We start from the raw sequence: 140,491 nt of genomic DNA, 5'->3' as shown, positions 1-140,491 counted from the left end.
CCTTACTGATGAGTTGGCAACACTGGCCAGGTCTCCCCAGTATAAAAATGTGATCCAAGGGGTAGGTCACATTCTGAATACTGTATTCTATTTCTATATTTTACAATGTATACAAGTTTGCTGTACATTCCTGATTTATACATGTGTGGGTATATGGTACCTGTTAGGGATTGAGGGGCTTTCTGGGATGTGCTTTGGTATATGATTGCTGTATATAAGTGTGTTATCTAGCATGCACCAATGTAATGTTCACATAAGCTCACTGCTAACACAGTTGTTTTCCTGCTACAGATTTTACCATCGACAGCCATCAACATCATTAAACCCTGCACAACTAATGTGCTGTGTCCTATTTAATCACAGATAATAAATAACGATCAACTGGGACCACTGGCTGGGGTGATTTCCTTGAACTAAACACAACGCAAGGAGAGTACGATTAACATCTGTTACAATTGCACTGCACACTGCCCAATCCCACATGCACAAGATAAATACCTATGTAAGAATGCTGTTCATCGACTACAGCTCAGCCTTCAACACCATAGTGCCCTCCAAGCTCATCACTAAGCTCAGGGCCCTGGGTCTGAACCCTTCCCTGTGCAACTGGGTCCTAGACTTCATGACGGGGCGACCCCAAGTGGTGAAGGTAGGCAACAACACCTCTGCCACGCTGATCCTCAACACGGGGGTCCCACAGGGGTGTGTGCTCAGCCCCCTCCTGTACTCCCTGTTCACCCATGACTGAGTAGCCACACACGTCTCCAACTCAATCATCAAGTTTGCTGATGACGTAACAGTGGTAGGACTGATTACCAACAATGACGAGACAGCCTACAGGGAGTGGGTGAGAGCCCAGGTGGAGTGGTGCCAGGAAAAGAACCTCTCCCGCTACACTGATTGTGCACTAAAGGAGACAGCAGAGAGAGCACGCCCCAATCCACATCTACAGGGCTGCAGTGGAGGAGGTCAAGAGCTCCAAGTTCCTTGGCATGCACATCACTGACGGCCTGAAATGGTCCCTTCAAAAAAATATGTTTTTTATTGTCACATACACCGGATAGGTGCAGTGAAATGTGTTGTTTTACAGGGTCTGCCATAGTAGTACAGCACCGCTGGAGCAAAGTAGGGATAAGTGCCTTGCTCAAGGGCACATTGAAAGATTTTTCACCTTGATGGCTCTGGTATTTGAACCAGCAACCTTCCGGTTACTGGCCCAACACTCTAACCGCTAGGCTACCTGCCTACAGCGTGGGGAAGAAGGTGCAACAGCGCCTCTTCAACCTCAAGAGGCTGAAGAAATTCGGCTTGGCCCCTAAGACCCTCACAAACTTCTATAGATGCACCATTGAGAGCATCCAGTTGATACCACCCGGTACTCTACCCTGCACCTTAGAGAATGCTTTGCCCTATATACATAGTCATTGAACACTGGTCACTTTAATAATTTTTACAAACTGTTTAACCCACTTTATATATATATACTGTATTCTAGTCATGGCTCATCCTATATAACTAAATTTACATTTGACATTTTAGTCATTTAGCAGACGCTCTTATCCAGAGCGACTTACAGGAATTAACTACTGCTATACACACCTTTTCTATTCATATACTGTCCATACTGTCTATACACACCATTATATATATATACACTGAAGAAAAATATAAACGCAACATGTAAAGTGTTGGTCCCATGTTTCATGAGCTGAAATAAAAGATCCCAGAAATGTTCCACGTGCACAAAAAGCTTATTTCTCTCAAATTTTGTACACAAATTTGTTTACATTCCTGTTAGTGAGCATTTCTCCTTTGCCAAGATAATCCATCCATCTGACAGGTGTGGCATATCAAGACGCTGATTAAACAGTATGATCATTACACAGGTGCACCTTGTGCTGGGGACAATAAAAGGCCACTCTAAAATGTGCAATTTTGTCACACAACACAATGCTACAGATGTCTCAAGTTTTGAGGGAGTGTGCAATTTGCATGCTGACCGCAGGAATGTCTACCAGAGCTGTTGCCAGAGAATTGAAAGTTAATTTCTTGACCATAAGCCACCTCCAACGTCGTTTTAGGAAATTTGGCATTATGTACAACCGGCCTCACAACCGCAGACCACGTCTATGGTGTCGTGTGGGCGAGCGGTTTGCTGATGTCAACGTTGTGAACAGAGTTACCAATGGTGGCGGTGGGGTTATGGTATGGGCAGGCATAAGCTACGGACAACGAACACAATTGCATTTTATCGATGGACATTTTTATGCACAGAGATAGCGTGACGAGATCCTGAGGCCCATGGTCGTGCCATATACAGTTGAAGTCAGAAGTTTACATACACCTTAGCCAAATACATTTAAACTCAGTTTTTCACAATTCATGACATTTAATCATAGTAAAAATTCCCTGTCTTAGGTCAGTTAGGATTACCACTTTATTTTAAGTATGTGAAATGTCAGAATAATAGTAGAGAGAATGATTTATTTCAGCTTTTATTTCTTTCATCACATTCCCAGTGGTTCAGAAGTTGACATACACTCAATTAGTATTTGGTAGCATTGCCTTTAAATTGTTTAACTTGGGTCAAACGTTTCGGGTAGCCTTCCACAAGCTTCCCACAATAAGTTGGGTGAATTTTGGCCCATTCCTCCTGACAGAGCTGGTGTAACTGAGTCAGGTCTGTAGGCCTCCTTGCTCGCACACAATTTTTCAGTTCTGCCCACAAATGTTCTATAGGATTGAGGTCAGGGCTTTGTGATGGCCACTCCAATACCTTGACTTTGTTGTCCTTAAGCCATTTTGCCACAACTTTGGAAGTATGCTTGGGGTCATTGTCCATTTGAAAGACACCAAGCTTTAACTTCCTGACTGATGTCTTGAGATGTTGCTTCAATATATCCACATAACTTTCCTTCCTCATGATGCCATCTATTTTGTGAAGTGCACCAGTCCCTACTGCAGCAAAGCACCCCCACAGCATGATGCTGCCACCCCCGTGCTTCACGGTTGGGATGGTGTTCTTCGGCTTGCAAGCCATCCCCCTTTTCCTCCAAACATAACGATGGTCATTATGGCCAAACAGTTCATTTTTTGTTTCATCAGACCAGAGGACATTTCTCCAAAAAGTACGATCTTTGTCCCCATGTGCAGTTGCAAACCGTAGTCTGGCTTTTTTATGGCGGTTTTGTAACGATCCCGGCAGTCTGAGTCGGGTCCTGTCTGTGGACTAGTTTTTCTGCTCGTGATCTCCAGTTTCCCGAGGGTTCTGGAACGCTCCGGGGAGCTCTCTTGATTTCCGCACCTGCATCCCATCAGCAATCTGCACACCTGGTCCTGATCATCACCCTTCTTAGGCTCTGGCCTAACATCCATTCCCTGCCGGATCGTTAGCCATGAACAGTAGGTTTACCAGAGTATCAGTCTTAGAGCTTCTAGCGTTAGTTTTGTTGTTTTTGCACCTTGTTGGTTTGTTGTTTACTTACCTCCGTTTTGTTCCATCTGCAGTCACTCGTCCGGAACCTTCATCCAACCTCTGCCTGGTGGTCGGCGGCTGCCGAGCCATGATGGGATCAACCACTGCACCCCCAACAGCTAATCAACGCCGCCCGCTCTGTTCCCTGGATTATTCAGCATCACTCTTGAATTTGTAAATAAACACTCACCTTCGTTTCAACTTACCTTGTCCTGGTCTGCTTCTGGGTTCTGGCTTTGTAACTCGTGACAGGTTTTGGAGCAGTGGCTTCTTCCTTGCTGAGCGGCCTTTCAGGTTATGTCGATATAGGACTTGTTTTACTGTGGATATAGATACTTTTGTACCTGTTTCCTCCAGCATCTTCACAAGGTCCTTTGCTGTTGTTCTGGGATTGATTTGCACTTTTCACATCAAAGTACGTTCATGTCTAGGAGACAGAACACGTCTCCTTCCTGAGCGGTATGACGGCTGCGTGGTCCCATGGTGTTTATATTTGCGTACTATTGTTTGTACAGATGAACGTGGTACCTTCAGGCGTTTGGAAATTGCTCCCAAGGATGAACCAGACTTGTGGAGGTCTACAATTTTTTGTTAAAAAAAAACTAGTTTTAATGACTCCAACCTAAGTCTATGTAAACTTCCGAATTCAACTTTATCTGCCGCCATCACCTCATGTTTCAGAATAATAATGCACGACCCCATGTCGCAAGGATCTGTACACAATTCCTGGAAGCTGCAAATGTCCCAGTTCTTCCATGGCCTGCATACTCACCAGACATGTCACCCACTGAGTATGTTTGGGATGCTCTGGATCGACGTGTACGACAGCGTGTTCCAGTTCATGCCAATATCCTGCAACTTCGCACAGCCATTAAAGAGGAGTGGGACAACATTCCACAAGCCGCAATCAACAGCTTAATCAGCTCTATGCGAAGATGTGTCTCGCTGAATGAGGCAAATGGTGGTCACACCAGATACTGAGTGGTTTTCTGATCAACGCCCCTACCTTTAAAAAAGAAAAAACGGTATCTGTGACCAACATTCCCAGTCATGGGAAATCCATAGATTAGGGCCTAATGAATTTATTTCAATTCACTGATTTCCTTATATGAACTGTAACTCGAAAGTCTTTGAACTTGTTGCATGTTGCGTTTATATTTTTGTTCATTTTTATAGTACATTGCCTTCAGAAAGTATTCACACCCCTTGACTTTTTACACATTTTGTTGTGTTACAGCCTGAATTTAAAATTTAAAATTAAGATGTTTTGTCACAGGCCTACACACAATACTCCATAATGTCAAAGTGGAGTTATGTTTTTTTATTTTTTATTTTGGGAAATGTCTTATGTCAATAAGTATTCAACCCCTTTATGGCAAGCCTAAATAAGTTCAAGAGTAAAAGTTTGCTTAACAAGTCACGTAAGTTGCATGAACTCTGTGTGCAATAATAGTGTTTAATATGATTTTTGAATGACTACCTCATCTCTGTACCCCACACATACAATTATCTGTAAGGACCAGGGAGGTTTTCCAATGCCTCGCAAAGAAGGGCACCTATTGGTAGATGGGTAAAAAAAAAAGCAGACATTGAATATCTCTTTGAGCATGGCGAAGTTATTAATTACACTTTGGATGGTGTATCAATACACCCAATCACTACAAAGATCAGGCGTCCTTCCTAACTCAATTGCCGGAGAGGAAGGAAACCGCTCAGGGTTTTCACCATGAGGCCAATGGTGACCTTAAAACAGTTACAGAGTTTAATGGCTGTAATAGGAGAAAACTGAGGATGGATCAACAACATTATAGTTACTCCACAATTCTAACCGAATTGACAGAGTGAAAAGAAAGAACACTCTGACCTGAGGGCTTGATGACATGGCAGGTGGCAGCGTGGTAGGCACAGCTTGTCCCATGAATTAATCATAAACATTTAGGATTAGCTGATAACTATGAAACAAACAATCTGGATAATATAGAGAACCTTTAACTATTTATTGATCAGCATTTTGATATGCTTGAAAAATAATCAGATACATCAAAGAGAACAAGAGAATACCTTTCCTCAAGCTCTGCGAGTGAAACTGAGGGAAAGCCCCGGTCTAGAATTCCAAATTTAACATTAGAGGGGACGTTTTTATAACTATGTCTCCAGAAGATAGAGCATTGCTTACAAGCATGAGCGAGCAGTTTAAAAAGCTGGATCTATTGCCTGGGCTACTGGGGGAGGTTGAGGCCTTAAAAACGACCGTAGACTCCCTAAAAGACACTACAGAGAGGCTATGATAATAAAACAATGAAAGCCGAATTACTGGATCTAAAGTGCAGAAGTATGAAGAATAATATTGTTATAATGGGAATAAAGGAGGATCAAAACGAAAACTGTCAGTCAACGGAGGAAAAAGTCAAGGTGTTCATGAAACGTAAGCTCAAGATGACGGACGAACAGGTGGATACAATTGATTTTCAAAGGGCTCACCATTTCGGTGGCAGAGGGAAGGCCCCGTCCGATCGTAGCTATGCTAACTCACTACAAAATGAAAATTGCCTTGTTACAACAGGGTAGGGAACTGAAGAACACCCCGTTCTCTATTAATGAACAATTTCCCCATCAAATAGTGTAGAGACGACGTGCCCTGTACCCCACTTTCAAAGGGCTCGTCTAGTGGTCGATAAATTGTATGTAAACAACCAAATGTTCAAGGACTCGAATATTACAACGTGGCTGTGAGTGATAGCTATCTCCTGCTGAAGTTGTCTCCAATACACATTTGCACCGCATTACACCGTACAATTATGGATTCATTCGTTTTTTACAAAAAAATGTTTTGCATGATGGACTTTTTTTTATTCATGCAGTATGGGAACCGTGGACTTAAAATAAGGTTGAACTTATGGTAATGCAGAATGGGTATGATGAACTTATCCTTTTTTTATTTAGGCAATATGGAACTTTGGACTATATAGACTTAAAATCAGGTTTTGATTTAGGGGAAAGAAGAAGATGGGTAAGGCTGACCTTTTTTATTTTTTATTGTTTATTTAATTTGAAGATTGTACAGCAGTACATTAGAAATACTAAGGTTGTTTTGTTTGTTTGATATGATATGGCCTAATTGTAGAGGCCGGGTATGTTAAGACTTAAAAGCTGTTATATAGTGCAGCCCTTGTTCGCGGATGTGAATCGGAACGATTAGCTTTTAAGATAAAACGTAATAAATATGAATAGATCTAATGTAGGGCTATGATAAAGGATTATAGAATTTAAAACCTGCGTAGGTTCTCTATTGGAGTAGGCCTATACGATCATTTATGTCATTATCCTTTTACATTTAAAAAATAAATCTCAATATTAAAAAAGTAAAAGATTGTTCCGATACACACCGGCAAATGGATTAGGTATTGTCAACAGGGTTTTTGTCTCTATTAGTGTGTGGCGGCCTGGTTAACACTGGGATAAACTGATTAAAGTTAATGGTAGAACCAACACAATAACTGGCTTATGGAAGCACTTCTCTAAGCGAGAGGTATATTATATATTTCTATATAAGCTATTTACGCTACCTTTTATATTCTTGATCCTATTGATATAGGCCTAGGTGTAAAACAGCCGAGGTGATAGAGCAATGACCCTGGAATAAAAACAAAATGTGTGTGGGTGGAGAGAGGGTTGGTTTTACAGGTTTGCTCGCTCTGGATTGTCAGTACTGCATGTATTCTAGGCTATGGTCAGAGTCGATTGTAAGTTAAATTTAGGTATTCCTTTATAGGTAGTGTCATGCCTAAGACTAATTTTACTGGCAGTCATTAGCGGCCGTTAGAATCAATGTTCGTTTTTCTTTCTTTGTCGGAATAAAACAGGATATAATGAGGACTTCATGAAATATGTCTTGCATGTATTGGACATAAAGAACTGGTCTTGCGATATATATAGGTCGTTTTCTCTTCATTTTTTGAGAAATGTTCGAACAATTGGATCCAATGAACTTAGCAGGCTGGGGTGACATGCTTATAGCCTTGCTTTCTAAATATGAGCATGCATTTATAATATTGTGCTGTTATTGTTTCTATTAATATGATCTATTATTGTTATTTATTTTCTTCTGACAGTTTTCCATGTTATTTAGTTAGTTCTCTTAAAAAGCACCCGCATAGATATGCAATAGACCTACGGGGCTTTGAATGTGTTAGTGATGGGTGACAGTATTGAATTATGTTATCATGGGACTGCCCATATTTCCCTCTGGCCTACGCCAATTGGCGGCCAAGGGTTTGCCTTAGGACGCAAAGGTGCGTCATGAGTCAGGGAGATGGTCTGATGGGTCTTAGTGACAACAGACCTAGATATGGTGGGAGGTTTTAGTGGGTGGAATATTAGGACAATTGGAGGTTTACAAGGTTGCAGTATGCTTAACAGTGCAAATATTATGGTACAGCTATATGGACACTTAATCATCATGGTGCTTTTTAATGGTAAGTTTACAAACATTGGTTGTGGTAAGTATAATTGAAATGTGGGTATCATTATGTTAAGTGGGGAAATAAGTATAGCCAGTTACAATTGTAATGGCTTAGCAGATCATAAAAATATATATATATATATATATATATATATATATATATATATATATATATATATTGTTTACAGGAAACTCACTCTACAAATATAGATGAGGTTGGGTGGGAAAAGGACTGGGAGGGAGAAATATATTTTTGTCATGGGCAAAGAAACTCAAAAGGGGTGATTATACTAAATAATACATATTTTGATCTGATTGTGCAAACAGATCCTCAAGGCTGATGGAATCTTTTAAATATGCTATTGGACCAAAAACAGATCTGGCTAATTAATCTATATGGGCCAAATAATGATGATTCACACTTCTTCGAAAATATATATAATAATCTATTGAGTTCACAAGCAACGAATGAATCTATTATTATGGTGGGAGATTATAACACGGTTTTAAGTACCTCAATGGATCGTAAAGGAAATCAGACTACAAACTATCACCCTCATGCACTTAAGGAGATCACGAATATCATAGATACATTAGAACTAGTGGATATATGGAGGCTGAAAAACCCAGACCTAGTGAGATATACAGTGGGGAAAAAAAGTATTTAGTCAGCCACCAATTGTGCATGTTCTCCCACTTAAAAAGATGAGAGGCCTGTAATTTTCATCATAGGTACACGTCAACTATGACAAATTGAGAAAAAAAATTCCAGAAAATCACATTGTAGGATTTTTAATGAATTTATTTGCAAATTATGGTGGAAAATAAGTATTTGGTCACCTACAAACAAGCAAGATTTCTGGCTCTCACAGACCTGTAACTTCTTCTTTAAGAGGCTCCTCTGTCCTCCACTCGTTACCTGTATTAATGGCACCTGTTTGAACTTGTTATCAGTATAAAAGACACCTGTCCACAACCTCAAACAGTCACATTCCAAACTCCACTATGGCCAAGACCAAAGAGCTGTCAAAGGACACCAGAAACAAAATTGTAGACCTGCACCAGGCTGGGAAGACTGAATCTGCAATAGGTAAGCAGCTTGGTTTGAAGAAATCAACTGTGGGAGCAATTATTAGGAAATGGAAGACATACAAGACCACTGATAATCTCCCTCGATCTGGGGCTCCACGCAAGATCTCACCCGTGGGGTCAAAATGATCACAAGGACGGTGAGCAAAAATCCCAGAACCACACAGGGGGACCTAGTGAATGACCTGCAGAGAGCTGGGACCAAAGTAACAAAGCCTACCATCAGTAACACACTACGCCGCCAGGGACTCAAATCCTGCAGTGCCAGACGTGTCCCCCCTGCTTAAGCCAGTACATGTCCAGGCCCGTCTGAAGTTTGCTAGAGTGCATTTGGATGATCCAGAAGAGGATTGGGAGAATGTCATATGGTCAGATGAAACCAAAATAGAACTTTTTGGTAAAAACTCAACTCGTCGTGTTTGGAGGACAAAGAATGCTGAGTTGCATCCAAAGAACACCATACCTACTGTGAAGCATGGGGGTGGAAACATCATGCTTTGGGGCTGTTTTTCTGCAAAGGGACCAGGACGACTGATCCGTGTAAAGGAAAGAATGAATGGGGCCATGTATCGTGAGATTTTGAGTGAAAACCTCCTTCCATCAGCAAGGGCATTGAAGATGAAACGTGGCTGGGTCTTTCAGCATGACAATGATCCCAAACACACCGCCCGGGCAACGAAGGAGTGGCTTCGTAAGAAGCATTTCAAGGTCCTGGAGTGGCCTAGCCAGTCTCCAGATCTCAACCCCATAGAAAATCTTTGGAGGGAGTTGAAAGTCTGTGTTGCCCAGCGACAGCCCCAAAACATCACTGCTCTAGAGGAGATCTGCATGGAGGAATGGGCCAAAATACCAGCAACAGTGTGTGAAAACCTTGTGAAGACTTACAGAAAACGTTTGACCTGTGTCATTGCCAACAAAGGGTATATAACAATGTATTGAGAAACTTTTGTTATTGACCAAATACTTATTTTCCACCATAATTAGCAAATAAATTCATTAAAAATCCTACAATGTGATTTTCTGGATTTTTTTCTCTCATTTTGTCTGTCATAGTTGACGTGTACCTATGATGAAAATTACAGGCCTCTCTCATCTTTTTAGTGGGAGAACTTGCACAATTGGTGGCTGACTAAATACTTTTTTTCCCCACTGTATATGGAGGAGGCTTAATCAAGCTAGCCGTCTTGATTACTTCCTGGTCTCATTCTTGCTGGCATCAAAAGTAAAAAAAAGTATTAATAGGAGACCGAATGCGATCGGACCACCATCTAATTGGCCTCCAAATAACTCTTACATAATTTCCACGTGGACAGGGATATTTGACATTTAATCAAAGCCTATTGGATGACAATTTATTCTTAACTAAGACAAAATAATTCATAATCAACTTTTTTCTGCACAACATAGGTACAGCAGATCCCCTTAATGTATGGGACACTTTTAAATGTACTTTTAGAGGTCATTCAATACAATATTCATCATTAAAACAAAAGCAGTTTAGGTCAAAAGAAATTAGACTAATAAAGTAAATAGAGGAAATAACAGTGCAGGTAGATGGTAATGGAAACTGGACTATAGAGGCACAAAATAGGTTAGAGGAAAAACAAAAATAATTGGAGGTACTTATTCAAGAACGATCAAGTGTAATGTATTACAAAAATAAAGCTAATTGGATGGAAAATTGTGAAAAATACACAATATTTGCCTTGAATCTTCAACATAGAAATTCTACCAAAAATACAGTGGGGAAAAAAAGTATTTAGTCAGCCACCAATTGTGCAAGTTCTCCCACTTAAAAATATGAGAGAGGCCTGTAATTTTCATCATAGGTACACGTCAACTATGACAGAGAAAATGAGGAAAAAAAATCCCGAAAATCACATTGTATGATTTTTAATGAATTTATTTGCAAATTATGGTGGAAAATAAGTATTTGGTCAATAACAAAAGTTTCTCAATACTTTGTTATATACCCTTTGTTGGCAATGACACAGGTCAAACGTTTTCTGTAAGTCTTCACAAGGTTTTCACACACTGTTGCTGGTATTTTGGCCCATTCCTCCATGCAGATCTCCTCTAGAGCAGTGATGTTTTGGGGCTGTCGCTGGGCAATACGGACTTTCAACTCCCGCCAAAGATTTTCTATGGGGTTGAGATCTGGAGACTGGCTAGGCCACTCCAGGACCTTGAAATGCTTCTTACGAAGCCACTCCTTCGTTGCCCGGGCGGTGTGTTTGGGATCATTGTCATGCTGAAAGACCCAGCCACGTTTCATCTTCAATGCCCTTGCTGATGTAAGGAGGTTTTCACTCAAAATCTCATGATACATGGCCCCATTCATTCTTTCCTTTACACGGATCAGTCGTCCTGGTCCCTTTGCAGAAAAACAGCCCCAAAGCATGATGTTTCCACCCCCATGCTTCACAGTAGGTATGGTGTTCTTTGGATGCAACTCAGCATTCTTTGTCCTCCAAACACGACGAGTTGAGTTTTTACCAAAAAGTCATATTTTGGTTTCATCTGACATTCTCCCAATCCTCTTCTGGATCATCCAAATGCACTCTAGCAAACTTCAGACGGGCCTGGACATGTACTGGCTTAAGCAGGGGGGACACGTCTGGTACTGCAGGATTTGAGTCCCTGGCAGCGTAGTGTGTTACTGATGGTAGGCTTTGTTACTTTGGTCCCAGCTCTCTGCAGGTCATTCACTAGGTCCCCCGTGTGGTTCTGGGATTTTTGCTCACCGTTCTTGTGATCATTTTGACCCCACAGGTTGAGATCTTGCGTGGAGCCCCAGATCGAGGGAGATTATCAGTGGTCTTGTATGTCTTCCATTTCCTAATAATTGCTCCCACAGTTGATTTCTTCAAACCAAGCTGCTTACTTATTGCAGATTCAGTCTTCCCAGCCTGGTGCAGGTCTACAATTTTGTTTCTGGTGTCCTTTGACAGCTCTTTGGTCTTGGCCATAGTGGAGTTTGGAGTGTGACTGTTTGAGGTTGTGGACAGGTGTCTTTTATACTGATAACAAGTTCAAACAGGTGCCATTAATACAGGTAACGAGTGGAGGACAGAGGAGCCTCTTAAAGAAGAAGTTACAGGTCTGTGAGAGCCAGAAATCTTGCTTGTTTGTAGGTGACCAAATACTTATTTTCCACCATAATTTGCAAATAAATTCATTAAAAATCCTACAATGTGATTTTCTGGATTTTTTTTTCTCATTTTGTCTGTCATAGTTGACGTGTACCTATGATGAAAATTACAGGCCTCTCTCATCTTTTTAAGTGGGAGAACTTGCACAATTGGTGGCTGACTAAATACTTTTTTTCCCCACTGTAATTGACAGAAACTCGTTACAAATGATGGAGTCATCCATGACTCACCAAATTATATTTTGAAACAGGAAGCAAAATATTTTAATCATATGTTTTATTTTCAGTGTCCTCCATTTCCACTGAATGATGTTAACTGTAAGGATTTATTTCCTAATAATAATGTAAAATTAACAAATTAACAGAAAGACCTGTGTGAAGGCCAACTTACAGAGGAGGAACATTTTGAGGCAATTCAATATTTTCAGTCTGGAAAAACACCAGGGCTTGATGGTATACCAGTAGATGTATATCAGACCTTTTTTGATGTACTCAAAGATCCATTATTAGCATGTTTTAATTACTCCTATAAAAATGGTAGACATTCAGGTACTCAACAAGAAGGTCTGATTTCATTACTACTAAAACAGGACCCAGGTGGTAAGTATAAAGATCCAGTCCATTTAAAAAACTGGAGGCCTCTTACACTTCAATGTTGTGATGCGAAAATCCTGGTGAAATGCATAGCACATAGAATAAAAAAGGTTTTACCATATATTGTTCATCAGACAGGTTTTTTACATGGATTATATATTGGAGATAATAGACAACAATTACTTGAAACAATTGAACATTATGAAACATCAAAGATACCAGGCCTGGTCTTCATAGCAGATTTTGAAAAGGCGTTTGATAAAGTACAACTAGAATTTATATATAAATGCCTGGACTACTTTAATTTCGGTGAATCTCTTATACAATGGGTTAAAGTTATGTACAGCAACCCCAGATGTAAAATAGTAAATAATGGTTACTTCTCAGAAAGTATTGAGCTTTTAAGAGGAGTGAAACAAGGCTTTCCGTTGTCTCCATATCTATTTATTATGGCCATTGAAATGCTAGCTATTAAAATTAGATCCAACAAGAACATCAAGGGGTTAGAAATCCAGGGGATAAAAACAAGTGTCAATGTATGCCGATAACTCAAGTTTTTTCTTCCAAAATCTGGATCCCTGCACAGTCTCATTGAAGATCTTGATCACTTTTCTAACCTCTCTGGACTAAAACCTAATTATGACAAGTGTACCATATTACGTATTGGATCGTTAAAAGACACAATGTTTACACTACCTTGTAGTTTACCAATAAAATGGGCGGATGGTGAAGTAGACATACTTGGTATTCACATCTCAAAATATATAAATGAACATTTACTTACTTACTAATGGCACTGCCTACTCCGGACGACTTGTTTTTTAAATCATATGAGCAAAAAAATATTTCATTTTATTTGGAACGCTAAGCCAGACAAAATTAAACGTACCTATTTATATAATTAATATGAGTTTGGGGGGCTAAAATTATTAAATATTAAAGCTTTATACCTCTCGCTAAAAGCTTCACTCATACATAGAGTGGCTTGTGAAAGTATTCACCCCCCTTGGCATTTTTCCTATTTTGTTGCCTTACAACCTGGAATTAAAATGGATTTTTGGGGGGTTTGTATCATTTGATTTACACAACATGCCTACCACTTTGAAGATGCAAAATTATTTTTTATTGTGAAACAAACAAGAAATAAGTCAAAAAAATTTAACTATTCACCCCCCGAAAGTCAATACTTAAGTCAATACTGTAGAGCCACCTTTTGCAGCAATTACAGCTGCACGTCTCTATAAGCTTGGCATATCTAGCCACTGGGATTTTTGCCCATTCTTCAAGGCAAAACTGCTCCAGCTCCTTCAAGTTGGATGGGTTCCACTGGTGTACAGCAATCTTTAAGTCATACCACATATTCTCAATTGGATTGAGGTATGGGCTTTGACTTGGCCATTCCAAGACATTTAAATGTTTCCCCTTAAACCACTTGAGTGTTGCTTTAGCAGTAGGCTTATTGTCCTGCTGGAAGGTGAACCTCCATCCCAGTCTCAAATCTCTGGAACACTGAAACAGGTTTCCCTCAACAATTTCCCTGTATTTAGCGCCATCCATCATTCCTTCAATTCTGACCAGTTTCCCAGTCCCTGCCGATGAAAAACATCCCCACAGCATGATGTTGCCACCACCATGCTTCACCTTGGGAAGGGTGATGAGAGGTGTTGGGTTTGCGCCAGACATAGCATTTTCCTTGATGGCCATAAAGCTCAATTTTTGTCTCATCTGACCAGAGTACCTTCTTCCATATGTTTGGGGAGTCTCCCACATGCCTTTTGGCGAACACCAAATGTGTTTGCTTATTTCTTTCTTTAAGCAATAGCTTTTTTCTGGCCACTCTTCCGTAAAGCCCAGCTCTGTGGAGTGTACGGCTTAAAGTGGTCCTATGGACAGATACTCCAATCTCCGCTGTGGAGCTTTGCAGCTCCTTCAGGGTTATCTTTGGTCTCTTTGTTGCCTCTCTGATTAATGCCCTCCTTGCCTTGTCCGTGAGTTTTGGTGGGCGGCCCTCTCTTGGCAGGTTTGTTGTGGTGCCATATTCTTTCCATTTTTAAATAATGGATTTAATGGTGCTCTGTGGGATGTTCAAAGTTTCAGATATTTTTTTATAACCCAACCCTGATCTGTACTTCTCCACAACTTTGTCCCTGACCTGTTTGGAGAGCTCCTTGGTCTTCATGGTGCCGCTTGCTTGGTGGTGCCCCTTGCTTAGTGGTGTTGCAGACGCTGGGGCCTTTCAGAACAGGTGTGTATATATATACTGAGATCATGTGACAGATCAAGTGACACTTAGATTGCACACAGGTGGACTTTATTTAACTAATTATGTAACTTCTGAAGGTAATTGGTTGCACCAGATCTTATTAGGGGCTTCAGAGCAAAGGGGGTGAATACATATCCACGCAGCACTTTCCCGTTATTTATTTTGTATAATTCTTTTAAACAAGTTATTTTTTTCATTTCACTTCACATTTGGACTATTTTGTGTATGTTTAAAAAACAACAACATTTTTAGTCATTTAGCAGACGCTCTTATCCAGAGCGACTTACAGTTAGTGAGTGCATACATTTTCATACTGGCCCCCTGTGGGAATCGAATGCTCTACCAACTGAGCTGTAGAGGGGATTGTATGTATGTCTATTACATGAAATCCAAAATAAAAATCAATTTAAATTACAGGTTGTAATGCAACAAAATCGGAGAAATGCCAAGGGAGATGAATACTTTTGCAAGGCACTGTAAATTATACTTCAACCCAAAATGGTTCTCCAGTAGATTATTAAAAAAGGCTCATCCTTTGTTCAAAAATTGCCTTTTTGCCTATATACAGATTATATCGTCTTCTCTGAAATTTTGTTTAAAGTATTGCCTTTTCTTAAACAAGCCATACAAAGCTGGTTACAATTCCAGTTTTATCCTCGAGAAAAGATAGAACAAATATTACAACAACTGTTGTCAATATCAAATATACTGATTAATAAAAAAAACATGATTTATGGGAAAATGTTTAAAATGTTCTATGCTCTATCCAAACTTAGAACCAACTGATTGCAGCATTACCACAAAAATGGAGGAGGCAAGTGGAAAAGGGAGAAGGTAGGGAACTTGTTTGCCTGCCATATATTAAAGATACAAATTGACTGAAAATAATTGGCATAAATAGAAAAATATATCAGTTTCATTTGAGGACGAAAATGTTGACAGCTGCACCATACAGGTTGCAAAATAAATGGGAAGAGATTTTCAATATACCGATTCCATGGCACATGGAATTTTTGCCTTGATGCAAAGCTGTCATCAAGGCAAAGGGTGGCTATTTGAAGAATCTCAAATATAAAATATGTTTTGATTTGTTTAACACTTTTTTGGTTACTACATGATTCCATATGTGTTATTTCATAGTTTTGATGTCTTCACTATTATTCTACAATGTAGAAAATAGTAAAAATAAAGAAAAACCCTTGAATGAGTAGGTGTCCAAACTTTTGACTGGTACTGTATATGTAGCAGAAAAGCTGTAAAAAAAAAAAAAACATGTATTTGTCCTCTGAAGAGGACGGGTTAATAATAAAAATATTATATATATATTTTTTTTTAAATAGTCATTAAAAAAAGATACTATGAAAATAAAAATACTAAAATAGAAAGAAGCCTGTACAGAAAAAGAAAAGTCCTAAACAGGTATCCTGTTTGCAACAAGGCACTAAAGTAATACTGCAAAAAATGTGGCAAAGCAATTAACTTTTTTTGTCCTGAATACAAAGTGTTATGTACCACTCCATATTGTCAAGCATAGCGGTGGCTGCATCATGTTATTGGTATGCTTGTAATCGTTAAGTACTGGGGAGTTTTTTAGGATAAAAAAGAAACGGAATGGAGCTAAGCACAGGCAAAATCCTATAGGAAAACCTGGTTCAGTCTGCTTTCCACCAGACGCTGGGAACTAAATTAACCTTTCAGCAGGACGATAACCTAAAACACAAGGCCAAATCTACACTGGAATTTCTTACCAAGTCAGTGAGTGGCCAAGTTACAGTTTTGATTTAAATCTGCTTGAAAATCTATGGAAAGACCTGAAAATGCCAAATATGATTCTAACATGTATTGACTCAGGAGGTTGAATACTTATTTAATCAAGATATATTAGTGTTTCATTTTTCATAAATGTTTTTAAAATGTTTGAATTTTTCTTCCACTTTAGAGTATTTTGTATAGATCGTTGACAAAAAATAACAATTAAATCAATTTTAATCTCACTTTGTAACATTCCGGATTCTGACATTGCTCGTTATGATATTTCTTAATTTCTATAAAATGTTTACATTTGGGATTATGTGAGTATTGTTTAGTATTGCTAGGTATTATTACTGCACTGTTGGAGCTAGAAACAAAATAATTTTGCGGCACCTGCGATAACATCTACATATCTGTGCACATGACCAATAAACGTTTATTTGATTTGGTTTTCTGTTGTAGCTACAGGTAACTGCCAAAATAAAGGAAATACTTGAGTAAATGAGGGATACAAAGTTTATTGAAAGCAGGTGCTTCCACATAGGTGTGGTTCCTGAGTTAATTAAGCAATTTACATCCCATCATGCTTAGGGTCATGTATACAAATGCCCAGTTGCCCATTATTTTGGCTACCATGGCTAGAAGAAGAGATCTCAATGACTGAAAGAGGGGTCTCAAAAGTGCATATGGGGTTTAAAGTGTGTGTGTGTGTGTGTGTGTGTGTGTGTGTGTGTGTGTGTGTGTGTGTGTGTGTGTGTCTCAGTCACCAGATCTCAACCCAATTGAACACTTTGGGGGATTCTGGAGCGGCACCTGAGACAGCGTTCTGGCGGCTTGCTTGTGATGGCCCAACGCCCTATTAAGACACTTGTTGGCGTTTCCTTTATTTTGGCAGTTGCCTGTACATACATAAACTAAATACCCTAACACCTCAGATGATGGTTGTTTATTATTATTAGATGAGAATCACCAGTAACCAGATACAATCAAAGTAGTTCTCTACTGATTGTGGATTGCAATTAGCTCTATTTTCTTTGACCCCCTCGATTTTTTTTGTATTTACCACTATACACTGTAAAAACTATAAAGCCCTGGGCAAAAGGACACAGCCGGTGACTGTCTCAGTCAGCCTGACATAGCCTACTGACAGTTATGTATCAAGCTTCCCAGACTATATAGTCTGTTGAGGATAGGATACGTGCACTGGGGCACTAATGACTGCAGCCAAGCAGGGCAGGGTACTATACCAAGGCCACACTGCTGATATTAGACTTACTGGAGGAGTGCCAGGTTGACAGGCCATGCAAGGACATGGGTTTAAAACCGCAATGTGCATCTCTGGCCACTAGAGCGCAGTGTTAGCCTTTACATATGAAAGTAGTGAGTGGCATACTGTACAAAGGAAAAGTTATTCTGTGGACAGGCATACGTTATTTTAGTTGGACTCCTGGTCTTTAGACAGACCCAAATGTATGCAATGTGTCTCCCTAAAATCTGCCCTGATAGTGTAACCATGTGATAATTTTGATTGATTGACTGATTGACTATGTATTGACCTTAGTCAAGACATTCAGCAGGGAAATTACTGTCTGCTTGATGCTTCAATTAACATTTGTGTTTAAATTGTGAAGGAATGTTGTTTGTACATGTAGGTATTTCCAACCATTTTTAAATATCATACTCCTAAAATGATCACAACAGAATCTGCCCTTTAGGAAGTGTGAGAGAGCACCATTACTGCAGAGGAGGGTGGATTTGATATGAGCTATGCTGTCAGCTGTATCATATTACAGGTGGTTCAACAGATGAGTGGATGAAGCCAAATACCTTTTAGTTAATGAATAAGTGAAATGACAAGAATGACCATCTAAACAACAAATGTGATCCCCTTAGGATATTGCAATTAATTAATATATATATTGTGTCCTTTCAACACTTGATTTATTTCCCAATAAAAGTAAATAAAAACAGTAGCCTACCAAAACATTTGGTAGGTAGGTAGGTAGGTAGGTAGGTAGGTAGGTATGTAGGTAGTAGATGTTGAAACCCCCATCTCCATTCACACAGGCATAAACATGTTCTTTAGTGCATTATTGAAACATACTTAATAAAAAAACAATTAGACAGATTTCTACAAGAGACTAAGTATTATTACAAAGCTGTCTTCTGTAAATACAGAGTGTGCAACTGAATGTCATCAACATAGAATGTCTCATTCTAGTTCTGTGGTTATCTTGTCTAAGTTGTAGATGCTCACTGGAGTCACTGGTCTTGTAGATAAGAATTTGTACCTGTTTCATAAACTCATGTCTCAAACTTGAGCACAGAGCCATTGAGCAATCAGCTTTCCCCGTATGCCATCAGTATCTATCCTAAGCAGAACTGAGAATCTCCTGTGTGTGTAGTTAGGGACTAGGCAGAACAGATACTTTATGGAAACTGGACTTTTGAAATGAAAGTCATCCGAGGGCAAGTCCAATGTCATTCAACATCCTTTCTGCGATCACAAGTTTCAAGTGTATTTGCCATATTGAATACATTTGAAATATTTTTGATTGAAAGTGGCTAAGTTGGGTGATGGATGTGGAGGAAGGGAGCTATTGGTTACCCAAGGGGAATCCTGGAATCCAGGATGAACTTCACACATCTGTGCAATGACAGCACTCTGACATGAGGCCCCCTCCTCTAAGCCAGGCCCCACTCCTTCATCCACACCTAATCATTTGGGATGGCGTGCTCTTGATATGGATAACAATGTTCGCAGCAGGGTTGGGGTAAATTCAGGAAGTAAAGGGAAAATCCAATTATAATAAAACAAATGTCTCAGAGAAGCATTATGGAAGATTGGAATTGAAATTGGAATTCCAGTTTACTTCCTGAATTGACAAGGAATTGACACCAAACCCTGTTCTACAGAGTAGTAAGAGTGACCAGACCAACACAAGAACACATTAAACCCTGGCCCACTCTGTAGGTGGCTATCACCTCATGTGATTTTTGTCCATTCTATGAATAACTAGAACAATCTCACTCAGGCAGAAAGTGCAGAGCGCTGTCACAACATTTCCCTTACCCAACCCAAGCACAGAGCCAAACTTGTGAGTCATGTTCCCACAACTGAACCCCCATAACCTTTCATGACAATAGGACCAGACTGACACAGCACGTAGACCAACACAAAAGCCGGCTTTATCAGAACTAATTTACATATAGGATGACAAAAGCTTAGTATCCCAACTTGTGCAATTATTTTGACTTTGATAGTGGAAAGGCTCGCTAGACTATTGGATGGAAATGCAGATTTTCAGAAAATAGCAACATATCCAAGAATTACATAATATGACTAGAGGTGAATTTATTTAGGCCATTCATTTACATTACATCTGAACAGTCCGTTACGTTGAGCCGGATGTCATCAATTACAATGGGGACTGTCCCCTTATGGTTGAAGAATCCGTCTTTAGTGCAGCCAGAGTTCGTCAATAGAACAGGAAGTTATTAAACTACAGAACAAGATGAAAACAGACCCGGCTGCAGAACGAATCAGTTGGACATGCATTTGATTTCCATAGGCGGGCCCGTTTTTTCACGGAACCTCCTATGTGTGCACGCGCTTGCACACATATCCTGATGAAAATGTCGGTTCTTTCAATCACATTAATCTCTCCTCCGCCTGTGTGCCTCCCAAGTCTATCTGTCTTGACTTGAACTTTTGCAAGTGAAGTTCAACACTGTATCAAATCATTACAGGGTCCGGTCTGAAGCTGTCGCAAACGAACTTGCAACATTGTATCAACTAGCCTATTCCGGGCGCTCAAGTTTCCTGCACCAGTGAGCTCGGGACAGAAAGCTGTTTTTTTTTTTATGGCGTTTCCACTGAATATATTGGATCATCAGATCATTATATTTTGCTCTTTCACACCAAGGCTTGGTGATTATCGAGGCCGGGAGTGTTGGAAATATTTTTCAAATACTGAGGAACAATCATTCGCAATGGATGTTTAAAAAACAGACTTTGTTGACTTGTGTGAGGTGCAGAAATAATGAGTGGTGTAACGTTACGTGGTGCGTTAAGACAATCAGAAATAAGGCATTGCCAAATGGGCACTTTCCTACATGCATGAATTCTGGAGACGCACCATATCTTCGCCAAGTATTTTGAATTATTTTATTTAGACAGGAGTTATATAATTTTGGCGAAACATCAATTTCCTTTAACATCCTAACAGTGCAATGTACACCCGCCAACTTTCCTTTCCAATTTGCAAGATGCTGAAACCAGAAATCCGTATATAATGAGGAGATGCTCATGTCTCCGCCCTAACAATGTGAGTCTTTGTCTCAAAGGCAGGAAGGCAGGCGACAAGTTAGGTCTGCATATTATTCATATACAAACGCATAGGGTTTATCCTAGACAGATTTTGGCTAGATTGAGCCCTCTCGCTTCACCTCTTCCTCTCTGCTGAAACTATATCACTGGAGAAAACATACGAGCGAGCGAAACAGCGCCCCTCTCTATATCTAGCCCAATTTATCTGATGCGGTCGGGACAGAAATAGTATGACATGCCATACATACTCTTTTGGTCCAGACAGCATCAGATACATGGTCTACACATACCGAGACAGAGGAGCGCTGTTTCGCTCGCTCGGATGCTTTAACTGAGATTGATGCGTCTTTCTGTCAGCGCGCGTCTCGGTCAAATAAATGATCAATATTTCCCATAACGCCGGCCCTGGAAGAAAATATCATGAAACGTAATTTAAAAGCTGTCACAAATAGCCGCCTGTCCCTTTTATTAGCCGGGCATCGGCACCGTTCTATATACCTTTATGAAATAGAGATAAATAGTCATGGTCTTTTTGTAGCCACTAACGCCGCCATGGTTCTTTGGACAAAGCCTATGAGATAATCTTAATCAGCTAACGTCACTTTTTGGGAATTTTGAAGCATTTATGTAATAGAAAATGTACATGACGCACATAAAGGCTTCATAATCCATAAAGGTCATGTTAACTGACTGACGGTATAAGGCTGTGTTAAAGGGCGACTGCACTTCCTGATTTGTTCTCGTTTTAGATTTGGTTCATTAAGAAATGCTACCGGCCATGACTGAATTCAAACGTGAGTTTGTGTCTCTTGTGTGTTCGCAGGTAGGAAGAGCCACATTATTTCGCCAATAAATAAAAAACAAAACGAATAAATCCCTACTAACTTCTACCACACTCTCCCCCATTCAACTTTATTCATATCATGCTGAAACACTCCACCCTTAGGATTGTTCAGCATGTCAACAACCATTTCAACAGTAACATCTGTTACACCCAATCTCTTTTGCCGTCTCCACAATAACCTTCAACCTGGCATTTGTGCTTTCCACAACCCGAGTCGTATTGGTAACCTTACCAATAAAAGCTATGAAGTCAACTTTATTCATTATCAAAGTGTCCTTTGACACCGCACATTCATGAGCGCAAGATTTCTGAACAGGCCTCGAAACAATGCCAGGACCAGCAGAAACACCAGCCCCGACATTAGGTCCACTTTTTACAAAAATGTTAGATGTTATAATAATGCTGTAGTTGTACATTTTCGGTGAAAATCACTACAATAAATTAGCTTTAGCTGTCATCCAGGCCTGATAATAGTTACACTATCTAGCTACTTCCCTCTCCGACTGCGGCAAGCGGGAGCGAAGGACACTGCCCCATGTTGTGTTAACGGCTTGCAGCGCAAACTCTCCCCATGTATCACGGTGACATCCAGATGGTTATAGTACCAAATACCAATATTACAAGTTATTCCTCGTGTAGGCGGTTATCCTACTCGAAATAAAATCAAGTGGGATGGAACAAATTGTCCACTTTAGCTACCGCCGGCGACATGTATGATTGTGATACAGCTTCCAGCTGGGAAGCAACTCACGTCAGCCATCATTAGCCTCTTCGCCCGGCCATTGCTAGCAAGCGCAACACTGTTGCACTGGTCATTCGCAACGGCTTATCTTTATGTTAGGTATATTAGCATGACATGGTGACCAATACTACAAGTTATTTCTCCCTCGCCCATGGAAATAAACATCACTTTCTCTTAACTAGCGCCATTCTGCTTCTGTTGTTGCCAGCTAGCCAGCATAAACTAGTTTGCTGGGAAGGGCTTATGACATAAGGACGACTGAACCGAATCCATTTGTCTCTACTCGACTCACAGCTGCGCGACATACGTAATCAATTTGGCCACCAGGCGTGTCTGTATAGCTCACTGTCTTTGGTGTAGCCTTTCCCCTTTCAGTATCACATGCTGACCAAACCGGCCAGGTTGCGTGAGCGAGTATTGCTAAATAAATTTAAACATACGTTATTCAAATAGAACTTGGTTCTATTTTAGATGCTGTTGATAACGGGATATGGAGAAGGGAGAGTCGGTCAAGGATGGATTCAGACTAGGTGGTAAATTGTATGACAAGCGGCAGTTTATTCAGAGTAAAGATATCTGGTACAAGCGTGCACGGACTCGTTCTTTCAGCTCATATGGAACTTGCAGACGGAGCCCCGAAAACACAGTGCACACATGTTTTATACAGTTTAATAAAGTAGGTTGAGTCTGGCAGATCTGGTCTTCTGGTTGGTCCATGCTGTTCGAGCGTCGTCCTCTGTGATTGGGTCTAGGAGATCTAGCTCAGGCCCTTTGTTCCGAATGTTCAGCAAAGTAGGAGATTTGGTGTGTGCGTTTAGTTATCTCTTATCTTGAGTAAGTCTGTGTGTGTGAGTGCATCTTTGGCAAGAGTCACGAGATGTTATTGTCTATAATCAACAATGACCCTAACACCCTGTGGTCAGGCGTTACCTGTTTCATCAATGTCTATGCAAGGTTGGTGTCAGCATTCTGTCTCTGAGTGTGTGTGTGTGTTCAGCATCATGTGCCTCTTGTGCAATGCAGAACATGTTTTCTGCAATATATGTGCCTTCGAGTTCTTGACAAAACTTGTCTTGAAAAAAGGAATTAGTTATAGCAATGTAATAGCAATAAGCTATTTATAAAAATAGCATTTATAACAATGCTTGACACTGCAAGTCCTGCCTCTCCCATCTACTCATTTGGTTTTTATGAGCATATACCACTGTGAGTGATTGAAAGATGATTGAGGTCCACACTCCAGTCAAGTTGGTGGCCAACAGCCATACAAAATCCACAGAAGAAGAACGAGGAGCAGTTAATCAAATGAAACGAACTAGGTTTCCCCATTTTATCTGTGGATTAATTGTCGGAGTAGAGAACACATGATTTTGTATGGGTCAAAATTCTTCAAGGATCCAGCTAAAAAAGGACCATATGCATTTCAGGGTAAGATAACAACTCAATGTTGATCTCCCAGGACAAATTAGCTTGAAACAGCAAGCTAAATGTTCGTAAATGTTTCAACCTGTCCCCAAATTAATATAGTTGGTTTTGGTATTTGAACCTGCTGTCATGAAAACATCTGGTGGGGATATACAAAATCAACACCCACATGATGACGCAGACGCACGTGCAGAACCGGTTTGGTCAGCATGTCATATGCCGCATTCAAGTGCATGTTTGCTAAACCTTCCCCTAACCCTAACCTTAACGCTTTAACCTAACCTTAACCATTAACCCCTAACCTCAGAGTTTCTAAACCCATAGGGGAAACATTGTGAGACTTCCTGGAACGCTTACACACAGACCAGGCCGGGGTTTGCAGTTGGGTTTGGGAAGTCAATGAGCGAAGTGAAAAATTCTTCCTTAGGTGTACATTTTTTTAAAATCTAAAGGCACAACCTAGATTCGAGCCAATGAACATGTTATTACTCCATCCTTGTGAAAGTGACAAACTGACACGTTTTCATTTTCATAAAAAATAACTTTATATCGAAGGAGTGCCTTTGATTTGATGGCCTGCACATGCGCAGTTCGGCGCGAGACTACCGTTAGACCTGATTACGTGTTTCTACGCATGAGCTTTGCTACCCAATGTCGCCATGTCTTTGCCCTAACCCCTAGCCTAGCTAATGTTAACCACCTAGCTAACATTAGCCACAACAAATTGGAATTCGTAACATATACAGTACCAGTCAAAAGTTTGGACACCTACTCATTCAAGGGTTTTTCTTTATTTTTACTATTTTCTACATTGTAGAATAATAGTGAAGACATCAAAACAAATAACACATATGGAATCATGTAGTAAGCAAAAAAGTGTTAAACAAATGAAATTATATTTTATATTTGAGATTCTTCAAATAGCCACCCTTTGCCTTGATGACAGCTTTGCACACCATTGGCATTCTCTCAACCAGCTTCACCTGGAATGCTTTTCCAACAGTCTTGAAGGAGTTCCCACATATGCTGAGCACTTGTTGTCTGCTTTTCCTTCACTCTGCGGTCCGACTCATCCCAAACCATCTCAATTTGTGTTGGGTCATTGTCCTGTTGAAAAACAAATGATAGTCCCACTAAGCTCAAACCAGATGGGACGGCGTATCGCTGCAGAATGCTGTGGTAGCCATGCTGGTTAAGTGTGCTTTGAATTCTAAATAAATCACAGTCAGTGTCACCAGCAAAGCACCCCCACACCATAACACCTCCTCCTTCATGCTTTACGGTGGGAACTACACATGCGGAGATCATCCGTTCACCCACACCGTGTCTCACAAAGACACGGCGGTTGGAACCATAAATCTCCAATTTGGACTACAGACCAAAGGACACATTTCCACCGGTCTAATGTCCATTGCTCGTGTTTATTGGCCCAAGCAGGTCTCTTTTTCTTATTGGTGTCCTTTAGTAGTGGTTTCTTTGCAGCAATTCAACCATGAAGGCCTGATTCACACAGTCCCCTCTGAACAGTTGATGTTGAGATGTGTCTGTGACTTGAACTCTGTGAAGCATTTATTTGGGCTGTATTTCTGAGGCTGGTAGATCTAATGAACGTATCCTCTGCAGCAGAGGTAACTCTGGGTCTTCCTTTCCTGTGGCGGTCCTCATGAGAGACAGTTTCATCATAGCGCTTGATGGTTTTTGCAACTGCACTTGAACAAACCTTAAAAGTTCTTGAAATGTTCTGTATTGACTGACCTTCATGTCTTAAAGTAATTATGGACTGTCGTTTCTCTTTGCTTATTTGAGCTGTTCTTGCCATAATATGGACTTGGTATTTTACCAAATAGGGCTATCTTCTGTATACCAACCCTACCTTGTCACAACACAACTGATTGTCTCAAACGCATTAAGAAGGAAAGCAATTCCACAAATTAACTTTTAACAAAGCACACCTGTTAATTAAAATTCATTCCAGGTGGCTACCTCATGAAGCTGGTTGAGAGAATGCCAAGAGTGTGCATCGCTGTCATCAAGGCAAAGGGTGGCTATTTGAAGAATCTAAAATCTAAAATATATTTTGATTTGTTTAGCACTGTTTTGGTTACTACATGATTTCATATGTGTTATTTAATAGTTTTGATGTCTTCACTATTATTCTACAATGTAAAAAATAGTAAAAATAAAGAAAAACCCTGGAATGAGTAGGTGTGTCCAAACTTTTGACTGGTAGTGTATGTTTAGCAAATTTGTAACATATTGTACAAATAGCAATCCGTAACATATACAAATTGTAATTTATAACATATCATATAAAATGGATGATGGACATCCACATATTAATACATACCATACGCAATGTAACGTATCATACTAATTGGAGTGTCCCGGATTCACGTTTACAGTGAGGGATTCAATTAATCTGGCTAGGGCGCCCGGGTAGACATGTTTCGTACCCGGTGAAAGTTGATTGCATTCGTTTTGGAACCGGACTGCCTCCCAGGCGTGAGCCAGGTGCTCTGCTCAAAACCCAATGCGAAATCGGCTTAAAACAAAAGTGACATAATTAAACACATGGAGTAATGAGTAGGAATCTGTGTTTTCACATGCAAAAGTGATTGCTTTTGATAAAATCACTATCTGCCTTCCCAATGAAAACTGGTTTAAAAACTCAAACATATTTGATGGAAAAGAGATATTGTATGTTTCTTGATGATACACCATGCTGCCTTGTTGATATGACCGAGAGGCGCAGATTACTGTTCGATTTGGGAAGGGCGCTCACCGCTTTTGCCCGTTCACATCACGGGCCATAGACCGGTGCCTCGCATCTCATTGTAATCAAATTTCCCCTATGTTACGTCTACCCCTGAGTCCAGGTTGGCCAACCGTACTCTGCATTGTGCTTTGATCGTCCAATCAAAATAAGCCGGATGAAGGATGTGCTTAACTCAGCGTTTTCATTGGCCAAGAAGACAAGCCAAGGCTTTGGATGGATTCATCAGCACATTGCATACGTAATATGTGCGCGCTGGTCATGAATAGCTGATGAACATGGCAAGGACAGCTAAAAGGACAGACGAAGGCAATGAATACTGCGTAGAAATAACCATAATGGAACATACAAACTATTTTTAGGGCGCGACCGATTGTTTATTATCGTCACGCTTTAGTCTGTGACCTTGGGATTTTGACAGATTCGTTTAGAACGGGGGATTTGGAATCCTACATATCCGTCATATACCGCATTCACTTTGCTAAGGTCGAGCCCACTTAGCAATGGATTTTATCCTGAGCGGGGCAGCTGCCTGCGGGGCTTGCCTGTTCACAAACCCACTGGAGGTTGTCAAAACTCGGATGCAATTACAGGGAGAGCTCAAAAGCCGGGGGACATACCAGATTTACTACCGCAACGTTTTCCACGCTTTTTACACTATCGGCAAAGTAGATGGACTCGCTGGTTTACAGAAAGGTTTGGTACCGGGACTTGTCTATCAGTTTTTTATGAATGGAGTGAGGCTTGGGTCGTATTCAATTATTGAGTCATCTGGATACATCCACACGGACGGGAGGGTTAGTGCAGCCAAGACCACAGTTGCAGGGGCTGCGGCTGGAGTAGTTGGGGCAGTGATGGGAAGTCCCATCTACTTGGTGAGTATTGCGCATGCCCGGCATCATGGGTTATCTTTTGTGTGTTTACACTCATGGCTAGTGCGTGATCGTATACAGGTGTATTTGAATGTCTGGCCTGTAGTTTCTAATGCTGAAAACATCCCCAATGTCAGAATGACATTGTCAGTGGTGTAGTCTCTAGACCAGCGGTTCCCAACCTTTTCCCTTCTGGGGGGGGGACGACGACGACGACGACGACGATGACGACCAAATCACCGTCAAAAGCTCTTGAGGACCACCATTCGCTGAGTCGCAGAATCGTTTAACTTGCTGCTCAATTTGATCATAAATGTAACAGATTAAAGGCTTATTATTATTGTTATTATAAACAATTTGCATTGTGAAGTAATGTAAAATTGCGTATAATACCATTAATACTCCCAACTATTATTTTTTTGAAGAAAATGAAATAAAAAATGAAATAAAATAATCGCGGACCACCTGAAACCACTGCTCTAGACTAGAGGACAGTTGGTGAGATGAGTGAAGGCTTGACGTTCCTGTTGTTTACATCACTCAGGTGAAGACTCACATTCAGAATCAGGCCACTTCCTCTATAGCTGTTGGACATCAGTATCAACATCAGGTAAGGTCTAGTCCTCAATCAATGAAATAAATCACGTTTGTCAAATGTTCATATACATTGTAACTACTGTACTCACCCCTTCCATCCATTTCTACATTTTACTCCTCCTACCCCTCCATCTCTCTACCCCTTAATCTCTCTGTCTACACTTCCATCTCTCCTTCTACCCCTCCATCTCTCACCCCTCCATCCTTCCCTCTCTCTCTCAGGGGATGGTCCATGCTCTGGCAGCGATCCACAAGCAGCATGGTATCCTAGGCCTGTGGAGGGGCTCCAGTGCAGCTGTACCCAGGGTCAGCGTGGGGTCAGCTGCTCAACTCTATTCCTTCGCTGCCTCCAAGGAGCTTGTCATCGACCTACAGGTCAGGACTTGTCGTTAAAACAATTCTCTTGGGACAGACGGTTAACATATCCTAAATTGAGTAACTGTCCAGTGAGCACGAAATATTTGGTCCTGTGATGCCAAGATTAGTGTGGTAGTAGGATAGATGGAGGCACACATAGTCTACAGGATCAAAAGAGGAGCCTAGACAACTAGCTGTCTGTGTCAGGGATGAAGAGGGACTCTATCAGGGAACCGGAGGGGTGAAAGGACCAATATTTAATTGTTGCCTGCTAAATCTAATTTCAGAGAGATAAGTAGGCATACATCAATTCAATCAATCAATCAATATCTTTGTCTCTGTTGGCCTATTCCACCATTAGGTCTATGCCCCCTGAATGTTGGCTGTTTTTTGTTTACAAAACTCCACATCAAAGTCAATTTATAACAACACAGATGTTATTTGTGTTGTATATCATAGAGGACAGAGGTATTTGGGCAATTCCACAGTAACGGAATTATGCTTTGACTCCGAATTTTCACTTTAAATGTATGCCAAACAAAAACCATTGATTTCAAAATATAGCAAACCATACAAGGATTACTTTGAAAAATGTACACAGAAAATTTAACTAAAACACATTTACTGGAAGAACTGTGCAGATGCAAAGATTGGTAACAGAATTACAGTAAAATCTCTAGTTTTTTATCTGACCACATTTTCCAAAAACTCTGTTAACCCTTTACACTCGTACTGGTATGCGAGTTGAAAATGACAGATTTGGGCACTGATAAGAGCCTAAATTGGAACACAGTGGCTGTACAGTAACATGCTATAAATTATGGCAGAGCTCAGGTCTCCGCTTCACAGCGCTGTATGGGTTTTGAATGACAGCCGTTCTGAACTTGAGCACCGCGTGCGACAAGAACTTGCCCCCATCCCTCCCGCTAACTGGGCAACTTTTGCAACTTTTTTTGTTGTCTGAGTGAGCGAAAGGCTGAAACTAAAGAGGACTGTATGCATTTTGAAAGATGAGACATTGAGGATTATAATAAATACCAGTTTGATGTAATACAAGCAAGCCAAACACCCGTGAGTCCAAATGTGCACTTCACATTTCCATATCATAAAACTCACGTCATATAAAATGTCAACGTTTATGATCACTATGTTTGATGTGCAGTTACAAGATGACATGGCGTTATACCCTGGGTTGTTCTGAACAGAATGAGCCTGTTTGTCTATTGTGAAGAACATTTGCTGTGGAACATGCACCTGAATGCACACATTAATCCTTTCTATGCACATCAAAATTACAATTAGTTTCTCTGAATTGCCTTGTGAAAGCCTAACACTGTAAGATCATATTTTATAACTTAGCTAGTCATGTTGGCTATAGAACAAGCTTTCAAATGATGCCCACCTGACCCAGATTGCGATTTATAATGGGCTGTTTTTGGATTGCGTAAACAACAACAGTAATTGTGTGATTGCAGGGTTGTGTTCCAAACAAAACAACTACAAGTGTGCTTGCTCTAGTTCCTCAATGGCACAGCTAGGAGAGCTAAACAAATAATAATAGCAACTTATAGTTAATTACTCTTCTTTGAGTCATAAAAGTGCATAGTAATTACTTAGTAACTGTGCACACTTTGGAGAGATGTGTGGCCACCTGGAGACACCAGTTAGTCCTCTCACTCAAACACTTTTGTCTTATGTTGCACACACCCCACATTTTCCAGGATTATTTTGATCATGTTACTGAATGTATCCAGAGTGTTTTCTGATTTCATTATCAACAAATGTGGCGAAAAGTACAGTAAATCTAAAATGCACATAAAATCAACAGTGTAATGTTTGGATTCAGAATTACAGTGCATATGGAAAGTTTTCAGACCCCTTGACTTTTTCCACATTTTGTTACGTTACAGCCTTCTAAAATGGATTAAATTGTTGTTGTTTTTCTGGTCATCCATCTACACACAATACCCCATAATGACAACGCAAAAACAGGTTTTTATAAATTTTTGCAGATTTATTACAAATTAAAAAAATGGAAATATCACATTTAAATAAGAATTCAGACCCTTTATTCAGTACTTTGTTGAAGCACCTTTGGCAGCGATTACAGCTTAGTCTTCTTGGGTATGACGCTACAAGCTTGAATAATTCTAAAAAGAATAATGTGCAAATGTTGTACAATCCAGGTGTGCAAAGCTCTTAGAGACTTACCCAGAAAGACTCACAGCTGTAATCACTGCCAAAGGTGATTCTAACATGTATTGACTCAGGGGTGTGAATACTTATGTAAATGAGATTTCTGTATTTCATTTTCAATACATTTGCTAAAATGTCTAAAAACATGTTTTCACTTTGTCATTATGGGGTATTGTGTGTGGATGGGTGAGAGTTTGCCTTTTTGCCCAACATTTCATTTAAGGTGCTCCAAAGCTTTTTACTATCATTCTTTTTATAATTTATCTTTTTCATAGTACAGTTTCCAATTTTTTGGTTTAGTCACATGATTTTTCGATTTACAGGACGTTTGATGATTAGCTGTGCAGCCAGACTTATTTGCCATTCCTTTTGCCTCATCCCTCTTAACAATACCATTTTTCAATTCCTCATCAATCCATGGGGATTTAAGTTTTTACAGTAAAATTTGACTCTTAGCTTTCATTTGAAACCTATGAACTTCACATGTTGGTGCTCATGTTTTTGTTTAGATGGAAATGCCCATTTGTAAATACTGTACATAATGTACTACAACCTTATGGTTACCACAGCAGTGCTCTGTATCTGGTAGGGTGTTCTCTGTTCATTTTGGGACGTTTGACACCATTCATACCACGTGGTGTTTACATAACTCTGTTTGGTGGGGAAAAAATTACTAGCTAGGTTATTATTCAGCTCCATCTAAACTAAATAGATAACAGATGTTTCATGTTACAGAAGAACTCTGCATTGATCTTATTTTTATTATTTTAGTCATATCATAAGATCTGCTATGTTAACAGCTGGATACTGGCTGTCTGACCACTAAGGGATGGTTCCTCAGACACAGATTAATGCTAGTCCTGGATTAAAAAGCACTTTCAATAGAGATTTTCCAGTGTCTGGGACAGTTATTTTCGGGAAACCAGCCCTAAGCATACCTCACTAAGTTACCCTTTTCTCTCTCCCCCTACCAGGTGTTCCCAGAGGGCAGCTGGCTGGTGGCTCTGTGTGCAGGTATGATCAGCAGTGTGGTGGTGGTGGCAGCCATGACACCCTTTGACGTGGTCAGCACACGGCTCTACAACCAACCTGTGGATCATACAGGCAAGGTCAGTGGTTTACTTTACATGGTCCTTCCTGTGTGGCTCAGTTGGTAAGAGCATGGCGCTAGCAACACCAAGGTCGTGGGTTCTATTCCCGCAGTGATCACATGCACATACTAAATATGTATGCCGTCACTGTGCTGCCAAGTGGCTCTGAAAAAAACTCACAAGGGAAAGGGTGTGTTGAGCAAAATATAAAGATTTAACATTCCTGCAGGTCTACAGTATTGATAAAAGGGACCCAAGTGACCCACTGTTGTTTACCACATGAATTGTCTTAATGTAATTGTACTACTCTCTAACATGGCTCTGAATACTGACTGGATATCCTCTCATTTCCAGGGAGAGCTCTATAAGGGTTTTGGGGACTGCTTCTCGAAGACACTGAAGAAGGAGGGTGTGACAGGGCTCTACAAAGGCCTGGGTGCATCCTACTTCCGTCTGGGGCCACACACCATCCTGTCTCTACTGTTCTGGGACGAACTGCGGAAGCTCTGGCAGCAGCACAGATAGTAGCCAGCCGGCAGGCAGGGCAAGCTCTACTCTGCCAGCAACACAGATAGTATCAGGAAAGGGAGACTCAGGCTGTGTTCCAGGCCATCTGCAAAGCAGTTGCGCTGCATAAATTAACCAATGATTGCCACGTCATCTATACTGCAGTCGGGCATCAGAATTATATATTTTTTGTATAGGTTTTATTAATATTTTTTCTCAAACAATAACAACCTACTCATTCCAGGGTTTTTCTTTATTTTTACTATTTTCTACATTGTAGAATAATAGTGAAGACATCAAAACTATTATATAACACATGGAATCATGTAGTAACCAAAACAGTGTTAAACAAATCAAAATATATTTTAGATTCTTCAAAGTAGCCACCTTTTGCCTTGATGACAGCTTTGAACACTCTTGGCATTCTCTCAACCAGCTTCACGAGGAATGCTTTTCCAACAGTCTTGAAGGAGTTCCCACATATGCTGAGCACTTGTTGGCTGCTTTTCCTTCACTCTGCGGTCCAACACATCCCAAACCATCTCAATTGGGTTGAGGTTGGGTGATTGTGGAGGCCAGGTTATCTGATGCAGCACTCATCACTCTCCTTGGTCAAATAGCCCTTACACAGCCTGGAGGTGTGTTTTGGGTCATTGTCCTGTTGAAAAACAAATTATAGTCCCACTAAGCGCAAACCAGATGGGATGGCGTATTGCTGCAGAATGCTGTGGTAGCCATGCTGGTTAAGTGTGCCTTGAATTCTAAATAAATCACAGACAGTGTCACCAGCAAAGCACCATCACACCTCCTCCTCCATGCTTCACGGTGGGAACCACACATGCAGAGATCATCCGTTCACACAAAGACAAAGACACGGCGGTTGGAACCAAAAATCTCAAATTTGGACTCATCAGACTAAAGGACAGATTGCTCGTGTTTCTTGGCCCAAGCAGGTCTCTTCTTCTTATTGGTGTCCTTTAGTAGTGGTTTCTTTGCAGCAATTCGACCATGAAGGCCTAATTCACGCAGTCTCATCTGAACAGTTGATGTTGGGATGTGTCTGATGCTTGAATTCTGTTAAGCATTTATTTGGGCTGCAATCTGAGGTGCAGTTAACTCTAATGAACTTATCCTCTGCAGCAGAGGTAATTCTCGGTCTTCCTTTCCTGTGGCGGTCCTCATGAGAGCCAATTTCATCATAGTGCTTGATGGTTTTTGCGACTGCACTTGAAGAAACTTTCAAAGTTCTTGAAATGTTCCGTATTGACTGACCTTCATGTCTTAAAGTAATGATAGACTGTCGTTTCTCTTTGCTTATTTGAGCTGTTCTTGCCATAATATGGACTTGGTCTTTTACCAAATAGGGGGATCTTCTGTATACCACCCCTACCTTGTTACAACACAACTGATTGGCTCAAACGCATTAAGAAGGAAAGAAATTCCACAAATTAACTTTTAGTAAGGCACACCTGTTGATTGAAATGCATTTCAGGTGACTACCTTATGAAGCTGGTTGAGAGAATGCCAAGAGTGTACAAAGCTGTCATCAAGGCAAAGGGTGGCTACTTTGAAGAATCTCAAATATGGTTACTTCATGATTCCATATGTGTTATTTCATAGTTTTGATGTCTTCACTATTATTCTACAATGTAGAAAATAGTAAAAATAAAGAAAAACCTTGGAATGAGTAGGTGTGTCCAAACTTTTGACTGGTACTGTATGTCTCAACCACACTCCCCTTCATCGCCTGGAACATTCCAGTGCTTGTAGCACTCTGCCAAATGGCCTCAAATTGCACTGTTCTATTTTTGTCCGTAGCCCACACCTTTTAAATATTTACATAATAATACATTTGATTCATCCACTGTCATATTGATGGAGGATAATTTGATTCCCAGTTGTTGAGTATAAGTTTTTTCAAAATCATTAACGAGAGAAGTATGGTCCACCCGATTGGGTATCTCACCGCACCCTCATATGCCATGTCTTGAAGTATGCAGATAGACAGATTAAAAGTAAACGTACGTTGTAACTTATGACAGCCAACTTTCTAACGCCGCCCATAACTTTTGGACTTTATAGCACTCCCAGAAGGCATGGATTATTAAGTCCTTGTTAGTTTTACACTTAAGACATGACTCTGCCGTTGTGCTGTAGAATTTGTGAATTTTGTCTCTTGTATTATAAATTCTATACATTAGTTTATACTGGATTAAGCATACATTTTAGTTAACTGTAATTTGGTTAGTTATGTTCCAACACTCCCTCCATCTTGTGCAAGGCATCAGAATTGAATATCATATTAATGCGATTACTGACATCCAGGAGTTGGGATGTGGTGCGTGACTGCAATGTAGGTGGCCCTGAACATGGACGCAGTCAGGTATAAAGATAGGTCACTCATTAAGCCACAGGTCAGTTCACAGGGTGAAGATCCCTCATTTAATGAGTTTGTAGCCTGATCCCAGATCTGTTTGTTCAGTCTTGCCAACACCTATGGTCATTGATTATACAACGTAAACAGATCTGGGACCAGGCTTATGCATTTGGTCTTTTTTTTAAATAGAGCAAAGGTCTTGGTTTTACGCTCCAATAAGAATCCAATTCAAACTGGTTTCTGATCTCTGAAGCACAATAAGGTAACAATAGGCTGCTGTGGTTGCTGACACGTTGTGTGCAGCAGGATAGTTTATCCATCCAATAAGAATAGGAAGATGTTTGAGTCAGAATAATTCTTCTGCAGAATGTTCACCACAAGCTTCCTCCACTTTTACTAATAACGCCCATACCTCATTTATCAAGTTACTGACTGCTGTGAACTTATGTAGCTTGAGTACTAGGAAACATCTATTACACAATTGAATCTACAGAGAATTTGGACATCTACAGATTAGGCAAGACTTCTTCAAACGTACATGAACAATCTCAGCACAGTATTGATAGAGAAAGCATTGACCTTCAGAGTAGATTTGATTACAAACCCATTGCAACAATTATTTTCACAAATGTAATATAAACTTACTGCAGAAATTAGACATGAGCTTATTTTTATAAAGTATAGTGAGGTTTGTTCATACCGCTTGCCTTACTGTAAAATTGCTCTCTGAATGTATAGCTTACTGCTTCTATTGCTTCTAAGGTTGACCAATATTGTACAATGGGTCTGCTTACTTGACGCAGCTTGGTTATTTAATTGCTGTACATCCATTACAGGCATTTTGATCTCTCGAATGAATGTATTCATTGTCTTGTCTAGATCAAATCTCTGAAGGATATTTATTTACTAACGTGATTCTGATATTGGTTTGCTACACAGCCATATGCAGTGCCATGTAATGTAATCTTGTAGGACAAAAAAAAAAGGTAATTGCTGTCAAATGGAAATTATGATTTCCATTTCAAGGGTAGCAGTTAAACATGGGTTGTTTTCCATTGTATTTCAGTAGACAAAGAAAGCCCTTGTTGTGAAGGAATTGACAAAGTAAAAAGGTTGCAACTTCACCTGATTATGAGCTCATAAGTTATAGTGAATGCTCCGACTTAAAATTTAAGCTGAACTAAAATATTAACGCAACATGCAAGATTTTCAAAGATTTTACTGAGTTACAGTTCATATAAGGAAATCAGTCAATTTAAATAAATTCATTAGGCCCTAATCTATGGATTTCACGACTGGGAATACAGATATGCATCTGTATATTTAAAAAAGGTAGGGGTGTGGATCAGGAAACCAGTCAGTATCTGGTGTAACCACCATTTCCCTCATGCAGCGCGACATCTCCTTCGCATAGAGTTGATCAGGCTGTTGATTGTGGCCTGTGGAATTTTGTCCCACTCCTCTTCAATGGCTGTGCGAAGTTGCTGGATATTGGCGGCAACTGGAACACATCGATCCAGAGCATCCCAAACATGCTCAATGAGTGACATGTTTGGTGAGTATGCAGGCAATGGAAGAACTGGGACAGTTTCAGCTTCCAGGAATTGTGTACAGATTCTTGTGACATGGGGCAGTGCATTATCATGCTGAAACACGAGGTGATGGTGGATGAATGGCATGACAATGGGCCTCATGATCTCGTCACGGTATCTGAATTCAAATTGCCATCGATAAAATGCAATTATGTTCGTAGCTTATGCCTGCCCATACCATAACCCCACCGCCACCATGGGCACACTGTTCACAACATTGACATCAGCAAACTGCTCGCCCACAAACTGTCTGCCCGGTACAGTTGAAACCGGGATTCATCCGTCAAGAGCACACTTCTCTAGCGGCCATCGAAGGTGAGCATTTGCCCACTGCAGTCGGTTACAACGCCGAACTGCAGTCAGGTCAAGACCCTGGTGAGGACGACGAGCACACAGATGAGCTTCCCTGAGACGGTTTTTGACAGTTTGGCAAGAAATTCTTCGGTTGTGTAAACCCAGTTTCATCAGCTGTCCGGGTGGCTCGTCTCAGACCATCCCGCAGGTGAAGAAGCCGGATGTGGAGGTCCTTGGCTGGCGTGGTTACACGTGAGGCCGGTTGGATGTACTGCTAAATTCTCTAAAATGACATTGGAGGCAGCTTATGGTAGAGCAATTAACATTCAATTATCTAGCAACTGCTCTGGTGGACATTCCTGCAGTCAGCATGCCAATTGTACACTCCCTCAACTTGAGACATCTGTGGCATTGTGTTGTGACAAAACTGCACATTTTAGAGTGTCCTTTTGTCCCCAGCACAAGGTGATCATGCTATTTAATCAGCCTCTTGATATGCCACACCTGTCAGGTGGATAGATTATCTTGGCAAAGGAGAAATGCTCACTAACAGGGATGTAAACAAATTTGAGAAATAATTTTGTGCACATGGAACATTTCTGGGATATTTTATTTCAGCTCATGAAACATGGGACCAACACTTTACATGTTGCGTTTTATATTTTTGTTCAGTTTAATATCAGCATAAGCAAAGTTCATACAATTTAAGTAAACAAATTATACCACGAGAAGACAACCAAAGCCAAAGCGCAATCTTGAGTGGTTTTTACTTTGAGCAGTAACTTGCATATTACATTATGTCTGTCTTTGAGAGAACAAAAAGATTGGAGATGAGTGTAAAGGGAATGTCTGTTGAAGCGATGTGGTGGGCTGGACCTGGAGCCCTCTTCTACCCAAACACGCCTGGGTCGTGTAGTCTGAGAGACTGCAGTAAATGCTGGAAGTCCTGCAGCGTCCATGGCTCTGTGTCCTCCTGCTGCTCTCCTCCTATCCCCACTGCACTGCTGCTGCCAGGGCTGGGAGGGCAGAGAGGCGAGGGGGTCGGGAGAGGTTAGGGAGAAGGAGTAGCGCTTAACATAACAGGCAGCTTGGGAAAAAGTGGTAATACCAGGGTAATAGCATTGGTAACAAGTTATAGTAGTTAATGAGAACATTGATACCCTGTTTTCAGTTTAATTTATATTAATATAAAATTACATAACACATTTTGCCACATAGTACATTTTGCATAAATTATGTCCTACCCATGCTTTATCCATATATTACAAAAAAATAAATGATTTTTTGTTGAATGATTTTTCATGTCTTCTACTTCATAAAACTCCAGTACTAGAACACCAGGGATAGACAGGAGTCCCCTATGGGCACTGTTCAAAAGTAGTCCACTATATAGGGAATATGGTGCCATTTGGGACAAACACCCTGTATAACCTCACCTTATGCTGAGGGGGTCGTTGAAGGTCACTAGAACATCCGTAGAGAACTGTGGTAGTCGGAACAGGCCAAGGTAAATGGTCACTGTATTTTTGGCCTGGAGGAAGGAATGCAACAAAATAAGATACAATTCTTGATAACCAGAGCTGGAACAGTTAAAATACAGTTTACCAACAGTTGAGGTGAATGCCAATGTCATATAAACCTCCACATGGTTTCAGACTATATAACTGCAATTGACATGACCCTTCTGACTGTGACAAGGAAAGGACTAGCACTTGTGCGTTTCCTGAAAAGACTAGGCTATAAATCCTCTTGAGTATAGCACACATGACTACCAAGGTGAATAATGGGCGTATACTGATTGTGCAAAGGGTTGGGCATTGGTACGTTGTGAGGCTACAGGTGAGATTGTCAGTGAGGTCACAGTGCACTTACTTTCAAAAAACAAGGTTACAATTTCACTAAGAATAAATACATTTTCAGAACTAAGAAAGAAACAGACTGACGTACTTCCTCATTGAACTTGGCCACACACTGTGTTCCAGTGAGTAGAAAGGCAGAGCTGCACTCCTCCAGGGAAAGGTCTGACTTGGGAAGGGCCACCACAGCCCTGACCTCTGATGTCCCTGGGGCCGACGCCTTGTTGCTTCCTGCTACATCCTCAAAGTGGTACCTAAAGGTCAATGGTTGCGTTAAGAAAGGTGAGGCTGAGCAGTGAGCAGTTCCTATGCAATGCTTGACTTGGACTGAAATATGTGCCGGTCCTCATTTTGAGTGCCGGTACTGTTTATATTTAGGTGCAGGAACGCCACAATACTTTTGAGTTAAAATCTATAAGGAGGTGCAGGAACTCAAAACATAGAACATTTGGAGGTGCCAGTACTCAGTTCCGGTGAGCTCCTGCCCAAGTCAATCACTGGAAAAACACACAGGATTCATCCCACATGGTACTCTATTCTACATATAGTGCACTACTTTTGACCAGAGCCCTATGAACCTTGGTCAAAAGTAGTGTGCACTATAAAGAGAATAGGGTCCCATTTGGGATGAACTCACACCACAATTCTGGTGCATACCTGGCAGCGTCTCCATTCTGGACATGGCTCTGTAACTCCAGTAGCTCCACGATGATGCTCTGGTCAGTGTGGTCGTGGGCAAAAACCTCCTGGTTGTCTGGAATCTCCCTCAACTCACTGCTCATATACAAGGGAGGGAGGGTCAGAGAGAGGGAGAGAAGGTGTTGACCATAGAAATGTGTTGACCATGATATTTAGTCTCACCTGATGTCTTTGGCACTGTGAGGGATGGTGGCTGACAGGGCTCCTCCAAATAGAGGACGAACCATTGTGGCATTCTGCATTCTGGAGGAACTAGGGGAAATAAAACAAGACAGGGAGATAAATTAGAGACTTGTGGGGCGGACTCATTAGGGACTTATGAGGGCTGACACATCATCAGCATTCTTATTTAGCTCTTGAAAACCCTTCTTATCTGTAGGGTTTTCAGCGGTTAGTTCTGCCCACGGTTGCCTGCTTGTGAACTACAATTCCGATGCTGTGTTTTAACGTTTAGAAACGTCAATAATCATTGCTTGCGAAACGGTTTTCAAAACATATGCTGATATGCCCCTTATCTTTCATATCAGCGAGAAATAATTTTTCAAATAAATAAGATGCACTTACTGTAGCAGTTTTACACAGATCCATATGCTGCTTTAGCCCTTGATCATAACTCAGTGCCATTACATTACACATAAGTCATTGGAGAAAGGCGTCTTCTGTACCGGGGCGTTTTGTTAAGAGCCCCAACGCTCGGTCTGAACATTAACACGCATCCCTTGCGGTATGGTTTTGGAAGGATAAGGCCCTTATTTTTCATATCAGCGAGAAATCATTTTCAAAAAACAAAAGGTTAAATTGATACACACCTTTATAGGGTTAGTGTTCCCACATGGCCATATCTCCACGGAAGACAGAGGCCTAAATAGCTATCTAGCATGCCTGAAAAGGGGAAGAAGTGTAGTTCATCAACTGGAGGAGCACACAGCGTTAGCCCAAGATGTACTCTTAAAGAACGTATATGTTATTTTCAGAGGTAGACTGGCTCTGGCAGCCAAAAACTCCATCTAAACGTGAATAATTCTCAATTGCGATAGAGTTCTAGAAACATAAAGCCATTTACTTTCATATCACATCAAAATAATTTCACGAATGCAAAATATACACATACTGTACACTGTTTGTACCGGCTTTATCACAATTGTAGCAGACAGTATTTTTCAGTGACAACGTGTTTCTGGAGGCTTTCTTCCATTACACACAGGTGTTTGGCGCGTGCTAGGTAGCTAATTAGCACAGGTGGTCCATCTGGCAGTCTAGACTTGACAAACAGTTCATGCAGCTTTTGTATTCTGATCATGGAATTCCGAACAAGTAATGCCTCTACACCTACATTTAATGTGTCTACCATGTCCACATTGCATTCTGATTCCCTTTTCAAGCGCTATATTCAAATGCAAGTATACATTATGCATATGGTGGAAAATACTAAATATAATAACAACAACAACTTGATGGCAATCGCCATTTAACCTCTAACTAGCCAGCAAACTAACTAACAAAATTAAAGGGATTGAAAACAGGTTAGCATATCTCGAGGCCAAACAATTAATCTAATCTGGCTAGCATTTATGAAGCTCGCAAACACGTTCCTCACACGCTGATAATGTATTTCCGCCAACGTTTAATGAAAAATGGCCATGTGGGAACCCTACAACTAAAAGGTGTGTAGTAATTGAAAATGATTTAAATGGTGATATTATAGATACCTTGCTTATAATTCCAAAACCGTACCGCAAGCGAGACGTTTTAAAACAACACATGCCAGAAGATACTGGGTGCGTTCGTAAATTCACTCTGGCTATCTATTCCGATTTAAGAGGACTCTGAGTGTGCCAGAGTGCAAATTAATTGATGAATTTACGAACGCGCAACACCGGTTGAATATGACCGGTGTCAGTAAACATCGGCAAAAAACGTAATTAAATTGTTGCCAGCAGCACAGTCACCAACTCTCTAGATAACATGAAAACTGGCTAACCAGCTCTGCTAGGGCTTGAAAAATGGTCTGAGTGAGGTGTTCTCTCATTTATGTCTGGAAGTAGCTCAGTTGGTAGAGCATGGTGTTTGCAACGCCAGGGTTGTGGGTTCGATTCCCACAGGCGGCCTGTATGAAAAATAAAATAATGTATGCATTCACTAACTGTAAGTCGCTCTGGATAAGAGCGTCTGCTAAATTACTAAAATGTAAGTTGCTAGCAAGCTGGCTAACTTTAGCCAGTTAGCTTGGGTGCTTGAATGTCATTGTCAGGTCAGAACTCTCGGATCAACCCTACGCCTCCGCCAGAGCGTCCAGTGTGCGCTCTGAATTTACGAACGGACAATTTGACAACGCTCTGAATTTACGAACACTCTGGCACTTCAGAGTGAATTTACATACACACCCACTATCATCATAGGCGCTAAAGGTAGTTAGCGTCTATGAATGGGTTATATTCTTATTAGGCTACTTGTTATTTGTCACATACACGTGTTTAGCAGATGTTATAGCGGGTGTAGCGAAATGCTTGTGCTTCTAGCTCTGACAGTGCAGTAATATCTAACAAGTAATCCATGATTTAGGTACCCGCTATTCAATCACAACATCAGCGAATAAACCACTGGTATTGCAAACGGTATTCATTTTTACAGTTAATCAACAATTTTATTAACCTACCTGAGTTTTTGTAAGCACAAACACAACACGAAGGGCTACAAAGTTGCCATTTTTATTGGCGGAAGTAAACAGCGAAAACAGACATGTAAAACCAGAGAATAATCTGACTCCGCGAAGTAATGGCTAGAAAGGTACTGCCATCTAGCGAACATCGGCTGAATGTCAGCTAAATGGTCTAAAATATAAATGTTCTTGTGCAAGTTTTTCAGAAGTAATCACGGTACCCCAAAACCATCAAAAACAGCATGTAAAGTACATAAAAAAGCTGTAAAACTTCAATTTCCTCAGACTGTCTTTATTACATCACAACCCTTCTATTGCGTCACTACAGAATTACATGGATCAGACATTGTGACAATGAACAAGCTTTTTGTTGAGATCAAATCAATCAATTATCAATTTTAACGTGGAGGGAAGTGACCATCAACCGAATGAGGTAAGTGAATGGCAAACACCTTCTGGAATCAATAGTGATGATTAGGCAACAAAACTCAAATTCAGTTTGTCAGATGTTTTTGTACCTCCAAAAAGGTTCTATATCAGCATAGGCCTACAGGGCAGATGGCATGAAATAGGGGCACCACTTTTGACTAAGAGTCTAACAGACTTTTGGAAGAGTCTAAAATACTTTGTCGTCAATGCATCCCTTTACAATGCTCTTTTTTTACACAATACAATATCTCACTGAAATTCAGTCTCAGACTCTCATCTATAGGTGTCACACGCAATGACAGACTCTGGCGCTGGATCATCATTGATGCCCCTGAGAGGCATTCTGAAGAATTCTCATTCATCTGATGAACCAGAGCTTTTAGTTCATAATCCCGACTGCCCCCTGCGCTGCCAGGTACCATCTCCTGCCGTTGTGCCCTTAACCCCTCCAGGGGGGGGGTGAGTCAGGCAGAAGACACATTTCAGTGGTTAAAATAAAGTATGTATTCTGCTTCAGTCCTCCCCAGTGCCCCTGACCCAGCTGCAGTGCCACCTCAGCCTTGGCTCCAACTCAGCATCACTATCCGACACAGGCATGCCCCTCAAAGGCATCCTCAGGACCAGCATCAGCTCTGGGGCGACGGAAACACAGAAAGATTGTAACAGTTCTAAATTTCGGTGAGGTCCTTTTTATTTCCCCCCTTATTATCCCTCAGTGAAAGAGGATGGGTGCATTGCACATTGCTTGGGGTGCATTGCACATTGGTTTACTTACATTTACTAAATTCAATATCAACAAGCTTTTGTTATCCCTATGTTTCATGCCTGAAAGGTTTGTTTGAACCTTGTGCACTGTATTTCCACCATGCTTACTAGGCCTAATTATATTCTGCTCACCATTCAGCCGTCTCCCCTGTTCTGAGTTACAAAATCAAGAAGATACGAGGAGATGCACCATTTAGGCTTTAGAACTTTGTGGTCCTTGCCTATGTTTCAGGAAGAGACAGAGATGGGACGAGGGCAACATCCTAGCCACTAGCTGTCACTCCTGGCTGATGCCGGTGTCAGGGAGTAAGGAAGTCAAACCTGGGCCTCATCTGTGAGTAGATCAGAATGATGGAGGTATATAGGGAAATTGATATCCATAGTGGACATACTGCCATTGCACCTGCAATTCGTTGATCAATCATCTTCAGTGAATGAAGTAAAAAGACAAATCTCAGTTTACCGTGGACAATATACATTCTTCTTCTTCTTCTTCTTCTTCTTCTTCTTCTTCTTCTTCTTCTTCTTCTTCTTCTTCTTCTTCTTCTTCTTCTTCTTCTTCTTCTTCTTCTTCTTCTTCTTCTTCTTCTTCTTCTTCTTCTTCTTCTTCTTCTTCTTCTTCTTCTTCTTCTTCTTCTTCTTCTTCTTCTTCTTCTCAGGTGTAGTGTCACCATGTTGGATGGGGGTGCAGGCACCAGTACATCAGGAGAACAGATATGTCTGTGTATGAGTAAGAGGTAAGAGGACAGAAAGAACATTGGATTTTATGCATCAGATATGCTGTGTCTGTCTTGATGTACAGTACCAGTCAAATGTTTGGACACACCTACTCATTCAAGGGGTTTTCTTTATTTTTACTATATTCTACATTGTAGAATAATAGTGAAGACATCAAAACTATGAAATAACACATATGGAATCATGCAGTAACCAAAGAAGTGTTAAACAAATCAAAATATATTTTGTATTTGAGATTCTTCAAAGTAGCCACCCTTTGCCTTGATGACAGCTTTGCACACTCTTGGCATTCTCTCAACCAGCTTCACCTGGAATGCATTTCAATTAACTGGTGTGCCTTGTTAAAAGTTAATTTGTGGAATTTCTTTCCTTCTTAATGCATTTGAGCCAATCAGTTGTGTTGTGACAAGGTAGGGGTGGTATACAGAAGATAGCCCTATTTGGTAAAAGACCAAGTCCTTATTATGGCAAGAACAGCTCAAATAAGCAAAGAGAAACGACATGTCAAACACAGAAGTCAGGCAAAATGTCCCTGTATTGCAATTGGGAATTACATTGATTGGAGAACACCTAAGATGCCATGCCTCCACTGACAGCATCAGGCTTTGTCTAAAACTCAAATAACCGATAATGTCCACATGGTTGAGTGGCTTATTATTCCTTATCTGACCTGATATTCTTTCTCAGGAAGAAGAGCCAGAGCTGGAATGAGATGAGTATTATGGCCACTCAGCCTCCCTACACGGACAACCCCTGGATGAAGGCAGACGATGGGTTCACTGCCTCTGTTGACCTATTTACTAGGTGCATTTGCAAGTGAAAGGGTATCATTAGCATACACCATTCTGTGTCCATCTCTCCTCTCTCCCTCTAATTACCTATCCTGTGTGTTTCTGTCCTCTCCTCTAGGCGGTCCCTGTCCCTCAGGGATGATGCAGGTCCCAGCCACAGCAGTACCAGCACCTCTTACAGCCAGCCTCCGTGCTCTCCACTGAAGCCTGGGAAGAAGTGAGAACACACAGACAAATATATTCAGACGCATACACATATAGACGTTATCAGTACCCTATGCTACAAGGCCCAAGATGAATGTGTGATTTTAGGGGAAACTCTTATTCAGCATGTCTTTCAGTTTCTTACTGACTAACTACGCTTCAACTTAATACATTTTTGCCTTTAGCTCATCAGCCTCAAATCAGTATCCAAACCGAAACCAATTAGATCAACCTAAGGACACCTCACAACACGGGATGATGGGCTCGTCAAAACAGGTGATAGAGGCAAAGGCTATGGCCACAGAGGAGAGTGCAGACATAGATCTCTATGGTGAGTAGATAAAAAAGCACACAATTACAGTACTCTACGGTATTGAATAATCACCCCCAAATGCATCTTGTCTATGCATTGAGCAGATGTTGAAAGCTAAGAGCATTGTGGTTCTATTTTATCTCACCTGCTGCCTTCTCACCTGACAATCACCTTGTTGAATTCATTCATCCTCACAGTGAGCCCCAGCTTTGAGCAGCTGAGGAAAGCCCACTTCAGAGAAGACAGAGAGGTGCTCCTGGCTCGGAGATCTATAGTCAAAGATGATGATGAGGATGAAGATACGGAGAGTACGGATTACACCGTCCCCATGCTAAACTATTGCAGCTGCACCTCCAGTGGCGGGGGATACGCAGCATCGATGTGCAAGCGAACACAGACCGGTGAGTTACGAACATGATATGACACTGTTATGAACATGATATGAGACTTTCTATTATCTACACTGCACTCATATAAACTCAGCAAAAAAAGAAACGTCCTCTCACTGTCAACTGCGTTTATTTTCAGCAAACTTAACATGTGTAAATATTTGTATGAACATAACACGATTCAACAACTGAGACATAAACTGAACAAGTTCCACAGACATGTGACTAACAGAAATGGAATAATGTGTCCCTGAACAAAGGGGGGGTCAAAATCAAAAGTAACAGTTAGTATCTGGTGTGGCCACCAGCTGCATTAAGTACTGCAGTGCATCATGGACTGCACCAGATTTGCCAGTTCTTGCTGGGAGATGTTATCCCACTCTTCCACCAAGGCACCTGCAAGTTCCTGGACATTTCTGGGGGGAATGGCCCTAGCCCTCACCCTCCGATCCAACAGGTCCCAGACGTGCTCAATGGGATTGAGATCCGGGCTCTTCGCTGACCATGGCAGAACACTGACATTCCTGTCTTCCAGGAAATCATGTACAGAACGAGCAGTATGGCTGATGGCATTGTCATGCTGGAGGGTCATGTCAGGATGAGCCTTTAGGAAGGGTACCACATGAGGGAGGAGGATGTCTTCCCTGTAACGCACAGCGTTGAGATTGCCTGCAATGACAACAAGCTCAGTCCGATGATGCTGTGACACACCGCCCCAGACCATGACGGACCCTCCACCTCCAAATCGATCCCGCTCCAGAGTACAGGCCTCGGTGTAACGCTCATTCCTTCGACGATAAACGCGAATCCTACCATCACCCCTGGTGAGACCAAACCGCGACTCGTCAGTGAAGAGCACCTTTTGGCAATCCTGTCTGGTCCAGCGACAGTGGGTTTGTGCCCATAGGCGACGTTGTTGCCGGTGATGTCTGGTGAGGACCTGCCTTACAACAGGCCTACAAGCCCTCAGTCCAGCCTCTCTCAGCCTATTGCAGACAGTCTGAGCACTGATGAAGGGAATGTAAGGGGTGTAACTCGGCAGTTGTTGTTGTCATCCTGTACCTGTCCCGCAGGTGTGATGTTCGGATGTACCGATCCTGTGCAGGTGTTGTTACACGTGGTCTGCCACTGCGAGGACGATCAGCTGTTCATCCTGTCTCCCTTGTAGCGCTGTCTTAGGCGTCTCACAGTACAGACATTGCAATTTATTGCCCTGGCCACATCTGCAGTCCTCATGCCTCCTGCAGCATGCCTAAGGCACGTTCACGCAGATGAGCAGGGACCCTGGGCATCTTTCTTTTGGTGTTTTTCAGAGTCAGTAGAAAGGCCTCTGTAGTGTCCTAAGTTTTCATAACTGTGACCTTAATTGCCTACCGTCTGTAAGCTGTTAGTCTTAACGACCATTCCACAGGTGCATGTTCATTAATTGTTTATGGTTCATTGAACAAGCATGGGAAACAGTGTTTAAACCCATTACAATGAAGATCTGTGAAGTTATTTGGATTTTTACAAATTATCTTTGAAAGACAGGGTCCTGAAAAAGGGACGTTTCTTTTTTTGCTGAGTTTATTATGGTTTGTCACAAACTGTCATCATGAGTGATTATGATTGTTCTTAGAGGTAACTAAAAGGAGGAACTGAATGAATAACAAGCTCTCCTTTTATCTTCAGTGGATACGGAGAAGGAGAAGACAACTCCCTCAGATAAGTGATGAGTGGGTGTCGGTGTCTCGGCCACTGTCTCTGCGCCATCACCATGCTTATGTTACATCCCACCTGCGTGAGTCAAGGTCTACAGTACCAACGCGTTACCACATCAATAGACTTGTAAGAAATACACACCTCAAACGTTATTCTCTTGTTGTCATTTTTTATTACTATCCCAGTCAGGATTTACATTTTCACCAAAGACTTCCTTGAAAGTTGATCATCCCTCCTGTTAACACCAGAGGGTACTGTGGAGACACCGCCAAGGCCTAACCCTAGCGTAGTCAGTCTTAATGTGACTAAATAGGTGTTGGAAATAGAGATAATATGTCTTTATCACTTCTTTACTTTTGAAGTGGTTTTTTCTGACTCAGAGTTTCAGACAGCTTGCACTTCTGCATCCAAACATCTGAGCATGTCAATAGACAGTATATGGAACACCTGCTGTGGTTAGCTTAGGCACACGTGTGTTCTGGCAGGGAAGGTACAGACAATGTGCACTTCTGCATCCAAATATCTGAGCATGTCAATAGACAGTATATGGAACACCTGCTGTGGTTAGCTCAGGCACACGTGTGTTCAGGCAGGGAAGGGACAAACAATGAGGAGGACTCCCCCCCCCAGCGGTTTAGATAATGATTCTCTCTACACAATGACCTCTTGTTTTCTCACCTAAACTGAAATTAGGCAAACTATTAGAATTTTAGCAACCAGGAAATGGCGGAGTGATTTCTGCATATTGCACCTTTAAAAGAAGTAGTTAGTCATTACAACTTCCAAAAAATTAGGAATCACTGTTCAACACCTTATGCATTTGGAAAGTATTCAGACCCCTTGACTTGTTACGTTACAGCCTTATTCTAAAATGGATTACTTTATTTGTTTCTTCTCATCAATCTACACACAATACCCAATTATGACAAAGCAAAAACAGTTTACGGAAATAAACAGAAATATCACATTTATATAAGTATTCAGACACTTTACACAGTACTTTGTTGAAGGACCTTTGGCAATTAGAGCCTTGAGTCGTCTTGGGTATGACGCTACAAGCTTGGCACACCTGTATTTGGGGAGTTTCTCCCATTCTTCTCTGCATATCCTCTCAAGCTCTGTCAGGTTGGATGGGGAGCGTCACTGCACAGCCATTTTCAGGTCTGTCCAGAGATGTTCGATTGGGTTCATGTCCGGGCTCTGGCTGGGCCACTCAAGGACATTCAGAGACTTGTCCCGAAGCCACTCCTGCGTTGTCTTGGCTGTGTGCTTAGGGTTGTTGTCCTGTTGGAAGGTGAACCTTCGCCCCGGTCTGAGGTCCTGAGCGCTCTGGAGCAGATTTTCATCAAGGATCTCTCTGTACATTGCTCCGTTCATCTTTCCCTCGATCCTGACTAGTCTCCCAGTCCCTACCACTGAAAAACATCCCCACAGCATGATGCTGCCACCACCATGCTTCACCGTAGGGATGGTGCCAGGTTTCCTCCAGATGTGACGCTTGGCATTCAGGCCAAAGAGTTCAGTCTTGGTTTCATCAGACCAGAGAATCTTGTTTCTAATTGTCTGAGAGTCCTTTAGGTGCCTTTTGGCAAACTCCAAGCAGGCTGTCATGTGCCTTTTACTGAGGAGCTTCCGTCTGGCCACTCTACCATTAAGGCCTAATTGGTGGAGTGCTGCAGAGATGGTTGTCCTTCTGGAAGGTTCTTCCATCTCCACAGAGGAACTCTGGAGCGCTGTCAGAGTGACCATCTGGTTCTTGGTCACCTCCCTGACCAAGGCCCTTCTCCCCCGATTGCTCAGTTTGGCTCTAGGAAGAGTCTTGATGATTCTAAACTTCTTCCATTTAAGAATGATGCAGGCCACTGTGTTCTTGGGGACCTTCAATGCTGCAGACATTTTTTGGTACCCTTCCCCAGATATGTGCCTCGACACAATCCTGTCTCGGAGCTATACGGACAATTCCTTCGACCACATGGCTTGGTTTTTGCTCTGACATGCACTGTCAACTGTGGGACCTTATATAGACAGGTGTGTGCCTTTCCAAATAATGTCCAATCAATTGAATTTACCACAGGTGGACTCCAATCAAGTTGTAGAAACATTTCAAGGATGATCAATGGAAACAGGATGCACCTGAGCTCAATTTCGAGTCTCCTAGTAAAGGGTCTAAAAACATTATGGGGTATTGTGTGTAGATTGATGAGAATTTGTATTTATTTAGTAAATTTTAGAAAAAGGCTGTAACGTAACTAAATGTGAAAAAAGTCAAGAGGTCTGAATACTTAGTGTGTGTGTGTGTGTGTGTGTGTGTCAGGGGGCAGCATTATTACATTGTATTGTTTACATGAAAGAGTGATTATCCACACAATCCAAAGGCATTTGACTTTTGGGGGTAGTGTTATCAATAGTTTACTTACAATTCAAACAGATTACTTTTAGCTTGTTCTTTACAGTAATCTGTTCCGTAAAGTCTATTGCTGGTGGAATTGAGCAATGCAAAGATGTCTTAAGGCTCACACCTAGCTCACTTCCTCTTAGTCACATGTGTCACTGTGCCAACAGCATAGCCCACAAGCACCAGGCATTTCTGCATTGGTAACTTGACCCAATGAGTATCTCATGTCAGCTATCTCATTAAAGTATTACAAAGCAGAGTAGCCTAAAGTACAGTACCTTCAGAAAGTATTCATACCCCTTGACTTATTCCACATTGTGTTGTGTTACAGCCTAAATTCAAAATTGATTAAATCTTTTTTTCTCACGCATCTACACACAATACCCCATAATGAAAAAGTGTTTTTAGAGATTTTTGCAAATGTATTGAAAATGAAATGCAGAAATATCTCATTTACATAAGTATTCACACCCCTGAGTCAATACATTGTAGAAGCACCTTTGATGGTGATAACAGCTTTGAGTCGTCTTGGATATGTCTGTATCAGCTCTGCACATCTGGATTTGGGGATTTTCTACCATTCTTCCTTGCAGATTTTCTCAAGCTCTGTTAAATTAGATGGGGAGCGGCGGTGAACAGCAATCTTCAAGTCTTTCCACAGATTGTCAATGGGAATCAAGTCTGGGCTTTGGCTGGGCCACTCAAGGACTTTGACATTATTGTTCTGAAGCCATTCCAGCATTGCTTTGGCTGTATGCTTGGGGTCACTGTCCTGTTGGAACGTAAATCTTTGCCCCAGTCTAAGGTCGTTTGCAAGTTCTCATCAAGGATTTGCCTCTATTTGGCTCCATTCATTGTTCCCTCTATCCTTACCAATCTCCCAGTCCCTGCCGCTGAAAAGCATCCACATAGCATGATGCTGACACCACCATGCTTCACGGTAGGGATAGTGTTAGATGGGTGATTAGCTGTGCCTGGTTTTCTCCAGACATAGAGCTTTGCATTCAGGCCAAAGAGATCAATTTTTGTCTCATCAGACCACAGAATATTTTGCCTTATGATCTCAAAGTCTTTTACATTCCTTTTTGCAAACTCCAGGGGTGCTGTCATGTGCCTTTTTCTCAGGACTGCCTTCCAGCTCTAGGCAGAGTCTGGGTAGTTCTATATTTTTTCAATTTCCCAATGATTGAGACGACTGTGCTCTTGGAAACTTTCAACAGTAATTGTTTTATACCCTTCCCCAGATATATGCCTCATCACAATTCTATCTCGGAGATCTACAACAGTTCCTTGGACTTCATGGTACAGTTTCTGCTCAGACATGCACTGTCAACTGTGGGACCAGTGAATTTAAAATTGAATAAATAAAAAAATATATTCCATTTAGATTTTTTTGTCACTGCCCTACACACAATACCCCAAGTGGAATTATGTTTTTGAAATTTGTACAAATTAATAAAAAATGAAAAGCTGAAATGTCTTGAATCAATAAGTATTCAACCCCTTTGTTATGGCAAGCCTAAATAAGTTCAGGAGTAAAAATGTGCTTAATAAGTCACATACGTTGCAATAATAGTGTTTAACATGATTTTTGAATGACTACCTCATCTCTGTACCCCACACATACAATTATCTGTAAGGTCCCTCAGTCAAGCAGTGCATTTCAAACACAGATTCAACCACAAAGAACAGGGAAAAGCAGACATTGAGTATCCCTTTGAGCATGGTGAAGTTATTACTTACACTTTGGATGATGTGTCAATACACCAAGTCACTACACAGATACAGATGTCCTTCCTAACTCAGTTGCTGGAGAGGAAGGAAACCACTCAGGGATTTCACCATGAGGCCAATGGTGACTTTAAAACAGTTACAGTGTTTAATGGCTGTAATAGGAGAGAACTGAGGATGGATCAACAACATTGTAGTTATTCCACAATACTAACCTAATTGACAGAGTGCAAATGTTGCACAATTCAGGTGTGGAAAGCGCTTAGAGACTTACCCAGAAAGACTCACAGCTGTAATCGCTGCCAAATGTGCTTCTATAAAGTATTGACTCAGAGGTGTGAATACTTATGTTAATGAGATATTTATATTTCATTTTAAATTAATTAGCAAAACTGTCTAAACAGGTTTTCACTTTGTCATTATGAGGTATTGTGTGTAGATGGTTGAGAAAAAAAAAATGATTTGATCAATTTAGAATTCCGTCTGTAACACAACAAAATGTGGATTAAGTCAAGGGGTGTTTCTTTCTAAATCATATCGTAACAAACAATTGAATTGGCCACAGACTCCAATCAAGTTGTAGTGACATTTCACGGATGATCAAATGAAATTGGATGCCCCTGAGCTCAATTTAGACGGTCATAGCGAAGGGCTGTGAATACTTATGTATATTAGTTATTTCTGCATTTCATTTTCAATAAATTAGCTACATTTTCTCAAAACATGTTTTCACTTTTTCATTATGGGGTATTGTGTGTATATGGTTGATAAAAAAATAAATATTTAATACATTTTGAATTCAGGCTGTAATACAACAAAATGTGGAATAAGTCAAGAGGTATGAATACTTTCTGAAGGCACTGTAGATCCACTCTAAGGGCTCTATTCAATCTGTATCATAGAAGTTCAGTGTTACAGCATGATTGAAATATAAAGGCAATGTTCCCGCCTTAGCGGATTCTGCATTCACGGTAGACACTGCATATGTCGGCTCAATCGGAAATTACCTTTACATTTCTCACACAATCTGTAACGCTTCAGCGATACAGATTGAATAGAGCTCCACACAACGATTATCTGTAGATAAGTTATAAAAACATTCTCTGAAGATGTTATTTCCTCACTGCAGGAACAATACTGCTCTACAAAGACAAAATGCAGTAACTACACTTTTGGTCAAACTTGAGTTAAGACTGAAATCAGGCTTTGTAGAATCTGTTTCATCATGTGACAAAGTGTCCTGGTTCAATTATGTTCCATTTCAGATAAGATGAGTGTGAAATTTGCAGTAACTACAAAATCCAAGTAAAAACCAAGGCAAACAGCAGTAACTGAAGCTACTGCACTTTGGCTTTGTTCTACCATGTTTTGACTGCAGTTACCCGCTCTGCCATACACAAACAGTGAAACTGAGAAAGATGGCTTTAAAGTTTATTTACTGTCCGGTCAAATATGTTGTAGGTAGATAAGTGACAATGCACTGATGTATCATCTTATTATGAAGTAATTTCTTATGCATATCAACCATGACCACTGATTTGACCTATGACCCCTAAGTCAAATAAATGACCATACAAAGTCAAACAGAAAAACAACAAGAAAGTTGGATAAACACATTTAGATTGTAGATATTGCACAAAGTCAAAACATTTTTTAAAGTATAAACATTCTGCGTGATGAAATAGACCTTACCTTATGGTGAAAAAATGCTTGAGGGTTACTACAATACAACATTAAAAACATAACTACATAAAACCATTAAATACAGTTGGAATGTAGTTAGAACTCTCAAACTGTTTCCATCAAACAGAAAAACAAGAAAGTCGGATAAACACATTTAGATTGTAGATACTGCACTTGCCTTTGTATGACGAACAACTATATGGGTAATGCAAAGGCAGAGTGCAGTATCTGCATGTTAGGGGTCATAGGTCAAATCAGTGGTCATGGATGATATGCAGAAAAATTACTTCATAATAAGATGATACATCAGTGCATTATCACTTATCTACAACATATTTGACTGGCTAGCAAAAAAAAATGTAAAGCCATTTTTCTCAGTTTCACTGTTGGCATAGTTACTGCACTTTGCCTTTGTAGGGCAGAAAGCGCCATTCTGGTCCACACTCATTTTTGCAATGTGTAAAAAAAAATGTTTTATTTTAATTTGTAAGCAATCTAATTTCGTCAGGTAAAAATGTTTTTTGAACTCACATTTCACAATCTGACATAATGGTAGGCAACTTTATTTGGCTCTTTTTCATAAAAAAATATAGCATGACTGAACGAAGAGCCAAATGAACTGCTCTTTTAGGTGAACAGAGCCAAAAGATCCAGCTCACCAAAAACATTTGGAATGCCCATCACTACTGGTGTGGCTGGTCCTGGGTCACTGAGCTGGATTACAGGTTTAATCACATGTTTACCCGCCCTCTTTTTTTCTCTCTGTCTCTCTTTCTCTTCCTCCTTCTCCTCCTCTCTCTCTTTAGCTACATTGGGGAAAACAAGTATTTGATACACTGCCGATTTTGCAGGTTTTCCTACTTACAAAGCATGTAGAGGTCTGTAATTTTTATCATAGGTACACTTTAACTGTGAGAGACGGAATCTAAAACAAAAATCCAGAAAATCACATTGTATGATTTTTAAGTAATTAATTTGCATTTTATTGCATGACATACAGTGAGGGAAAAAAGTATTTGAACCCCTGCTGATTTTGTACGTTTGCCCACTGACAAAGAAATGATCAGTCTATAATTTTAATGGTAGGTTTATTTGAACAGTGAGAGACAGAATAACAACAAAAAAAATCCAGAAAAACGCATGTCACAAATGTTATAAATTGATTTGCATTTTAATGAGGGAAATAAGTATTTTGTTGTTGTTATTCTGTCTCTCACTGTTCAAATAAACCTACCATTAAAATTATAGACTGATCATGTCTTTGTCAGTGGGCAAACGTACAAAATCAGCAGGGGATTAAATACTTTTTTTCCCTCACTAAGTATTTGATACATCAGAAAAGCAGAACTTAATATTTGGTACAGAAACCTTTGTTTGCAATTACAGAGATCATACGTTTCCTGTAGGTCTTGACCAGGTTTGTACACACTGCAGCAGGGATTTTGGCCCACTCCTCCATACAGACCTTCTCCAGATCCTTCAGGTTTCGGGGCTGTCGCTGGGCAATACAGACTTTCAGCTCCCTCCAAAGATTTTCTATTGGGTTCAGGTCTGGAGACTGGCTAGGCCACTCCAGGACCTTGAGATGCTTCTTACGGAGCCACTCCTTAGTTGCCCTGGCTGTGTGTTTCGGGATTTGTCATGCTGGAAGACCCAGCCACGACCCATCTTCAATGCTCTTACTGAGGGAAGGAGGTTGTTGGCCAAGATCTCGCGATACATGGCCCCATCCATCCTCCCCTCAATACGGTGCAGTCGTCCTGTCCCCTTTGCAGAAAAGCATCCCCAAAGAATGATGTTTCCACCTCCATGCTTCATGGTTGGGATGGTGTTCTTGGGGTTGTACTCATCCTTCTTCTTCTTTCAAACACGGCGAGTGGAGTTTAGACCAAAAAGCTCTATTTTTGTCTCATCAGACCACATGACCTTCTCCCATTCCTCCTCTGGATCATCCAGATGGTCATTGGCAAACTTCAGACGGTCCTGGACATGCGCTGGCTTGAGCAGGGGGACCTTGCGTGCACTGCAGGATTTTAATCCATGACGGCGTAGTGTGTTACTAATGGTTTTCTTTGAGACTGTGGTCCCAGCTCTCTTCAGGTCATTGACCAGGTCCTGCCGTGTAGTTCTGGGCTGATCCCTCACCTTCCTCATGATCATTGATGCCCCACGAGGTGAGATCTTGCATGGAGCCCCAGACCGAGGGTGATTGACCGTCATCTTGAACTTCTTCCATTTTCTAATAATTGCGCCAACAAAGACCAGCTCTCTGGTCTTGGCCATTGTGGAGAGGTTGGAGTCTGTTTGATTGAGTGTGTGGACAGGTGTCTTTTATACAGGTAACGAGTTCAAACAGGTGCAGTTAATACAGGTAATGAGTGGAGAACAGGAGGGCTTGTTAAAGAAAAACTAACAGGTCTGTGAGAGCCGGAATTCTTACTGGTTGGTAGGTGATCAAATACTTATGTCATGCAATAAAATGCAAATTAATTACTTAAAAATCATACAATGTGAATAGACTCTGAGATCATAAGGCAAATAGGAAAAACTGCAAAATCGGCAGTGTATCAAATACTTGTTCTCCCCACTGTATGTGTATATGTGTGTGTGTGTATATTTATTTATTTGCGAGAAAAAAAACATATGGGAAGTGGAAGTGATGCAGACATTGGAAGTGATGCAGACAATTACATTGATGGAAGTTACAATCTATCTGAAATATTAAAGCTGATCTACCCCCTAAAAAAAAGATTTAAAAAAAATAAAAAATAAAATTACAAAAATAAAAGAAAAAATAATAAAAGAAAAAGGCTGTCACAACAGCACAAACACACCCAAATCCACAAAGTGACGCAGTGAATATTGAATAAACGACTACATATTTGGTCAATTCAATCCAAGTGTGTTTGTTTTGTTTTTATACAGTGTCAGGTGGGGATTCAATCCAATCGCGCTTTGTCGACAATTAACCTTTTAAAGGCAATGTTTCCGCGTTCGCAGAGACCACATTCACGGTTAACACTGCATTTGTGGGCTTTACCTATAAGCTTGCTGCCAGCTCTTAGCAAACTGTTGGAAAAAATTGTGTTTGATCAAAAACAATGCTATTTCTCTGTAAACAAATTAACAACAGACTTTCAGCATGCTTATAGGGAAGGGAACTCAACATGTACTGCACTGACACAAATGACTGATTGGTTGAAAGAAATTGATAATAATAAGATTGTCGGAGCTGTACTGTTAGATTTCAGTGCAGCCTTTGATATTATTGACCATAACCTGTTGTTGAAAAAACTTATATGTTATGGCTTTTCAACCTCTGCCATTTCATGGATTCAGAGCTATCGACAGTTGAAGTCGGAAGTTTACATACACTTAGGTTGGAGTCATTTAAACTTGTTTTTCAACCACTATAGTTTTGGCAAGTCGGTTAGGACATCTACTTTCTGCATGACACAATTCCAACAATTGTTTACAGACAGATTATTTCACTTATAATTCACTGTATCACAATTTCAGTAGGTCAGAAGTTTACATATACTAAGTTGACTGTGCCTTTAAACAGCTTGGAAAATTCCAGAAAATGATGTCATGGCTTTAGAAGCTTCTGATAGGCTAATTGACATCATTTTAGTCAATTGGAGGTGTACCTGTGGATGTATTTCAAGGCTTACCTTCTCAACTCAGTGCCTCTTTGCTTGACATCATGGGGAAATCAAAATAAATCAGCCAAGACCTCAGAAACAAGTCTGATTCATCCTTGGGAGCAATTTCCAAACGCCTGAAGGTACCACGTTCATCTGTACAAACAATAGTATGCAAGTATAAACACCATGGGACCACGCAGCTGTCATACCGCTCAGGAAGGAGACGCGTTCTGTCTCCTAGAGATGAACGTACTTTGGTGCGAAAAGTGCAAATCAATCCCAGAACAACACAAAGGACCTTGTGAAGATGCTGGAGGAAACAGGTACAAAAGTATCTATATCCACAGTAAAACGAGTCCTATATCGACATAACCTGAAAGGCCGCTCAGCAAGGAAGAAGCTACTGCTCCAAAACCGCCATAAAAAAGCCAGACTACGGTTTGCAACTGCACATGGGGACAAAGATCATACTTTTTGGAGAAATGTCCTCTGGTCTGATGAAACAAAAATAGAACTGTTTGGCCATAATGACCATCGTTATGTTTGGAGGAAAAAGGGGGTAGCTTGCAAGCCAAGAACACCACCCCAACCGTGAAGCACGGGGGTGGCAGCATCATGCTGTGGGGGCGCTTTGCTGCAGGAGGGACTGGTGCACTTCACAAAATTGATGGCATCATGAGGAAGGAAAATGATGTGGATATATTGAAGCAACATCTCAAGACATCAGTCAGGAAGTTAAAGCTTGGTCGCGAATGGATCTTCCAAGTGGACAATGACCCCAAGCATACTTCCAAAATTGTGGCAAAATGGCTTAAGGACAACAAATTCAAGGTATTGGAGTGGCCATCACAAAGCCCTGACTTCAATCCTATAGAAAATGTGTGGGCAGAAATGAAAAAGCATGTGCGAGCAAGGAGGCCTACAAACCTGACTCAGTTACACCAGCTCTGTCAGGAGGAATGGGCCAAAATTCACCCAACTTATTGTGGGAAGCTTGTGGAAGGCTACACAAAACGTTTGACCCAAGTTAAACAATTTAAAGGCAATGCTACCAAATACTAATTGAGTGTATGTAAACCTCTGACCCACTGGGAATGTGATGAAAGAAATAAAAGCTGAAATAAATCATTCTCTCTATTATTATTCTGACATTTCACATTCTTAAAATAAAGTGGTGATCCTAACTGACCTAAGACAGGGAATTGTTACTAGGATTAAATGTCAGGAATTGTGAAAAACTGAGTTTAAATGCATTTGGCTAAGGTGTACAGTGGGGAAAAAAAGTATTTAGTCAGCCACCAATTGTGCAAGTTCTCCCACTTAAAAAGATGAGAGAGGCCTGTAATTTTCATCATAGGTACACGTCAACTATGACAGACAAAAAAAAAAAAAAAAATCCAGAAAATCACATTGTAGGATTTTTAATGAATTTATTTGCAAATTATGGTGGAAAATAAGTATTTGGTCAATAACAAAAGTTTCTCAATACTTTGTTATTTACCCTTTGTTGGCAATGACACAGGTCAAACGTTTTCTGTAAGTCTTCACAAGGTTTTCACACACTGTTGCTGGTATTTTGGCCCATTCCTCCATGCAGATCTCCTCTAGAGCAGTGATGTTTTGGGGCTGTCGCTGGGCAACACAGACTTTCAACTCCCTCCAAAGACTTTCTATGGGGTTGAGATCTGGAGACTGGCTAGGCCACTCCAGGACCTTGAAATGCTTCTTACGAAGCCACTCCTTCGTTGCCCGGGCGGTGTGTTTGGGATCATTGTCATGCTGAAAGACCTAGCCACGTTTCATCTTCAATGCCCTTGCTGATGGAAGGAGGTTTTCACTCAAAATCTCACGATACATGGCCCCATTCATTCTTTCCTTTACACGGATCAGTCGTCCTGGTCCCTTTGCAGAAAAACAGCCCCAAAGCATGATGTTTCCACCCCCATGCTTCACAGTAGGTATGGTGTTCTTTGGATGCAACTCAGCATTCTTTGTCCTCCAAACACGACGAGTTGAGTTTTTACCAAAAAGTTCTATTTTGGTTTCATCTGACCATATGACATTCTCCCAATCCTCTTCTGGATCATCCAAATGCACTCTAGCAAACTTCAGACGGGCCTGGACATGTACTGGCTTAAGCAGGGGGACACGTCTGGCACTGCAGGATTTGAGTCCCTGGCGGCGTAGTGTGTTACTGATGGTAGGCTTTGTTACTTTGGTCCCAGCTCTCTGCAGGTCATTCATTAGGTCCCCCGTGTGGTTCTGGGATTTTTTCCTCACCGTTCTTGTGATCATTTTGACCCCACGGGTGAGATCTTGCGTGGAGCCCCAGATCGAGGGAGATTATCAGTGGTCTTGTATGTCTTCCATTTCCTAATAATTGCTCCCACAGTTGATTTCTTCAAACCAAGCTGCTTACCTATTGCAGATTCAGTCTTCCCAGCCTGGTGCAGGTCTACAATTTTGTTTCTGGTGTCCTTTGACAGCTCTTTGGTCTTGGCCATAGTGGTGTTTGGAGTGTGACTGTTTGAGGTTGTGGACAGGTGTATTTTATACTGATAACAAGTTCAAACAGGTGCCATTAATACAGGTAACGAGTGGAGGTCAGAGAAGCCTCTTAAAGAAGAAGTTACAGGTCTGTGAGAGCCAGAAATCTTGCTTGTTTGTAGGTGACCAAATACTTATTTTCCACCATAATTTGCAAATAAATTCATAAAAAATCCTACAATGTGATTTTCTGGATTTTTTCCCCTCAATTTGTCTGTCATAGTTGACGTGTACCTATGATGAAAATTACAGGCCTCTCTCATCTTTTTAAGTGGGAGAACTTGCACAATTGGTGGCTGACTAAATACTTTTTTTCCCCACTGTATGTAATCTTCCAAAATATCTAACGCAACTGCCCCGAGAGAGCTCCTGACAGACGTGTACTATGGTGCATCAAGTTTGTTGGAACCTCTCCAGTTAACTGTTCAGAAACAGTGATTCATTTAAGATTGACTTCGAGTGTCCCATGTGTAGAATTTCCACGACACCCTGGACAACACCCAGTTGTCCTCTGCAAACATCAAAGCAGTGACTTGCTCTACAACAGTGGTCACCAACCAGTCTCCAAGGCATTCCTAGTCGATCACCAAACATTTATGTAAAAAACGATAAAGCCTTGCGTTCCTATTTTTTACATTTGTTTTGCGCTGTTGGCAGTAGATGCACTTGATTCAGCTGCCCTAGCGCCGGGAACGCAAAGTGTTCCAATTTTGAACCATTTCATGTGTCTGAAGGTAGAACTCCGCCTACCCGGCAGGCCCAGAGAGCAAGTCAAGTGCACTTATAGGCCTACCGCTGGCCAATGTGTCTGCACAGTTTCCTCACGCCATAGACTGTAAAAAGAAGCCTCTAATGCACAGCAATGTTGATAATGTGAGATTTCAAAACTTTTAAAACCATTACTAGAGAGAGACTCAATGAATACAGCAAAGAGCTGATGTTTTTATGAGTAAATTAATGTTTAAATTGTCAGGGCCAGATTAAGAAATCAATCTGCTCTTGAATTCAAACAAACAATAGCCCAGGCCAATGAAGCGATACACATATTGTACAATATTAGGAGGCATTATATATACAGTATATACAGTACCAGTCAAAAGTTTGGACACACTTACTCATTCAAGGGTTTTTCTTTATTTTGTATTATTTTTTACATTGTAGAATAATAGTGAAGACATCAAAACTATGAAATAACACATATGGAATCATGTAGTAACCAAAAAAGTGTTAAACTAATCAAAATGTATTTTATATTTGAGATTCTTCAAAGTAGCCACCCTTAGTGGGACTATCATTTGTTTTTCAACAGGACAATGACCCAACACACCTCCAGGCTGTGTAAGGGCTATTTGACCAAGAAGGAGAGTGATGGAGTGCTGCATCAGATGACCTGGCCTCCACAATCACCCGACCTCAACCCAATTGAGATGGTTTGGGATGAGTTGGACTGTCTGTCGAAACGTTGGTTATTAGGCTATTAAATTATTTCATCTGAGCTCCTAGAGTGTGCGGCTCTCCTTTTCTTTTTCAAGTGTTCTACTCCACTAGACAGCACCTCGACTAAACAGGTGTGCGTTTCTTTCGGCCAGGTAATCTGATGCAGCACTCCATCACTCTCCTTGGTAAAATAGCCCTTACACAGCCTGGAGGTGTGTTGGGTCATTGTCCTGTTGAAAAACAAATGATAGTCCCACTAAGCCCAAACCAGATGGGATGGCATATTGCTGCAGAATGCTGTGGTAGCCATGCTGGTTAATCACAGACAGTGTCACCAGCAAAGCACCCCTACACCAAAACACCTCCTCCTCCATGCTTTACGGTGGGAACTACACATGAGGAGATCATCCGTTCACCCACACCGGGTCTCACAAAGACACGGCGGTTGGAACCAAAAATCTCAAATTTGGACTCCAGACCAAAGGACACATTTCCACCGGTCTAATGTCCATTGCTTGTGTTTCTTGGCCCAAGCAAGTCTCTTCTTCTTATTGGTGTCCTTTAGTAGTGGTTTCTTTGCAGCAATTCGACCATGAAGGCCTGATTCAAGCAGTCTCCTCTGAACAGTTGATGTTGAGATGTCTGTTACTTGGGCTGCAATTTCTGAGGCTGGTAACTCTAATGAACTTATCCTCTGCAGCAGAGGTAACTCTAGGTCTTCCGTTCCTGTGGTGGTCCTAATGAGAGCCAGTTTCATCATAGCGCTTGATGGTTTTTGTGACTGCACTTGAAGAAACTTTCAAAGTTCTTGAAATGTTCCATATTGACTGACCTTCATGTCTTAAAGTAATAATGGACTGTCGTTTCTCTTTGCTTATTTGAGCAGTTCTTGCCATAATATGGACTTGGTCTATCTTGGCTATCTTCTGTACACCCCCCCCCCCTACCTTGTCACAACACAACTGATTGGCTCAAACACATTAAGAAGGAAAGAAATTCCACAAATTAACTTTTAAAAAGGCACACCTGTTAATTGAAATGCATTCCATTGAAATGCATCCCCATGAAGCTGGTTGAGAGAATGCCAAGAGTGTGCAAAACTGTCATCAAGGCAAAGGGTGGCTATTTGAAGAATCTCAAATATAAAATATATTTTGGATTTTTTAACACTTTTTTGGTTACTACATGATTCCATATGTGTTATTTCATAGTTTAGATATCTTCACTATTACTCTACAATGTAGAAAATACTAAAAATAAAGAAAAACTCTTGAATGAGTAGGTGTTCTAAAACGTTTGACCGGTGGTGTGCTTCAGCCCTGGTAAACCCCTGCATTAATCCAGCCCTGTAAATTGTTCTTCAGCACTGTCAACACTTTGTTCAACACTTTTATAAGCCTTAAAATGCACGTTCTCCCTACTTCTACTCACGCTACAACCAGCACTGCAGCTGCAATGTATGAGTATAGCAAAGTGTTTCGATAAGCTTGCATTGTTATTATTAGCGGCTTGTGTCTTTTAATATCGAGGAATATTTCACTTTCTCTGGTCATAGGAGTAATAACAATGAATTGGTGCATGAGGCAGAAATAATGCAGTGTGACTTAAGTTTGCCATCAGCTGGAAGACTGTCCCTTTTTCTCAGCGGAGGGATGGAGAGAGGAGGGATGGTGAGTCGGGTGAGAGGCAGCCTCACCGCTGCTCCCTCCCTCCCCTCAGACTGACCATCAGTTGCAGGTAATCAGTTCAGTAAAGAAATAAGCAAATTATTATGCTAACTCAGCTGTGCCTCACAAGTAACAGAACAAATGATGTATTACCAGTGTGATCATATACCTAATATAATAATATAATTTCAAAATGGTCTGAGAAGAACAACATTGGCAGGGCAATTCAAGCATAGCCAATATGCAGTGATAATGTATTGGGCCTATAGCCTACTGCACAAACCTCCTTGCTACAGAGCTGTTTTTAATTGGTTAATGTTGCATAGGCTTACGTTTTTTTTTTTTTAAGAATCAGAGGGTAGATCTTGGCTTGCATTTTGACTCAGAAAGTGATCTTAATATAAAATCAATGAAGGTGACTATCATTCACTGCTAAGATTAATTTCAGCCTTCAAAGGAGAAATTGAATTTTTTTTTGGCTTCTGTAGGCTACACACAGAAGCAAACGTGTGTTTATATGTGTGTGGGGGGTGGGGGGGACTCAGGTGTTAATAATATGAATATTATATTAAAGGGATCACATGTAGAAAAGGTTATCAGCAGTGTAATACCAGAGCCAAAATCCCTAATTTCTCTCCCTTCCTCTTCTATCCCTTTCCTCTTCTTCCACTGCCAACAACCACAGGCTTACTGAGGGTACATCACCTAATACTGCAGATAGAAACTTAGGGCCAGTTTCCCAGCCCTATAGATAAAAGCTATACTCCTGTTCCGTTCTCCAGACGCCGGTCGGATGTCCCGATAATTTTATGACGCGCGAAACGTTGGTCGTGCATCTTGTAGTATGAGCAGTGCTACGATGCGATTGGATAACGACTACTGCCAATCGCACTCAGCATATGAGTCCAAACAATGACGGCGAAGAGGAAAGCAACAACCTGCAGCAACAACACGCAGGTTGTCACTAGTGAACACTGCTACAAAGTCAACATTGGCTATATCGTAAAAATGTGTGAAAACAAAAATAATTGTTTTGGTCTTAATTTAAGGTTAGGGTTGGTAATAAAGTTAGTAGTATGGTTAAGGTTAGGTCTAAGATCTTATTTTAAGAAGATAAATTGTAGAAATAGGTGGGGTTTAGCCATAATTATGACAGATTGTTGGAGCTGTGGAGAGAGAATGCAGCTGCCTTTTTCAATATTAAACGTTTTCACCTCCAATTCCCCCTGTAGAATATAAATCCATATCGTTTACGTCTGCCCAACTATTTTGTGGGTCCATATTCTACGCCGCCGTCTATTTTTAGATGCTTCTGCAAATAATAATGTGCACACTTATGAAGCAGCTGGCTGTTTGTGTGTGCCCATTTTTTTCCTACGACAACCAAGAAACGCATGGCAGGATCAACTAGTGAATCATCGTGTAATGTGAGCACCCACATCCTTGGGTTGAGGATAGACCGAATGAATGATTTGGGACAAGGAAAACGGGAAATGTGAGCACTTCCAAGTTAACATTTTAGAAGTCATGCAGTCAGTGGCGACCTGTCATTTAGGGCAGGTGGGGCCCATTTCTTTGGCTTGCCTGTTTTGTATGTTATTTTGGCATTAATATGTGTCACATATCAGTTTGCAAACAATGTAAAAATATATATATATATTTGAGTTAATAAAGCTTCATACAAACATGGTCTCTTTTTTGCTTTATTGAGTAAGGCAGCTCCAAAATGCAGGTAATTCAGCCTAGCTCAGTGCTTTCTGTGGTGGTGGGGCAGCCAGCGGAAAATACAGAGCGTGTGGGTTGGTAATGTTCTCTAGTTGCGCTGTGATTGGCTCAGTGTTCTGTCACTCATGGGGACACTATGTCACCCTAAATCTAAGGGTAGAGCAAAAAAATTCAAGCCCCTTGGGTGATGCCATAGAGTTACATTAGAAGTGTCCATCCAAGAAGGCTCAAGGTCATTGGCCACAGATAAAATGACATCAAATCACGTAATATCTACAGTAGCTTTGATTGGACTGATCATGTCAACATCATACTTTCAAAATCTTAGCTAGTAGTCATCATCATGAATCAAGTCGACAATCTACTGGCAAATCCTTTTTAATACTTGTCATATGAAGAGAAATAATGAAGAGAAATGATAGATAAAACATATCGGTGCTCATCGGCCATTGGACATAAACATTACACAACAAGTTGGAAATCGCAAATTCAACAATGAGTGGTTTGGAAGGAATCAGTGACTAACTGCAAGCATTGCAAAGCAATCACTAGCCTGCTTTTCAGTGGAGTGGCTGTGTGGTCCAAAGTCTGGGATTAAGGGTCTCTTTTCCAAGCTTAAGATGATAAACATTCAACATTGGCCATGCTGTCAATGAAGCATGATTTGTGCTGCGCTCAAAACAACTGTTAACTCGGAACTGTGAAATCTGACTTCAGTGAGTTCAAAACAACTGGGAACTCGGGGAAAAAACGAGCTCCGACTGAGAAAATACGTTTTGAACGGTCATCGAACTCGGAATTGTAAATCGGGAACTCGGGCCTCTTTCTAGAGCTATGACCTGAAGATCACTGACGTCATCACTGACAAAATTTGCCCACGAAGGACCGCCGCGCCACCTTCCTGTTCAAGTGAGTACAGCACAACAAGGTGAGTCCAAAAATGTAGAAAGTAATACTAAGTGTATGTTGTGTAGTAAGCTGTTAGTAGCCCATGTGCCTCACCCTAATAATTTGGTCTATTTTCCCCTCTTAATTTCACCTACTGTTCTGACTTGGTGGTGTACATGTAGCCTATAACCTGTTTTAGATAAATGTAATCATCGAATATTGTAAGAGGTTTCATTGTCTGCTTATATGCCCCCTTTATTTATCCTATTTAACAAATAGTTATTTTGACTACGTCCGTCCTAGCTCGCTCATTGTCTTAATATATATTTTTTTTAAGGCAGTAAATGAGGCTGAATGAATTGTTTCGCTGCCAAACAAGGCTCCGCTGATAGCCAGGTGTAGCAGTGGTAAGGTGTTGGGACTCTGCTGTTGGGACAGCTTTATGTAGGCCCCAACAGTTGGTGGGCAACGTTTGTCACTGTTATAGTGCAATTAATGTATTGTTTAGTGGCTTTGCTGGCATGCATCCCACATATTTAATTTTTTTGCCCCACCAAGATTGACATGCTAAAATCACCATTGCATGTATTGTATGCCCAGCATTACAGATAAATAAATGGACCCAATGCTCTTTTACTACAGATATTAATACTTCTTATTATGATAATTATCTGTGGATGAGACCAAGAGTTAATATGCCCATTGCCTATAGTCCATTTTGTTCAGTACACTTCCATTAGCTCCTAGCCCATCAGTGTCCTGCAGATCGGCACAGGTCTGAATAGGTAAAAGCAATATGGCATATTCAAGCTCCACATACCGTCTTGAGGGCAAGATGGAGCCATCACCATAGTGATCACAGATATCCACTCTTTTGAAGTATGTGGACTTTAAGGGTGCAGGAGTCAGGGGAAGTGGCTAGGGACTAAATGAAAACTGGCTTGATGTAAATGCCTGAATACTCAAGAGGCTTAAATGCTCATTTGATGATTGAAATTCAACGATAAAGGATTCAAAGCAATCCACAGTCTAAAAAAGCTCACAGCAAAATGAAAAGTTCAAAGGTAAAACCTAGTCCCTCCCTAACAGAGCCTACGGTCTGTCAGCTCCTGTCCATCATTACTTATTTTCACTTGTGCTGTTGTCATGGTATCTGTTACCATGGTTACCAGTAGTGATGTCCCACATAAGGACATTGACATTGTAAAGTACAACATCTTCAGGTGGAGGGGTGGCTACAGTTGAAGTCGGAAGTTTACATACACCTTAGCCAAATACATTTAATCCTAGTAAAAATGCCCTGTCTTAGGTCAGTTAGGATCACCACTTTATTTTAAGAATGTGAAATGTCAGAATAATAGTAGAGAGAATGATTTATTTCACCTTTTATTTATTTCATCACATTCCCAGTGGGTCAGAAGTTCACATACACTCAAGTAGTATTTGGTAGTATTGCCTTTAAATTGTTTAACTTAGGTCAAACATTTCGGGTAGCCTTCCACAAGCTTCCCACAATAAGTTGGGTGAATTTTGGCCCATTCCTCCTGACAGAGCTGGTGTAACTGAGTCAGGTTTGTAGGCATCCTTGCTCGCACACACTTTTTCAGTTCTGCCCACACATTTTCTATAGGGTTGAGGTCAGGGCTTTGTGATGGCCACTCCAATAACTTGACTTTGTTGTCCTTAAGCCATTTTGCCACAACTTTGGAAGTATGCTTGGGGTCATTGTCCATTTGGAAGACCCATTTGCGACCAAGCTTTAACTTCCTGATGTCTTGAGATGTTGCTTCAATATATCCACATCGTTTTCCTTCCACATGATGCCATCAATTTTGTGAAGTGCACCAGTCCCTCCTGCAGCAAAGCACCCCACAGCATGATGCTGCCACCCCCGTTCTTCACGGTTGGGATGGTGTTCTTTAGCTTGCAAGCATCCCCCTTTTTCCTCCAAACATAACGATGGTCATTATGGCCAAACAGTTCTATTTTTGTTTAATCAGACCAGAGGACATTTCTCCAAAAAGTATGATCTTTGTCCCCATGTGCAGTTGCAAACCGTAGTCTGGTTTTTTTATGGTGGTTTTGGAGCAGTGGCTTCTTCCTTGCTGAGCAGCCTTTCAGGTTATGTTGATATAGGACTCGTTTTGCTGTGGATATAGATACTTTTGTACCTGTTTCCTCCAGCATTGTCACAAGGTCCTTTGCTGTTGTTCTGGGATTGATTTGCACTTTTTGCACCAAAGTGCGTTAATCTCTAGGAGACAGAACGCGTCTCCTTCCTGAGCGGTATGAAGGCTGCGTGGTCCCATGGTGTATATACTTGCGCACCGACTTGCCAAAACTATAGTTTGTTAACAAGAAATGTGTGGAGTGGTTGAAAAACGAGTTTTAATGACTCCAACCTAAGTGTATGTAGACTTCCGACTTCAACTGTATATATTTGAAATCAACTCTTGTGGCATCATGTTCTCTAAATATCACTATCCCCAAATGTTTTTAGCTTTTGGTTATAGATGTCGCCATAAGCAAAAATACGCATTTATCTGTTGTGGGGATTTACCCCACTGGGGATGATTTGCTTGATCCTTTCTTGCTGCAGCTTTCTGCTCCCCTAATTGTGGAATCATTGACACATGTTTAAGCTTGGTTAGAATACGAAACACAGGAACAAAGCCTACTAGCTCTCTCTCTGGTCCTCCAAAGAGAGATATACTTGTAAACCATGTGACTCTCTGCCTGACAGTGTTAATATCCTTACTAAATAAAATACTGGATGATGTGGCTGGCAAAAAAGAGGGAGGAAAGAGAGAGGGATAGACTGAAGAAGAGAAGAGATGTGCCGGGAGAAAAACTAGATACACAGTAGCTAGACACAGATTCCAATGGGACACAACAAGTGGGTAAGGAGGGTTAGCTAGTGGGCTAGGAGGAGAAGAAAGTAAGGAGGCTCTGAATCTGAATGGCATGGTTCCAGTTTGAGGGGGCAAGCAGGTGTGCAGATGGATGGATGAGTTGATGAGAGCGATTGGTATATTCGGAAGGGTGGGATACAGTCTCCCCCCCCGCCCCCGCCCTGTCCTATCGGTCCTTCTCGTCCAGGAGGGGTGTGGCGTCTCCAGCAATGGACATGGGGGTGCTCTCGATCATGGGGCTGGGGGAAGGCCGTGGGGTCATCCTGGGGGTCTTCTGCTTCTTCCTCTCTGCCTCCTTCTCCTGGAGCCACTGCTCCGCCATCTTGCCCCAGTCCACCGCCGTGCTGCCGCTCGACCTGCAGGGGGAGACAGAGAGCAGAAAGTGGGGTTGGGTACAGGGCAGCTTGGATGTTGTAGTCTTTTAGAGGGCTGGGTTAGGTACAGGGCAGATGGTTAACGACGTCGACGTGCAAGTAGTTTTAGAACGGTTTACGACATGGTTTACGAATGTAAAATGTGGCCCTGGCGATGCGCTATAGGAAGATAAAAATGTTGTGCCGGTAATATTGGTCAGATCTTTTGACCTGGTTGAGCTAGAAACAAGCCAGTTTCGCTGTAGTAATGGTGCAACCATGACTCTAACGAATCTGCACTCGCTTGTTTCTCTAGGGAACTTGTAAACAATGGTACAGCAAAGCCTTATCATTAGTACAACATGATGTGTGAGATATTTTTTTTTCATAGTCGCACAGTGCTCCCAAAATAAAACTCCTGGTCGCACATCTAAATATTTTGTCGCACTTTAGAGCCCTGGTTACATTTCAACATGCAAAGTTTGGACCTTCTTGATATCTGGGTGCATGACATGAGCCGGGATATTTTGGTTCTCACAGAGACTTGGCTAAATGTTTCGATCCCGCATAAGGACATTGACATAATTGTCTAATTACAACATCTTCAGGTGTGACAGACCAAAAAACGGGGGAGGGGTGGCTATATATTTGAAATCAACTCTTGTGGCATCATGTTCTCTAAATATCACTATCCCCAAATGTTTTTAGCTTTTGGTTATAGATGTCGCCATAAGCGAAAATACGCATTTATCGGTTGTGGGGTTTTACCCCACTGGGGATGATTTGCTTGATCCTTTCTTGCTGCTGCTTTCTGCTCCCCTAATTGTGGAATCATTTACACATTTTTAAACTGAAAATTATCTTGGGTGCTATCCCTAGGGTCTGGAGGCATGTGCCCCCTCTCCACAAAGGTGGTGACCGCTCTGACCTGAATAATTACAGCCCGATCTCTATACTGTCTTGCCTATCGAACATTTTTGAATCTTTAATCAACAATCAGATTAGATATTTTCTAGCTTCAAATGGGTCCATCCTTTCTAGCTTCAAATGTGTCCATCGGTATGGTTTCAGGCCAGGTCATAGCACTATATCTGCTGCTTCTTTGGTGATAAATGACATTGTAAATTGCATGGACAAAAGGCAGCATTGTGCTGCCCTTTTCATAGACCTATTGATGGCTTTCGACACTGTTGACCATTCCTTATTAATTCGTAGACTATCTTCAATTGGCCTGGGTCAGGCTGCCTGCAATTGGTTTGAAAACTACCTGACAGACAGGACAATGTGTTTCTTCTGATGGTGTTGTCAGGTTTCCTTGATATTACTAAAGGTGTCCCCGAAGAGTAGAATTTGGGCCCTGTACTTTTTACTATCTATATAAACAATATTAGTTTGTAAGAAATTGTATGCGGACGATACTGTTGTGTATTCTGTTGCCCCTTCTGTTGACAAGGATCTTTCAGAACTACAATCTGGCTTTTTTGCTTTGCAAAAAGCCTTTGAACTGAAATTGGTACTTAATGCAGGTAAAACTAAGTATATGTTATTTTCCAAAAACACTGGATGGTGTCTACATTGACTGTGTCCCCGCTTCTAAACTCAGCAAAAAAAAGAAACGTCCTCTCACTGTCAACTGCGTTTATTTTCAGCAAACTTAACATGTGTAAATATTTCTATGACCATAACAAGATTCAACAACTGAGACATAAACTGAACAAGTTCCACAGACATGTGACTAACAGAAATTGAATAATGTGTCCCTGAACAAATGTGGGGTCAAAATCAAAAGTAACAGTCAGTATCTGGTGTGGCCACCAGCTGCATTAAGTACTGCAGTGCATCTCCTCCTCATGGACTGCACCAGATTTGCCAGTCCTGATTGTGAGATGTTACCCCACTCTTCCACCAAGGCACCTGCAAGTTCCCAGACATTTCTCCCTCACCCTCCGATCCAACAGGTCCCAGACGTGATCAATGGGATTGAGATCCGGGCTCTTCGCTGGCCATGGCAGAACACTGACAGTCCTGTTTTGCAGGAAATCACGCACAGAACGAGCAGTATGGCTGGTGGCATTGTCATGCTGGAGGGTCATGTCAGGATGAGCCTGCAGGAAGGGTACCACATGAGGGAGGAGGATGTCTTCCCTGTAATGCACAGCGTTGAGATTGCCTGCAATGACAACAAGCTCAGTCCGATGATGCTGTGACACACCGCCCCAGACTATGACGGACCCTCCACCTCCAAATCGATCCTGCTTCAGAGTACAGGCCTCGGTGTAACGCTCATTCCTTCGACGATAAACGCAAATCCGACCATCAACCCTGGTGAGACAAAACCGCGACTCGTCAGTGAAGAGCACTTTTTGCCAGTCCTGTCTGGTCCAGCGACGGTGGGTTTGTGCCCATAGGCGACGTTGTTGCCGGTGATGTCTGGTGAGGACCTACAAGCCCTCAGTCCAGCCTCTCTCAGCATATTGCGGACAGTCTGAGCACTGATGGAGGGATTGTGCGTTCCTGGTGTAACTCGGGCAGTTGATGTTGCCATCCTGTACCTGTCCCGCAGGTGTGATGTACGGATGTACCGATCCTGTGCAGGTGTTGTTACACGTGGTCTGCCACTGCGAGGACGATCAGCTGTCCGTCCTGTCTCCCTGTAGCACGGTCTTTGGCGTCTCACAGTACAGACATTGCAATTTATTGCCCTGGCCACATCTGCACTCCTCATGCCTCCTTGCAGCATGCCTAAGGCACGTTCACACAGATGAGCAGGGACCCTGGGCATCTTTCTTTTGGTGTTTTTCAGAGTCAGTAGAAAGGCCTCTGTAGTGTCCTAAGTTTTCATAACTGTGACCTTAATTGCCTACCGTCTGTAAGCTGTTAGTCTTAACGACCATTCCACAGGTGCATGTTCATTAATTGTTTATGGTTCATTGAACAAGCATGGGAAACAGTGTTTTGGATTTTTACGAATTATCTTTGAAAGACAGGGTCCCAACACACAATTATTTTTTTGTCAGAAAAATAGAATGTGACATATCTTTTAAAAGCTACAGTCCTTGTCTTTTTGGAAATCAAACTCAAATCTTGCTGCTGGCAATGTCATACAAATCTCTCCCCCCTCCCATAAAGGCCATAAATCATGTGCTACGGTCATATTCAGAGTATGCAATGTAGGTCAAGTCACGAAAATCGCAAACATTTAATAGGCATGGAAATGGTACACCCTATGGTCATCCAGGCTCTGTCGCAGCCCAGCGTCGTCCAGGGTAGGGGAGGGAATGGCCGGCAGGAATGTAGCTCAGTTGATAGAGCATGGCGTTTGCAATGCCAGGGTTGTGGGTTCGATTCCCACGGGGGGCCAGTATAAAAAAATATATATATTTATTCACTAACTGTAAGTCGCTCTGGATAAGAGCGTCTGCTAAATGACTAAAATGTAAATGTAAAATGTCATTGTAAAGCAATGCATTTCTTTCTCTATCTACATTACCTTGTATGCATCCTCCACATGCGCCGTTGATCTAGCTCAGTGTTTCCCAACCCTGGTCCTCGAGTACCCCCAACCAATGTTCCCTTAAATTGTTTCCCGGCACTGAGCAAATGTCAGGTCTGCGGAGCGCAAACTTGAACATTTTGTGCTCTTGCTGGAAGTTAGCTATACAGTGCCTTGCAAAAGTATTCATCCCCATTGGCGTTTTTCCTATTTTGTTGCATTACAACCTGTAATTTCAATGGATTTTTATTTGGATTTCATGTAATGGACATACACAAAATAGTTCAAATTGGTGAAGTGAAATGAAAAAAAATTACTTGTTTCAAAACAATTATACAAAATAAAGAACGGAAAAGTAGTGCGTGCATATGTATTCACCCACTTTGCTATGAAGCCCCTAAATAAGATCTGGTGCAACCAATTACCTTTAGAAGTCACATAATTAGTTAAATAAAGTCCACTGTGTGCAATCTAAGTGTCACATGATCTGTCACATGATCTCTGCAACACCACTAAGCAAGGGGCACCACCAAGCAAGCGGAACCATGAAGACCAAGGAGCTCTCCAAACAGCTCAGGGACAAAGTTGTGGAGAAGTACAGATCTGGGTTGGGTTATAAAAAAATATTCAAAACTTTGAACATCCCATGGAGCACCATTAAATCCATTATAATTCTTTTTAAAGAATATGGCACCACAACAAACCTGCCAAGAGAGGGTCGCCCACCAAAACTCACAGACCAGGCAAGGAGGGCATTAATCAGAGAGGCAACAACGAGACCAAAGATAACCCTGAAGGAACTGCAAAGCTCCACAGCGGAGATTGGAGTATTCGTCCTTACGACCACTTTAAGCCATACACTACACAGAGCTGGGCTTTACGGAAGAGTGGCCAGAAAAAAGCCATTGCTTAAAGAAAAAAATAAGCAGAAACGTTTGGTGTTCACCAAAAGCCATGTGGGAGACTCCCCAAACATATGGAAGAAGGTACTCTGGTCAGATGAGACTAAAATTGAGCTTTTTGGCCATCAAGGAAAACGCTATGTCTGGCGCAAACCCAACACCTCTCATCACCCCGAGTACACCATCCCCACAGTGAAGCATGGTGGTGGCAACATCATACTGTGGGGATGTTTTTCATTGGTAGGGACTGGGAAACTGGTCAGAATTGAAGGAATGATGGATGGCGCTAAATACAGGGAAATTCTTGAGGGAAACCGGTTTCATTCTTCCAGAGATTTGAGACTGGGACGGAGGTTCACCTTCCAGCAGGACAATGACCCTAAGCATACTGCTAAAGCAACACTCAAGTGGTTTAAGGGGAAACATTTAAATGTCTTGGAATGGCCTAGTCAAAGCCCAGACCTCAATCCAATTGAGAATCTGTGGTATGACTTAAAGACTGCTGTACACCAGCGGAACCCATCCAACTTGAAGGAGCTGGAGCAGTTGAATACTTTCGCAAGCCACTGTAACTGAGCTATTAACTTACTAACTAGCAAAGAATATGAACAAATGTGCTCTGATTGGTTATGGCGCACCGGTCTGTGTAGAGTACGGGCCTGATTCCTGCCTGTCATTGCAATAAAATCCTACTCCAATGCGCTCTGCCTACAAGAAAATATCTTGCAGTTAGTTTTGCATTTTAAGTATTGCATAGTTAGTTTTGTTTCGGTATGTTACATTGAAAGTGGCTAATATTGCGATGATTTGAGCACAATTCCCACAGTAGAGCGGAACGTTGAGTGTTAACTAAAGGGGAAAACTCTAGAAAGTTGAGTGAAGTTCAATCTCGTGCTTCTCTGCGTGGGCTGATATTAATTCTGTGGCAGTCCGAGAGGAGCTGAATGCAGGCCATGGCCATGCAGCTTAGAGGGAACATTGCCCCCAACAGTACACATTTGTATTGTAACCCTGGACAAGCACACCTGATTCAACTTGTCAACTAATCATCAAGCCCTCAATGAGTTGAATGAGGTGTGTTTGTCAAGGACTACAACAAAACTGTTTACTGTTGGGGGTACTCGAGGACCAGCGTTGGGAAACACTGATCTAGCTTATTGTTTACAATAGGAAAAGTGAATAGGAAAAGAAGATTGAAGTTTCCTATCTTGTGTCTTATAAATGTAAAGCCTGATTGCTTAGGTCATTTTAAGATGTCAGGCTTGAAAATCCGTTCAGACATTTTGGCACAGTGATTCACTACCCAAACCAGACATAACTGGTTTCAAGTGGCCAAGAGACGTCATGTGATCTTCTACTGCTATGTAGTGGAAGAACTGGGAATCAGACAGGAGATATACATTGCATTCGGAAAGTATTCAGACCCCTTGCCTTTTTCCACATTTTGTTACGTTACAGCCTTATTCTAAAATGGATTAAATAAATGTTTTCCCTCATCAATCTACTCAAAAAACCGTTTTTTAGAAATTTTTGCAAAGTATTGCTATGAGACTAAATTTTGCGCAGGTGCACCCTGTTTCCATTGATCATCCTTGAGATGTTTCTACATCTTGATTAGAGTCCACCTGTGGTATATTAAATTGATTGGACATGATTTGGAAAGGCACACACCTGTCTATATAAGGTCCCACAGTTGACAGTGCATGTCAGAGCAAAAACCAAGTCTCGAGGACGAAGGAATTGTCCGTAGAGCTCCGAGACAGGATTGTGTCGAGGCACAGAGCTGGGGAAGAGTACCAAAAAATGTCTGCAGCATTGCACGTCCCCAAGAACACAGTGGCCTCCATCATTCTTAAATGGAAGAAGTTTGCAACCACCAAGACTCTTTCTAGAGCTGGCCGCCCGGCCAAACTGAGCAATCGGGGGAGAAGGGCCTTGGTCAGGGAGGTGACCAAGAACCCGATGGTCACTCTGACAGAGTTCCTCTGTGGAGATGGGAAAACCTTCCAGAAGGACAACCATCTCTGCAGCACTCCACCAATCAGGCTTTTATGGTAAAGTGGCCAGACGGAAGCCACTCCTCAGTAAAAGGCACATGACAGCCCGCTTGGAGTTTGCCAAAAGGCACCTAAAGGACTCTCAGACCATGAGAAACAAGATTCTCTGGTGTGATGAAACCAAGACTGAACTCTTTGGCCTGAATGCCAAGCGTCACGTCTGGAGGAAACCTGGCACCATCCCTACGGTGAAGCATGGTAGTGGCAGCATCATGCTGTGGGGATGTTTTTCAGCGGCAGGGACTGGGAGACTAGTAGGGATCGAGGGAAAGATGAACGGAGCAAAGTACAGAGAGATCCTTGATGAAAACCTGCTCCAGAACGCTCAGGACCTCAAACTGGGGCAAAGGTTCACCTTCCAACAGGACAACGACCCTAAGCACACAGCCAAGACAACGCAGGAGTGGCTTCGGGACAAGTCTCTGAATGTCCTTGAGTGGTCCAGCCAGAGCCCGGACTTGAATCCGATCGAACATCTCTGGAGAGACCTGAAAATAGCTGTGCAGCAACGCTCCCCATCCAACCTGACAGAGCTTGAGAGGATCTGCAGAGAAGAATGTGTGCCAAGCTTGTAGCGTCATACCAAAGAAGACTTGAGGCTGTAATCACTGCCAAAGGTGCGTTAACAAAGTACTGAGTCTGAATACTTATGTAAATGTCATATTTCCGTTTGTTATTTTTGATACATTGGCAAAATTTTCTAAAAAACTGTTTTTTCTTTGTCAATGAGGTATTTTGTGTAGATTGATGAGGGAAAAAACAACAATTTAATCCATTTTAGAATAAGGCTGTAACGTAACAAAACGTGGAAAAGGTCAAGGGGTCAGAATACTTTCCGAATGCAATGTATATCTCCTGTCTGATTCCCAGTTCTTCCACTACATTGCAGAACATCACATAACGTCTCCAAAGCGCTTGACGTCTCCACTGCATGTACATTAATGGATAGGTAGAGACTTCAGTTTTCTCCTCATATGTATAGCATTCCTGTAAGACATAAAATGAAGGCATGGCATGTTGGCACAAGCCCTGCGCTTTTGAAATGGCTGTGTTCCTATAGGAATTTGCGCATGTGAATGATCAGATTGTTTGGAACAGTAACTGGTGACATTTTATTTCAAACCTAGACTTTCAAATCTCTTAGTCTCCAACATGGGGACAATTGGGGGGAACCTCTTGCACAAACTTCTGCCATACCTTATTTAATTGTTAACCTACAGGCGTGCGAGCTACCAGACCCGGTCTCAGACAAACGAGCGTCTGCTAAATGACTAAAATTGTTAAAAACAATTATAATGGCTAACTCTGGAGATCCCTTCGGTCTCCACTGAGTTAGGTAGATCTGCGTTTAGTTTTTTTTACACCTTACTTGTGGAATGATCTCCAAAACTCTCTGAAGTTGGATGTTTTGGTGCTGCTAGGGCAATTCAGATGTCCTTTTTACTGAGGAATGTTTGTTTTTCATGATTGTGTTTTGCAAGTTACTTTTCTGAAATTGCTTGTAAATATTATATGTTTTTATTGCGTTGGAATTGTAAATATTGTGAATTTGTATGATTGTGTACATGCAGGGCTCCCTTTGGCCTTGGTCTCAATTAGATATTGAAATTAAGAAAAAAAAAAAAAAAAAGGGGGAAAGTATTATAGAGGGCTGGGTTAGGTACAGGGCAGTCTGGATGTTGTAGGCTTTCCAGTTTGGATGTTGTAGTCTTTTAGATGACTAGGTTAGGTACAGGGCAGCTTCGATGGTGCAGTGTTATCAGTGCTATCTAGCTCTTTGTAACAAGAAGGGGGTGCAAAACTCCAAACCTTGAGGCTGGGGGCACATCCTTTGGAATTTGGCTTAGAACACTATTTAAACTCCATCTTATACACACACGTCCACACATCCAGCTAAACCACACACACACACACACTCCCCATCTCTACTTACTTAGGCTTCTGCGGCGTGCGTCCTCTGGAAGAGGTGGAGGAGGAGGAAGGTGTGTTGGATGAGTGTCCATGTTGACTGCTGCTGCTGCTGCTGTGGCCATGCCCATGGCTGCTCTGTGTGTGACCATGGCTGCTGTGGGTGTGTCCGTGGGAGGACAAGGGGGTGGAGGAGGGGTACTGGGGCGTACCCATGGTCTGCTGGCTGGGGGTGGTGTACGAGTAGCTGGGGGTCATCATGGGCGTCGCCATCGGCTGCTGGGGCGTTGCAAATACCTGCAAATCAATCGGTAATTCAATCAGTCAGTCCGTCAATCAATCAAGGTGGGTGCTACACACTGGCAGTGGTTGAGGTGAGTTACCTTAATTATACCCCAATATAATAGAAAAGCGATTGGACCATTGGGAAAGCGATTAGTGCTATAAACCCAAAACATAAAAAGCACTCACGTGATAGGCTGAGGAGCTGCCTCCCCCACCCCCGCTGCTGCCCCCGGTGTAACCGTATTGGCTGGAGCCCCACTGGGCAGGCGTGGTGTTTGCGTTTTGGCCCTGGCCCTGCCCTGTCACCGCGGCGATGGCACTGAACATCTGAGAGGTCATGTTGCGCGGGAGAGCGTTGACCGCTCGCGTCAGGTCTGAAAGACAGAGAGAGAAAGAGAGATACGTAGGGGGGAGGGCAGGAAGGAGGGAGAAAGACAACAGTCAGAAATACTGTAACTCTATAGGGTATCTGTTTGGATAGAACACAAAAAAAAATCAAAATTGCTGGTGTGTGTGACTGACCTGCGATGTTGATGTTAGCTGGTGTAGCGTTGACAGACGCAGGTGTCCGTGTTCGACTACTACTGCTGGGGGTGATGCCTGGGGGGGTACAGAAAACACAGTTACACAGAGACAGAAATACAACCAATACAATCCAAAATAGCACAAAGTAGGGATGGGCGTTTGAAATAGTGTCACTATTCGAATAGTATCATGAAATTGTTTTTAACCTGAGCCTAACCTGTGCGAGGGAGAGACTGTGTGTGAGAGAATTTTGCATCTGGGCGGATACCCACTGTTACCCACGGTTGACCCTCAAAAAAATGTATCTGCTGGCGGGTGGAATGAAAATATTATTCAACCCGCAGGTCGGCTCACGATTCAGAACAATTATATTGCGTGTCAGAAAAATGTTAAATCAAGAAAAAATGTTTGCAAACCCAGGAGCTTGTTGTGTTGCGAATTCCATTCTGTGAGCGGTGAGGCAGACATATAGGCTACCAGCCACGCACGCAGTGGATCAGGGAACTGTCCATTATTTGTGTGGTGCTGAAACGTATGTGAACTGAACGCCTAATGGGCTTTTTTGCGTTTTACTGCCCCTTGTGTACTAAAACGGTACTACCGTAAATCCCATGATGAGAGAAGGACGGTATGACAATATGAACATCTGGATTCCGCTCAACCCTAGCACTTACAATGGTATTTTATTTTGTTTAAAACCCCTTGAGATGGGAAAACATGACAGAATGTTAACATTCCGTGAAATTATTTTTATTTATTTATTTTAATCAAGTTACACTACCCAAAATGTACTCTATTCGTGGAACGACCCTCATACCTGGTACCGGTTCCTGGAAGTGGTCTTTGAACCAGCGGAACAGTCCGTTAACGGTGGGGAACATCTGGGAGCGGTAGCGGAACCCGTCAGGACTGATGGTCACAAACTCAACACTGCAGACACGGAGCAGAGGACAACAGGACAGATTCAGATACAACACATCACCTCACTCAGAACAGTCGGCTGCTCCGAACTGTAATGGTTAAAGGTAAAAGGTTTAGAGTTTAGGGTGTCCAATCAAAAACGCATATTTTTTGACCAATGGGTAAAATAATGTTAAAAGTGTAGATAATCCTCTAAGAAAACCAATGGTCCGAACCTCATGTCTCTATCACAATCCGTTCAAAAGTTGGGAGTTTTACCATTGTACGACGCCCAAAATTAGGGTGACTAAATCAACGGAGGCCAGAGAAAAGAAGTGAATAAACATGAGAAAAATTGCACTGCATCAAGCCTACTTGACAGGCTGAATGAAGGCTACCTGACAGGTCCACTTTCCTCCTGAACTTGTCATCTTTCTTGTCGAATCCGCAGGACATAAAACAATATAGAGTTAAGATAGATTTTAAGACATGACATGAAGTATTTTTATATTTTAGTATATGCTTTTCATATTAATGCAAAATTCCTGTAATTTTTTCAAGATTTCTCACAAAACAAGCATATCTCTATAAAATGTCAATGGAGCACTGACCGTACCACAAGCTTTTTATTTTCAAAGCCTTTTACATTTAATTCAGTTTGTGTCATGTTAATTTGGCTTTTTACGACCCACAGAAACAACTTTGCAGATTACCACCACAACATCTAAAATCCTCAAAAGTCGTTGCGAGAAAGCACACCGCTCTGTCAACAAAGCTCAGTGCTTATTATCGGATGTATTAGGTTGCAAAATCGGACTTTTTGGGGAGGGTTGTGTGTGGTTTTTTATTGGGCACAGGGGAGGGTAGTGCGTTTCCCCCCTGGTTTACATTCACTCTTTTGCAGGTTTTACTATATCATTTCTGCCATCCAAGCCAAATTTCCTCATCTGCTTTCAATCACCTCCCCTCAGGGGCGCAACTTTGGTTTTAAAAGTGAGGGGGACATAACCGGGCAGTGGGTCTGGAGGACCTTCCTCATAATATTTGGCCATCTGAAGCTCATTTCCTGCATTTCTACTAGGGCTGTCCCCAACAAAAACAACCAATCGATTGGTCTACATTTTTTAACGTTTCTTTTTCCATATATATAGACAGACCCTACAGTGAGGGATAAAAGTATTTGATCCCCTGCTGATTTTGTATGTTTGCCCACTGACAAAGAAATGATCAGTCTATAATTTTAATGGTAGGTTTATTTGAACAGTGAGAGATAGAATAACAACAACAAAATCCAGAAAAAATGCATGTCAAAAATGTTATAAATTGATTTGCATTTTAATGAGGGAAATAAGTATTTGACCCCTCTGCAAAACATTACTTAGTACTTGGTGGCAAAACCCTTGTTGGCAATAAAGAGGTCAGACATTTCTTGTAGTTGGCCACCAGGTTTGCACATATCTCAGGAGGGATTTTGTCCCACTCCTCTTTGCAGATCTTCTCCAAGTCTTTAAGGTTTCGAGGCTGACGTTTGGCAACTCAAACCTTCAGCTCCCTCCACAGATTTTCTATGGGATTAAGGTCTGGAGACTGGCTAGGCCACTCCAGGACCTTAATGTGCCTCTTCTTGAGCCACTCCTTTGTTGCCTTGGCCGTGTGTTTTGGGTCATTGTCATGCTGGAATACCCATCCACGACCCATTTTCAATGCCCTGGCTGAGGGAACTTGGCCCGTCCATCGTCCCTTTGATGCGGTGAAGTTGTCCTGTCCCCTTAGCAGAAAAACACCCCCAAAGCATAATGTTTCCACCTCCATGTTTGACGGTGGGGATGGTGTTCTTGGGGTCATAGACAGCATTCCTCCTCCTCCAAACACGGCGAGTTGAGTTGATGCCAAAGAGCTCCATTTTAGTCTCATCTGACCACAACACTTTCACCCAGTTCTCCTCTGAATCATTCAGATGTTCATTGGCAAACTTCAGACGGCCATGTACAGTGGGGAAAAAATGTATTTAGTCAGCCACCAATTGTGCAAGTTCTCCCACTTAAAAAGATGAGAGAGGCCTGTAATTTTCATCATAGGTACACGTCAACTATGACAGGCAAAATGAGAAAGAAAAATCCAGAAAATCACATTGTAGGATTTTTAATGAATTTATTTGCAAATTATGGTGGAAAATAAGTATTTGGTCAATAACAAAAGTTTCTCAATACTTTGTTATATACCCTCTGTTGGCAATGACACAGGTCAAACGTTTTCTGTAAGTCTTCACAAGGTTTTCACACACTGTTGCTGGTATTTTGGCCAATTCCTCCATGCAGATCTCCTCTAGAGCAGTGATGTTTTGGGGCTGTCGCTGGGCAACACGGACTTTCAACTCCCTCCAAAGATTTTCTATGGGGTTGAGATCTGGAGACTGGCTAGGCCACTCCAGGACCTTGAAATGCTTCTTACGAAGCCACTCCTTCGTTGCCCGGGCGGTGTGTTTGGGATCATTGTCATGCTGAAAGACCCAGCCACGTTTCATCTTCAATGCCCTTGCTGATGGAAGGAGGTTTTCACTCAAAATCTCACGATACATGGCCCCATTCATTCTTTCCTTTACACAGATCAGTCGTCCTAGTCCCTTTGCAGAAAAACAGCCCCAAAGCATGATGTTTCCACCCCCATGCTTCACAGTAGGTATGGTGTTCTTTGGATGCAACTCAGCATTCTTTGTCCTCCAAACACGACGAGTTGAGTTTTTACCAAAAAAGTTATATTTTGGTTTCATCTGACCATATGACATTCTCCCAATCCTCTTCTGGATCATCCAAATGCACTCTAGCAAACTTCAGACGGGCCTGGACATGTACTGGCTTAAGCAGGGGGACACGTCTGGCACTGCAGGATTTGAGTCCCTGGCGGCGTAGTGTGTTACTGATGGTAGGCTTTGTTACTTTGGTCCCAGCTCTCTGCAGGTCATTCACTAGGTCCCCCCGTGTGGTTCTGGGATTTTTACTCACCGTTCTTGTGATCATTTTGACTCCCACGGGGTGAGATCTTGCGTGGAGCCCCAGATCGAGGGAGATTATCAGTGGTCTTGTATGTCTTCCATTTCCTAATAACTGCTCCCACAGTTGATTTCTTCAAACCAAGCTGCTTACCTATTGCAGATTCAGTCTTCCCAGCCTGGTGCAGGTCTACAATTTTGTTTCTGGTGTCCTTTGACAGCTCTTTGGTCTTGGCCATAGTGGAGTTTGGAGTGTGACTGTTTGAGGTTGTGGACAGGTGTCTTTTATACTGATAACAAGTTCAAACAGGTGCCATTAATACAGGTAACGGGTGGAGGACAGAGGAGCCTCTTAAAGAAGAAGTTACAGGTCTGTGAGAGCCAGAAATCTTGCTTGTTTGTAGGTGACCAAATACTTATTTTCCACCATAATTTGCAAATAAATTCATTAAAAAAATCCTACAATGTGATTTTCTGGAGAAAAAAAATTCTCAATTTGTCTGTCATAGTTGACGTGTACCTATGATGAAAATTACAGGCCTCTCTCATCTTTTTAAGTGGGAGAACTTGCACAATTGGTGGCTGACTAAATACTTTTCCCCCCCACTGTATATGTGATTTCTTGAGCAGGGGGACCTTGCGGGCACTGCAGGATTTCAGTCCTTCACGGTGTAGTGTGTTACCAATTGTTTTCTTGGTGACTATGGTCCCAGCTGCCTTGAGATCATTGATAAGATCCTCCCGTGTAGTTCTGGGCTGATTCCTCACCGTTCTCATGATCATTGCAACTCCACGAGGTGAGATCTTGCATGGAGCACCAGGCCGAGGGAGATTGACAGTTCTTTTGTGTTTCTTCCATTTGCGAATAATCGCACCAACTGTTGTCACCTTCTCACCAAGCTGCTTGGCAATGGTCTTGTAGCCCATTCCAGCCTTGTGTAGGTCTACAATCTTGTCCCTGACATCCTTGGAGAGCTCTTTGGTCTTGGCCATGGTGGAGAGTTTGGAATCTGATTGATTGCTTCTGTGGACAGGTGTCTTTTATACAGGTAACAAACTGAGATTAGGAGCACTCCCTTTAAGAGTGTGCTCCTAATTTCAGCTCGTTACCTGTATAAAAGACACCTGGGAGCCAGAAATCTTTCTGATTGAGAGGGGGTCAAATACTTATTTCCCTAATTAAAATGCAAATCAATTTATAACATTTTTGACATGCGTTTTTCTTGATTTTTTTGTTGTTATTCTGTCTCTCACTGTTCAAATAAACCTACCATTAAAATGATAGACTGATCATTTCTTTGTCAGTGGGCAAACGTACAAAATCAGCAGGGGATCAAATACTTTTTTCCCTCACTGTATGTGTTTAAATAAAATCAACTAGGTAGGCTATTTGTACTGAACTTGTCTGACGCTTTAAGCAGGCTGTTTGATAAAATAATTAAGACACACAAATGACTCAAGAGGGAGTCAGAGATCGAGATAGACTAACCAGAAGAAGACAAACCTGTTCCCGACCCTCATCTTGCTGCTGCTGGCATTCACAGATTCTGCCATTATGCTCCTGAAGTTGCCGGTAATAGGCTACACCAGCGGTCTGCAACCTTTTCCATTTGGAGTGCCAATTTATCTTACCATTTCTACCAATCTGAGTGACAGCTAGGATTTTCATATGCACATTTTCGTGTAACAGTTTAATTTCATTTTAATAGTCTTTGTATCTCAACATCATTGTCTGTGGTTAATCTACATTCGATCTAAATCTAAATGAAAATTATACAAATCTAAAAGTAACTTAATGCCATTGCGAACTATGTAAAAATATCCTACATAAAGCCAACACATTAAAGCATTGCAGCCTGCAGGTAGAAAATATCCTGATAAATATAAATATCCTATAAATCACATTGGCTACGTATGGCCTGCCTGCAACAAATTTGATATACAGTGGGGGAAAAAAGTATTTAGTCAGCCACCAATTGTGCAAGTTCTCCCACTTAAAAAGATGAGAGAGGCCTGTAATTTTCATCATAGGTACACGTCAACTATGACAGACAAAATGAGAAAAGACAATCCAGAAAATCACATTGTAGGATTTTTTATGAATTTATTTGCAAATTATGGTGGAAAATAAGTATTTGGTCAATAACAAAAGTTTCTCAATACTTTGTTATATACCCTTTGTTGGCAATGACACAGGTCAAACGTTTTCTGTAAGTCTTCACAAGGTTTTCACACACTGTTGCTGGTATTTTGGCCCATTCCTCCATGCATATCTCCTCTAGAGCAGTGATGTTTTGGGGCTGTCGCTGGGCAACACGGACTTTCAACTCCCTCCAAAGATTTTCTATGGGGTTGAGATCTGGAGACTGGCTAGGCCATTCCAGGACCTAGAAATGCTTCTTACGAAGCCACTCCTTCGTTGCCCGGGCGGTGTGTTTGGGATCATTGTCATGCTGAAAGACCCAGCCACATTTCATCTTCAATGCCCATGCTGATGGAAGGAGGTTTTCACTCAAAATCTCACGATACATGGCCCCATTCATTCTGTCCTTTACACGGATCAGTCGTCCTGGTCCCTTTGCAGAAAAACAGCCCCAAAGCATGATGTTTCCACCCCCATGCTTCACAGTAGGTATGGTGCTCTTTGGATGCAACTCAGCATTCTATGTCCTCCAAACACGACGAGTTGAGTTTTTACCAAAAGGTTCTATTTTGGTATCATCTGACCATATGACATTCTCCCAATCCTCTTCTGGATCATCCAAATGCACTCTAGCAAACTTCAGACGGGCCTGGACATGTACTGGCTTAAGCAGGGGGACACATCTGGCACAGCAGGATTTGAGTCCCTGGCGGCGTAGTGTGTTACTGATGGTAGGCTTTGTTACTTTGTTTCCAGCTCTCTGCAGGTCATTCACTAGGTCCCCCCGTGTGGTTCTGGGATTTTTGCTCACCGTTCTTGTGATCATTTTGACCCCACGGGGTGAGATCTTGCATGGAGCCCCAGATCGAGGGAGATTATCAGTGGTCTTGTATGTCTTCCATTTCCTAATAATTGCTCCCACAGTTGATTTCTTCAAACCAAGCTGCTTACCTATTGCAGATTCAGTCTTCCCAGCCTGGTGCAGGTCTACAATTTTGTTTCTGGTGTCCTTTGACAGCTCTTTCGTCTTGGCCATAGTGGAGTTTGGAGAGTGACTGTTTGAGGTTGTGGACAGGTGTCTTTTATACTGATAACAAGTTCAAACAGGTGCCATTAATACAGGTAATGAGTGGAGGACAGAGGAGCCCCTTAAAGAAGAAGTTACAGGTCTGTGAGAGCCAGAAATCTTGCTTGTTTGTAGGTGACCAAATACTTATTTTCCACCATAATTTGCAAATAAATTCATTAAAAATCCTTCAATGTGATTTTCTGGATTTCTTTTTCTCAATTTGTCTGTCATAGTTGACGTGTACCTATGATGAAAATTACAGGCCTCTCTCAACTTTTTAAGTGGGAGAACTTGCACAATTGGTGGCTGACTAAATAGTTTTTTTCCCCACTGTATTGTATCAACTATCAACTGGGTCGCCCGAAACTCGCGCTATCAAACTTGAAACATTGTATAAAACATTCTGGGCCCTCAGAGTTTCCCGGGCCAATGAGCTCGGGATAGACACAGCTGTAGGCTATTTGTACAAGAGATAAGAAGTAATCACATATTTTATGACGTTTCCTCTGGATCAGACCATTACATTTTTCCCTTTCATATCGAGTGGTTATCGAAAGTGAGAGTTGGAAATATTGTTCAAATACTTTGAGGAACTATTGTCATTCTCAATTGATTCTAAAAACAGACTTAGTTTACTTGCTGTTTGAGGTGAAGAAAAATTACTTTGAGAAGCTCCACTGCTCATTAGTGGTGGCGAGTTAAGACAATCAGAAATACTATCAGACATCCCCAAATGGGCACATTTATAGGCCTACATTTGCGCGCAGATGTAGACTAGTCCTACTTATATGCATAATCAGTTGCGCGTCCTTACTCAACATTGACAGCAGCGTTTTAAACAAAAGACAAATAGATTGACAAAACTCAAATGGAATGAAATAAACAAAAACTTGTTTCTCACAAGTGTAGCATAGGTTGTGAGTTCTGCAAAACACATGTCCACTGTAGGCCTAAATGACTAATAAAAATACAGTGAATGCCACTTTTAGTATCACAGTGCAATGATAAAACTGGGGGGGACAAAAATGCAATTTTAGAATGTTCCCCGTCCCCAGTGAAAGTTGCGGCCCTTCCTCCCTTATATCAAGGTGTTTTGGTACTTCCCTTATGCACTATGCTTTTCCGCGCGCTAACCTTTACTATACCACAGGTCCGTACCCACTGGGCACACACTGATTGAATCAACGTTGTTTCCACGTCATTTTAATGAAATTACGTTGAACGTGGAATAGATGTTTAATTGATGTCTGTGCCCAGTGGGTATAGTCTTCCAGTCCAACTATATATTCTGCCCTCTATCCACCATTCATAGTGACAATAGTGGTAGGTGGATCGTTTGTCCAGATCTGAAATAGGCTCACTAGCAATCATACCACACATAAAAGCATTCAAAGATGCGTACATTTTCAATATGAATCCACAAGAACAAATAGGAATAGCTGGTAGGCAGTGGAGAGGCCAGGTGCATCATTGTGCATGAAAAAACAGTGAAGACATGAGACATGCAGCTCAAAAATCCCCGTTTTTTTTTTTTTACATCCTACTTAAATAAGCCTACAACACCACAATGCAATGAATAAGTGCATTATTGTTTTCAAGTGAGTACAACATTCGACTCTAGGTTGCAGTGAAAATGAAATTTGAATAACGGTGCAAAAGCCCTGTGATTTGAATGTTTCATTCCATTTGGATCAGTTGTGAGTCTACTCAAGACAGTTTATAAGGCCTAGAAAGGCACAGTGGCATGCCAGTCTGGCTGTATTTTTATTTCTGATACTGAGATGCGCTGTCTGTTGTAGATCATCATTCTCCAAAGTCGTCCTATAATAATGTGACCACATATGCTCCCGGAAGGCCCAGTTATTCAGGAAAGCTTAACGCTCGCTCTGCCTCTTCTCCAATCCAAGCGGCTATTCCTCGTGTACCTAGAACCTAACACTTCAATATAGCCTAAATATTTGTCATTTAACTTTGAAAAAGTATTACCTTTTATAAACCCAACCAGTCACTATGTTTTAATCTGATTAAGCTACTTCAAAAGTGCGTTCATCCAAAATATAATTCCAGCATCCTCAAAATGGCTTGACATTAACCAGGTTTCCACCCAACCTTTTTATGTGAGTACATGTCGAGGGTCTTATGCTGGTGACATGATTGATGCTTGGCTGCCGTTTGACAAATAAAATAATCTCACTTTTCTCCATAATAATCTCATCATGTAGGATATACCCGCACTGTCTCTGCAAGCTGTTGGCTAGAGCGCACGTGCCAATACCAGAGTGGGTACATTTGCTATACATAAGCACCACTTTTTGTGACAAAACCATCAGTAGGCCTAGAGTTGAAAATGTGATGGAAACCCATATAACTTGGAAACGCATTTTTATCCGGTACATGGGAACTTAACTGCAGAAGTTATTTTTATGTGGACTACATATTTATGCACTTTTATCCGCAACAAGTCAATTTGATGGAAACAACTCTGTTTTCATGCAAATTTTTGAATACTGGCAAGTGCGCTTGTTCAGTGTCACTTTGATTGTGCCTGCACATCATGGTTCACCAGAAGCCCCAAACATCTAAAGAAAAAGCTGCAGACCAGCCAAAACAAGCTTATAAGAATTGTACTTATTTGAATTGTACTGCATTTTAAGCAGTTAGGCTGGCTATCTGTGGAGAAAAAAAGAGTAGTACTAATTCAACTTGGTCTGGTCCACAGAATTAGCCCCCAGGTACCTATCCAACCATTTTTTATTTGTTACAGATGTCCACCAGCATAATACCAGAGCAAGTGATTCTAAGACTCTTATATTTACAATGAATATATCTGGTAAGAACACATTTTTATATACCGGCGCTGTTGAGTGAAACAAACTACCACAGCAACTCAAAGCCATACCCACTTTTTAAAAGAATATCAAAAGCTGGCTAATGTGTGAACAGCAGAACCTATTTTTGTCTGTATCGCTGTAATGTGTCTATGTAATTGTATATTTATTTATGTCAAAAATAGGGACCACAATGGAAATAAGTCTGACTTTATTGTGCAGTCACAGTCACTTTATACTGTGTGTATATGTACTTTTTTTTTACTGACAAATACAATCAATCAATCCAAACTGTGCAGTGGCCATTTGATGAATGGAAAGAGAAATCTGTTACAAAACACCAAAAAGTTTAATGACATTCAGAGATTGTCAAGCCTTCGATACTGGGTCGGCCTACAAGGTAGGGAGGGATGCATTCACTGTTTGTCGACATTGACAGACTATTTATTGTGGTGTTGAAAAATCAAACCATGAAGCGCCAGAAGTCGGTATGCTTTGTTTATTGGTTGTGTGGTGCATTGGCACAGAAACCTGTTGGTCAAAAATGTGTTGCATATATGTTATATAATTATAAATATGGCATCAAAATGTTGAAAATCTAATTTCCACCTTGCTGATCATTGGTCTGCAGCCAGCTCTGATTCTAGTATAGGCCTAATGAAACAGGCAGGGAGTGAGCTCTTCTGTGGTGGTCGGCGAACCTTTAACCTTCTGGCCCGTAGCCCTGCGTGGCATCAACTCTGCCACAAAAGCATGCTGAAGTGGCAAAGTTGATATCCATGTTTATAAACACAGGGTCGCTACAGTTATTGTTATTTGTGGTCGTAAACATTATTTTGAGTTAATTATATGAGGGGGAAGGGTGTGCATTTTTTTTTTACAATACAAGGGGAGGGTCATGTGAAAATAATTGTAATGTTGGGGAGGGGGGCGCATTTTTCTTTTAATGACACCTTGAGTTGGACCAGCCCAGTAAATTAACTGTACCTAAGTTCAGTAGTTAGGGCAACTCATCGTGGTTTGGGTAAAGGGTTAGCTGTAGTCATGGTAACTCACCATGGTTAGGGTTAGTTAGCTATAGTCATGGTAACTCACTGTGGTTTGGGTTAGTTAGCTGTAGTCATGTTTACTCACAGTGGTTTGGGTTAGGTTAGCTGTAGTCATGGTTACTCACCATGGTTTGGGTTAGTTAGCTGTAGTCATGGTAACTCACCATGGTTAGGGTTAGTTAGCTATAGTCATGGTAACTCACCATGGTTAGGGTTAGTTAGCTGTAGTCATGGTAACTCACCGTGGTTTTCCGCGAGGTTGGTACCCCAAAATGAACTTCCCAGGCAGGTCTTTACAGGCTGAGACAAAGTAGGGGATGAACGCAGGCTTCTCCTTTTTAGACTTAATCAACAATTCCTCCATTTTCTACACAGACCGACGGAGGGAGAGACAGAAAGAGGGTCACAAAAGATGAGTAGATGAATAAAAAGGAGATATGTAGCGCTATAAATAGAGAATAATAGAAACAAACAATTGTCACTAGAGCGATCAAACATGTTTTATAGACAGGAAGGAGGTTCGTTTCTTTGTAAGTGTTTGTAAAACAAATACTCTGTGAGATACTTGAGGTTGATCAAAATAAACACTAATACTCTGTGCCACTTCCTGTGGTTATGACAATATTTACCCCCCCCCCCCATACCTTCCTGTTCCCTCCGTTACAGTCCTGGAAGTACTTATGTCCCAGGAGGTCGCGAGCAAACGCTGCCATTGGCTGAATATAACGAGCTGTGATCTCATCAAGATCCTCAAACTCCTACAGAGAGAGAGAAAGAGCGAGACTGATGAATTAAACTGACAGTTCACCCAAATGGTCCTGTGACTGTCATTCCAACACCATTATATCTAAAGGCTAAGGTCACTAGGTGTTGTACTAAGGTTGTTTAGTATTTTTACAAGAGGTCAAAATAGTTTTGCATTTTTTCATAACATTTTTTGTATTTCTTTGGTCGATCACCACACTTAAAACGTTTGTTTTAATCTGTTAAACATTAAACAGTAAATCAATTTTGTATGGCCTAAAATTGATTGTGAAGCAAAGTCACTTATTTGAACATGATACGCTACAAATGCTAATATTGGTCCCATGACTTGAATGTGATTTGTGCCACAAATGCTAAAGTTAGCATGTGGAAACATTGATGGATTACTGTCATATCTTGTCCATAGACTGCTTACAGGGTAAGGAAACCAATATGTCATATTGTATTTTGGGTGAACTCTCTCTTTAAAGGCGCAATATATAGAAAACGTTGCGCCATAGAGTGGTGAGGAGGAGCTCCGCGGACTCTTAGTGTCTGGAATTAATTTAGCCATTCATTGTAGCCATTGCGATCTGTAGAGTTGCTATTTTCACTAGTTTTCTCCAGTCAATTAACCCGTGAAATACCTGGATTACTCATTATATTAATAAAGTCAGATTTGATCAACAAATAAGATAGAGCAAGGCAGTTAACCCCCAAAAACAACTGCTACCCGTACGTCTATGATGTGGATGTCGATTAAGGCAGCCCCCCACACCTCTCTGATTCATTTCGGTTGAACATTTCTTTTGAATTCATTCATTTAGTTTGAGATGCATTCATTTAGTTTGAGATGCATTCATTTAGTTTGAGATGTATTCATTTAGTTTGAAATGCATTCATTTCGGTTGAATGAATTCAGTTGTGCAATTCACTAGGTACCCCCTTTGGCTGTGATAGGAGAAAACTGAGGATGTACTCCACAATACTAACCTAATTGACAAAGTGAAAAGAAGGAAGCCTGTACAGAATAAAAATATTCCAAAACATGCAATATTCCAAAACAATGCACTAAAGTAATACTGCAAAAAAAGTGGCAAAGCAATTCACTTTTTGTCCTGAGTAGAAAGTGTTATGTTTGGGGCAAATCCAATACATTACTAAATACCACTCTCCATAATTTCAAGCATAGTGGTGGCTGCATCATTTTATCGGTATGCTTGTAATCGTTAAGGACTGTGGAGTTTTCAGGATAAAAAAGAAACGGAATGGCGCTAAGCACAGGCAAAATCCTAGAGGAAAACCTGGTTCAGTCTGCCTTCCACCAGACACTGGGAGATTAATTCACCTTTCAGCAGGACAATTGCTTACCAAGAAGACAGTGAATGTTCCTGAGTGGCCGATTTACAGTTTAGAAAATCTATGGCAAAACCTGAAAATGGCTGTCTAGTAATGATCAACAACCAATTTGACAGAGCTTGAAGAATTTTGAAAAGAATAAAGGGCAAATGTTGCACAATCCAGGTGTGGAAATCTCTTAGAGACTTACCCAGAAAGACTCACAGCTGTAATCGCTGCCAACGGTGCTTCTACAAAGCATTGACTTAGGAGTGTGAATACTTAAATAAATTAGATATTTCTGTATTTCATTTTCAAAGAAAAATCTAAAATGTCAAAAAACATGTTTTTACTTTGTCATTATGGGGTATTGTGTGTAGATCAGTGAGATGTTGTTTTATTTAATGCATTTTGAATTCAGGCTGTAACACAACATGTGGAATAAGTAAAGGGATATGAATACTTTCAGAAGGTACTGTATCCCATCGCGCCAAGCGGGGAGAGGCTGCCCGTAGTTACATGATTGTATAACTAACAAAGGAGTTTTGAAGTGCAGTATATATGAAGTCTGGCAATGAGGACGAAAACTGGCATAGTTCAGCTAGTTTAGCCTGGGAAAACCGGGGTAAGCCAGCTCGGGCCTAGTGTCTATGTACGCCAATTGAGCACACCTGCCACTAGGCTAATTCAGGAGACAGATTGTAGTTTTTATGCCCTGATATCAGGAGCTGGCAGCGAAAAGTTTGATTAAACAATTCAGAAACTGAAACGAATAAATCAGATGACTTATATTTTAGGAGAGCAAACTGATATACAATCCCGAAATCAGCTGTAACTGTCAATAGTAAAACAAAGCTTAAAACGATGTTTGTGTGAACCCTGAATACAGAAAATGTATGGTGAATTCGCTTCCGGACACGGTAGACTCCTCCTCCTTACCCCTCTATTGCCTGGTTGCTAAAATTTTAAAATGTTCACCTAATTTCAGTTTATGTGACAAAAAGCAATGTATAGTGTAGTAGAGAATCATCTTACTATAATCCAATGTGAAATATATTTTAAATAACTAGAAATATCATATTTTCAGCAGTTTGAAGCTGATGTACAAAACCGAAAGTATAAAGACCCAAAAACAAAACTTCTGGACAGGAAGCATAGAAATACCGCACATAGAACGGATCTACTGCTTACCAAACTTGCTTTCAATGACAATGACAGATCTCTAACTGACTTTTCTATGTGAATTTGGTCAGCTCTCTTTAAGCGTGTGAATAATGCACACACGTACACACTCTGTGCGTGTGCCACTGAGGTAACGACAAACAGAGTCCCTACCTCTGTGTTGATCCAGAGGGTGTGTCCCAGGCTGAAGGCGTTCTCCTTGCCCTCCTCTCTCACATCCACATGCTGGTAGATACCATCAGCCACCTACAACAAGAATTAGCATCCCAAATCAATAATCAATCAACCAACCAACCTGTTTGTCCATGAATGAACATTACAAGCCCGTGTCAATCCATTCATTGAAAGCACTTCTCCATTTCCTTATTCCCCCCTCCCTCCATACCTTCCATGTGACAGTGAGGTGGTTTTCTCCCTTGCTGCTGGGCCTGATTACAACATCTCCCTGGTCCATGGACTCCATCATCTTCTCAGCCTGTTTGAAGTTGATGTTGTGAAAGGACGGGTGGGCGATCACACGCTTTATATAGGCTGGAGAGAAGAGAGAGGGAAAGAGGGTGGATAGAGGGAGGAAAGACAGACCGAGGAAGGAGAGGAAAGTAGGAAAGGGAAGAGTAAGGTTAAGAACATTGTGGTCTTTTTTTGTTTACTAAGTTCAAAGAACAAAATACATTCATAAGCTGGCTGGTTTCAGCCCTAAGCCTGCCCCAGTATATTAACTGGCATAATAGCCAAAAAAATGTGTTTGTAAAGTTTTTTTTTAAAGATGCACATTTTCTCCTCTTCTCCATTCCTGACTGCATGTGCTGCTGCTACAAGGAGGGGGTCATTGCCTAGGCAACCAAAGACTTGTTTGCTACAAAACCTTGCTTGTTTCAGCACGGCGCAACAAAGTCTCATGTCCATGTTACTGTAGAGTCCATGTTACACCAGAAACGGATTCAACCGCACCAATGTCCGGCCGTCCTGTCTCCAGTCAGCTGTTCTTTCCACAAAAAGTGTGTTATTTGATTATGTTATTTTCATAACCGTCAATTACACAGTTATCCATAACCGTCAATTACACAGTTATACAGTAATTATGCCAGCCCTAACTGGCTCTGACAGCTTATTCTCTGTATACTATCCTATTGTTTACTAGATGTGTATACTGACTGGTTCTCTGTTGTTTCTTCTTGAGTTCCTCCTCTGTCTTAGTGTCTTCTGTCTCTGCGTCAAAGTCGTAGTAGGTGTCTTTAGGAAGCTTCCACTCATTGTTCTTATCCATCAGGTCAGACGTACGACACGTCAGGTCCACGTTGAACTTCTCAATGTCAATCTTCATGATGCGACAGTGTACTGTCATACCCACCTGGGAGAGGGAGGAGGGGAGACGAGTGAACGCTTGTACAGGAACTCAACTAACTCCAGGCAACAACTGCAGAAGATTTCTCTAACCCTGGTCCTGGAGAGCTACAAGACCTGCATGATTACTTGATTCAGATGTGTTAGTGCTGGACGGTGTGTGTGTGTGAGAGAGAGAGAGAAAGCATGTGAATGTGTGTTTGTGTGACAGTGTGTGTCTGTGTGCGTCTGTGTCTCACCTTGACCCTCTCCTCAGGGTGCTTGACCACCTTGTCACTGAGGAACTTGGTGGGGATGAAGCCCTGGACACCGTTGTCCATTCGAGACCTCACACCGATGGCCTGGCCCGGACACGATCCACTGTCAAAATGGTTCCACACCTAGCAGAGAGAGAGGGGGAGAGGAGGGAGGAAGGGAGAGAAAGGAAGAAGGATAAGAAGAGGGAAATCAACCAAAATATTTAACAGCTTTCCCCTATCTTTTATTTACACTCTCCAAAACCACAATTTAAAGTCATAAATGGGTAATGAGTGAAATGAGTGAATGGCTAAAGGTCAGAAGCCGTGGGGTGAGGGGTTAGAGGTCAGGGTATCTCACCTCGCTGAGTTCAGGGAAGTTGTCCTGTTGACAGAAAGGGCACTGCCACAGTCCTGTAGAGTCGTTCCTGATGGCCTGGTCATAACTCTCCCCTTGGGGGCGCCGGTGAGCAATGCCTGTCACTACACTGGTGATCAGCTTCCCTAGAGACGAACAGGGAGGGAGAGGAGGAGAGACAAGGTCGTGAGTATGTGAGCAGTATTTGTGTTAGCTACATAGAATGTAAAGGTGTATGTGTGTGTGTGTTACCTATGTAGAAGGTGTGTGTGTGTGTTACCTATATAGAAGGTCTCAGGTGTCTCCTTGGTGAGCAGGTTAAACACCTCCTCAGTGTTAGGAGCTCTGTAAGGAACTCTCAGGTCCTTATACCTGCAGCTCAACTCAGCACGGATATCATACAGTGTGATGCCCTTGTTACCATAACCCTACAGGGACAGGGAGACTAAAGGTGAATATATATCAAACCGAGATACAGGGCATTCGGAAAGTATTCAGAACCCTTGACTTTTACCACATTTTGTTACGTTACAGCCTTATTCTAAAATTGACTACATTATTTTCAATCTACAAACAATACCCCATAATGACAAAGTGAAAACAGGTTTTTAGAAATACCTTATTTACATAAGTATTCAGACCCTTTGGTATGAGACTCAAAATTGAGCTCAGGTGCATCGTGTTTCCATTGATCATCCTTGAGATGTTTCTACAACTTGATTGGAGTCCACCTGTGGTAAATTCAATTGATTGGACATGATTTGGAAAGGCACACACCTGTATATACAGTGGGGAGAACAAGTATTTGATACACTGCCGATTTTGCAGGTTTTCCTACTTACAAAGCATGTAGAGGTCTGTAATTTTTATCATAGGTACACTTCAACTGTGTGAGACGGAATCTAAAACAAAAATACAGAAAATCACATTGTATGATTTTTAAGTAATTCATTTGCATTTTATTGCATGACATAAGTATTTGATCACCTACCAACCAGTAAGAATTCCGGCTCTCACAGACCTGTTAGTATTTCTTTAAGAAGCCCTCCTGTTCTCCACTCATTACCTGTATTAACTGCACCTGTTTGAACTCGTTACCTGTATAAAAGACACCTGTCCACACACTCAATCAAACAGACTCCAACCTCTCCACAATGGCCAAGACCAGAGAGCTGTGTAAGGACATCAGGGATACAATTGTAGACCTGCACAAGGCTGGGATGGGCTACAGGACAATAGGCAAGCAGCTTGGTGAGAAGGCAACAACTGTTGGCGCAATTATTAGAAAATGGAAGAAGTTCAAGATGACGGTCAATCACCCTCGGTCTGGGGGCTCCATGCAAGATCTCACCTCGTGGGGCATCAATGATCATGAGGAAGGTGAGGGATCAGCCCAGAACTACACGGCAGGACCTGGTCAATGACCTGAAGAGAGCTGGGACCATAGTCTCAAAGAAAACCATTAGTAACACACTACGCTGTCATGGATTAAAATCCTGCAGCGCACGCAAGGTCCCCCTGCTCAAGCCAGCGCATGTCCAGGCCCGTCTGAAGTTTGCCAATGACCATCTGGATGATCCAGAGGAGGAATGGGAGAAGGTCATGTGGTCTGATGAGACAAAAATATAGCTTTTTGGTCTAAACTCCACTTGCCGTGTTTGGAGGAAGAAGAAGGATGAGTACAACCCCAAGAACACCATCCCAACCGTGAAGCATGGAGGTGGAAACATCATTCTTTGGGGATTATTTTCTGCAAAGGGGACAGGACGACTGCACCATATTGAGGGGAGGATGGATGGGGCCATGTATCGCGAGATCTTGGCCAACAACCTCCTTCCCTCAGTAAGAGCATTGAAGATGGGTCGTGGCTGGGTCTTCCAGCATGACAACGACACGAAACACACAGCCAGGGCAACTAAGGAGTGGCTCCGTAAGAAGCATCTCAAGGTCCTGGAGTGGCCTAGCCAGTCTCCAGACCTGAACCCAATAGAAAATCTTTGGAGGGAGCTGAAAGTCCGTATTGCCCAGCGACAGCCCCGAAACCTGAAGGATCTGGAGAATGTCTGTATGGAGGAGTGGGCCAAAATCCCTGCTGCAGTGTGTGCAAACCTGGTCAAGACCTACAGGAAATGTATGATCTCTGTAATTGCAAACAAAGGTTTCTGTACCAAATATTAAGTTCTGCTTTTCTGATGTATCAAATACTTCTGTCATGCAATAAAATGCAAATTAATTACTTAAAAATCATACAATGTGATTTTCTGGATTTTTGATAAAAAATTACAGACCTCTACATGCTTTGTAAGTAGGAAAACCTGCAAAATCGGCAGTGTATCAAATACTTGTTCTCCCCACTGTATAAGGTCCCACAGTTGGCAGTGCATGTCAGAGCAAAAACCAAGCTATGAGGTCAAAGGAATTGCCCGTAGAGCTCCGAGACAAGATTGTTTCCAGGCACAGATCTGGGGAAGGGCACCAAAAAATGTCTGCAGCATTGAAGGTCCACAAGAACACAGTGGCCTCCAACATTCTTAAATGGAAGAAGTTTGAAACCACCAAGACTCTTCCTAGAGCTGGCCGCTAAGCCAAACTGAGCAATCGGGGGAGAAGGGCCTTGGTCAGGGAGGTGACCAATAACCCGACGGTCATTCTGACAGAGCTCCAGAGTTCCTCTATGGAGATAGGAGAACCTTCCAGAAGGACAACCATCTCTGCAGCACTCCACCAATCAGGCCGTTAAGGTAGAGTGGCCAGACGGAAACCACTCCTCAATAAAAGGCACATGACAGCCCGCTTGGAGTTTGCCAAAAGGCACCTAAAGGACTCTCAGACCATGAGAAACAAGATTCTCTGGTCTGATGAAACCAAGATTGAACTCTTTGGCCTGAATGCCAAGCGTCATGTCTGGAGGAAACCTGGCAACATCCCTACGGTGAAGCATGGTGGCAGCATCATGCTGTGGGGGTGTTTTTCAGCGGCATCTCTGGAGAGACCTGAAAATAGCTGTGCAGCAACGCTCCCCATCCAACATGATAGAGCTTGAGAGGATCTGCAGAGAAGAATGGGAGAAACACCGCAAACACAGGTGTTCCAAGCTTGTAGTGTCATACCCAAGAAGACTCAAGGCTGTAATCGCTGCCAAAGGTGCTTCAACAAAGTAATGAGTAAAGGGTCTGAATACTTACGTAAATCTGATATTTCAGTTTTTAATCTTTAATACATTTGTAAAAAAAATCTAAAAACCTGATTTTGCTTTGTCATTATGGGGTATTGTGTGTAGATTGATGAGGGGAAAAAACAATGTAATCAATTTTAGAATAAGGCTGTAACGTGGAAAGAGTCAAGGGGTCGGAATACTTTCCGAATGCACTGTATAGAGCTTGTTACCATAACCCTTCAGGGGAGAATAACATATGTTATTAGTGATGAGTGAAAAAATCGGTACAGTTACATATCGGGATTTAATTTTTGCCGATATATCGCAATATAATTTTTTATAATATCACTATTATTTTTGCGCTAGTCGGCTGTACCTGCACCAAACTCAATTTTTTCCAGTACTTTTATTTCCATGACTGATGAAAACTTTTCTCATGACTCTAGTCCCTCTGCAGCAGAAATTTGGTGAGCAATATGTTTGGAACATCGAATCACAAAATCGCAGTATCGAATCGCAATACATACATAGGGTGTCCAATCAAAAACAAATATTTCGACCAATATGTTCATTGTCTAGATAATCCTTTAAGAAAACCAATGGTCCAAACCTCATGTCTCTATCATAATCTGTTCAAAACGTATTGGAGTTCTTACGTACATAGACACTAGGATGGCCAGAATTAGGGTGACTAACTTAATGGAGGCCAGAGAAGAAAAGTGGTAAAAAAACAGGAAAATTGCATCACGCCAGCTAGGCTGGATTCTGTGCAAAAATTAAGGCTACTGGCTACCTGACAGGCTCACTTTCCCGTTGAACTCGTCATCTTTCTTCTCAAATCTGCAGGACATAAAAAAAATATAGAGGTAATATGAATATCGATTTTGAGACATGACGTAGTATTTTAGATTTTAGTATACGCTTTTCATATTCATTTGAAATTACTGTTCTTTTTCAAAGATTACACACAAAAACAAGCGTATCTATGAAATGTCAACGGCGCACTGAGCGTACCGCAAGCTTTTTATTTTCAAAACCTTTTACATTTAATTCAGCTCCTGTCATGCCAATTTAGCTTTTTGCGACTCGCGGAAACAATTTTCAAGACACCACAAAATGTAAAAGGAGTTGTTACAAGAAACCTGCATCGCTATGTCAACAGAGCTCGGTGCTTATTATCGGATGTATTAGGTTACGAAATCCGACGTTTTGGATATAAAGCTAATGATATGTTAGAGAAAGACCCCACTGAACGATTCAGAACATGAATAATCATATTTGTCTTTGTAAAATGTATTTTATAACATAAGGAAGTGAAATGTCATCACCAAAGCGCGTTTTCACCCACTCTGGGCAGAGTGGATGGACACCCTACAATACATATCGTATCGGCACTTAAGTATCGTGATAATATTGTATCGTGAGGTCCCTGGCAATTCCTAGCCAATACATATATCTCATACAGTGATATAGAGCTTGTTACCATAACACTACAGAAGAGAATAACATACACTACCCTATGTATTAATTTGGACAGTGTTAAGTTTCCAAAAGACAAACTCAAAATGTCGTCGCTCACAGAAAAGGGAACTAACAAAGTCACTCCGACAGTGACCAGATTTCTCACGGCCATTTCGGGGACGTGGCAATCCACTCAAACAGAGTAAAACATACTTCCACCTTTTCGTTGAAAGGCGGTACAAGCCGGCTGTTCCGACCAAGATCAAACTCTGGAGGTACAGGATGGCCTGACTGGATTCGGCGTGCTTCCAGATCTATCTCTCTTCGGCGTGCTTCCAGATCTATCTCTCTTCGGCGTGCTTCCAGATCTATCTCTCTTCGGCGTGCTTCCAGATCTATCTCTCTTCGGCGTGCTTCCAGATCTATCTCTCTTCGGAGTACTTCCAGATCTATCTCTCTTCGGCGTGCTTCCAGATCTATCTCTCTTCGGAGTACTTCCAGATCTATCTCTCTTCGGCGTGCTTCCAGATCTATCTCTCTTCGGAGTACTTCCAGATCTATCTCTCTTCGGCGTGCTTCCAGATCTATCTCTCTTCGGAGTACTTCCAGATCTATCTCTCTTCGGCGTGCTTCCAGATCTATCTCTCTTCGGAGTACTTCCAGATCTATCTCTCTTCGGAGTACTTCCAGATCTATCTCTCTTCGGCGTGCTTCCAGATCTATCTCTCTTCGGAGTACTTCCAGATCTATCTCTCTTCGGCGTGCTTCCAGATCTATCTCTCTTCGGCGTGCTTCCAGATCTATCTCTCTTCGGAGTACTTCCAGATCTATCTCTCTTCGGCGTGCTTCCAGATCTATCTCTCTTCGGAGTACTTCCAGATCTATCTCTCTTCGGCGTGCTTCCAGATCTATCTCTCTTCGGAGTACTTCCAGATCTATCTCTCTTCGGCGTGCTTCCAGATCTATCTCTCTTCGGCGTGCTTCCAGATCTATATCTTTTAAATCGAATGGCATGCTCACGTTTCTGTTCTTGTTGTTTGGCTACACGTTCTTCTTGTTCTAGTCTGGCTGAACGTTCTTTTTATTTTTCTATCTGCTCTAACTTGAGTTCCCTTTTCCTGTACTCCAACTAATTTCTGTTGCTCCAATTTTGCCTTTAGTTCTAACTCCCGCAGTTGCACATCTACCTAAGGCTGTGACGGTCATGGAATTTTGGGTTAAGGTTATTTGTCAAGCAAATGTCAACGATCACCGCTATAACCGTTCAAATTTTGCAAAATGAAGGCACACTATTTTCTCTTCTCCTCGGTCTGCTGGGTGGGTAACAACAGTAAGGTGAGTGCTGTCTGGTAGCCATGCTCATACACAGGACCATATCTGCATTGTGAATTCACATGTCATTTTATCTTTTTTTTTAAATTAACGTTTAAAAGTTAAATAAATGGCCTTTTAAACATGAAGAAAATGTGTGTATTTGTCACATCCCTAATTTGGTCCCATATTCCTAGTACGCAATGACCACCCCACATCAAGCTTGTGTGACTCTACAAACTTGTTGGATGCATTTGCAATTTGTTTTGTTTGTGTTTCAGATGATGTTGTGCCCAATAGAAATGAATGGTAAATAATGAATTGTGTCATTTTGGAGTCATTTTTATTGCAGTTAAGAATATAATATGTTTCTGAACACTTCTACATTCATGTGGATGCTACCTTGATTACAGATAATCATGAATGAATCGTGAATAATGATGAGTGAGAAAGTTAGAGGCATAAATATCATACCCCCAAAATGCTAACCTCCTCCCTGTTATTGGTAATGTTGAGAGGTGTGCATGTCTTGGGGGTATGATCTTTGACCCTCAGTAACTTTCTCACTCATCATGATTCACCATTAATTCATGATTATCCGTAATCATGGTACAGTGGGGAAAAAAAGTATTTAGTCAGCCACCAATTGTGCAAGTTCTCCCACTTAAAAAGATGAGAGAGGCCTGTAATTTTCATCATAGGTACACGTCAACTATGAAAGACAAATTGAGAAAAAAAAATCCAGAAAATCACATTGTAGGATTTTTTATGAATTTATTTGCAAATTATGGTGGAAAATAAGTATTTGGTCACCTACAAACAAGCAAGATTTCTGGCTCTCACAGACCTGTAACTTCTTCTTTAAGAGGCTCCTCTGTCCTCCACTCGTTACCTGTATTAATGGCACCTGTTTGAACTTGTTATCAGTATAAAAGACACCTGTCCACAACCTCAAACAGTCACACTCCAAACTCCACTATGGCCAAGACCAAAGAGCTGTCAAAGGACACCAGAAACAAAATTGTAGACCTGCACCAGGCTGGGAAGACTGAATCTGAAATAGGTAAGCAGCTTGGTTTGAAGAAATCAACTGTGGGAGCAATTATTAGGAAATGGAAGACATACAAGACCACTGATAATCTCCCTCGATCTAGGGCTCCACGCAAGATCTCACCCCGTGGGGTCAGAATGATCACAAGAACGGTGAGCAGAAATCCCAGAACCACACGGGGGGACCTAGTGAATGACCTGCAGAGAGTTGGGACCAAAGTAACAAAGCCTACCATCAGTAACACACTACGCCGCCAGGGACTCAAATCCTGCAGTGCCAGACGTGTCCCCCTGCTTATGCCAGTACATGTCCAGGCCCGTCTGAAGTTTGCTAGAGTGCATTTGGATGATCCAGAAGAGGATTGGGAGAATGTCATATGGTCAGATGAAACCAAAATATAACTTTTTGGTAAAAACTCAACTCGTCGTGTTTGGAGGACAAAGAATGCTGAGTTGCATCCAAAGAACACCATACCTACTGTGAAGCATGGGGGGTGGAAACATCATGCTTTGGGGCTGTTTTTCTGCAAAGGGACCAGGACGACTGATCCGTGTAAAGGAAAGAATGAATGGGGCCATGTATCGTGAGATTTTGAGTGAAAACCTCCTTTCATCAGCAAGGGCTTTGAAGATGAAACGTGGCTGGGTCTTTCAGCATGACAATGATCCCAAACACACCGCCCGGGCAACGAAGGAGTGGCTTCGTAAGAAGCATTTCAAGGTCCTGGAGTGGCCTAGCCAGTCTCCAGATCTCAACCCCATAGAAAATCTTTGGAGGGAGTTGAAAGTCTGTGTTGCCCAGCGACAGCCCCAAAACATCACTGCTCTAGAGGAGATCTGCATGGAGGAATGGGCCAAAATACCAGCAACAGTGTGTGAAAACCTTGTGAAGACTTACAGAAAACGTTTGACCTGTGTCATTGCCAACAAAGGGTATATAACAAAGTATTGAGAAACTTTTGTTATTGACCAAATACTTATTTTCCACCATAATTTGCAAATAAATTCATAAAAAATCCTACAATGTGATTGTCTGGATTTTTCTTTCTCATTTTGTCAGTCATAGTTGACGTGTACCTATAATGAAAATTACAGGCCTCTCTCATCTTTTTAAGTGGGAGAACTTGCACAATTGGTGGCTGACTAAATACTTATTTTCCCCACTGTAGCATTCACATGAATGTAGAAGTGTTCAGAAACATATTCTATTCTTAACTACAATAAAAATGACTCCAAAATGACACAATGCATTATTTACCATTCATTTCTATTGGGCACAACATCATTTGAAACACAAACAAAACAAACTGCAAATGCATCCAACAAGTTTCTAGCCACAAGCTTGATGTAGTCATTTCGGGCTAGGAATATGGGACCAAATACTAAACTTTAGACTACTTTAATACACATAAGTGAATTTGTGCAAATAGTTATGACACCTTCAAATGGGGGGACTAGATACCTCAAGCGCTTTCATTTCTAAACGGTAAAACAGATATGTATGCCCTCAAATAAAAAGTGACATTCTGTACTGTCGCCTCATATGAAACATTTCATCTCAAATCCAGAATGCTGGAGTATAGAGCCAAATGAAACGTTTTAACTTCACTGTCCAAGTAAATATGTAGGTGAGTGTATATCGTACAGAGTGATGTCCTTGTTACCATTACCCTACAGGAAAGAACAGAGGTAAGAGAGATAACAAGGTGAATATATCATACATATGTTTGTAACCCTACAGGGGAGAGGACAAGGTGAGTATGGCATATTGTTCTTATTAAAGTAATCATGCAAGGATAGGACATGTGAGAGGTCATTTAAAAGGTATATGTGGAGAGAGCAAGGTTCTTAGGGGATGTAAGAACAACATAACAGACAGGAGCACCCCCCCCCCCAACACCCCCCTCCTGTCCGTACCTGTCTCTCCAGCTCCTCAGCGAAGGCGTCCAGATCCAGGTCTTTGAGGCGCTCCGGGTTTTCCAGGATTTCCTCCAGCGCACCGGCCGGGTTGGCGTCCTCCGCTGACTCATCGTATTCCAGAGCGTCCACCGCCATCTTTCTGGCCCACTCATACGTCTCCGGGTGCACTCTGGACCCGTCCAGAACCTCGATGTATGAGTCCGTACTGCAGAGGGGGGAAGGGGCTGAGTTAGAACCAACATAATACCAAGAGAATACAAAACAAAAATGCATATTTTTTTCATAGGAATACGCAGTGTGGGAAGAACATTCTAGGTAGCCAATATAATTATTTGCCCTTCACACACACAGAGAGAGAGACACACGTACCTGTCTCCGAGCGAGGCCGTGTCTATCCTGATGAAGCCGGCACAGTTGATGAAGACCTTGGGGCCCATGTGACACATGGTGACCAGCTGAGTCCGGTTCTCCAGACGAGTGTTGTTTTGCTTCAGGATCTGGGAAGGAGAGACATCATTGGTATACTAATACTGTACAAATGTCTAACGTTGCTCCTTTACAAAGGACAAAGGTCTACATACACATTTGCATGACACAGGACTGCCGTGGAGAGGACGAGACACAATACAGACCGTGTACAGACATGGAACGAGCACAGACATACTGAACACGGCTCTGACTCAAAACCTGCAGACAGACAGACAAAGAGAGCGAGAGACAGACACACTCAGAGACAAAGAGACAAAACACAGACCTTGAGCAGGTGCGATCCCTTCCTTTGTCCGAGGCCACAGACGAACTGGACCAGGCTCTGTGTGTAGGGGTGAGATATGGCCCTGTTCACATCCACCCCCACCTCGTTGACCCGGTTTATAAACTCACAGTACAGAGCATTCAGCAGGTCCTCCTTTACTACATGCTCCTGAGAGGGTAAGGTGGGAGAGAGGGAGAGGTGGGGAGGGAGGAGAGAGAAAGGGGACCAGAAAGTCAATTTACTGCGAAGGCCACTCAGTATCTGACAATTTTCAAGCAGTGCTCGTATTCAAAAAGCATCTCATAGTAGGAGTGCTGATCTAGGATCAGGTCCCCCATGTCCATACAATCGTATTCATTATGATCTAAATTAAACAATATATATGATTGCTATTTCAGCACTTCCACTCTGAGGCTTTATGAATATGGGTCCTGATGACACATCCCACACTCAGTGTCTCACCTGAAGAGGGTGTAGTTTGAGGCAGAGGATGTCTTCGTCTGTGCTGCAGACCTGAGAGTACTCCACCAAGGGATCCTGGATCTTCCTGGCTACGGACACGGCCTGGCGCAGCAGGGGAGGGTAGTCTCTGAAGTCAGTCTGGAGCGAGAGAGATTAGGGAGGGAGGAGGAGAGAGGGAAGAATGTCAGGAGTATGGTTAGATATGTGTCATCAGATGTGTGTGTGTACGTAGCTATGCATTCTTGCAGTTCATGTGGACTGCGTGTGTATATGTGTGTGTGTGTACCTGAGACTTTATGCTGTTCATGTAAAGCATGGCCAGTTCGTTGTCCACCAGCTCCACTCCCACAGCAGGCAGAGAAGACTCCTGCTCCAACTCACTCACTGTCCTCTTAATGTCCTCCATTATCATGTGGGCGTCCCTACACACACGCACATGTAACACACACGCACACGCAAAAAAGCCCTTTACCGTAGGTATCCAAAAATAAACCAACGAGAACCAACTCTTAAGCGCTCTCTGCACATACAGAGAAAGGCTTTGTTTCTCAAATGTGGTCAGTAGTTGGAGAAGGCTCACCTATTCTCCCCGGCAACAGCCACCACGTGAGGTTTCTTACTGATCAGGAACTTCTTTAGGTTCTCAATGTCCTGGAGCTGAGGAGACACAACATTACAATAATAGGCTCCATCATAATAATCATACGAATGGAAGTATGAAATACAAGACTATGAGATGAACAAAATAAAACGAGACAACATCTAAGGATTAACAGGTTGGTGACAGCAGCTGAATAAACAAACCCAAAGTGTAGCCTGCAATATCTCCTGGAATACATGATACTTCCAAAGTGAGAAGACTTGTATAGCTTTTGATACAACTACACTGACAAAGTGATGTTTCCGATAAATGTATGGCTAAATGATAAGCTGGCATGAGAGGAGGGCAGAGGAGAGGTTGTTGAATGTTGCCGTCCGTCCGTCCAGTACCTTTTTGTCCCTCTCGTCCTCCCTCCATGCGTTCCTCCTCTTCAGGAAGTAAGGCAGACGGAGAAAGTCTACCACCTCTCCCTCTCCGTTGATCAGAGAACAGAACACTGGCGTGTCTCTATGGTAACAGAATTACAACTTTCAGTTATTATTAATATATATGGTATACAATAAGTTTGACAAAAACATAATAACACGACCACACACCGCCTTCCCCTTCACGCACACACACACCTGCTGTCTGCGAAGGCCACTCCCAGGACTCTGATGCCTTTTCCTTGACTCTCATCCATCAGATCATCCTCCTCCTCCTCCGCCTGCTGGTCTGGTCTGTAGGGAGCCACCTTCAGCCAGTTATACAGCCTCCTGCAGCACGACTGGACAGACACACAATATCACAGTGTCAACCAACCTACACTACACCTTCAGCCAGTTATACAGCCTCCTGCAACACGACTGGACAGACACACAATATCACAGTGTCAACCAACCTACACTACACCTTCAGCCAGTTATACAGCCTCCTGCAGCACGACTGGACAGACACACAATATCACAGTGTCAACCAACCTACACTACACCTTCAGCCAGTTATACAGCCTCCTGCAACACGACTGGACGGACACACAATATCACAGGGTCAACCAACCTACACTACACCTTCAGCCAGTTATACAGCCTCCTGCAACACGACTGGACGGACACACAATATCACAGGGTCAACCAACCTACACTACACCTTAAGCCAGTTATACAGCCTCCTGCAACACGACTGGACGGACACACAATATCACAGGGTCAACCAACCTACACTACACCTTCAGCCAGTTATACAGCCTCCTGCAACACGACTGGACGGACACACAATATCACAGGGTCAACCAACCTACACTACACCTTAAGCCAGTTATACAGCCTCCTGCAACACGACTGGACGGACACACAATATCACAGGGTCAACCAACCTACACTACACCTTCAGCCAGTTATACAGCCTCCTGCAGCACGACTGGACGGACACACAATATCACAGTGTCAACCAACCTACACTACACCTTCAGCCAGTTATACAGCCTCCTGCAGCACGACTGGACGGACACACAATATCACAGTGTCAACCAACCTACACTACACCTTAAGCCAGTTATACAGCCTCCTGCAACATGACTAGGGTCAAAGGTGAACCGGATGAGGAATTATACACCACTGTGACCAAATGTACACTAAAGCTTGAAATGGATGTTTATTCACAACATGTATCATCGGCTCTTCTAAATTGAAATTCACAATTTCATGAAAAGTCAAAAAATCTCCACTGATCAAGTTATGCCAACTCTTGAGGTATTCACCATTATATGGAACACATGATACGGAGTCCTGGATTGTAGCTAGGTGTGCTGTAATGCTATCAAGTATATACCTTGATGATGTTGTCCTTGGACTCTGCGATGAGTTTGTTCTTGAGTTCCTTGGCCATCTGAGGGTAGAGGAACTGTGTGAGGGAGCGTTCGATGGCCAGGGTCCTCTGTCTGTTCCACTCCTGCACCTGGTGGCTGAACTCATCTCTGTAATAGAACTGCTTGATCTCATCAAAGTACATCTGGTCACCTGCAAACCTGGGGGGGGATAGGAAGAGAGAAACATTATTATGAACCAAAATCTGAACCAAAAATAAAGAATCCCTGGAGAAGGTTTGAGCAGAAGGATATAGTTGAGCCGAAGCCTTTAGCTTTGTCCTGAACAAACCAAAGAAACAACTGACAAAGTACATATTTTGCACAATTGACCATTCTAGGAGACAAAGGTTAACTCTTAGGTTGTTTTCCCAATACCCTTTGACCCCTATGAGGTTGATGCCTTCACCTTACCCTTTGACTCTTATGATGTCAATGCAAATGTCTATAATGAGAAACCCATCCGCTTACCCTTTGACCCCTATGAGGTCGATGCAAATGTCAATGGTGAGAAGTCCCTCCTCCTCGGCCTGGCACATCTTTAAAAACTGATCTCCGTTCAGCTCCTTCACTGGCTTGTTCTTCAGGTACTTGAAGGAGTAGCCAAAATGGGCCTCATCCATGTCCTATAAACAAACAGGAGTCCAATTAACATGGCATGGTACAAAGAGGATAATGTCTTAACCCTTTACACTCGTGGGAATTGGCCTAGATAGATAGGGCTATATTTACATTTTTACATTTTAGTCATTTAGCAGACGCTCTTATCCAGAGCGACTTACAGTTAGTGAGTGCATACATTCTTTTTTAATTTTTCATACTGGCCCCCAGTGGGAATCAAACCCACAACCCTGGTGTTGCAAACGCCATGCTCTACCAACTGAGCTACCTGCCGGCCATTCCCTCCCCTACCCTGGACGACGCTGGGCCAATTGTGCGCCGCCCCATGCATGGGTGGCTACATTTAAATGTTTCTTAAAGTAGAAATATGAAAAGCATATGCATAACCATTAGGGATGTAACGATTCACCAATACGCATCGGTCCCCGATTCAAATGTTTAAGATACAAGTGCATCGGTACGCGGACCCCAAACCGATCCAAATGTAGCAGGCATCTGTTAGAATATCAATTGAAATGTTACAAATCGCCGGTTTAAATGTTTATTTTCCTTATGTTAAATTCTTTCTACCTTCCGAAAATACCTATTTTGTGATAACTGATGCGTCCTCTCTTTCAGTGTCGAACCGCATGTAACTGTGTTGACAGTCATTGATCTACATACATACTCTAGACCACCTTTACTCCACACACAGAGACGCATACAAAGCTCTCCCTCGCGCTCTATTTGACAAATCTGACCATAATTCCATCCTCGCGGGAGTGGCTTCGGGACAAGTCTCTGAATGTCTTTGAGTGGCCCAGCCAGATCCTGGACTTGAACCCGATTTGAACATCTCTGGAGAGACCTGAAAATAGCTGTGCAGCGACGCTCCCCATCCAACCTGACATAGCTTGAGAGGATCTGTAGAGAAGAATAGGAGAAACTCCCCAAATACAGGTGTGCCGAGCTTGTAGCGTCATACCCAAGACTCGACGCTGTAATCGCTGCCAAAGGTGCTTCAACAAAGTACAGAGTAAAGGGTCTGAATACTTACGTAAATGTCATATCAGTTTTCTATTTTTAATAAATGTGCACATTTCTAAAAACCTGTTTTTGCTTAGTCATTATGGAGTATTGTGTGTAGATTGATGAGGGGAAAAGGCTGTAACGTAACAAAATGTGGAAAAAGTCAAGGGATCTGAATACTTTCCGAATGCCCTGTACGTTTTGATGTACGGGTTGTCACTTGTCAAGGACTGGTCCAAAATCATGTTTCACCACCCCCATCTAGCCGTGTGAGAGTACTTGACGCCGTTCACGGAGGGTTAGTTCTATCTGGGATCCTTGGAACATCCCTAAACTACACCCTAACCATAACCCTTACCTAACCTGTACCGTAACCCTTACCATTTACAATTTAAACTTCAATGGGGTAGGGACGTCCCAAAGATTCCGGATAGCAAGAACCGTTCACTGAGGCAACGCTTGGGGCGAGAGGCCGCGCTCTGCCAGCGGCCAATTTTGTGATTGATGTTTTTCCTTCAAGGTGACAACTACCAGGATTCAGTGGCTACAGCCCTACAATCGATGAAAACATAGCTAAATACAAATATATTGAAAATGTGTCCTGTTGTTATTTTCCAGCTGGCCAGCATGAGGCAGCTCTGTCTTCAGAGGCTAAGTTTCTGCTGGAATCAATGCAGTTTATCATCCTTTCACTAGAGTAACACACAGTTCTTATTCCAAAGAGAGGTAGCCACCCTGTTGCTGATCTTGCACATCTGGGCGGTACCTTCAGCATTCAAATGCTAAAATGGCTTGCGAGATATTAGGCTTTATTAGTTGAGTGACAACCAATGCAACTTGCTCAGTTGTTATCTATGCGCTGTTGAAAATTTACTGGAATAAAAGTAAGCTACCCGAGACAACTCATCTGGCTATACCTGCTGAACGGGGCTTACAATAGATTTTATTATACAAAAATATACACGCAACATGCAACAATTTCAACGGTTTTACTGAGTTACAGCTCATATAAGGAAATCAGTCAATTAAAATAAATAAATTAGGCCCTAATCTCTGGATTTCACAACTGGGAATACAGATATGCATCTGTTGGTCACAGACACCTTTATAAAAAGTTAGGGGCGTGGATCAGGAAACCAGTCAGTATCTAGAGTGACTACCATTTGCCTCATGCAGCGCGACATCTCCTTCGCATAGAGTTGATCAGGCTGTTGATTGTGACCTGTGGAATGTTGTCCGACTCCTCTTCAATGGCTGTGCGAAGTTGCTGGATATTGGTGATAACTGGAACACGCTGTCGTACATGTCGATCCAGAGCATCCCAAACATGCTCAATGGGTGACATGTCTGGTGAGTATGCAGGCCATGGAAGAACTGGGACATTTTCAGCTTCAAGGAATTGTGTACAGATCCTTGCGACATGGGGCCGTGCATTATCATGCTGAAACATGAGGTGATGGCGGCAGATGAATGGTACGACAATGTGCCACAGGATCTAGTCACAGTATCTGTTCATTCAAATTAACAATGATAAAATGCAATTGTGTTCGTTGTCCATAGCTTATGCCTGCCCATACCATAACCCCAACGCCACGATGGGGCACTCTGTTCACAACGTTGGCATCAGCAAACCGCTCGCCCACACGACGCCATACTCGTGGTCTCTGCAGTTGCGAGGCAGGTTGGACCTGCTTCCAAATTCCCGAAAACGACATTGGAGGTGGCTTATGGTAGAGAAATGGAACATTTAATTATCTGGCAACAGCTCTGGTGGAAATTCCTGCAATCAGCATACCAATTGCACGCTCCCTCAAAACTTTAGACATCTGTGGCATTGTGTTGTGTGACAAAATTGCACATTTTAGAGTGGCCTTTTATTGTCCCCAGCACAAAGTGCACCTGCGTAATGATCATGCTGTTTAATTAGTTTCTTGATATGCAACACCTGTCAGGTGGATGGATTATCTTTGGAAAGGAGAAATGCTCACTAACAGGGATTTAAACAAATTTGTGCACAAAATTGAGAGAAATAAGCTTTTTGTTCGTATGTTACATTTCTGGGATATTTTATTTCAGCTCATTAAACATAGAACCAACACTTTACATGTTGCGTTTATATTTTTGTTCAGTGTAGATGGTTCAGGTTCACCATCAGCAATAGTTTTGGTAGTTTTGCTTTAAACATCCAGCGTATATGATCATTTTCAGATATACATTTTTGATCATTTCTGATAATTTTATAACGAGAACAGCAATCACTTTTGCGAGGCGCACTGCGTGGCTGAAGTGAGAGTAGAAGAGAAGATAACTCCGTAAAAACTTAATGGACAAAACCATTAGATTTTGAGATGGGGTGTAATTCAAAGTTGTGTTATACACTGAGTGTACAAAACATAAAGAACACCTGCTCTTTCCATGACATAGACTGACCAGGTGAATCCAGGTGAAAGCTAGGGAAATACTGTTAGTTAGTTGATACCCATGCAAAGCAACTTCCCTTAGGTTATGACTAATTGCCAGTCATTTAGATAGTAAATCGCATGAGAAATACACTGAGTGTACAAAACATGCTCTTTCCATGGCATAGACTGACCAGGTGAATCCAGGTGAAAGCTATGATTCCTTATTGATGTCACTTGTTAAATCCACTTAAATCAGTGTAGATGAAGGGGAGGAGACAGGTTAAATAAGGATTTTTATGCCTAGAGACATGGATTGTGTATGTGTGCCATTCAGAGGGTGAATGGGTTAAGACAAAATATTTAAGTGCCTTTGAATGGGGTATGGTAGTAGGTGCCAGGCGCACCGGTTTGTGTCAAGAACTACAACATGCTGGATTTTTCACGCTCAACAGTTTCCTGTGTGTACCAAGAATGGTCCACCCCCCAAAGGACATCCGGCCAATTTGACACAACTGTTGGAAGCATTGGAGTTAACATGGGCCAGCATCCCTGTGGAACGCTTTCGACAACTTGTAGAGTCCATGCCCCGACGAATTGAGACTATTCTGAGGGCAAAAAGGGGTGCCACTCAATATTAGGAAGGTGTTCCTAATGTTTTGTACACTCAGTGTATATTCATTGCCTATGTCATAACTAATTTGTAAACAATAAATATTGATACATTCCTTGCTCAAACACTTAATCTGCAAAAATAAGTTAATTAGTGGGTGATGGTGATTTTAGAATCAAAGAAATAGGCTACATTGCCCCCCACCTCCCAATATGAGTGGGGTGGTAGATAACTGAGCCATCTATGAGACTAGGCAAGGTGCCTTTATAGTACATACACACACACACACACACACACACCCACAACCACTTCAGCTCAGACAGGCCCAGCTCATTCATTTAGAATGGAAAATGAAGTGCATCGAATCATATCAATTTGTTCTCTAATCAAACCGAATCGCACCGAATCGTTTAAAACGAAAATGTTGAGTTCCTGTATCATATCGGAGCCCTTGTATCTAGATATGTATCGAATCTTATTGAAAGGGAAAGTGCACATCCCTAATAACCATGGTAGCAATTAAAAGGGAACAGTTTGGAGATTATAGGAAAATGATTAGACTAAAGGTGAAGGACAACAGTTCACCTGACACAAGACTGAATCAAAACATTACAACTGTTGATTTTACAGTGCCTTCAAAAAGTATTCACACCCCTTGACTTTCCCACATTTTGTTGTGTTACAGCCTGAATTTAAAATTGATTACACTGATATTTTTTGGTCACTGGCCTACACACAGAACCCCATAATGTCAAAGTGGAATTATGTATTTCGAAATTTTTACAAATTAACAATGAAAAGCTGAAATGTCTTGAGTCAATACGTTTTCAACCCCTTTGTTATGGTAAGCCTAAATAAGTTCAGGAGTAAAAATGTGCTTAACAAGTCACATAAGTTGCATGGACTCGCTGTGTGCAATAATAGTGTTTAACATGGTTTTTGAATGACTACCTCATCTCTGTACCGCACACACAGATAATTGTAAGGTCCCTCAGTCGAGCAGTGAATTTCTAACACAGATTCAACCACAAAGACGAGGGAGGTTTTCCAATGCCTCGCAAAGAAGGGCACCTATTGGTAGATGGGTAAAAACAAACAAAAAAGCTGACATTTAATATTCCCTGTGAGCATGGTGAAGTTATTAATTACACTTTGGATGGTGTATTAATACACCCAGTCACTACAAAGATACAGGCGTCCTTCCTAACTCAGTTGCCGGAGAAGGAAACCACTCAGGGATTTCACCATGAGGTCAATGGTGACTTTAAAACAGTTACATAGTTTAAAGGGATACTTGTGGATACCATTTCTATGTCTCTGTGTCCAGTATGAAGGAAGTTAGAGGTCGTTTCGCGAGCCAATGATAACTAACGCTAAAATCATTGCCAACAATCCCAAAGTATCCCTTTAATGGCAGTGATATGAGAAAACTGAGGATGGATCAACAATATTGTAGTTACTCCACAATACCAACCTAATTGACAGAGTGAAAAGAAGGATGTCTGTAAAGAATACAAATATTCCAAAACATGCATCCTGTTTGCAACAAGGTGCTAAAGTAATACTGCGAAAAAAAACTTGCAAAGCAATTCACTTTTTGTCCTGAATACAAAGTGTTATGTTTGGGGCAAATCCAATACAAGACATTACTGAGTACCACTCTCCATATTTTCAAGCATAGTGGTGGCTGCATCATGTTATTGGTATGCGTGTAATCGTTAAGGACTAGGGAATTTTTCAGGAAAAAAAAGAAATGGAATATAGCTAAGCACAGGCAAAATCCTAGAGGAAAACCTGGTTCATTCCGCTTTCCACCAGACACCGGGCTCCCGAGTGGCGCAGCGGTCTAAGGCACTGCATCTCAGTGCTTGAGGCGTCACTACAGACCCCCTGGTTCGATTCAAGGCTGTATCACAACCGGCCGTGATTGGGAGTCCCATAGGGCGGCGCACAATTGGCCCAGCGTCGTCCGGGTTTGGCCGGTGTAGGCCGTCATTGTAAATAAGAATTTGTTCTTAACTGACTTGCCTAGTTAAATAAAGGTAATACAAATAAAATGAATTCCCCTTTCAGCAGGACAATAATCTAAAACATTTTGGCCGCTTCAAGATGTCCACTATCATCCCCCTGCCCAAGAAAAGGAAAGTAACTGAACTGAGTGACTAACCGACCAGTGGCACTCACTTCCGTCATCATGAAGTGCTTCGAGAGGCTAGTCAAAGACCATATTACGTCCTCCTTCCCCGACACACTCAACCCTCTCCAATTCGCCTACCACCCTGACAGATCTATGGACGACGCAATCGCCATTGCACTGCACACTGCCCTTGCGCCTCGATCACACCGATAGCGTCATTGCGCAAAATGGTACGCAGCATCATCTGGATACAGTATGTGAGCAACAAAAGTTCAACCTTCTGCTAACCATTTCTGTCAAGCTGATTACACATAGTTTGACGCATACGTTCGATAAATCCAACGTACGCACAACACAGAACACACTGCACCTGCCTCTGCAACGCAACGCTGCAAGTCACACAGCTTTCCTTTGTAAATGAATGTACTTCTGGTGTACCAAAATGCAATGACGCTGTCGATGTGATCAAGGCTTTACCAACCTGGACAAAAGGAATGCATGTGTGAGGAAGCTGTTCATCGACTACAGCTCAACCTTCAATACCATAGTGCCCTATAAGCTCATTACAAAGCACGGCCCTGGGTCTGAACTCCTCCCATTGCAACTTGGTCCTGGACTTCCTGACGGGCCGCCCCCAAGTGGTCAAGATAGGCAACATTACCTCATCGACACTGATTCTCAACTCGGGGGTCCACAAGGTTGCGTCCTCAGTCCCCTCCTGTATTCCCTGTATACCCACGACTGCATGTCCTTACACAGTTCCAACTCTATCATCAAGTTCGCTGATGACACGACAGTAGTAGGCCTGATTACCAACAACGATGAGACAGCCTACAGGGAGGAGGTAGGCCCTCTGATGGCGTGGTGCCAGGTAAACAACCTCTCCCTCAACAGATACTCAACTAGTCTCAAGAAGGCCAGGTTTTATTGCTTCTTTAAACAGTTTTCAGCTGTGCTAACATAATTGCAAAAGGGTTTTCTAATGATCAATTAGCCTTTTAAAATGATAAACTTGGATTAGCAAACACAACGTGCCATTGGAACACAGGACTGATGGTTGCTGATAATGGGCCTCTGTACGCCTATGTACACTGCTAAAAAAAATAAAGGGAACACTTAAACAACACAATGTAACTCCAAGTCAATCACACTTCTGTGAAATCAAACTGTCCACTTAGGAAGCAACACTGATTGACAATACATTTCACATGCTGTTGTGCAAATGGAATAGACAACAGGTGGAAATTATAGGCAATTAGCAAGACACCCCCAAAAAAGAAGTGGTTTTGCAGGTGGTGACCACAGACCACTTCTCAGTTCCTATGCTTCCTGGCTGATGTTTTGGTCACTTTTGAATGCTGGCGGTGCTTTCACTCTAGTGGTAGCATGAGACGGAGTCTACAACCCACACAAGTGGCTCAGGTAGTGCAGCTCATCCAGGATGGCACATCAATGCGAGCTGTGGCAAGAAGGTTTGCTGTGTCTGTCAGCGTAGTGTCCAGAGCATGGAGGCGCTACCAGGAGACAGGCCAGTACATCAGGAGACGTGGAGGAGGCCGTAGGAGGGCAACAACCCAGCAGCAGGACCGCTACCTCCGCCTTTGTGCAAGGAGGAGCACTGCCAGAGCCCTGCAAAATGACCTCCAGCAGGCCACAAATGTGCATGTTTCTGCTCAAACGGTCAGAAACAGACTCCATGAGGGTGGTATGAGGGCCCGACGTCCACAGGTGGGGGTTGTACTTACAGCCCAACGCCGTGCAGGACGTTTGGCATTTGCCAGAGAACACCAAGATTGGCAAATTCGCCACTGGCGCCCTGTGCTCTTCACAGATGAAAGCAGGTTCACACTGAGCACGTGACAGACGTGACAGAGTCTGGAGACGCCGTGGAGAACGTTCTGCTGCCTGCAACATCCTCCAGCATGACCGGTTTGGCGGTGGGTCAGTCATGGTGTGGGGTGGCATTTCTTTGGGGGGCCACACAGCCCTCCATGTGCTCGCCAGAGGTAGCCTGACTGCCATTAGGTACCGAGATGAGATCCTCAGACCCCTTGTGAGACCATATGCTGGTGCGGTTGGCCCTGGGTTCCTCCTAATGCAAGACAATGCTAGACCTCATGTGGCTGGAGTGTGTCAGCAGTTCCTGCAAAAGGAAGGCATTGATGCTATGGACTGGCCCGCCCGTTCCCCAGACCTGAATCCAATTGAGCACATCTGGGACATCATGTCTCGCTCCATCCACCAACCCCACGTTGCACCACAGACTGTCCAGGAGTTGGCGGATGCTTTAGTCCAGGTCTGGGAGGAGATCCCTCAGGAGACCATCCGCCACCTCATCAGGAGCATGCCCAGGCGTTGTAGGGAGGTCATACAGGCACGTGGAGGCCACACACACTACTGAGCCTCATTTTGACTTGTTTTAAGGACATTACATCAAAGTTGGATCAGCCTGTAGTGTGGTTTTCCACTTTAATTTTGAGGGTGACTCCAAATCCAGACCTCCATGGGTTGATAAATTTGATTTCCATTGATAGTTTTTGTGTGATTTTTTTGTCAGCACATTCAACTATGTAAAGAAAAAAGTATTTAATAAGATTATTTCATTCATTCAGATCTAGGATGTGTTGTTTAAGTGTTCCCTTAATTTTTTTGAGCAGTGTATATATTCCATAAAAAATCAGCCGTTTTCAGCTACAATAGCCATTTACAACATTAACAATGTCTACACTGTATTTCTGATCAATTTGATGTTATTTTAATGGACAAAAAAAATGCTTTTCTTTCGAAAACAAGGACATTTCTAAGTGACCCCAAACTTTTGAACAGCAGCCCAACAACCTGCCCGCTTGACCCTATCCCCTCCTCTCTTCTCCAGACCATCTCCGGTGACCTTCTCCCTTACCTCACCTCGCTGATCAACTCATCCTTGACCGCTGGCTATGTCCCTTCCGTCTTCAAGAGAGCGAGAGTTGCACCCCTTCTCAAAAAACCAACACTCGATCCCTCTGATGTCAACAACTACAGACCAGTATCCCTTCTCTCTTTTCTCTCCAAAACTATTGAGCGTGCCGTCTTCAGCCAACTCTCTTGCTATCTCTCTCAGAATGACCTTCTTGATCCAAACCAGTCAGGTTTCAAGACTGGTCATTCAACTGAAACTGATCTTCTCTGTGTCACGGAGGCTCTCCGCACTGCTAAAGCTAACTCTCTCTCCTCTGCTCTTGTCCTTCTAGACCTGTCTGTTGCCTTTGATACTGTGAACCATCATATCCTCCTCTCCACCCTCTCCGAGCTGGGCATCTCCGGCGCGGCTCACTCTTGGATTGCGTCCTACCTGACCGGTCGCTCCTACCAAGTGGCGTGGCGAGAAGCTGTCTCCGCACCACGTGCTCTCACCACTGGTGTCCCCCAGGGCTCAGTTCTAGGCCCTCTCCTATTCTCGCTATACACCAAGTCACTTGGCTCTGTCATATCCTCACATGGCCTCTCCTATCATTGCTACGCTGACGACACACAACTAATTTTCTCCTTTCCCCTTCTGATAACCAGGTGGCGAATCGCATCTCTGCATGTCTGGCAGACATATCAGTATGGATGACGGATCACCACCTCAAGCTGAACCTTGGCAAGACGGAGCTGCTCTTCCTCCCGGGGAAGGACTGCCCGTTCCATGATCTCGCCATCACGGTTGACAACTCCGTTGTGTCCTCCTCCCAGAGTGCGAAGAGCCTTGGCGTGACCCTGGACAACACCCTGTCGTTCTCCGCTAACATCAAGGCGGTGACCCGATCCTGTAGGTTCATGCTCTACAACATTCGGAGAGTACGACCCTGCCTTACACAGGAAGCGGCACAGGTCCTAATCCAGGCACTTGTCATCTCCCGTCTGGATTACTGCAACTCGCTGTTGGCTGGGCTCCCTGCCTGTGCCATTAAACCCCTACAACTCATCCAGAATGCCGCAGCCCGTCTGGTGTTCAACCTTCCCAAGTTCTCTCACGTCACCCCGCTCCTCCGCACACTCCACTGGCTTCCAGTTGAAGCTCGCATCTGCTACAAGACCATGGTGCTTGCCTTACGGAGCTGTGAGGGGAACGGCACCTCCGTACCTTCAGGCTCTGATCAGTCCCTACACCCAAACGAGGGCATTGCGTTCATCCACCTCTGGCCTGCTGGCTCCCCTACCTCTGCGGAAGCATAGTTCCCGCTCAGCCCAGTCAAAACTGTTCGCTGCTCTGGCACCCCAATGGTGGAACAAGCTCCCTCACGACGCCAGGACAGCGGAGTCACTCACCACCTTCCGGAGACATTTGAAACCCCACCTCTTTAAGGAATACCTGGGATAGGATAAAGTAATCCTTCTACCCCCCCTTACCCCAACAAAAAATAAATAAATAAATAATAATTGGAAAGTGGTTATCCCACTGGCTATAAGGTGAATGCACCTATTTGTAAGTCGCTCTGGATAAGAGCGTCTGCTAAATGACGTAAATGTATATTTGTTACTGCTCGACTAAAACAATCTTGGTCGACCAACAGCCTAACAACCAAACAATCGACCAGACGATTAATTGGGGTCAGCCCTAGTTTTATTGTCTGCATGTTTGCTGTCGTCTGGAGACAGGTTTCACTCATACTTTGGTATATGTTGGCACAGCACTGTAGCACAGGTTTGTACCTTCTCAGTTTGTTAAACAATAGTAAAGCAGAGTGGTGATACCTAAGGAAGTTATCATGGCATTTAGTCCAGAGACCCTAAATAACTCTACATCATTAGCGTTAGTGCATTGTCTTGGTTCCCCTACCTTCTTTCCTTTCTTGGTGGGATTGATGTTGATCTTGGCTCTCTCCTGGAAGGTCTGTCTGAGGACGTGTCTGACCAGAGGCTCCCTGGAAATCTGCATGGCCACCATGTAACGAGTCCCCTCCAACACCGCCTCAGGACTGTTAAACTGGCTACAGAGAGAGAGCAAAAAGAGGTAGGGGGTCAGTGTGTGTGTTGTTATGTGCAGATATAGTCTTTGGCAAGCTCTATAGAGTTACTTGTTATTACCTGCTGTGTGTGTGGTGTGGTTACCTGCACACATAGTCTTTGGCCAGCTCTACAGGCTCGGCAGGGAACTGCTCTGTCTCGTGGCGCTGGTAGCTGTCTCTCAGATTCTCCCCAAACTGCTCTGGAGTCAGACCAAACTTCTTTGCCAGGCCGTCTGAGACAGAGAGAGGGGAAGGAAGACAGGATCTTCCATCTTTATACATGTCCCAGTGCACTCATATTTTAACTAGGGCTGTCAAATTATTAAAATAATTAATCACGATTAATCGCATTAAATTCTGTAGTTCATCGCAAATGTTCTATTTGCTCACATTTGGTGCTAAATAAATATTTGCCATAAATAAATAAAAAGCAGCGTATTGAGTTATAGGAATGTAGGGACTGAAACACAAAAAATATTATGCATCAGAATGTTTTTAAATGCCATATTCACCATAAACAAGTTAAGCAATACAAAAGTCCTGTAATTTACTAATGCTCCCAGTAGGCCTACTCCCTCATAAATGTTCTTGAAGTTCACACACAGCCATCCAAATGAGCGTTCTCCCAGTTACTGATTGGAGGGTTGGCTATTAGAAAAAATAACTGGCTCTATGTATACAATTAACAAATAGCATAAACCTGTCCAACAATGTCATGAATTCCACAGAACATAAAACTGTGACCCTACACTTCAGTCGTCCTCACATTTATTTTCAATGAGTCAGTTGCTAAGACAAACAAGCCTGTTGACATTTTCAGACGATAAAGCTGCTCTCTTCTTCTGTACGATATGGCCAGAGAGTGAAAACAACCTCTAACAAGGTACTGATGTGGCAGGCGTTGCCAGGTACCTTCGTGCAATGCACGCCAGCCCGGTGTGTGCCCCTGCATGCTGTGACCACCACTGTAGTCATCCATGTTGATGCAGGACTCTGCTTTGTAACGCTCCACACATTTCTCAATGGACTCCTCCTCTTCATCAGGCACAGACTCAGAAGAACTAAACAAGAGGGCAGCTTTCTTCTTTGGTGGCTCTGACTCTGTTGCTTCATCAGGTTGATGTGCAGGCCTCTCTTCCTTTAGCAAGTTGCTGACCAAAGCCCACACCTCACCCCTCTCAGGTCTGGGAAGGCACTTCAGGTCCTTAAACCTTGGGTCGAGTGCTGTGGCGATCTTCAGCCATGTGAGGTTGGTGTTTTCCTTGCATTTCTCCAGGTCTGTTGTGAATATCAGCTTGAATCTTACCACATAGGCAAGGTCATCTTCGGAGCTCTCCATCCCCCGAAGGAGATGACAAAGCAGGCAACACCACTGAGCAGGAAATGTACTTCTCTCCTCCCAGAAGTTCAGTCAAGTACCTGCAGTGGGGGGTGTGTGTTCTCTCTCACACCCTCTCACTCACTAATAGTGAGGGCTCCAGTAGTGCCTTCAGCTTCTGCAGTTTCTCCAGTTCAGCTGTGGTTGTTCTGGTAATGTTCATTTTCTGCTGGGCCAGAGCATCTCTCAGTGGTTGTTGTTTCGGTGGGCTGTTTGTGAAAGGTGTTAACTATTTTCCGGCATTTGGCTAGTCATTGTCGAACCCGCTGTTCTGTAGGGCCACTGTGATTGACCTTTGGAGACTGTGTGCTGTGCAGGGCAGGTGTTCAAAAGGCAGATGTCTCGCAGCTGCAACCATGTTCTGGTGCACAGTAACCCCAAAGTACAGTAGTTGTGGTTACTCACCAAAGTCCAGGGGTCTCCCACGAGAGCAACAGCCGTTGCATGTTTCAACTCCTCCACATTCGTAGCCCTCTCGCTTTCATACAGCTCGTGTATTCTTGTAACGACGGTGGCTCTCGAGTGTAACTCATACATTGAGTCGTTCGATGCGATCCGAATGATATCCCTCAAGCCTTCGTCCTCCACAATGTGGACTGGCCTGCAAGCTGTAGCTATCCCCTTGGCTATTGCTTGTGTTAGCTTGCTGCTCGTCCACTTGTCCATAGGCCTCCCGCGCGCACACTCTTCTAGCTTAGCCTGCCGAAGATGTCCTCCACTGCTACTAGTAACGTTACTTGTATTGCCGGCGTCAACGGCGTGTTTCGCTTGGAAATGATAACGAAGACTCAATGTACTTTGGTGATAAACAAATTCAGCCTTGCGGTAGACGCAAATTACTTTAGTTTTATCTAGATATCCATCTGGGAGAGATGTAAAATTGAATTTGCCATTTAAAAGACCCTTACTAGCATTCTCCATCATACAGTCATACAAGTAGCTAGCTAGTGAAGTGGTTGTCAAACTAGCGCATCGACTGCCGGGGCTTGCATTTGAACTATGGATGGTTCAGCGGGTCAAACTAAGAAAATTATTTAATGGCGTCCAAAAAATTCATGGCATAAGAAATGTAACGCATTAACGCGTTTTACACGTTAACTTTGACAGCCCTAATTTTAAAACATCAGTCTCTGCTGAATATGAAAAGGACAGATTGCCAGAAGTAATTTCTTGAGGCAGAGCAGGGTACTGCATGTGCACCTACCTGCTTTACATTTCACATCCATCATATCCATCACATCCATCACATCCATCACATCCATCACACGCACAACGAAGTCAAGCATATGTCCAATAAAGTAGGGATAAATAGACAACATGTTAGAGGTCAAAGGTGACTTACCGAGCCCTGCGCTCTGACAGATGCTGTACATGTCTCTACGAGATGCCAGCTTCAGGTCTGGCCCCTTCTGCTCTTCCTCCACTTCCACCTCCACCTCTTCCTCCTCACCTGAAAGGACAGGGAAGTGACATGTCGTCACACAGTGTGGAAATCACATTTAAAAAAGGACAAAGCATGGTTGTTCGAAGGGTGCCGTTATTTTACTTTGTATGCAATAATGCCACCCACAATGCCACCCGTTTTGATCTCCTTATCAAATAATTTCTGGGTAACAATATAGTTATTTACTATAACAGTTTTCAGTTAAACATTTTAACAATTATAATAATAATAATAATAATAATAATATGCCATTTAGCCCCAAAATGTACGTTGTCCTACCGTCCTCGTTAACCTCCTTGATCTTCTTCAGCTTCTTCTTCTTACTGGCGGCCTTGGCTGTGTTCTGCATCTTGGGGATGTCTCGGCCATAGTACAGCAGGAAGTGGCTGTACACATCACTCAGCTCGTCTATGGACTGGACGTCTTTCAGTCTGCAGGAGGGGAGGAGAGGTGAAGAGAGGAGAAAGGGAAACAGTTACACTAGCTGGACTTTACTAAATTGCTCCTATGTCTTTTATGAAGACATGGGTATATGAGACTTCTGAACTTTGACAATCATGTAATGGGAAATCTGGGTCCAGCTTCCTGGACACAAACTACGTGTATGGGAGGCTGCCCTAGTTGTGGAGGTTTCAGTGAGGAGGCAGACAAGTAGACATTTACATTTACATTTTAGTCATTTAGCAGACGCTCTTATCCAGAGAGACTTACAGTTAGTGAGTGCACACATTATTTTTTTTGGTTTTCATACTGCCCCCCCGTGGGAATTGAACCCACAACCCTGGCGTTGCAAACGCCATGCTCTACCAACTGAGCTACATCCCTGCCAGCCATTCCCTCCCCTACCCTGGACGACGCTTGGCCAATTGTGCGCCGCCCCATGGGTCTCCCGGTCGCGGCCGGCAACGACAGAGCCTGGATTCGAACCAGGATCTCTAGTGGCACAGCTAGCACTGCGATGCAGTGCCTTAGACAACTGCGCCACTCGGAAGATAGACCCAGTGCAGTGACCAGGGGCGCTTTTTATTAGTGGAGAAGAGGCACCAAAACTATTGTATACTATGTACAGCTATGTGAAAACAAAATAAACATGACGATGGCCAGAACACTAAACAAACTTGGGGTAAACTGAAAATAAATCAAATAAAAAGGTTCAACCCAATAAACACCAGGCCTTAATAATACCTGTCCCCAGCCTGGTCAAGAAAGGAATGACTTGGCTTCAATATAATTCCATAGGCCTCACCTCGGACTGTATCAACAATTAACAGGTTGAAATACAGGCATTAAAATGCACCATAACATATTTAGGTAATAAATAATACATCATCATAAATATACACACCTCCAATAAGAGCGTAGCCTATGCCAAAAGCATATTATAGATTGGGGTAACATTTATCTCCCCCTGGGATTTGGCCAGCTTGGCACTACCCACCACACAGGATATATCGAGCATCAGACTGCAGACCTGGTTTGCCAAACCTCCTGACGCAGCAGGAAGAAACATTTCACCTCTTCAATAACCAGGACTAATAGGGAGGTTTGTAACTTACATTCCTGTAGAAATAGTTCTCTCAATACCATTACAATGTGTACTTTGTAAGGCAAATTGAATGCACAAAAATACATGAATGGAAAGAGTAAATAACAGCCAACCAAACTCTAACATGCATCTTTCTCGCTTTACAGGCTACATCGGCAGCACCAAAGGACATGGCATTATCCACATAACATATTCAATAAATGATTGTGCATTTTCGTAAACTGTTTCAATATCTGGTTGTTAATATGTAAAGTCTGAATATCAGGCACAGACAGTCTTGGGGGGATTCTCTGGGCTTTATCTGTGTCTGGGAAACTGGCCCCTAGTGCATTACAACACTGGAGAACACCACCTCATAAAAAAATGCATTGATTCCTGAACTTCTATTTCTACAATATCCCTTATCTGTCCTTTTACACTTGTCGCTTCAAGTTTACACAATGTGCAGGACAGAGCTTGTGTTATTGACACAGGTCACACTGACCCCTTCAAACCACAGTGTTCTCCTATGGCCATGTGTTAAAACAAACGTACCTCTCCATGGCTACTTATTCTAGTCAAAGCTAGTGCACAATATAAGGCAGGGGTAGGCAACTAGATTCAGCTGCGGGTCCGAGTGAATGGTCGGGGGTCCGGAAAAACAGTCTCATAATTTCTACACTGCAAATTGACCGCAACTATGCCCAAAGGTTGATTTGATTTGAAAATAACAATAATATCATACCTTGATTACGTTGAGAATAGAGCCCGACTGATTTATCGGTTGACCGATATTAAAATCGGACGATATATAACCCTTACCTAACCCGAACCTTAACGTAACCATTTAACATTTCAACTTCAATGGGGGTAGGGACGTCCCAAGGAATCCCGGATAGCATGGACCGTTCTTTGAGGCAACGCTTGTTTTTCCTTTCAAATGACAACTACCAGAATGCAGTTGCTATATACAGCCCTACAATCGATGAAAACATAACTAAATACCAATACATTGAAAATGTATCGTTGTTGTCCAGCTAGCTGGCATGAAGCAGCTCAAGCATAGGCAATTTTTTTGTCTGGAATTATCCTCCTTTCACTCCAGGAACAGGACACAAATTCAAAGCTTGCCTAATAGTTTTGAATTATTCTGCAATCTATTTGTATTTATGTTACACCCCCCCCCTACAAAAATAAAAAAAAATATATATTTTATATATATATATATATAAAACAAATGAAAATAAAAAATATGCTCTACAAATTAAAAAAATATCTAAATAAATAAATTGTAAAGTGGTTGTCCCCACTGGCTGTAAATCAGTTTGTAAGTCTTTCTGGATAAGAGTGTCTGCTAAATGACGTAAATGTAAATGTATGTTGTTTTTGCCTACTGTTATTATTTAATTATCGACTTCCATAAATCATACGTTTTCATTCATAATGTGCAGATATATTTTTTATCTACTTTTGGGATACACTGAATGACCATAAGCAAACAGCAATGCCCTCGTTTGTAAAAATGTAAGTTAATAATAAACATTTATCATAAATGCATTTTCTTTCCTAATATTTAAGAAATCAGCTTTCTGAGTATCTTTGTAGGGCTGTTCTAACGCACAATCCATACAGAAAAATGTTTATTTTTCATTTGAGATATAATAATAATAATACAAAGATCGGCACATATATCGGTTATCGGTGAATATTTCCACTCTAAAATAGGAATTGGATCGAAAAATCCCATATTAATCACACATCTTTTTTTGAGGGGGGGCACTTCTGAAGACTTCCTGAACTAAACACATTTTTGCTGAATTCCTGGTGATTTTCTAGTCTTTTTGACCGAACTAAACACCCCCCCAAAGTTTTTTTTATTTTGTTTTATAAATACTTTGTGGGGGGCCCGCCTGTTGCCAACCCCTGAGACAGGGAATAGGATGCCATTTCGGACGCAGTCCATACCTCCTCTGACCCTATGGTTGGCTGTACGTACCTCTCCATATCAGCCGTGTCCAGGGGTCTGACGCCGTCAGCCAGGGGTTTGTCAGGGTCGGCAGAGATCTGTTCATACTGGTACCCCTGCATCCTCCGGAATAGACGCGTCAGGTTCTGCTTCCTACTCTTCAGCTGGCACCACTGGGGTCCCAGAGGACAGGGGTTACAGGTCAGGGGTCAAGAGACAGGAAGTGGGTCAATAAGAGCCAGGAGGAGAAACAACAATGGACCTAGGCTAGCAACAACATTCTTTCTATTGGATTACAGTTGTAACATAATCTAAGCTAAGGTGACCAACTGCTGGTATATGCAGAAGTGTGTGGGGCTGGGGGGTGGACCTGAAATTTATGTCAGATGTCAAAGGTTGTGATGAGGTCATCCCTTTACCTTCTCGTCCCATTGCCAGACCTTCCACAGGTCGTTGATGTTGAGTTCCGGTTCCACGTACTCCTTCCTGTAGAACGCGATGAACGGAACCTGGAGGAAACAAAGAATGTAGAGTGGGTGAGAACATGAGACAGACACACTGTAAAGCTTGATTTACAGATTAATTTGGACTATTGGCTATGTTGTTGCTACGGCGTCTCAAGAGGGACAAACAGTAATATTGCTTGTTTTTCAAGCGAAGGTCTTAAGGGAGTATGCGAGCACAGACGTTCGCGTCGCCTAGCCGAGTTCTGCTAGGAGCAAAGCGAACCTTTGTATGCGGATGCCATGGTCATTACACACTCGTCACCGGGAGGTGTACCTCAAAGTGCTGGTTCCTCATGAAGTTGAGGGCCTCCTTGATCTTAGCGATCGTGCTGGGGCCCTTCCTGCTGAAGTTTGTGGTGGTCCCTCTGTCCAGGTAGTCTGTACTCTCCTGAACACCCAGAAAACAGTTAAACAAAAAAAGAAGAGTATAGAGTCGGCCGAGACAGTAATGTATGGGCTGTTCACGTGTATGAAGATAGTGAGGTTGGGTGAGGAGTATGAAGTGGGATATTTAGGGAGGTATTGGGCTGTTGGTTGTCTGTGTGTTGTCTGTAAGGTATGTGGTGGTTGTAAGTAATACCAGCATTGAGGATGGTGGATATGGATATATGCAGGGCTCCAGACTGCGACCATTTGGTCGCATTTTGCGACCCTTTAACTTGGCTGCGCGAGTTACATTTTTGATTAGTTGCATCGGTGCGAGCTGCACATTCTACATGGTCACCTCACTCAAAATGTCCTCTTTTTTAGGAGGCTAAACCCATGATTTGGTCAAACAGTCAAGTACATTATCCTCACGATTCCTGTGATGAAAGTGTCTGCCGTCTTCTGTACCTGTTTCACTGGGGCCTGCTGCTGTGTCCCAAAAAAAAAGCTCCAGGAGAAAACATGCATTCTGATTGTATAACACTTTCAAATCCAATTGCGGGGAAAACACTACTATCCTGTTGTCACAGTTGAAGAGGTTCTCAGCTTTCTTTATGTATAATTTCTCAACTTTGAGCTCAATAGCAACTATTATAGCCTACAACTGAGATATTTGATATGGCTTTGAGATAAGGAGCGGAGCGCACATTCTTTTGGACATTACATTTACTGCTAAATTAATACATGGCTACTAGCAGTGGGTATTATATTTAGAGTATAATTTTATATTTAGATCTAGCTAATGTGTTTTGAGTTACTCAGGTGGTGAATAAATAAGCCTACGATATTAGTGCACATAAAGATGCAGGCCAATTCATCTCTATTGAACCAAAAACTATATAATTCTAGAACCCTATTTTAATAGTAAAATACAACAATAGCCTAACTGTCAACCCAAAATTCATGACAATCAATGGATTATGTTGCACATGAAAATATTTTGAATCATAACATATTATATGAAACAACTTTTTTATTGAATGCCATCTCAGTAGTCTATCACTTACACTTAATAAAGCATTGTGAAATACTTTATAAAGATTACAAATGTTGTCTTTTGCGTGACACCGCAGAAAGAAATTGGTGCGACCAAATCATGGGCTGGTGCCACCAACTGAAAAACTTAGTGGCACCAGTGCCACCAGGACTAAATGTTATTCTGGAGCCCTGGAAATATCATATTGTATGTTAGGGCTATACAGTAGGTTAGAGGCTCCTACCGGTATGGAGATGGTGGGGGGGGGGGGGCTAAGGTAGTGTGTGAGTATGTAGTCAGTGTGTATCAAGTGAATGTGTGGTATGGTCAGAGGCTCCTACCTGCATGGAGATGGTGGGGGTTGAGAAGGCGTTTCTGTAGATCCACTCTGCCTCTTCCTCCAACTCATTATCCTCAGCAGGCTTCACTGGGATGGAGCGCAGCTACAGGACAGAGCACAGAGAGAGGGTGAGACACCCACACAGGGCTTCATTGAGATGGCACACAACTATGTTCAAGGACACAGGAGGGTGAAACAGACAAATAAAGCACACACTCACACACACCCCTACCTGGAACCTCTCTGGCATGTCTGTGGAGCGGATCTCGTTGTCCTGGTCTGTCATGTGACTACTCTCCAGCTCGCTGGGCTCATAGATCTCGAAGATGCTCTTCCTCCCCACTCTCCTCTTCGTCTGCTTCTTGGGCCGGTCCCAGCCCCCTTCATCCTGGTCCTCCTCCTCTTCCTCACCCTGTTCATACGCACCGTCAGCATCGAACTCTGCAAAGTCAAAGTCACCGCCGAAGATCTCCTGGGCCTCCTGGAGGGCTCTGTAGACGGGGAGAAGAGAGAGGGATGGGGTGTGGAGGAGAGAGGGAGAGATTCAATGTTTATATAATTGTTTTACTTGATCCCTTCATAACTAAGTTCATACATTAGGTACATATGTTGAAGAGCTGTTTCATAAACCAATGTACACCATTACAAATAAATAGATCATAGCTGCTTTCAACGGGTAAGTATTCAATAGATTCTGCTGTCGATGTTTGTTCTGCACTTTCTATGTACGTAGGAAGGAAAGAACTAGGACTAATGGCATCATACCGTTCTGTCTAGTTGACTGAGGAGATGTGTGTGACTCACGCGTCCGTGTATCCTGAGAACTTTTTGCCTCTCTTCTTTGTGATGGGCTGGCCATCGTCGTCCACGATAAAGTCGTCAATATCTGAGGACATTTTTAAAATCAGTATGAGTTACAGAACCAGGAAGTATTCAGCCAAAATGATGTATAATGCCCTTTCCTGTAATACACTGCATTCAGAAAGTATTCAGACCTCATGACTTTTTCCACAATTTGTTACGTTACAGCCGTATTCTAAAATGGATAACATTGTTTCTATCCCTGATCAATCTACACACAATACCCCATAACGACAAAGCAAAAACAAGTATTTTTTTGGAAATGTATTAAAAATAAAAAAACTGAAATATCACATTTACATAACTATTCAGACCCTTTACTCAGTACTTTGTTGATGGAACTTTGTCAGTGATTACAGCCTCGAGTCTTCTTGGGTATGACGCTACAAGCTTGGCACACCTGTATTTGGGGAGTTTCTCCCATTCTTCTCTACAGATCCTCTCAAGCTCTGTCAGGTTGGATGGGGAGCATTGCTGCACAGCTATTTTCAGGTCTGTCCAGAAATGTTAGATCAGGTTCAAGTCCGGGCTCTTTCTGGGCCACTCAAAGACATTCAGAGACTTGTCCCGAAGCCACTCCTCCGTTGTCTTGGCTGTGTGCTTTGGGTCATTGTCCTTTCTGAGGTCCTGAGCGCTCTGGAGCAGGTTTTCATCAAGGATCTCTCTGTACTTTGCTCCGTTCAACTTTCCATCGATCCTGACTAGTCTCCCAGTCCCTGCCGCTGAAAAACATCCCCACAGCATGATGCTGCCTCCAGATGTGACGATTGGCATTCAGGCCAAAGAGTTCAATCTTGGTTTCATCAGACCAGAGAATCTTGTTTCTCATGGTATGAGAGTCCTTTAGGTGCTTTAACTCCAATCGGGTTGCCATGTGCCTTTTACTGAGGAGTGGCTTCCGTCTGGCCACTGTACCATAAAGGCCTGATTTGGTGGAGTGCTGCAGAGATGGTTGTCCTTCTGGAAGGTTCTCCCATCTCCACAGAGGAACTCTGGAGCTCTGTCTGAGTGACCATCGGGTTCTTTGTCACCTCCCTGACCAAGGCCCTTCTCCTCCGATTGATCAGTTTGGCCGGGCGGCCAGCTCTAGGAAGAGTCTTGGTGGTTCCAAACTTCTTCCATTTAAGAATGATGGAGGCCGCTGTGTTCTTGGGGACCTTCAATGCTGCAGAAATGTTTTGGTACCCTTCCCCAGATCTGTGCCTCGGAACAATCCTGTCTCGGAGCTCTACGGACAATTCCTTCGACCTCACGGCTTGGTTTTTGCTCTGACGTGCACTGTCAACTGTGGGACCTTACATAGACAGGTGTGTGCTGTATATAGAGCTTTTAGTGTCTCAAAAAGACTTACATCTGTAACATTATTATAATTATCAGAAGTACCTGACTCCTCCTCTCCTTCCTCTTCCTCTTCTTCGTCGTGGCGTTCACCATGGCGATGGAGGGGCGGGTCGATGGTCTCTCCCTCCTCCAGCTCCCCCTCTCCGTCGTCGTCTCCTCTGTGGAAGATCTCGTCTGCGATCTGGTCCTTTTCCTCATCTTCATCATCGTCCATCGTCTTCACGCGGTCATACTTCTTCTTCTGTCAGGGCCACAGAGGGAGAGAGAGCTTTTAACTGGGGTCCATGCGGTCATATGACAATTGAATGTGTTACTAATGTGTCGTCGTGAGTCATTTTAATAACAAAGCATCTCAGAGTAGGAGTGCTGCTAAAGGATCAGTTTGACCTTCTAGATAATAATGAATATGATCTAATGATATGATTATATAGACAGGGAGGATATGATCCTAGATCAGCACGTCTACTCAGCAACTTTATTAATATAGGCTTAGATTCCCGATTGAAAGCACCCCAGAGAGGATGTGTCTGCTTACCCTCCTCTTGACTTTGACGCCCAAGTTCTCCTCAATGAGGTCCAGATCATCATCATCCAGGTAGTCATCATAGTCTGGAGGGAGGGAGGGAGAGGGAGGGAGGGAGGAGAGAGGGGGGGAGGGAGAGGGAGGGAGGGAGGAGAGAGGGGGGAGGGAGAGGGAGGGAGGGAGGAGAGAGGGGGGAGGGAGAGGGAGGGAGGGAGGAGAGAGGGGGAGGGAGAGGGAGGAGGGAGAGGGAGGGAGGGAGGAGAGAGGGGGAGGGAGAGGGAGGGAGGGAGGAGAGAGGGGGAGGGAGAGGGAGGAGAGAGGGGGAGGGAGAGGGAGGGAGGGAGGAGAGAGGGGGGAGGGAGAGGGAGGGAGGGAGAGAGAGGGGGAGGGAGGAGAGAGGGGGGGAGGGAGAGGGAGGAGAGAGGGGGGGTAGAAAAAGGTTGGGGAGGGAAAGAAAGGGAAAAAAGGAGAGAATGAGACAGATAGAGGGAAGGCAAGAAAGCGGAAATTAGTTTCCATAAAATTGCTTGAATTTATCTACTAGACAAGACTATCAGATCCACAAAGTGGAAGGGAGTGAATAACCTTTTCGAATGAACGTCTTAAACAGCCCAGTGGCCTTATTTATAAGCTGTGCGTACGTACAAAATATACCCCAAACTGTGCTTGCGCCAGTTTTCACACAAAAGTTGGCATTTCTAAAAATGTTCCTTGACGTGAGAATGTGCTTACCACTCCGTAAACTTTAGACCACGCGTACGCACATCTGCTAGTGATTGAAATATTGTATTGTAAACTGGCAAGTAAGTATGTTGTGCAAATGAGGGATATGATGAAAAGATTACTCATAAAAACAAACAAAACAAAAAAACATTAACAAGAATGCAGCCATTTGCCGTTGGTGAGGAGCGAAAATCTATGTGTTTTATTTTTTTAATCTAAAATAGACGTAGGAATCTTTTCCCTATTAATTTTATTTTCATAACCATTGCAGAATAAATTCCTCACCTTTTCTGACTGTGATGGTTTCATACTCCCGAAGTATCCTATAGGCCTACAACGTCCCATCTCTCATTTAATTAGACCCACTTTACAGTAATAAATAGATAAATATTAAATAGATTTCAAGTATTTTGCTCTATGCGATCTGATCCAAAGCGCAGTTTAACAGTAGAAAAGACGGTTCACCTTTTCCATTTATGTTTTTGTAGGCTACTGTACGTCTGAATAGACTCCTGTAATTTCAAATGTCTCAAGTAAACAATATTCCATTTATAATACATATTTTCATAACCATTGCAGAATAAATTCCACACCACCATTTCTGGCCATGATGGGATCATACTGAAGAAGCTTTAGCCTACAACAGATTACCATCCGCATCTCATTTCATTGGGCATATTAGATAGGTGAATATTTCAAATATTTTGTTCTATGCATCCGAAAGGGAGCACGGTTTATAATATACAGTAGAATTTAACAGATGAAGTGTTCAGGCTACCACTGTGTGTAGGCCTACTGTAGTTGATAAAAATAGACATAGGTTACTAGACAATGTTTCAGAATTTGCGGGCAGTGCAGTATATTTAGGTTAGGGAAAAAGTAAACGCAAAACATTGCATTCAAACGATCTGTTCACAGGTCCACAACAATTTGCACACAAAAAAAAGTCAGAAACTGCAGCAAATGTCACTGCCAACACCGCCAGAGACATTTAATCCAGTTCGCTATTGCTATTTCCTTTAGATACTGCCTTGGCCTTAATCCAATACTTCCAAAGTATAGCAAATAAGGGTGTTATTGTCACCATAAAAGGTGAATGATGGGAGTTTGAATGCTCGTTCACGGGCACACAGTTTCAGGACGGGTCTGATGTATAATGTGGAAACATGCATATGTATGACTTGCGGCAAGTTTATAAATCTCAAACTTTTTGTACGTGCGCAGTCTTTTCAGAAATGGCGCACGCAGATATTTAGTGTGAAATGTACACAATGGTTATAAATGAGGTCCCTGAAGCCCAAACTCACTGCGTTTCTTGCGTCTGTGTCTGACTTCATCTTCTGAGTCGCTGCCGCTGCCCGCTCCTCCACTCTTCTTTTCTTCCTCATCATCATCATCATCATCGATGAGCCCCCTCAGGTTCCCGTGCTCATCCTGGTCCTCTGTGTTTAACTCTTCCTCCTCTTCCTCTGTTTGGGGAGGAGGAGGAAACGTTAAACACACAGGCAAACACACACACACACACTCACGGACTGATGAAGACTTGACAGAAGAATTGCACGGGCGGACAGACATTAATTCATCATACTCATCTGATGATTACATAAGAAATCAGTAAATTGTAATAATCTGCTCAAGCTCACCATCATCCATAAACGCCTGGGTCTTTTTGGGCTTCAGGTCTTTCTCCTCAAACTCCTCCTCTGACTCCTCAGCCTCGCTATCGATGAAGTCAGACATGTCTGCAAGGCCTGGACAGACACACACTACAGGTTAACACAAGACGTGCGGCAGTGCAGTGGTTCCCAACCTTTTTTGGTTGCTGTACCACCAACTGAATTTTGCTCTGCCAGGAGTACCCCCTCCTGTGCAATTTTACCAGTAGGCCTATGGTCTCATGAGTCTTCTCAAGTACGTCCCTGTGGATAGGCCAAGTAGCCCCAGGGATCCTAACATCCCAGGGTGGGAGCCACTGCGCTAGAGAGAATTTGTATCAGAGAATATTGGTCTCGGAGTTGCTTTTAACAGTCTTGCTGTCACTAGTTGCAAAGATGCACCAAACCAGGAAAACTCGAGAATAAAGGGTTGATGGGGATGCAAAGACGTCACTAGCATGGCACTGAATCCCACGCAACAACGTTCAGAAGAGAGCATCGTGGATGGATCGCTGAACAGAATGAGTTGGGCGATTCTGGAACATAATGTTCACCTAGAGATGATTGACGTTTCGCGCACAAAAGACAAACAGCACACTTACATTTACATTTTAGTCATTTAGCAGACGCTCTTATCCAGAGCGACTTACAGTTAGTGAGTGCATACCTTTTTTCATACTTCACTAACGTTAGATAGGTAACCAATATTGCTCCGTTTCTCGCTAGCTTCCCCTACAGTTTTATAGAATGCTCTCTCTGGAAAGACCTAACTATGCTTTTTCTTAGTTTTGAACTTCCTAAATGGCTAGCTAGCTAGCACAACAAACTGCATTCACTTGCTAGCTAAACGTGAGGGGCATTCGTTAGCCATGTGGCGATTTTCACTTGTTAGTTATATCACCAATACACGTTGATAATGAATTGTGAATTATGTACCCTTGACTTCAGTTAGCAATCTGTTTTGTTGCTAAATCACGGTACTGGGAGACAACAACAAGGCTCCTAGGCTAGCTGCACTTCGCAGTTAGCTAGCTAGCCAGGGGGACAAGAAGAATCAGTCGAGTCACGGCTATTCTTAAAATAACTTACTTCTCCCTGCGACGAGATTTAACTTAAATCCTTGAAATGTAGAAGGATGTGTTGGTATGCTATACTTTCATGCAGCTTCTAAAAATACAAATGGCTGATGAGTTCCAGTGTTGAGGAAACTTCCGACGCCCCACTGCTGTGTCACGGAAGCGGTTTTTGCTTGTGGATCTCACCAACTCCCTCTGGTGGACAATGGTGGAACGTCAAGTCCTACGACTACGTTCTGCAGCGATTGAAGTAAAATAACGAACTAATAAGTATTGTTTCCAACGTTAAGAAACGAAAAAGACTCAGAAATACCTAATTCTAACAAAACCTTGAAAAGTCCCATCACTTCTCTGTCATGTCTCGAATCTGCAATAACTACTCCGCGCCACCAGCCGGCGCAAAGGCAGATTCTCTCTCCTTTCCCACTGTGCCATTTCGATGACGTAGCATAAACTAATTTAAATCGCTGATTTTATTGGCAGCGGAGAGCGGTAATGGATAAATGTACTGGTCCCGCACACTTTTTATTGAGCTCTTTCTTATTATCATGTTTATTTGGGCTATCGCTCGGAACGGAACTGAGCTTTGTGACTTGCGGCTCGGTCGTGAAGCTGTTAAATGTAAAGCACAATGTCAGACTGCACTCTCACGACGTGCGCTACGGCTCTGGTGAGTCAATACATTCTAGCTAGCTAACTGCTAGCTAGTTTGACCAAAGGAAATGGAAACATCAGGATGGCTTGATTAGATTCTGTCTCTCTCTCTCTCCGTCCCTCCTCGCTTTTCCAGTGTGTTCACTTAACGTTATTGACTGGTGTTCTTAAATGTAATGATGTGTCTGTTTACCTGACTATTGATTTCTGTCTGTCTATTGATCTCTGTGTCCCCTGCCTGGTAGCGGGCAGCAGTCTATGTGTGTATTAATCTCTGTATATGTGTGACCCCTTGCAGGTAGCGGACAGCAGTCAGTGACAGGGGTGACTACAGTGGAGGACAGTAACAGTTACTGGAATGTACGGGGCACCAGCGGGGCCCTATGTCATAGGGGGACTCCTGTTAAGTGTGGTCAGACCATCCGCCTCACCCACCTCAACACCGGACGCAACCTGCACAGCCACTATTTCACCTCTCCGCTGTCCTCCAACCAGGTCAGGGGAAACATCATGGTTGCGTCCCAAATGGCTCCCGATTTAGTGCACTACTTTTACCAGGGCCCAGGGAATAGGTTGTCATTTGGGACAAAACCTATGTCAATACATGTTTATTTTGTTCTGAAACACACTGTACCCTGGTTCCCTGTCAGGGGCCTCATTTATCAACCGTTCAAACGTTCTCACTAAATTCTGGCGTACGTGGAGATTCTAGGATTTGCGTGCGCAACAAAGTATTGGGATTTATCAAACTGTCACATGCAACATATTGGCATATTTTCATTGATAAATCAGCGCCATCCTACACTGTATTTGTATGCTCGTGAATGAGCATTATAACCTCGCCTGGAGATATTGGAACTGGACCATGACAGTTTCTAAAATAAATTGCAAAATTGATCACCAGTGTTTCTCCTGGAGTGGGGGGTTCATTGCTACTAGCGTTAAGCTCGCACAGAGACGTGGGTGTGTTTGTGCATATGTTTGTTGTCTATAGGTCAGTGGTCACCAACCTTTGCTGAGTCAATATCACTTTTGTAGTCATGACTTAAAAAATGTATTATTAACCTAATAAACTGTTCTGAAGGAATGAGGTTTGTGCAGTAGGCGTAATATATTATCACAGCATATTTGCCTAATACATTATCACAGCAGACCATATTATATTTCAAAAGCTTTGATAACAAAATAGATCAGTTGGTGTAGCACTTGCGAGGCACAGCTGATCATAATTTGCGAATCATTTGTTTTTTTATTTTACTGGACTGATGGTACCTGCATCTGATGGTCATGGCGCTTTCAAGACAACGGGGAACTCTGAAAAGAAACTAGGTCAAATCATGATGTCAGTGATCTTCAGGTCCGAGTTAGAATTCCAGATGTTTTGAACACGGCATTAGTCTCTGCGGAGGGAGGGTTTGAGACTGACCAGAGAGAGGGGACAGTGTCTTTCACCTAATGGCGAAACACGAGTCGCACCGCATCTGCATCATGCACGAATTAATGTTGTTCCTATGACCAGAATAAGTGAAATATTCCTCCATATTAAAATAGACACGACGAGCTGCTAATAATAATACAAACGCAGGGCTATCTATACACTTGGCTACTCATTCATTGCAGCGCGAGTGGAAGTAGGGAGAAGCGTGTTTTATGTTTTGTAATAGTGTTGAATAAAACAGTGTTGGAAGTGGTGAATAAAAACTTAGACATGAACTCACTCAAACAGCAGCTCTTTGCTGTATTCTTTGACAGTCTCTCTCAGGTCATGGTTTTACAAGTTATGAAATCTCACGTAGGCTAGTATCAAACTTTGTAGTGGCCGGGGTCGTGGAAGCTGTAGCCACTGTGATTTGAGCTATCCGATTGGCCAGCGCAGTAGGGGCACTCGATTTAGCCACAGATCTCCCGGTCTTTTCAGACAAATTTAAATGCTTCAAAATGGGAAAAAATTGCCTACCCGGTACACAGGGCTTCTGAATCAAGTGCACCTACTGCCAACAGCGCCACATGAATAAATAACAAAAGGAGCGCAAGCCTTTATCATTGGCTTTTCAGAACTGTTTGGTGATCGACTAGGAATCCCTTGAAGATCGACCGGTTGGTGACCAGTGCTCTAGGTTTACTCCAGCTGGTAATGGTGAGTCCAGAGGTAAAAGGACAGGTGCTCGGGCATTGGTTGAGGTGTCTGTGTCTGTCTCGCTTGCTCGCGAGGTGAGTGTGTGTCCTGCCAGTGAAGAACTACAGTCATGAGTTTGAGCTGGATGACAACACTGACATCCTCTTGCTCACTGCCGTGGTCCAGATTAGAGGTCTTCACGGGTCCGCGAAGTTGGACCCGTTCTGAAATGGACCTGGGGCTTTCCCACCCGATATGCATACATTTATTTTCAAAATATAGAGACCAGTTCCGAATGGACCCGAGGCCAACTTGACCCGTTCCGTATAGACCTTGTCGGATCCAGACTCGTTCTGATCCGAGTGAGGAAAGCAGCAGAAAAGTAATTTTGTAAGCTACTTTATTAACCAGAGCTGATAAAGCGTGAGAGGAGGGAGAGAGAGGTGCCGCTCTAGCAGGCGAGGGAGGGGCCGTACTGTGACCGAGTGATACAGGGAGGGAGAGACCGCAAACAACCAAGCCGACCCACGCTATAGTAGACTAATAGCTGCCATTGCTAGGTTATTTATCATCAAATATGATTACGTAGTACCTGTCTTGACTGCATCAAACTAGTTAAGCTAGCTAACGTTAGCTAGCTAGTCTAATTGAGGCTACAGTGTTCAGTTCAAGTTTGAACCTTTATTGCAAACTCAAAACCCAACAATGTAATACTAGAGAAATAAGAAGAATATGAAGAACACAATAAGTAAGCAAGCATACTATATACAGGGTCAGGCAAGACCGGACAAGAAGATCACGTCAGTGACTCAACCCACTCAAGTCGAGTATAGCGCAAAAAAGCCTGGCAATCATTGTCGCCGGTGATCAGGCCAACCACCGTTGTGTCATCAGCAAACTTGATGGTGTTAGAGTTGTGCGTGGCCACGCAGTCGTGGGTGAACAGGGAGTTCGCTATGAGACTCGAAAATTGAGCTACGGTGCATCCTGTTTCCATTGATCATCCTTGCTATTTCTACAACTTGATTGGAGTCCACCTGTGGTAAATTCAATTGATTGGACATGATTTGGAAAGGCACACACCTGTCTATATAAGGTTCCACAGTTGACAGTGCATGTCAGAGCAAAAACCAAGCCATGAGGTCGAAGGAATTGTCTGTAGAGCTCAGAAACAGGATTGTCAAGGCACAGATCTGGGGAAGGGTACCAAAGAATTTCTGCAGCATTGAAGGTCCCCAAAAACACAGTTGCCTCCATCATTCTTAAATGGAGGCCGTTTGGAACCACCAAGACTACCTAGAGCTTCCTATTTCGCAACAAAGCCTCCTTCACTCATGCTGCCAAACATGCCCTCGTAAAACTGACTATCCTACCGATCCTTAACTTCGGCAATGTCATTTACAAAATAGCCTCCAACACTCTACTCAGCAAATTGGATGTAGTCTATCACAGTGCCATCCTTTTTGTCACCAAAGCCCCATATACTACCCACCATTATGACCTGTACGCTCTCGTTGGCTGGCCCTCACTACATATTTGTCGCCAATCCCACTGGCTCCAGGTCATCTATAAATCTCTGCTAGGCAAATCCCCACCTTATCTTAGCTCACTGGTCACCATAGCAACACCCACCCGTAGTCTGCGCTCCAGCAGGTATATCTCACTGGTCATCCCCAAAGCCAACACCTCCTTTGGCCGCCATTCCTTCCAGTTCTCTGCTGCTAATGACTGGAACGAACTGCAAAAATCTCTGAAGCTGGAGACACTTATCTCCCTCACTAACTTTAGGCATCAGTTGTCAGAGCAGCTTACTGATCACTGCACCTGTACAGCCCATTCTGTAATTAGCCCACCCAAATACCTCATCCCCATATTGTTATTTATTTTGCTCATTTGCACCCCAGTATCTCTATTTGCACATCTTCTGTTTAATACAAAATTGTCATTATTTTGCACTATGGCCTATTTATTGCCTTACCTCCATAACTTACTACATTTGCACACACTGTATATTGACTGTTTGTTTTGTTTATCCCATGTGTAACTCTGTTGTTTTTAGCGCACTGCTTTGCTTTATCTTGGCCAGGTCGCAGTTATAAATGAGAAATTGTTCTCAACTGGCTTACCTGGTTAAATAAAGGTAAAATAAAAATACATGCCTAGCTCCAGTATATTTATTTGCTCGTCATAGAAAGATTTTGTAGATTTTAGAAGGTGACTTACACTAGTGCCTGGTGCTGAGTTTGATGATGCCTCTGCAGATGTTGATGGGATAGGACTCTAAAGAGAACACTTTGTCACGTTAGCCTCTGCAGTAGTTAGTTAGCTATCTAACAGTTAGCTTCTTTAGGTTACGTTAGCTAGCTAGCTAATGTTAGCTTGCAAAGTTACAAATCACATCGCCAGAGTTAGATAGATAGTAGCTAGCTAATTACATTTATATGTTTTGGAATGTCTAGCCAGCGTATTAAGAAAGCTAGCTAGCTAGTTTTTGGTTTGGATAAACAAATGTAGTTAGCTAGGTAACGTTAGCTACCTTACCTTAGCTTGTCCTCTTTTCTGCTGCGCTGATGTTGGCTGATCGTATGCCTTCCTCTTTGAAGTGAAGGGGAAAGTCCATGGAATAGCGTACATTTTCAACGTTCATAAACATGGCAACCCCATCAGTTGATTCTTCACTTCAGTTAAGAAGGTGCCTGGTTCGAGCCCCTGCTCTGTCTTCCCCCCTCATTCACTAACTACCAAGAAGATAACATTGTATGATTGTTGTTGATAATGCTTTCTCTGACCCTCTCTTTCTCTCCCCCCCCCCCTCCTCAGGAGGTGAGTGCGTTTGGTGAGGAGGGAGAGGGGGACCACCTGGATGAGTGGACTGTGCAGTGCGGAGGGTCAGTGTGGGAGCGTGAGGAGGCCGTCCGCTTCCAGCATGCCTCCACTGATACATTGCTATCTGTTACGGGGGAGCAGTACGGCCGGCCCATCCACGGGCAGAGGGAGGTTCACGCTATGACGGGCTCCAGCCAGCACAGCCTGTGGAGGGCCATGGAGGGGGTGTATATGAAGCCCAGTGAAAGCCCACTAGGGAACATGGACTACAGCCATCCTCTACACACAGAGTTCTAATTCTAAATCAACCTGTTACCTGACCCAGCTAGCGCTTAGTTAACTAACTACTCAGTGTTTCTTAATCCTGGTTCTGGGGACCCAAAGGCTGTATGTTTTAGTTTTTGCCTTAGCACTACACACCTTAGCACTACACACCTGATTTTAAAATCAAAGCTTGATGATGACTTGATCATTTGAGTCAGCTATGTAGTCAGGGCTCCAAACGTGACCCTAACACTCGCATTTGCGACACCAATTTTAATTGGTCGTTTGGGTGCCAGTACATTATCTTTTTTTTTCTGGTCACTGTAGGTTTTGGTTCACATTTAGCTTTTTTTATTATTATGAAGATTTATTCAAACCGCAATGGGTATACAACAATGGGTAGGCAGACCAGGTATTCAAAAAGTTTAGTCCGAAGTCTTGATTGAATCTTTGCGATGCGCAATTCAGTCATCATGCGCAGTTTGAATTAACATTCCCAAATAACTTTCCCAATTAAATTACTGCAAATTAAGCCTACCTGGCAGAATGATATCATTATGATTTGTATCAATCACGGGGCATTTGTTTTGCTAATGGGCGGCAGGTAGCTTAGTGGTTAAGAGCGTTGTGGCAGTAACCGAAAGGTCGCTGGTTCTAATCCCTGAGCCGACTAGGTGAAAAATCTGTCGATGTGCCCTTGAGCAAGGCACTTAACCCTAATTGCTCCTGTAAGTCGCTCTGGATAAGAGCGTCTGCTAAATGACTAAAATGTAAATTGTAATACTCTGCCATCACATGTAGCCTACACTGTACATTGTACAGTACAAAAACACTGCTAGCCAAACACAAGGGTCTCTTGCTAGGCATGCAATTTCATTTAATGGCAACTACACCCAGACCACCAAAAGTGGTCTCCTGATGTGGTTTAAGCACTGTTGTGGACTTGGAACATCCCATTTGTGTAGTATTTCTATAAAAAAAGTGTGAACTCGAAACCTGGAAAAAGAAATTGGGAAAACAGAATTTACCAAAACATAAAACTGATTTAATAGGGCCTACAACTGTAGTGTGACTGTTTAAAATAGTTAACAATAACACATTTTCTGAGATTGCGCAAAGGTTAGATTTTTTCTCTCTCCAAACAATCAATGGAAATATGCTATTGTCAAGTTAAAATGTAATTATTTGTGTATGGAGGGTAGGTCATTATAGGATATAGGCTACTTGCTCAGCCCGCAAATTTAAAGATAACGTTGAAATGATGTGTGCATCATCCGCTTTCCCGGGCCAGTATTCTTTTCCATTCAGGTCAGTAGCACTGGCTGAGGTTCAGTTGGCACTGGCCTGGTGTGCCACTGGCAAATTTATCTGAATGTCAAGCCATGCAAGGGCATGCTAATTTAAAAGATGACTAGTCGTTATTAGCCTGGTTCTGTATGGAATGCAGGTACATTATGGAACACAGGTCAGGTCACTACCAATTATTTTTTGAAAAATTGGTTTGACCAAATCATGTGCTGGTGCCATCAACATAAAAAGTTAGTCTAGAGTGCTGGTAGTGCTAGGGCAAAACAAAAATGTGCACCCCTTAGAGTCCCCAGGACCAGGATTATTCTTTCCCCCCTCTCTATTTTCCCGCTCTGGGGTGAAGTTGCCCCTAGGTGTAGATCTAAGATCAGCTTGCCCTCCTTAAATCATGACCTTCACCATTAGTTGAGGAAATGCTAAACTGACCCAGGACCAGTGTCTACTTCACCCAGCATCTATTTTACCCACCTCTATTCTTGTCTGCCTACCTCCCTCTGTTTTGAGGATACAGTCACGCATAAGTGCCACAGTGGATGTTATCTGATTTAGAGGTTGCCAGGACAACATCAGAACTGTTTCCTGACCAATCAAAACCAATCTCTCAGTCACAT

The 140,491-nt window shown here is 42.4% G+C and overlaps 5 protein-coding genes across 6 annotated transcripts; 3 read left to right on the top strand and 2 right to left on the bottom strand.

Annotated features, from left to right (window-relative positions):
* The first annotated feature begins 26,324 nt into the window (after positions 1–26,324).
* Positions 26,325–32,673, top strand: slc25a35 (solute carrier family 25 member 35). The gene is made up of 5 exons (XM_041894478.1): positions 26,325–27,775; positions 28,317–28,382; positions 28,592–28,744; positions 31,897–32,031; positions 32,368–32,673. Exons 1-5 carry the CDS (start codon positions 27,404–27,406, stop codon positions 32,536–32,538), a joined length of 897 nt encoding a protein of 298 aa, XP_041750412.1. The 5' UTR covers positions 26,325–27,403; the 3' UTR covers positions 32,539–32,673.
* Positions 32,674–37,432: 4,759 nt separating this feature from the next.
* On the bottom strand, positions 37,433–42,095 carry rangrf (RAN guanine nucleotide release factor). 2 transcript variants are annotated; one of them, XM_041894476.1, is made up of 7 exons: positions 41,995–42,095; positions 40,148–40,220; positions 39,501–39,590; positions 39,297–39,413; positions 38,731–38,893; positions 38,220–38,314; positions 37,433–37,799 (listed from the first exon to the last, which is right to left on the bottom strand). In XM_041894476.1, the coding sequence occupies exons 3-7, from the start codon at positions 39,578–39,580 to the stop codon at positions 37,673–37,675; spliced, it is 582 nt and encodes a 193-aa protein (XP_041750410.1). In that variant the 5' UTR covers positions 39,581–39,590; positions 40,148–40,220; positions 41,995–42,095; the 3' UTR covers positions 37,433–37,672. The 2 variants fall into 2 exon arrangements, with proteins under 2 accessions (XP_041750410.1, XP_041750411.1); XM_041894477.1 differs by lacking the exon at positions 40,148–40,220.
* Positions 42,096–42,378: 283 nt separating this feature from the next.
* LOC121579679 lies at positions 42,379–47,479 on the top strand. The gene is made up of 10 exons (XM_041894475.1): positions 42,379–42,430; positions 42,710–42,841; positions 42,944–43,104; positions 43,424–43,525; positions 43,851–43,928; positions 44,617–44,733; positions 44,839–44,937; positions 45,110–45,255; positions 45,435–45,638; positions 47,298–47,479. The coding sequence occupies exons 2-10, from the start codon at positions 42,722–42,724 to the stop codon at positions 47,336–47,338; spliced, it is 1,068 nt and encodes a 355-aa protein (XP_041750409.1). The 5' UTR covers positions 42,379–42,430; positions 42,710–42,721; the 3' UTR covers positions 47,339–47,479.
* Positions 47,480–68,109: 20,630 nt separating this feature from the next.
* Positions 68,110–132,883, bottom strand: LOC121579678 (transcription elongation factor SPT6-like). Its single transcript, XM_041894474.2, has 38 exons — positions 132,726–132,883; positions 131,625–131,732; positions 131,289–131,450; positions 129,271–129,344; positions 128,778–128,976; positions 127,338–127,419; positions 126,766–127,024; positions 126,535–126,636; positions 125,066–125,179; positions 124,705–124,794; positions 124,316–124,458; positions 121,074–121,225; positions 120,693–120,800; positions 118,076–118,205; positions 117,804–117,954; positions 106,693–106,847; positions 106,188–106,383; positions 105,002–105,144; positions 104,768–104,885; positions 104,358–104,434; positions 104,064–104,199; positions 103,778–103,915; positions 103,316–103,483; positions 102,931–103,058; positions 102,559–102,766; positions 93,943–94,090; positions 93,666–93,808; positions 93,308–93,448; positions 92,880–93,075; positions 92,110–92,255; positions 91,878–91,970; positions 89,105–89,218; positions 88,703–88,827; positions 78,300–78,412; positions 77,480–77,557; positions 77,144–77,331; positions 76,698–76,969; positions 68,110–68,315 (listed from the first exon to the last, which is right to left on the bottom strand). The coding sequence occupies exons 2-38, from the start codon at positions 131,719–131,721 to the stop codon at positions 68,126–68,128; spliced, it is 5,277 nt and encodes a 1,758-aa protein (XP_041750408.1). The 5' UTR covers positions 131,722–131,732; positions 132,726–132,883; the 3' UTR covers positions 68,110–68,125.
* Positions 132,884–133,151: 268 nt separating this feature from the next.
* On the top strand, positions 133,152–138,766 carry LOC121579677 (stromal cell-derived factor 2). The gene is made up of 3 exons (XM_041894473.1): positions 133,152–133,382; positions 133,665–133,861; positions 138,303–138,766. The coding sequence occupies exons 1-3, from the start codon at positions 133,208–133,210 to the stop codon at positions 138,603–138,605; spliced, it is 675 nt and encodes a 224-aa protein (XP_041750407.1). The 5' UTR covers positions 133,152–133,207; the 3' UTR covers positions 138,606–138,766.
* The last annotated feature ends 1,725 nt before the right edge of the window (positions 138,767–140,491 follow it).

This window comes from Coregonus clupeaformis, chromosome 13 (assembly GCF_020615455.1).
Source record: "Coregonus clupeaformis isolate EN_2021a chromosome 13, ASM2061545v1, whole genome shotgun sequence".
Classification (NCBI taxonomy): Eukaryota; Metazoa; Chordata; class Actinopteri; order Salmoniformes; family Salmonidae; genus Coregonus; species Coregonus clupeaformis.
This window is presented reverse-complemented; position numbering and strand designations above follow the sequence as displayed.

Excerpts from the sequence above, each read along its gene's own strand:
- LOC121579678 (XM_041894474.2), bottom strand. The coding sequence starts at position 131,721 with ATGTCTGACTTCATCGATAGCGAGGCTGAGGAGTCAGAGGAGGAGTTT. Across the intron at positions 127,025-127,337 it reads TTCTCAGGATACACGGACGC|AGCCCTCCAGGAGGCCCAGG; the intron begins GTGAGTCACACA and ends CCCCGTCTACAG. Across the intron at positions 104,886-105,001 it reads GTGGCCTTCGCAGACAGCAG|AGACACGCCAGTGTTCTGTT; the intron begins GTGTGTGTGTGC and ends CTGTTACCATAG.
- LOC121579679 (XM_041894475.1), top strand. The coding sequence starts at position 42,722 with ATGACAGACTCTGGCGCTGGATCATCATTGATGCCCCTGAGAGGCATT. Across the intron at positions 43,105-43,423 it reads TGTAACAGTTCTAAATTTCG|GAAGAGACAGAGATGGGACG; the intron begins GTGAGGTCCTTT and ends CCTATGTTTCAG. Across the intron at positions 44,938-45,109 it reads CCACTGAAGCCTGGGAAGAA|CTCATCAGCCTCAAATCAGT; the intron begins GTGAGAACACAC and ends TTTTGCCTTTAG.
- slc25a35 (XM_041894478.1), top strand. The coding sequence starts at position 27,404 with ATGGATTTTATCCTGAGCGGGGCAGCTGCCTGCGGGGCTTGCCTGTTC. Across the intron at positions 27,776-28,316 it reads TGGGAAGTCCCATCTACTTG|GTGAAGACTCACATTCAGAA; the intron begins GTGAGTATTGCG and ends TACATCACTCAG. Across the intron at positions 28,745-31,896 it reads AGCTTGTCATCGACCTACAG|GTGTTCCCAGAGGGCAGCTG; the intron begins GTCAGGACTTGT and ends TCCCCCTACCAG.
- rangrf (XM_041894476.1), bottom strand. The coding sequence starts at position 39,580 with ATGCAGAATGCCACAATGGTTCGTCCTCTATTTGGAGGAGCCCTGTCA. Across the intron at positions 39,414-39,500 it reads CACAGTGCCAAAGACATCAG|TGAGTTGAGGGAGATTCCAG; the intron begins GTGAGACTAAAT and ends GTATATGAGCAG. Across the intron at positions 37,800-38,219 it reads AACGACCCCCTCAGCATAAG|CCCTGGCAGCAGCAGTGCAG; the intron begins GTGAGGTTATAC and ends CTGCCCTCCCAG.
- LOC121579677 (XM_041894473.1), top strand. The coding sequence starts at position 133,208 with ATGGATAAATGTACTGGTCCCGCACACTTTTTATTGAGCTCTTTCTTA. Across the intron at positions 133,383-133,664 it reads CGACGTGCGCTACGGCTCTG|GTAGCGGACAGCAGTCAGTG; the intron begins GTGAGTCAATAC and ends GACCCCTTGCAG. Across the intron at positions 133,862-138,302 it reads CTCCGCTGTCCTCCAACCAG|GAGGTGAGTGCGTTTGGTGA; the intron begins GTCAGGGGAAAC and ends CCCCCTCCTCAG.